Source organism: Aythya ferina (assembly GCF_964211825.1).
Source record: "Aythya ferina genome assembly, chromosome: 19".
Lineage (NCBI taxonomy): Eukaryota > Metazoa > Chordata > Aves > Anseriformes > Anatidae > Aythya > Aythya ferina.
Window position 1 is genome coordinate 9088899 of NC_140309.1, and position 119433 is coordinate 9208331.

At 43.2% G+C, this 119433-nt stretch overlaps 10 protein-coding genes and 1 long non-coding RNA gene across 34 annotated transcripts; 7 read left to right on the forward strand and 4 right to left on the reverse strand.

Moving 5' to 3' along the window:
- The first annotated feature begins 729 nt into the window (after positions 1 to 729).
- Positions 730 to 3271, forward strand: UBC (ubiquitin C). Its single transcript, XM_084493338.1, has 2 exons — positions 730 to 1097; positions 1739 to 3271. Exon 2 carries the CDS (start codon positions 1745 to 1747, stop codon positions 3116 to 3118), a length of 1374 nt encoding a protein of 457 aa, XP_084349464.1. The 5' UTR covers positions 730 to 1097; positions 1739 to 1744; the 3' UTR covers positions 3119 to 3271.
- A 6156-nt stretch (positions 3272 to 9427) lies between these two features.
- On the forward strand, positions 9428 to 21305 carry LOC311421442 (transient receptor potential cation channel subfamily V member 2-like). Of its 9 annotated transcripts, none has more exons than XM_084493330.1 (18): positions 9533 to 9788; positions 9970 to 10176; positions 10446 to 10558; positions 11481 to 11777; positions 12444 to 12577; positions 12908 to 13060; positions 13779 to 13919; positions 14370 to 14668; positions 15112 to 15288; positions 15758 to 15916; positions 16045 to 16140; positions 16662 to 16732; positions 17440 to 17605; positions 18357 to 18423; positions 18518 to 18825; positions 19228 to 19346; positions 20091 to 20185; positions 20723 to 21305. In XM_084493330.1, the coding sequence occupies exons 4-18, from the start codon at positions 11536 to 11538 to the stop codon at positions 20731 to 20733; spliced, it is 2238 nt and encodes a 745-aa protein (XP_084349456.1). In that variant the 5' UTR covers positions 9533 to 9788; positions 9970 to 10176; positions 10446 to 10558; positions 11481 to 11535; the 3' UTR covers positions 20734 to 21305. The 9 variants fall into 9 exon arrangements, with proteins under 9 accessions (XP_084349457.1, XP_084349453.1, XP_084349460.1 ...); XM_084493326.1 differs by having other exon boundaries at positions 20768 to 21305; XM_084493331.1 differs by lacking the exon at positions 9970 to 10176 and having other exon boundaries at positions 9428 to 9788.
- Positions 21306 to 25233: 3928 nt separating this feature from the next.
- On the forward strand, positions 25234 to 55882 carry ITGAE (integrin subunit alpha E). Its single transcript, XM_084493320.1, has 36 exons — positions 25234 to 25675; positions 28294 to 28408; positions 29758 to 29855; positions 30249 to 30319; positions 30861 to 30978; positions 31562 to 31702; positions 32040 to 32161; positions 32801 to 32952; positions 33611 to 33761; positions 34218 to 34353; positions 34983 to 35096; positions 35366 to 35487; positions 36233 to 36384; positions 36730 to 36883; positions 37517 to 37667; positions 37751 to 37822; positions 38595 to 38726; positions 39556 to 39686; positions 40478 to 40618; positions 41568 to 41789; positions 42197 to 42327; positions 43075 to 43208; positions 43566 to 43714; positions 44276 to 44404; positions 45707 to 45774; positions 46187 to 46322; positions 46610 to 46711; positions 47005 to 47081; positions 47992 to 48069; positions 48526 to 48592; positions 48677 to 48784; positions 52937 to 53011; positions 53123 to 53224; positions 53699 to 53794; positions 54436 to 54546; positions 54986 to 55882. Exons 1-36 carry the CDS (start codon positions 25642 to 25644, stop codon positions 55064 to 55066), a joined length of 4173 nt encoding a protein of 1390 aa, XP_084349446.1. The 5' UTR covers positions 25234 to 25641; the 3' UTR covers positions 55067 to 55882.
- Positions 49234 to 52917, reverse strand: HASPIN (histone H3 associated protein kinase). Its single transcript, XM_084493321.1, has one exon. The coding sequence runs from the start codon at positions 52189 to 52191 to the stop codon at positions 49405 to 49407; it is 2787 nt and encodes a 928-aa protein (XP_084349447.1). The 5' UTR covers positions 52192 to 52917; the 3' UTR covers positions 49234 to 49404.
- Positions 55883 to 57397: 1515 nt separating the features above from the next.
- Positions 57398 to 79261, forward strand: P2RX5 (purinergic receptor P2X 5). 10 transcript variants are annotated; one of them, XM_084493339.1, is made up of 12 exons: positions 63949 to 64395; positions 66707 to 66857; positions 68286 to 68405; positions 69679 to 69754; positions 70110 to 70206; positions 70677 to 70757; positions 71497 to 71635; positions 72334 to 72470; positions 73175 to 73268; positions 73807 to 73872; positions 74610 to 74692; positions 75130 to 79261. In XM_084493339.1, the coding sequence occupies exons 1-12, from the start codon at positions 64259 to 64261 to the stop codon at positions 75203 to 75205; spliced, it is 1257 nt and encodes a 418-aa protein (XP_084349465.1). In that variant the 5' UTR covers positions 63949 to 64258; the 3' UTR covers positions 75206 to 79261. The 10 variants fall into 10 exon arrangements, with proteins under 10 accessions (XP_084349472.1, XP_084349466.1, XP_084349469.1 ...); XM_084493341.1 differs by having other exon boundaries at positions 63959 to 64395; positions 68286 to 68357; XM_084493346.1 differs by lacking the exons at positions 63949 to 64395; positions 66707 to 66857 and adding an exon at positions 57398 to 58785.
- LOC311421458 lies at positions 65191 to 71417 on the reverse strand. Its single transcript, XR_014684875.1, has 2 exons — positions 70664 to 71417; positions 65191 to 65674 (listed from the first exon to the last, which is right to left on the reverse strand). It is a non-coding gene; the product is annotated as an uncharacterized lncRNA (long non-coding RNA).
- EMC6 (ER membrane protein complex subunit 6) lies at positions 78368 to 79232 on the reverse strand (the record flags this gene model as incomplete). Its single annotated transcript, XM_084493361.1, has 1 exon — positions 78368 to 79232. One exon carries the CDS (start codon positions 79230 to 79232, stop codon positions 78894 to 78896), a length of 339 nt encoding a protein of 112 aa, XP_084349487.1. The 3' UTR covers positions 78368 to 78893.
- A 294-nt stretch (positions 79262 to 79555) lies between the features above and the next one.
- TAX1BP3 (Tax1 binding protein 3) lies at positions 79556 to 83140 on the forward strand. The gene is made up of 4 exons (XM_084493362.1): positions 79556 to 79705; positions 80841 to 80960; positions 81267 to 81344; positions 81593 to 83140. Exons 1-4 carry the CDS (start codon positions 79667 to 79669, stop codon positions 81728 to 81730), a joined length of 375 nt encoding a protein of 124 aa, XP_084349488.1. The 5' UTR covers positions 79556 to 79666; the 3' UTR covers positions 81731 to 83140.
- Positions 83141 to 83361: 221 nt separating this feature from the next.
- On the reverse strand, positions 83362 to 92187 carry CTNS (cystinosin, lysosomal cystine transporter). 2 transcript variants are annotated; one of them, XM_084493352.1, is made up of 11 exons: positions 92027 to 92187; positions 91451 to 91569; positions 90099 to 90177; positions 88792 to 88876; positions 88598 to 88701; positions 87499 to 87630; positions 86637 to 86736; positions 86423 to 86542; positions 85166 to 85336; positions 84637 to 84754; positions 83362 to 84290 (listed from the first exon to the last, which is right to left on the reverse strand). In XM_084493352.1, exons 2-11 carry the CDS (start codon positions 91557 to 91559, stop codon positions 84160 to 84162), a joined length of 1149 nt encoding a protein of 382 aa, XP_084349478.1. In that variant the 5' UTR covers positions 91560 to 91569; positions 92027 to 92187; the 3' UTR covers positions 83362 to 84159. The 2 variants fall into 2 exon arrangements, with proteins under 2 accessions (XP_084349478.1, XP_084349477.1); XM_084493351.1 differs by lacking the exon at positions 92027 to 92187 and adding an exon at positions 91885 to 92012.
- On the forward strand, positions 85941 to 101618 carry SHPK (sedoheptulokinase). 3 transcript variants are annotated; one of them, XM_084493336.1, is made up of 9 exons: positions 85941 to 86058; positions 89579 to 89683; positions 90898 to 90986; positions 94364 to 94505; positions 97062 to 97245; positions 98470 to 98622; positions 99686 to 99861; positions 99957 to 100157; positions 101201 to 101618. In XM_084493336.1, exons 4-9 carry the CDS (start codon positions 94367 to 94369, stop codon positions 101593 to 101595), a joined length of 1248 nt encoding a protein of 415 aa, XP_084349462.1. In that variant the 5' UTR covers positions 85941 to 86058; positions 89579 to 89683; positions 90898 to 90986; positions 94364 to 94366; the 3' UTR covers positions 101596 to 101618. The 3 variants fall into 3 exon arrangements, with proteins under 3 accessions (XP_084349462.1, XP_084349463.1, XP_084349461.1); XM_084493337.1 differs by lacking the exon at positions 89579 to 89683; XM_084493335.1 differs by lacking the exons at positions 85941 to 86058; positions 89579 to 89683; positions 90898 to 90986 and adding an exon at positions 92312 to 92768.
- A 16-nt stretch (positions 101619 to 101634) lies between these two features.
- TRPV1 (transient receptor potential cation channel subfamily V member 1) lies at positions 101635 to 119132 on the forward strand. Of its 4 annotated transcripts, XM_084493322.1 has the most exons (20): positions 101635 to 103037; positions 104044 to 104239; positions 105988 to 106303; positions 106849 to 107015; positions 107399 to 107551; positions 107943 to 108083; positions 108580 to 108878; positions 109534 to 109710; positions 109936 to 110100; positions 110384 to 110479; positions 111091 to 111161; positions 111888 to 112053; positions 112790 to 112856; positions 113265 to 113581; positions 114179 to 114306; positions 114516 to 114631; positions 115166 to 115322; positions 115982 to 116123; positions 116509 to 116766; positions 119049 to 119132. In XM_084493322.1, exons 3-18 carry the CDS (start codon positions 106002 to 106004, stop codon positions 116031 to 116033), a joined length of 2574 nt encoding a protein of 857 aa, XP_084349448.1. In that variant the 5' UTR covers positions 101635 to 103037; positions 104044 to 104239; positions 105988 to 106001; the 3' UTR covers positions 116034 to 116123; positions 116509 to 116766; positions 119049 to 119132. The 4 variants fall into 4 exon arrangements, with proteins under 4 accessions (XP_084349448.1, XP_084349450.1, XP_084349451.1 ...); XM_084493323.1 differs by lacking the exons at positions 115982 to 116123; positions 116509 to 116766; positions 119049 to 119132 and having other exon boundaries at positions 101637 to 103037; positions 115166 to 115509; XM_084493324.1 differs by lacking the exons at positions 115166 to 115322; positions 115982 to 116123; positions 116509 to 116766; positions 119049 to 119132 and having other exon boundaries at positions 114112 to 114306.
- Positions 119133 to 119433: the final 301 nt, after the last annotated feature.

Below are 119433 nucleotides of genomic sequence, written 5' to 3' on the forward strand. Positions count from 1 at the left end.
AACGAGCTTTAATTACGGTGAAGCACATCGCCACATCAGCTTGCAGCAGGAAGTTATTCCATAACCTGTTCAAGGCTTCCTGTTCTGAAGGCAAGCAAACAGCCGCCTCAGTTTGAAACGTCAGCATTTCACGAGGGCTTCACAGCCTCGCACTAAAAAGCAGTCAGCCGCCCCAAACTGGCCCAAAGGGCAGCTCAGGAAACGGCCTCGTGACAGGGCGCGCACACAGCCCATAACGCATGACGCACCGGGAGGCACAAACACTTGCCAAATTTCTAAGCGCCAGCGTTTTCCAGCCTTTCTAACACATTTCTGCCCTCCTAGGCGCTCCCCCACGGCCCCACACAACGGGACCGCGCTGGGCCCTGACAGAAACTTTTCAGGTCCCTCGGGGAAAGGGCCAGCGAGGTGCTGCAGGGCCTCTGGAGGCCAACAGAAGGCTGACGCCAGAGGTAACCCGTCCCTTCCCGGGGTGCCCGTGCCCCTCTCCCCGCCAGGCACCGGGCACCGCTGGGGGACGCGAGGCGACCCCACAAAAACAACCCCAAAAGGGACCCCGGCCCCACAGCCCCTACGCGCATGCGCGCTCCCCCCGCCCCTACCGAAATCTGCCCCCGCCGCAGGAGCCGCCCTAGCAACAGGGCTGACCTCACCGCGCACCAATCAGAGCCCGGCAGCGCTCGAATCTTCCAGAGTTTTCCTCGCGGTCAGCCAATCAGCACCCGCCTTCCTTACTGCTGCACCAATCAGTGCCGAGCTTCCAGTCGGTTGCAGTGTTCGTTTCACCGCACCTCCAGATCCATCCGCGCCCCCAAAAATTTGGGGGTTTTTGAGGGGCTGAGGCCTGACGCGAAGAACCCGGGACCCCCCTCGCTCCTGGAAGGGGGACGGCCGAGGAACGAAGGCGGGTGCTTCGCTCAACGGGGGTCTTTGGCTTGGGACTATTTTGAGAGGCGGAAGGACACGTCAACGTTCGGGGGCGGGGCCTCCCTGACAGGAACTGCATAAATACGGGCGGGGCTGCGTCACCGCGCAGAGACACAGCTACAGACAAAAAGGAACGGAGTTCGGAGGGAGCTGAGTCCAGGGCCGAAGACGTGAGTCGGGCGGGGGGGCGGAAATCGGGGTGAAAAGCCTTAGGTTTGTGGGTAGGGAAGTAGAAAATGCAGCCGGGGGTTTGTCGGGCGGTGTTTCTGTATTCCTGGTCGGTGGCGGCGAGGTGCGGAGCGGCTCTAAATCCCTGAGCGATGTTACAGACGGGGTGGGGGGGGTGGCCGCGTAACCGCCTGGTGAAGACGAGGGAGCGGTTGAGGGGAAATGGCGGAGCCTGCCGTTGGCGCCGGAAGCAGGCGCTGAGTCACGGCCGGGGCGGGCGCTGGCTCCGCGGTGCAGTCGCGGGTTGTTCGCCTGAAGCCCTGCGGCAGCTGCGGCCCCTACTGGGTGCCCCTGCCGCATTGCTGCAGCTGGAAGGGGAAGGGGCTGGCAGCTGGGGGCCATCCGCCCAGAGACAACGTCAGGGGTCTGTCCTGAGGAGACAGGCCGTTAGAAAAGATGGTTCCTTTAACAGCAACGGTTAGAGAAAGGTTGTAGAACTCGTTTGGTCAATAATAACATAGGAAAACTCTAAATACTGTTCACATAATGCAAAATAGCAGAAGCAGTTGTATTTCAAAATCATAGAGTTTTGAGACTGTATTTTACTGCCTACTTAAGGCTGAAATTTCTGTATGTTTTGCAGTTCAACATGCAGATCTTTGTGAAGACCCTGACTGGCAAGACCATCACTCTTGAGGTTGAGCCCAGCGATACCATTGAGAACGTGAAGGCCAAGATCCAGGACAAGGAAGGCATTCCTCCCGACCAGCAGAGGCTGATCTTTGCAGGCAAGCAGCTTGAAGACGGGCGCACCCTGTCTGACTACAACATCCAGAAGGAATCCACCCTCCACCTTGTCCTGCGCCTGAGAGGTGGCATGCAGATCTTTGTGAAAACCCTGACTGGCAAGACCATCACCCTTGAGGTCGAGCCCAGTGACACCATTGAGAATGTGAAGGCCAAGATCCAGGACAAGGAAGGCATTCCCCCTGACCAGCAGAGGTTGATCTTCGCTGGCAAGCAGCTGGAGGATGGCCGCACCCTGTCTGACTACAACATCCAGAAAGAGTCCACCCTGCATCTTGTGCTGCGCCTAAGAGGTGGCATGCAGATCTTTGTGAAGACCCTGACTGGCAAGACCATCACCCTTGAGGTTGAGCCCAGTGATACCATTGAGAACGTGAAGGCCAAGATCCAGGACAAAGAGGGCATTCCTCCTGACCAGCAGAGGTTGATCTTCGCTGGTAAGCAGCTGGAAGATGGTCGCACCCTGTCCGATTACAACATCCAGAAAGAGTCTACTCTTCACCTTGTGCTGCGCCTGAGGGGTGGCATGCAGATCTTCGTGAAGACCCTGACTGGCAAGACCATCACCCTTGAGGTTGAGCCCAGTGACACCATTGAGAATGTGAAGGCCAAGATCCAGGACAAGGAAGGCATTCCTCCCGACCAGCAGAGGCTGATCTTTGCAGGCAAGCAGCTTGAAGATGGTCGCACCTTGTCCGATTACAACATCCAGAAGGAATCCACCCTCCACCTGGTGCTGCGCCTGAGGGGTGGCATGCAAATTTTCGTGAAGACCTTGACTGGCAAGACCATCACCCTTGAGGTCGAGCCCAGTGACACCATTGAGAATGTGAAGGCCAAGATCCAGGACAAGGAAGGCATTCCCCCTGACCAGCAGAGGTTGATCTTCGCTGGCAAGCAGCTGGAGGATGGCCGCACCCTGTCTGACTACAACATCCAGAAAGAGTCCACCCTGCATCTTGTGCTGCGCCTAAGAGGTGGCATGCAGATCTTTGTGAAGACCCTGACTGGCAAGACCATCACCCTTGAGGTTGAGCCCAGCGACACCATTGAGAACGTGAAGGCCAAGATCCAGGACAAGGAAGGCATTCCCCCTGACCAGCAGAGGCTGATCTTTGCAGGCAAGCAGCTTGAAGATGGGCGCACCCTGTCTGACTACAACATCCAGAAGGAATCCACCCTCCACCTTGTGCTGCGCCTGAGGGGTGGCCGTTAGTTACTGTGCATCTTGCTTGATGAGATTGCTGGTAGCACTTGTGTTTGCACTGTAGTCCTTCTAATGTCTTAAATTAAATGCAAGGTTAATGCAAGCTTAAGTTACTGCTGAACTGTGTGTTGAAATGCTAATAAAGTTTTCTGTTGCACATTACTATTTGTTGTCTTGTCTCAGTTCAAGCTAGTAAAACAAGTATATTTAAGTGACATGCTCACACTGGCTCTTTTCCAAGCCTCTTTTCATGGGTAATGACATTGTAGATGAAATATACATGGATTAAAGTCTTAAATTAAGCAGTAATACCATATTAATTCTGCCTAGAATTTAACACAATTTATTTCCAGGAAGGATAGTGCATTCTGTTAAAGGCTCCAGAAATCCAATACCAAACCAAGTGAAGGTTGTATGACTCAATTCAGTGGGGTGGATTTACTGTAGTTTGTAAACTGCAGTATGTTTAAATGGGTTAATGGACCTGAGAAGTGAGTAAATGATTACGTTGCCTGACACTGACCTGAGGTGAATTCCCACTTTAACTGTTGTGTAAGCTATGTAAGTAAACTTGCTAGTTAGGCATTTTTTAATGGAGAGAAACTGCAGTTTCACTATTCCAGAAGTGACCAAAGTGAAGTGTATAAAGGGAGGTGGGGTGTGCTGCTACTGACTCAGCTGGAACAGCTGGAAGGATGAATGGCAGCAAGTGCTACTGATGTGTTGCAGACAGTTTGGAGGCCTGTACAGCTAGTCGGCTCTGGAAGTGGCTGCCCTGAATGGTGAAGCATTGGGTAAAAGGGTGTCCTTGGGTTGAGTACTAGCATTTTACAGAAGCATTTCTAATGCTAAAAGCTGGAGAGCACGGAAGGGCTTTTTAATGGGGGTGTGTCAAAGGATCTTACATCCAAATGGCTGTGGGGAGATTTAAGGTGATGTTGAGACTGGTTTAGTTCAATGTATAATGGTGGGTCTTAAAAAGGGGGTCTTAAAAAGGGAGTGTAGCCATTCTGGTGCCCTTCTACGTAGCTTTGCCCAGGTTGTAAGGATTGTGGCTTTCAAGATACTTATCTACTGAATTTTGATAGCTGCTTAGCTGCTCAAAGTGAGTTTTGGTACCTGTGTACACGGTGCTGTGCTGGTGCACTTTGTTCCGTACTGGTACCACGTGTTATGCACCATCTGACTTTCTTGTCCACTTTAGTGCCCTAGCTTGTTCCACTTAAATTTCAATTTAATGTTACTGAGCATCTGTTGGAGATGCCTGGTATAGTAATGTACCCATATTAGCAGTGTGTTCTTAATAAGGATGCAATCATAAAGACAAAAAAAAAGTTAAGCTGCCCATTGTAACCAAGTGAAGTATTGCTGGTTACAGGGCTGATAGTTTTTTAGCAACATTTAATTCCCTGACTGCTATATGTAGCTGTGCTAGCAGAAACCTGAGTTCAAAGAACAATTGCTATTTCTATCAAAGATGCTTTCCTTCAATCACCTGATTTCCTGCAATACCTTTTTCTTTAATTTATTGGTTTTGTGCTTTTTATACTTCAAGACACTTCAGAGTGTCTTTAATAGCCCAGCTGTCCTTAGTGGACAAATTCCATGAGCAATTTACAGTCCAGAGGGGACATGGCCCTAAATAAATTTACATTACTTATCTCTGTCTGCTCCTGATTTGCTCTATGGTAAAACCAGCTGCTTTATCTTTCATGGCTCATAATTAATAGATGCCGTTTCTCAATTCTTTTAATAATTAAACTGTGCTGCATGGTAACAGATGCAGTTGCTAACTAATCAGATAATGAAGGCTGCAGGTTCAAGGGTGTTTTGGTTCTGGTTAGACAGAATTCAGTAAGTAGCAGGTGTCCTTTTTCTTTTTTTTTTTTTCTTTTTTTTTTTTTTTTCCCAGAGTTGCTTACTGAATGAGAACTGTTGCTGAAGCGTTCAAATGCAGTGTAGAATGCAGACACCCTCTGCAAGAGCAGAGACCCTGGGAACGTGGTGTGTAGACATCAGAGCAGGTCTGCACTAGATGCCCCAGCGTATGCTCACTCCACCTTTTCTCTGCCCAAACCAAGCCTCTGTTGAGCCGTTGCCACTGCTGTTAGTGGATGGCTCACCGGCAGAGCCACACGTACAGATCCTGCTTCAGGCTGTTGTTGCACCGGAGGCACTGGGCCATGGGACAAGGGAGGAAGGTTGAGATGCTGTGACTGGGGAGCAGCTCGGGCCTGCTCCAGGCAGCCTGAACTGGTTGTGTGCAGAATGAATGTGGCAATAGGCTGTTTTCCCCAGCCTGCTAGGAAGATTGCTTAAGTGAGGGGCATACTGAAAGTTAACCAGCTCTGCGTTTGGCTTACTAGAAATGGCCCAGAACAGCAAAATGACTCAAGTGACATCCAGAGATGCCGTCACGTTGCAGTGCTACCCTAGATGAGGGAGGGGCAGTCTGAGCTGGACTGAAAGGGCTCACTGCGAGAACGCAGGGATGCTGGTGTTGGAGTTCCCATTTCTCTTGTAGGAGCTGTGGTTTCTGGTCTCCCAGCTAGCTAATGGAGAGGTGGATCTCACGAGGTGGAATAGGAGACTGCAAGGGATTTCTTCATTAATTTAAAAAAAAAATAATCAAAAAAACACTTTATCCCAAATTATGTGAATTAGGGAAATGTATATAAAGTTAAGAGTTTAATAGGCTTTAGTCAGAATGTAAGTACCATTAAAATAGAATAATCCTAATGCCCCCATATAGATAACAGATTCCAGTAACATCCTTTATCCTGCTGTAACTTGAGCTTTGTGACTGGCCTTTGCATTGTTTCTTACGCTTCAGTTAATTTCTAGTTCTGTGTTGCACTCTCTCTAATTCCAGGACTTCGTGGGTTTTGTCCTTTGTACCTAAAAAAATAAAAAATAAAAACAACAACCAACAAACAAAAACCCTTCAACCTTTTTTAAGAAGACAAATGAGATAATGCTGTTATACTGGGGTTTGGATATGTTCAGTGGTGTCCTGTGCTGGCAACTGCCCCAAAGGGGAAGTCCTATAGGAAAAACGAGGGTTAAGGCAAGGAAACACTGGGAATACCTCGGTATTTTTGCATTGTCTTCTGTTCCAAAATCACTGTGTAGTATCTGCATTCAAAGATTATTGGCTTTTTGTATTTATGGAAAATTCTTCAGGCATCATCAAAACCAGCCTTATTTGGAATTTGAGTTTCTAAATACTGATAACTATTGCTGATAACTATTTTAATACAAAGGCTAAGTGAATGACTATTTCTCAGAAATGTATGCCTACAACTACCGCTTTTTTTTCGAGCATGTCTTGTAGAGGCTGTTTTCTTAAGCATCAAGAATTGAGGTTCACGTGGCAACCACTGGATGTCACTATTGCTCCACAGAAGAGTCATTTGAAACGTTGGATTTCATGTTTTGCAGGTTTTTGATAGTTATTTCTTTAGGCTGTAAGCCTACAGAAACGGATGCATCGAGTACAAAGATAATACAATTTAAAGAATATGAGAAATGGATAGTTCCTTCAAAGGCTTGAGAAGTATGTAGATGGGAGCATTTAAATATAATGATATAAGACTAGTGGTTGACAAAATACCGTCTTGTAAATAAACTGAGTCACTGGGGCCATCAGACAAGTTTTGACAAGGTATTATATTTAGGAATATTTAGATTTTAAATTGAGCAGGGACTGATCCCTCTGATGATACAAGATTCCATCTGTGTAACTATCATAAATCAAGGTGCTAAAATTCATTCAATTCAGTGTGGGTTTTCCATAACAGTTGTATGAAAAAATGTCTGGCAATGCAAAACCAATTGATATTTCTCCAGGCCTGAAAGTACAGCTTTAAATGAAACAGTCTTCTCTTTTAGCCCTGTGATCTGCGTGAGTTTTGAATGAAGTGCTTGCCCACCTGTTCTGGAGAAAACATTAATGGTCTGCATGCTGCTATTACAGGCTTCCTTCTCCTGTGAAGATGATGGTGCTACCTCTTAGAGTGACTGCAGATCAATGCTGTCATTAAACTGCAAACATCTGTAAGTGGCTTTGATTTTCCATTTACAGCCTACAGAAAATTTGATATTGACCATAAGAGCATTACATTTGTCAGTATTTGGTGGGCACATAGGTGAACAGAGAATACATATTTTAGGAGGTGTGCGTGTTCACATCTTTGCAGAAAGTGGTCTTCCTTACTCTTTCTGTTTTTTTCTCTTTAAGCAGGTTCTGGTCATTGTTTTTTCCTACCATGGGTTACTGTGCTTCTTCATAGAGCGTATGTTGTCTGTACTTTTACTGTAATTATCATCATGAATGCTTCCTTTGATTTGACTTAAAATTTCACTTGTTTAGAATTTGGAAATTCTAAATTTAGAATTCAGAAGTTTGGAAATTTAGAATTTGACTTTTCTCTTCCTGGATTCAGGGTTTCCACAGAATGTGTCTCCTGTTAGGAGAAACTTATGTGATATCAGAATTGGTTTCATCACTAGAATAAGTACAGATCAATTGCAAGATTCCTCCTTGTTCCCCCAAATAAAAGCCTCAAAAGGCAAGAGGGTCATGTATTGCTTTTGAAAATTCATGCTAGCACATAGGTGAAAATCAATTGCTTCTTTTTTTTTTTCTCCTCATATGTAGCTTTGGATAGCTTTCTCCTGAGTCCTAACAGCTATCAGGACTTTAAATACTGGTGGCAAGTACTTGTGAAGCATTATAACTAGCTCACCTAGCTAGTGCACAGCAGTGACATAATCACGTTACTGGCCTCAGAATGCTCAGTTGCTGACAAGTATGCATCGGGGCAGACCTTGCGGTTTTTGTGCCTCGCTTCTCCCTCCTCTGAAATGGAAATGGGAGTGTTTACCATGGTGTCCTCCCTGTGAAAGCGTGTGCGCATGTGTGCACGCATACCAAGGTTTCTGTGTTCTCCCAGCAGCTCCATGTTTCTGTTTTGCTGCATTGACCTCTCAGCTGGCAGTGACTCCTTTCCCAGCAAGCTGCACATTCCCCTTCCTCTGTGTAAGCTATTAAAACCAGATGCGCAGAAAGAAGTCTGTTATGATGCACTTTTGTGGGCTGAGTTCGTTCCTTAGTTAGAATGGTGAGCTGACTCTCATGAAAGCTGGGGGAAAAGCCCAAGAGGATTGAAATCCATTAAGTCTGAGCCAAACTCCCAGGCCTGGTTCTATGTCTGGTACCTAAGTAAATTAAGTGCAACAGGGCCACATTCCAGGAGACCCCACACCCTCCTGCAGTCCTGTCAAAAGAGAATTGCTTTGGGTTCTGTTTGGGCTTGTGGCAGCTTTGGAAGGAGAAATCCATAGCCAGAGTTCAGCATGTCATGATGTGGCACATACGTTCTCAATGGTTTTGGATCAAGTGTTGACTAAGCTTTGAAACTTGCTGTGGGATGTGCCCCTGTTATCAAGCTATCGATTAAAAGAGCTCGGTACCATTCTGTTAATGAGATTTTCTAGATGAGCTCTAAATCACATACATGGCTTTGTAAACCACCAGTCCTCTACAGAGTATGGGTGAGAATCACTCCTCAGCCGTTTCGTTCTGGGGAAGGCCACAGAAGGTGCTGAATGTCATCCTGCACTGATGCTGCTGGAAATAATGATCATATTGTTTTTTCGTCTCACTTCTGTTAAAAGTAGGACAAAAAGAGCCAAGACACTTCATGTGGCCTCAGGTTTTCTGTGCCCAGAGGTCCTGTATAGGGAGTGATAAGTGAAAGGGTGCTATTGTGCATGCGTGGTCTCAACTACGACCAGTTGTACATCCGTTTTCCCAGAAGCAGCCTCTCCAAAACTCCCCTTCCTTTGGAGAACCAGCACATTAAGAAGTGGGCACCAGTGGCAAATTAAGTAACCAGTAGCCGAAGTGTTTAGGAGGTGGGGCTGCTTCTTGAATTCTCTTGTCCTTGTGATGAGCAGCTGATGCTTAGGCTAACATCCTGGCTAGTTTCTCTGCCATGGTTTTTCTTTGCCTCGTAACTGTGGTGTGTGAAGCTGTGTGAGAACTGACTTCCCACGGAAACAGTTGACTTCACATGTTTCTTTGCATTCTTGCCCTGGGGCTGAGGGTCTTGTGACAAACCTCACAGCTAAACCACAGCCTCTAGAGCTGTCAGGGTCCAGTCAGCCTCCTGCCTTGAGATCTAAATGGGCTGTTGTTGAAAGCCACAAGATGTCGCCTCTCTGTGTGTGCAGGCAGGGGTTAAGCATTATGAATTTGCAATAGCCAGCCAGCTTTCCCATATAAGAGCACCGCACTCATTGGCTCTCTCTTTTACTGAGAAATCTATCTAGTCATTTCCTGTGCAAGCCCTTCTTCACTTTGCAAAAAGCTATACAGTTGAGTAAATAATAACAGTCAGCAGTTATTTCTTCTCACAGGCAGCCTGGATTCTCTCATGGACCACCACCAACCAGAAGTTCAATGCTGCACCATCAAAAGAATGCTAATATGAGCGTGGTCTTCTCTGCAGAAGAAGAGGGCTCTCACCCATGGATGTAAATAATTTGGGGTCTGCTTTCATGCTTATTAACACTTACTTGACTTGGTTTCTACGAAGAGATTATTTAACCTCTGAAGGATCGGTTGGGATCCCCCGTCAGATCAGTTCTTGGGTGGAGCTTGCAGCAACTTGGGGTAAGTGCTGTGCTCTTCCGCTTTTGACAGCAGGGCTTTTTTTTGTGCTGCACTACTCAAAATGGCTTGGTAAAGTCGCAGAAGGAAACAACTCAGCTCTTGAGTAGAGAAGTGAAAGTTGAGCTGACAGAGTGAGCTGTCTGTTTCCTAGGAAAACACAAAGTGGATGTATATATTTCAGGGTCTTTTTTTTTCAAGAACCATCTTGCTCTTGCTTTTAAACCAGACATTCTGTCTGTAAAAGACTGACAATAAATAACTCTCTTGAGCGCTGTGGAGAAATGGAAACTGCAGCTGAGAAATGATTTGGGGGAAAGGAAGACAGAAAACCACAAGCAAACTATTATGGAAGTACAAATAGCCCTCTGAAGGATTGACGAATGTACCAGTAAGTGTTTTGGGGGAGAAAATAAGACTGAAACGGGATTGTAGGGTGTATGCTTGTGTGTACAGAGGAATATTTGTCATTAGAGTACAGACTAAACTGAATGGCTGACTTATAACGGTTCGTCATGGAATCAGCCCTTGGATTTCTTGCTGTGAGCTGCATAAAGATGTTTTGTTGCTGTTTTCTGCCTAAAGCTAACTATGCTTCCCTGCATCCTAATCTAAGCCAGAATGCTTATGCTGTGTCCGTTTACCTCTTTGCTGGTATAGGCTATGGAGTCTGGCTGTAGTCCCAGCAAGGGAGATTTCTCTTCAGAGAAAATCTGTTAACCATTTGGAGGGAGTACATGCGAATAAGACGGAGTTATTAAGCTCTGGTTCAGGTTGGTAATTGTGGATGTTTCCTTGCTGCCTCACGAACTGTGTGAACATTCTGTCATATCCTGACTGCAGATAGCTTGAGTTGGGTGTGGATCTGAGATGTATCCAGATAAATATGAGGAGATGTTTCAAAAGGGTAAAAATGGAGTTCAGGCCATATTAGACGAGACAAGTGGGCTGGCTGGGTGCTCTGATGAATACTGAGGTGCTCTGTACAGCAGATCTGGGTCCAGTTTTGCTCTAGTGGGTGCTGAGCTGTGTTAAGGCTCCAAATGTCCATGCAGCACCTGTGGTGTGTATACTCCTGTGCTGTGGAGCTGAAAGTTCAAACCCACACTCACAGGGATAGCCAACACCACGAAGGTCTCTCACATTTTGCTCCAGGTTGCAGTGTAAAAATACATGAGAGGAACATAATTTGTGCATGTTTCCCCTGTCGAAATACTGCAGTTTATTACCAGCAGAAAACATGAACAAACTTAGTACTCTGTTGCAAAGAAAGCCTATGGTTAGTCTTATCTTTTTAGCCATTTGGTGACTGGCCTGCATTGGCTGCACTGAGACAAGAACAACGATCATGGTCTCCTAAAGATCCACTCTCCTTGCCTTTTATGTAAGGAACCTGTGCTGTTGCCAACAGGTGAGGTAATCTCACAAAGGGGGTTCAGATGTTCTGCAGATGAATAGCCTGTATTTCGTGTACTGCTTTTGGACTGCTACTTCAGGGGTACCCCGTTTAAGACCTTGATCCTTTACTCAAATACTCCCAATTGTGCAGAGTTTTACTGAATATCTCTCTCAAGAGACACGTAGTCAATTGTAGGAACACTGGATGTGGAAACATGGTTTTCTGTATGTCTGTGCCACACAGTACACATTCTAGGTTTGTGAACAAATTGTGTAAATTCTCCCACTCCCTTACAGGTTTAGTCTCCCTGTGGGGAACGTCTGGTGATCTGCAAGACCATCTCTGCTAGAAATGGATAACTTCACAAACGGGCAGCCAGGCCCGGGTCAGCGGAACAGGCTGATGGGATTGCTAGAAACAGATGACAGTATCCCTGAAGATAAACCTACATCGAGTAAAAAGGAAGAAAGATCAGGGCTACATGGAAAGAAAGGAGAGCCACAGCCCCTGGAGACACCTTATCAGAAGGAAAGCAGTGACTTCCCTCCTAAAGTCATGATTAATCTGAACTATCGGCCTGGACTTGTCAGCAAGTGAGTGACTGTTGGTTATTTCACAAGGGTGGGATCCCTGTTGATCTGTACTGACCTGTGCTGATATAATACATCCTGTCCCTTTCCAATAAGCTTTACCAAAGTTGAAAGTAGAAATGCCAATTCAGGAATATTATGGGCATCTTGTGGGAGGTAGTAAAAGGTAGAAGGGAACATATTAGCCTTTTCCCTCTGCACCTGGAAGGTAAGTGTATGGTGTGTGTTGTGTATTTGGGGTTTATCTGAACCAAATAGCACCAAGTAAGCCAAGTTGGGTGTAAGAGCAACTTAGCATGGAGCCCTATACAACTGAATTGTTCTTGCTGAGGAGGGATATAAACTAGCTAGCTTATAGAGAGCTTCACACCCTGTGATGGGACTGATTCTGATCCTGTAGCTATCTTGAGGTTCTTTTTCTGTGCTCTGGATATGTTCCAGGGTTGCACATCAGACTGGATCTGGGACGAGCTCCAGCTGATGGAAACAGCAGTCACTTAAAAGCATTGTGGGAAATAACTGTCTCTATTTTTCCTTTAACTCAAAAATAAAATAGTTGTTTTTCTGTCAAACCCTTTTGCCTCCCTCCTTTCTTATACCAGCCCTCTAAAACTTGTTGCTTGTATTATGCTCTCCAGAATTTATTAACACTTTGCATTTCTCCTGCAGCCAGAAGGACCCCAATCGCTTTGACAGAGACAGGCTGTTCAGCGCAGTCTCCAGGGGCAGCCCCGAGGCACTGAACGGCTTACTTGAGTATTTGAGGAGGACCTCAAAATTTCTCACCAATTCTGAATACACAGGTAGATTCCTACTCAGTACTTCATAAACTGGGTGAGCAGAGGTAGCACTTGTTAATGTACGAGTGGGAAGCAGGGCAATTTGCTCTTGTCTTTTTACTTTCTCCAGCTTTCTGTAAATTCTTTTATTCCCTTGATGTCCATCTGAGGTTGGAGAATGCCATTAATTAAATATTTCCTACATCTGTACTGCAGACTGAAAATACTGAGGCCCTTAAAGTAACTATTGTGTTTGCTCCTACAGTGACAGTTAAGTCCAGGGCACACTGAATCAGGTAATATAAGTGTGTGTGAAGCACGTCCATAAACTGTTTGCTTTTTTTTTCCTGCTAGATGCAAAGACTGGGAAGACCTGCTTAATGAAAGCCCTGCTGAATTTAAAAAATGGAAAAAATGACACAATCCCACTGTTGCTGGAAATAGACCAAAAGACACAGAATCCCAGGCCACTCGTCAATGTGGCATGCTCTGACTGTTACTACAGAGGTAAGGTTTTGCTGATGCTGTGTCAGATGAGTCACCCCATCAGGCAGGTGAGGTGTGCAGGTACAACAAAAAGCAAGGGAACTGGTGTTTATGTGCACTGCCATTCCAGAGTTCTGGTGCAATTACGGTAACAGCCTGCTCACCCTTTTTTAGATCTGATTTCTGGTTCTGGTACTGTCCTTTTCAGCCTTGAATTATACACTTCATTTCTACAAGTTTGTTTTTAGTCTATAAAACAAAAATGATACTTGTTTAATGAACCCACAAATATGAGAGAATTTGCTTAAGAAATAGGAAAGCTTAGAATGCATTTCTAAAAGTGAAAAAGGAATACTGTATAGCTGTTAAAGAATGAGTTCTGCTTGCTAGGTTATCCTTTTAATAGCAGATATGCAACGTAGTCATGTACATGTATGGTTGTCTTTATCCTCCTCTCCTAGCTCTTTGGAATTTTAGTACCAGACAGGGGGAATTGTCTGGTTTTGCACTGAATTCCTGATAGTCTTGGGGCTTGTTTTCTAGCTCATTGTTCGCAGTGTGCTTTTCCAATAAAGTTGTTGAAAGTTATCAGTTGTCACCCACCCCCTGCCCAGCACTAAGACTGTAGGATTGCTGTGCAGAACATAAAGCAGCTGTGGAAACAGTGTTTTACTGAAGAGTCCTTTGCCTGTTCCCTCGGGTATTGGCAATGAGTTACAGGTTTTGCTTGTTTCCGTAGGCCAGACAGCACTCCATATTGCAATAGAGAAAAGGAGCCTGGACTTAGTGAAACTTCTGGTAGAGAATGGAGCTGACGTCCATGCCAGAGCCCATGGCGAATTCTTCAGGAAGAAGAAAGAGGGAGTTTGCTTTTATTTTGGTGAGTCAGTGTGGAACACATTCCTTTGTTTTTTTAATGCCTTATTCAATGACACTAGTTCTAGCTGGGTTTGAATTACCATCTTCACTGTCCTGTAATCAAGGAACTCTTCTCTTATTTGAATGGCTGGACTTCACAGACCAAGGTGTCCAATGAGCACTTGACATCATTTTTGGTTTTATGTATTTAACCCCATCCAAGGGGCTTCACACAGAGACAAATGGAAGGTTAGTGCAGTCAAATTAAGTGTCTAGAAAAATGCTCCCAAAAATAAGGAGTAACTGTTTACTGTAGAATCCTTACTGAATCTAGAGACACTGGAAAATAATTTGTTCTGTGGTCCAGTGGTAAAACTGCAGGCTATATTTTCCCAGAATTGCTTTTTTATTGCTTAAAATTTGTTTTTTGTCATTCCTGCTTCCCCTCTAACTACTGTCCTAATCTCTTCAGGTGAACTTCCCCTCTCCTTGGCTGCTTGTACCAACCAGCTTGAGGTGGTGGAATATCTTCTAAACAACCCTCACCAAAAAGCCAGGATCCAGGAGCAAGACACACAGGGCAATACAGTCCTGCATGCCCTGGTGATGATTGCAGATGACACTGAGGAGAACACCAAGTTTGTGAGCACAGTATACGTTGAGATCTTGAAGGCAGGTGTGAAGCTTGACCCAACATGGAAACTGGAAGAGATAGTGAATTATGACGGATTAAATCCTCTACAGCTTGCTGCCAAGACAGGCAAAGTGGAGGTAAAGATGAGTAAAGGGAATTCCTGGGATTGCTGAGAAACAAGGGTGACTGCAGCATACATCCTCAGCCTAGCAGTGGGGTTGATGTAGAAGTATCTTGTACCCAACCTGTAGTAAAGCTGCTGATAGTGGCAGTGCCACAGGAGACACAAAAGAGGCCTCCTCCTGGCTGCCCCAGTTAGTGTCCTGCTGAGCCCCAGCTGGCTGCTGCTGCTGTGTCCCAGCCAAGGTAGCCGGTCTGGTCTGAAATTGGTTCTGCTCCTGGAAGAGCTGATACAACATGTAGTTATGTTGCCTGCTTTTAGCCAGTCTGGTGTTTGAATACAACAAAGTATACAATGCAGAAGGCAAGACATTGTTTGAAGGTGATTTGTGTATGCTTGGGTCAGTCTGTATCTTCCTCAAATACACGTTTTTCTGGTATGAGTCTGGTTTCTCTTCAGATCTTCAAACACATCATCCAAAGAGAGATCAAAGACCCAGTGTACAGGCATCTGTCACGCAAGTTCACCGAATGGACGTATGGGCCCATCCACGTCTCCCTCTATGACTTGTCCTCTCTAGACAGCTTTGAGGAAAACTCTGTGCTGGAGATTCTGGCATACAGCAGTGACACACCAGTGAGTGCTTTTTACTAAAAGTTGAAGACAGCAATGTTTTTTCCTACCTTTTTATGTTGTTGTTTTTTAATCATGCAAATTTCAAGTTAATGCGATCTTTTATACGATCGTTTCTCTGGAAAATAAATGCATGGTGAAGTATTTGCATACATTACTGTTTGTAATTTGCTTAGAATGCCTTGGATAATCTATAAAATGAGAGGTGTTCTTGATCCTTTGGTTGTCCTACGCTGAGGTTTGTTCAAATACCATGGTGAAGCCAAGCAGAATTAAATTCCTATGGGATGGTTAATTTTTTTCATACTGAAAGGCCTGATTGAATAAACTCTTAGAGATTCCATAATTGCAGCCACTGAACTCTAACTCTGAAAAAGACAATCCTCTGGTGGATTTGCATTCCTGTTGACACATAGATACATTTATTGTTGGTGGTGGTGTTTTTCTGGTTTGATTTTTTTTTTCTTAATAGAATCGATACAAGATGGTGGTTTTGGAGCCACTGAACAAATTGCTTCAGCAAAAGTGGGAAACATTTGCTTCCAAGAGATTCTACTTCAGTTTTATCTCATACTTGTCATTCATGATCATATTTACAGCCATTGCCTACTATCAGCCCTTACGGGTAAAGGTAAGCCCGGTGTTCTTTTATCTAGCAAGGCCTGAATGGATGAAGATGTGTTTTAAAAGGCTTGGGGTGGTTATCACCACTACTGCTGTCCGTCTTCAGTATTATTTTTTTATTTTCTTTTCTTGCAGCCTTCATTTCCAGTGGAGTTCACAGCCGGAGGCTTCCTGTGGGTCTCTGGACTGATCATTATCTTGCTAGGAGGCATTTATCTAATTTTTGCTCAGGTATTGGCATCTCTCATCTAGTTGCACTGCATGAAAGGAAACACGAAACAAAACATTACTGACATAAAGGCAACAGATTTGGTTCTCCTGACATTAGGATGTGCGAGTGGGTGGCAGGAGAGAATCCTGCTCTGAGACACAGTATCAGTGTGATCTGGCAATGACAGGGTGGCATAAGCCAGGTTCCTGCAGAAGAGGAAGAATAGGCTCACAACAGTAAATAATTAGGAGGGGGTTTTGTGATTTATGATACTAAAATGCATGCTTAGCATTTAGTGCTATTAATGCTTTTGATAAAGCTATAGAGCTGAGTTGTTTGTTCTTGATCTTTGATAAATTATGGCCTTGTTTTCATCTTGGAAGAGTGACTAGCTGAAATTTGGGATCTTGAAAATGAAAGCTTGAGGAGAAGCTTATGGAGCAAACCTCTCTCCTGTGCAATAGGCTATGCCAGGCAGCAATCAGCCTCGAACGTGCTCTGTTGTTCTAATGAATGGCTACCATTGATTTTTCTCTCTTAGAGTCTGTACCTGCGGAGGAGACGCCAGTCCCTGAAGACTATGTGTTCTGACAGCTGTATTGAGATCTTGATGTATGTCTCTTGAGGTTTTTAGTGCAATGAAAGCACGGGTGAAATTGGTTCTCTGCTGTGTGCAGCTAAGTTGCCCTAACATTACTAGAGAGATGGTGAGCAGGAAAGATTGATTCTCTGCCACTGTCTCCTCTTTCCATCCCTACCCTGCTTGTTTTTCCTACCTGCTGCATCTTGTTGTAACCCTTTGTTGTAATGGACTTTGCTGGATAGGGTTTGTCTTTGGATTTGGTCAGAACATAGTAAAGGCCAGGTCTTCAATTATTTGACAGTTAAAAAAAATTACTTGCTGAAAAAGAACTCAAGTTTTTAATCACACAGCCTCTGTGGCTCAGATTTTGTCAAACGGGGATAATTTCTCATTTTCCTGAAGAGAAATGTTCAGACGCATGTGTTTGCATGTATATGTGCATGTATTCATACGTGAAAATGCTTTTGCATTTCATATTAGTTGCATTTGTTATAGCAAACAGTTAAGAGTTTCCACACAGTGAGATTAACCAGTTCATAACAAAACTGCAACAGCGTATGGGTTTGGTTATAACAGGATTTGCTTATATAAACTATGAGTCTGATTAGCTGTGACTTTATATGCTCCACGTAGCCTGGAAAAATGTGTTTGCTTTTCCCTGCATAACAGAACAGATCTGCAAGTGGGCCTTTTTGTTGAAGTAAGTCAGTTTGTCACTCATCATATTTCTCTCCAGCTTCATCCAGGCTTTCTCCTTGCTGTTGTCAGCAGTCCTGTACGGTGCAAGCTCAGAAAACTACGTGGCAGTGATGGTGTTCTCCCTGCTTTTGGGATGGGTGAACATGCTGTATTACACTCGAGGCTTTCAGCGCACCGGGATTTACAGTGTCATGATACAGAAGGTCAGTACTTGGAAGAAACTTAGTGTGAAAAACTTTTAGGTGTGGGGAACTAATAGAAGTCCTTCAATTATGTTTATTCTCTTAGGACCATGAAAACCATAATAGAATTGATGTATTGAGCCTGGAAATAAAGAAGTTGCAGAAGGAGATTAGATCGATTTCTTCAAGGAAGCGTAATGGTGGAAACCATTAGTTTGATTATCTTTAATTATAGCAAGTTAGAGCAGCTGACACCTGTTGGTCAGAAAGCAACTCAAAACTAACAGTCAAAGTCAGCATGAGTTCCCTGGAACTGTTATGCTTGGGCTGAGAAGTGTTTTCAGATCCATATGGGAGTCTGGGATTAGAAAGGCAAGGTAGAAATGAGGTGCCAGAGAAGGATTCTAATCACCACTTTTGTGAAACCCAATGGAAATAGAAAAGAAAGAGCCATGTGCGTTGAAGTGATTTGGAAACGGCCATACTGGGGAAATGACAGAATTATTTATTAGTTTCAAAGAGCCTATTCATACAAATATAGAAACAAATATGTTCTTGTAGTGCTCTCAGGTTAAGTTCTCAAAACTGTAACTTACATGAGGAAGTACCTTAACATGCACTAGTAGTTTCTTAAACTGGATAAAGGCATTTTCTGCTTGCTTTTTGTGTTGGCATTGTTACAGGGGTTTGTTTTATGACTTGTGAGAACAGGAGATACTCTTGGTGATTTCATGTGAGATAAAGAATGGCGTTTCCTTCTGATTTATTTCAGACTATCCTGAGAGATCTGCTGCGTTTCCTCTTGGTTTATATGATCTTCCTCTTTGGCTTTGCTGCAGGTAGCAACTTAAATCAACATCATGTTATAGACTGGGCTGCAAGAAGTAATGTTTTTCTAAGGAGGATTCTTTCTTTTTTCTATTTTTCTCATAGCTCTGGTTACCCTGATGGGGGATGCTCCTGCACTGTCTCAGAACAAGTCTGTTGCTCAGATGGAGAATGCTGGAAGTCATGCTATGTATGGGGGGCTGCTCAGCGTCTCCCTGGAGCTCTTCAAGATCACCATTGGGATGGGTGACCTGGATTTCCAGGAACATGCCAGATTCAGATACTTCGTCATGCTTCTGCTGCTGCTTTTCGTGATCCTCACTTATGTTCTTTTGCTCAACATGCTGATTGCACTCATGAGTGAGACTGTCACTGACATTTCTGGTGATAGCAAAAGTGTCTGGAAGCTGCAGGTGAGAGACAGTGCTGCTCAGCAGTTATGTCATGGTCCCAACTCCTACTTGAGTCTCACAAAATCAGATATGACTGCACCTTGTCCTGAACCTCAGTTGTAAAATTCTCTTTTTTATATAAATTTACACTCAGAGGATAAACCCTAACATCATTTTTAGGTGTATTTAAAGCTCGTGCTGTTTGCTTGACTACTAGCCTGTTCAGATCCACATTCATAATTAACTTGAGAGAATTGTATATTTTTTTTGGTCTGATAATGTTAAGCTAAGGAACACTTTGGGATTGAGCTCCAAAGTGATTTTCCAAGTCAAAGTACTTGCTGATTCAGGAAGGTTTAATCAAAATGAGGCTCTGGGCTCTGTATGCCCTGTTTTCTCCCTGACATGGGTTTCTTCTTTCAGAGGGCTATTGCTATTCTGGAAATAGAGAAGGCCTGGTTGTGGCGCCAAGGTGGGAAGAGGAGATCTGGCTGCTTTATGTCAGTGGGCCTCAATAAGAAAGATGAGAGGTGGTGCTTCAGGTAAGCCAGATGTACCAGAACACCTTGAACTCCATCCTAGTACTGGATTCCCCTGAACCACCCCAGTGAATGTCAGGGCTGACTTGGCAGAGGGACCCAATCACATGTTCCTGGGTGCATGGAAATTGGCTGGTGATTGCAGTGCTGGAAGTTCAAAGGCAAGTCACCAAGACGTGTGCTGCCTAACCTTCATCTGTGCAGGTGGTTCTGGTGGCAGGCTGTCTGCAACGAAGCTTTCTTCTCTGCAGCTAGTAAAGCTGTGGTGGGAGGTCTGGAGGCTGGTAGCCCCTTAGCTTAGGAGTATGCAACATGAGAGCAACACGAGGGGGCAGCACTCCTCCCCTCGCACGGGGGCTGGAAGTGCAGATGAACTTTTTTTCCACCCAGCAAAACAAGTGCTAGCACCACTTCTGTAACTTGAGGGCATTGTGTGCTGTGAAACGAGTATAGAAAGTGGAATTTAAGATGCTCCTTTGTATTAAGTATATTCCCTGGGAGGAACTGGAGTACCTTAAAACAAGCAAATTACATAGACCAGCATACCACGTGCAGGGAGATAGATACTGACCTCCCAGAGCTTAGACTACAGAAGATCTTTACTCAAGGAAAAGCTCCGTGGGTGCCATTGCTACACTAGGATTGTGTTGGCAGGAAGGAGCTGGGTTGGGATGCTGCAGGACAATGAGATCTGGGATGAAATGCTGTGTTCCATGCATCAGTGTCTGTTGCATTTTGTTTCTCCAGAGTAGAGGAAATTAAATGGACAAATTGGGCAAAGGAGGTGGGAGTTCTTAAGGAGGACCCTGGAAACACCAGTGACTCAGAAATAAATCCAGAAGGTAAATCAAATCATTAAGAAAGTTCTTCAGTATCCTTTTGGCTTCTTGCTCAGTGGCTATTCTTTGCATGTTATGTCTTCAGTAATACATTTTAGGCAGGCCAGCAAGAGCTTTTCTTCCCTTTGACTCAGATCAGCAGCCAAAATGCATGTTGCTTTTTGTAAGAAAGGTAAAATGTAGGTCCGCTCATACCACAAGTGTTAAAAATCAAAGCTTTTACAACATAAGTCAGGGAACTAACACTGGCAACTTTGACAAATTCTGCCTTAGATCATTGTGTTTGCTTCCCTCCTTATACCTGGGAAGCAGCTCTCTGTGGACAGTTGTTAATTTCACTAGAAATATTTTACTAGGTGGTGGAACTTGGTCAGAATCTCTACTGGAGTTAAACACAGCCTCCTGCTCTTTCAGCAAAAGTTCTTCCTTGATGCTGGTATTCTAGGAATGGGGAGGTTACAGCGCTTAAAGTAATTTATCTGGTATATGTTGGATTTTCCCTAAACCCGCGCTCTTCTAAAAACTGGATCCCTTTGCCAGCTTCCTGCTGACAAAGGGCTGCTGTTTTTATGTCTCCTGCTATAGAGACAAGATCAAGGAAACAGGTGACACAGAAACAACTGAGATCAGCTGTTTCAGAGGAGCAGTCACTACTGCAGCCCCAGCTATCAGCAACTGAGATGATGCCTCTAGAGGGACAAACCAGAAATCTTTAGCGTCTTCAAAGGAGTAGTCTTCCTATAGCAGCTTGAAGAATTGAAGGCATTGCCAGTATTAAAGTGCATTTCACCGAAGACTGTGGTTCAGCCTGTGGCTTTAAGTGTTTTCAAGCACTTTAATTATGAATTTCCTCTGAAGAAGCCATTTTATCTCAACCTTCTCTGCCTGACACTTTCTTATTACTATGTTTAAAGGTGCAACAGCAAGATCATAGTGGCAGTGGGAAGTGGCCTTTGGGAGGGCAGTGCTTTGTCAGCTGCATAGAAATAATGCTGTTTGCCATAAACAAGTGAAGGATGGAGTTGACCTGCCTAAGAACAGGTTGATTTTTTCTTTTGTCACAAGAGACTGCACTGAAGTGCTTTGGAATAAAAAGTATTTTAGAGGCATAAAGAGTTACCAACGATGTAGCTGGTTTCTGTGCAAAACACTACTGGTGTGAGATGTGAGTGGACAAATACTCTAGCTTCAGTCATCAAGAGCCATACTAAATCTTTGTCTTAATACCTACTAAAAGTCTTTGTCTTAGTGTCTGCAGAGCTGGGTGTTTAGACCACATCTGAGTTCCTGTTTTATGGTATGGTAATGAAAGCATTTGCACGATGTGCACATCACTTAAAAACACAGAAGTGATGTGAATCTTCTGGAACTGTAACCTCATAAGGTGAATTTCTGAAACATGTGCCCTTAAGAGATTGCTTTGTCTTTGCAGAAAACAGCAGTAGAATTCTGCACATCACTTCTGAGAGAGAGGGGGGCCAAAATGTTTCATGTGGTTAACATTTCCTGTCAGTCTTAGTGGGTTTCTTACCTTGCTGTAAATGGCTACCAGAACTTAATTGTTTCCTACCACTTCATGGTGGGAAACATCTTAAACTCTGAAGAGGAGTAAAAAAAATGAAACTGTCTCACTTCCAACCTATATTTAAAAATAATGTAGTATTTCTGTAAACTATCAGTATTGCAAGTTTACTTAATTGAAAGTGTTCATCCTTGAATGTATTCTCAGAGCCTCAGCCTCTTCCAAAAAGAAATAGAAGATGTGATCAGTGTGGACTGTTAGGCATTACCAAATTCCTTGTTATATTTCACCCAGTATTGTGATGACCTCGCTGCCATGCAAATTAACTCTTGTTTTCCCTGCCTCATGCCACATCTGAAACTGTAACAGACTATGTTGCATTGGATGCATGCTTCGTAGAAGGAATGGGTAGTGACAAACCTGAAAACGCTGCAGACTACAAATGCTGGCAGCACCTTTCCTTCAGTAAGATAAACTAAGCAAGTCGAGATCTCCTGTCTCTCATTTCTTCTCTGAGCAAGCGAACCTGGGAGGTTTCTCTCTTGGAGACAACCATTTTAATCCTGTTGCTTACTTACACCTACATGACTGGCAGCAAAAGCATTGCTTTTACAATTTATTCCCTGTCACTTCAAACAGATTCTTCCCCTGTGCTGGGCAATTCCCTCTGCAGCTTCCCTCTGTTGGGTATCTGAATTGTAACGAACATTTCTCACTCCAGCTTCTGCTGTCTTCTTGCTTTGTAAAACCTTCAGCTGCTTTTTCCATCTATGGCTTTGTCCTAAGTGTTCCCAAGATTTGGCAAGGTGCTCATATTGCACAAAAGGATCATCTGACATGGTAATCTATTGCTGTGCATGGTGCTTTGCTGTAGTAGGGACGCTTTGAGATTCTCAAGAAATGCAGAATCAGATATGCCATCTGTGCTTGGAGTCTTAATACAAAAAAAGAGAAATTGGGTTTGTCAGCAGTGGCTTTGGTAGCTGTGGGCTGTGACAGCTTGCTTTCAAGATCACCTGCTTCTTCAAATTTTCCTTGGACCTGCTTCTTTTTAAATCACTTTCTTAAGCTTACTAATATTTTGATCTGCATCAAAAAAAATAATAAAAAAATCCTATAATTTGAGTGCTTACTGTGAAACAGGCCCTTGCTATTCCTTGTGTTTCACAGTCACGCACAGAACACCAGTCCCAGCCCTCTGAAGCTCACACATGAAGGAAGATGAACAGTAGACAGGGACAGGCAGATGCAACAAACAACTACATCAAATTGATCAGAAGGTTTAGCAATGCCCAGACTGTTGTACAGTTATTTGTGTTCATGGAAAAAAAGATTTTTGAGGAGTTCCCTTTCTGCAGTGGGGTCCTCCTATAAAGCTGAGGTGAGTCAGTACTATTGAGATCAACATCAGTAACCTCCTAGGTTTTTTGTATCCTCAGTCAATGCACAAGGCTTTTCTTTGGTTTCACCATCTAAGCCACTTCCCATTTTGGTCACGTAACAAACAGGTAGGCTGTCTGGGGTTTACTCTGCGGGACGTCTTCTGTTCCTTGGAAGAGGAAGGAATGACAAGCAACTTCGTGGATCTGATGGCCCAACAAGATTCTGGGATCCACTCCTAAGAGATCATAATGTTTTGTCAAGAAACTCTTCAGTCCATTACACAAGAAATTATCAAATGGTGAAGTGTCCTTTCCCTTCTGCTTCTGGTATTTACCTACTCACCTACATGGAACCTGTCTTCAATCCATCCCTATGCTAAGTGGGAGGCTTTGCAACATTCTCATTAAAAAAAAAAAAAATTATTATCAAACCTATGTGAATGAATACCTGCAGTTTCTCTCCTCTCTCCTCTATGTATGAGCCATAAAGGCACGGAAAACCAAGCTATGCCACGGAGAAAGGACACCAGCAGCTCTCATTACCTTCCCTGCAGGGTTATGGATGCTCAAATCCTCCCGTGTGATTTGGTCTAAGTTGCCTGGTACGGTTGGGAGATGAATGCAAGACTGTATTGCTTCCAAACTACTTCTCAGTCACACTTTGCTAGGTCATTGCTTCCTGTGGCCTCTCTACCAAGCTTCAAACATCTCCCACTGCACAGTGATCCATCTCACTGCTTATCTGTGTAATTTTCTTAAAACAAGCTCCATGCCCAGTTTGTATGGTTCCTAACTCCCCATAAGGCTGTTTTCCTCAGGGGTAAGGTTTCAAGCAGTTTTTTCTTGTCACTCAAATGCTGTGCATGTTTTATCGTTGTTCCTTTCCCTGTTTTTTCAAAGCATGCTCTGAGGCTGCAGCCAGTATGAGGAGGTGTATGTATCTGTCTGGCTGATTCCTTCTCTCTTCATCTCTTCATGACCTGACGTGCAACTGAGCATACTTTCCATTGCCTCTGTAGCTGGCTAAAGGAGCCTTTACAATGTGACAAGCAAAAGGGCTAAGACAAAGAACAGATGCTTTATATATTGTCTACATCAGCCACAAAGAGCTATTTCCAAAGCAAGGTGGCTGGCAGATTTCTCAGCTGGGCTGTTCTTGTTATTAGTAATCAGTTTTGTTCTTTGCTCTACTTAAAAAAATATCATTTGTTGCTCTGGGGCTAAAAAAAAATAAATAAATAAATTAGAAAAAACAAAACAAAACAAAACAAAACAAAAAAACATTTTAAAGAAAACTATTCACTTTTGCCACCTCCTGGCTGCTTCAGCAGCAAAGCATCAGAAAGGTGTGACTGTGGCTGCCTCATGGCTGGCACCTAACTGTTATTAAAATCGAAGTGCAAGGAGTGTTTTCTTTGCTTGTTTTGGTGTAATCTTTTTCAGTTTAGGTATGTGGAATATGGAATACTACTGGCCCTTCTGGACTGCGAGGCTCTGGTGGTTGTTGCATGTGTGTTAAACACAGTGAATCCTTAAAGGAAGGGAGTTGGAGGTAGCTAGAAAAAGTACATATTGCACTATTTTCTAAGAATATTTGGAGAATTTACACTTTCTGAGCAAAGAGCACCATGTCTCTGGAATGGCTTTCTTCTCTTTCCTGGTCCAACCTTTGCAAAGGATTTTCTCTGCAGTAAACTCTTCTGATTGCTTAACTTTTACTATTTCTGTTTCACTAATGTGTATTTACTATTTATTACTTCACCAGTGAATAGCATTCACCATTGCACTTGCAATAACAACCCCCTGCATACAAATACTGCTTGCTGTGCAGTACCCTGATAGCATGAACTATCTGGGATTAATTTTGTGCTAGTCTGCTCCAAACTAGGGGCAACAATACAGAGAGATGAGGGATTAATAGAAGCCAAAGAATTGTTGGTACAGGGAGTAGAAATGTGCAGGATCCCTTAACATACCCTGGGCATCCTGCCACAAGGTGTCAATATTTCTGTTAATAATAATATATTAAATAAAAAGGGAACACCAGTGCTATGTGTGTGTGTGTGTGATGGGGGGAACTCAAACCTCTGCATTAAAAAATTACTATGATGAGGGGCATCTGAGAGCTGATATCTTTCTTAAATTGCTGCTGTGAGCTCACTCAAGTGGATCCGTCTGCAAATTTCTATTTTATGTGGCATGTCCACGTGGCAAGCACCAAAGGAGAAGGTGGACAGTACAAAAGCCCTAGAGGCTTTTCCAGATGTATCCTATCATGCTAGGTATACTAAGGTTGCTGATAGAGACAAATAGAAATGCTAAAAATTACCATGCAGTAACATAAGTTTGCCTTTCTGTAGCTATTTGCATCTGCAGTTTTATTAAAATGTCACTAGTGTACGCCTTGAAACCTCGGTTAGGCAATCTACAGTAGAGTCACTTTGTCTCAGCGAGCACGATGAGACGTGTAGACCTGGAGAATCATCAGAGGAAGAGAGCTGCTTTTGCCTGGTACCTCCACTCCTCCTCCTCACTTCATCTTAAAGCTGGGAACGATGAGGTTGTTCTTGTACCTGCTCTTCCTAATGAGTGAGTCTTATCTCTGCATTTATAGTTTTATAGTGCTCATCCTTAGTGGGAGAAAAGTGGCTGCAGGGTGAAATTCCACCCAAATTCAAAACAAGAAGTAATCTTTAGCCTTCTATAATTTTTTTTTATTTCTTTGGCTGTTTGCTCATCATGAAGTAGGTGGGTGCACTGTGGGTTAAGCAGTGTGTGCTATCAGAGAGACTTCCCATGAGTTTTTGGCTTACTGATCTCCTTAATAAGTGCTCTAGAATAGGACTTTTTTTACAAGAAAATTCAGAACCTTTGTGTGAGAATAAGAATGCATAAAGTAAGGTATAGGTATGAATTAGGAATATTTCCCGAGCCAGAGTCGGTATCCACAGTGTTCTGTCCTGTAGCTCTGGGGGGACAATTCTGTCATGAAGTCGTCTCTAGCTTCTTGTCCCAGAATGGGTGACACCCTTCTGGTGCTACTCCAGCAATTGACAACTGCACTTGGCATGTTACTGGCCTCACTTCCAGCTACAGCACCAATAAATGCTAGATTGATTCTGTATGACAGAATTCTTGTTTGTCTGGTTTCTTTTGCAAAAGATCCAATACTGTATAGATCTACTCCATCTGTACAGAAAGAATATTGTTTAAGTATTCATTTCACACCCTCATCAGCATCACAGACTTTCTGGCAAGCTTTGTAATTCCAATGTGTTTGGGAAAAAAATGCTATTAATTTTATTTGTTTAATGAGATGTCAGTCAAAGTTCTCTGTAACTTGTTTTACTGTGAGTATAGAGTTAATATCAGGGTTGATGCTCTACTATTTTCCTTATTTGCATTTGACTTCTACATGTTAGATGATGGTGTTATATTTCTGCTACTACTTCTGTTCTTGTGCTTATTGTAAGGAGCTTAGGTAGCTCCCAGCTTCGTTAAACTTGTAAGTTATTAAGAGAGGTGCCCAGAGAACTTACTAATATTTTTTTTTTTTCAAATTTTGATCTGTCTTTATTTGGGTTATGCAAAAGTAAGGGGGAGTAACTGGTGGAGGCTTCTCTCTTTGTGTGCTCCAGTTGTTCTTTTCTATCACTCTCCTTTAGCAAGCTTTTTAGCATTTGTGGGTTTTGCTGTTCAAAGTGGCAGTGCAGCAAAGTGCAGTTGTCTGTCTTGGTGGTCTCGGTTAGGTTCCTGGAACTTATCTAAAAGATCTGTGCCGAGGGTATAAGCATGTAAACTACAAATAATTTGCTGGTATAGTTGGTTAATTTATTACACGCAATTTTTCCCCTCAGGTTAAGTACAGTACACTTCGCTTAATTCAAACACCTGAATGGCTAAAAGCTGAGTCATTTGTGTTGGAAATCCCTGCGAACAGGGAGTCAGGAGCACAAAGTTTAAATAATGTGGCTTTGCAGCATGACAGCAGCACAACTAGGTGCAGACTTGAAGAGTCCTGTTCCCAGGCCAAATACCATGTGAGCACAGGAATATTCACGAGTGAGATCATCTGTGGCAATCATTTTTTTTTTTTTTTTTTTTGTTGTCTGCTTGAGAGTTGCCCCTTACTTCAAAGACTGCTGAACTCATTCCAGCATATCTGGAGCTCTGTTTCTGTTTTGCTTTGAAGGAGTTTTACTGGAAGCCTTTGTAAATGTATGGAATTTTTAGACTACTACAGTGAAAGCATATACAGATGCCTAGAAGCATCTCTGAGTTAATTTAGGCCTTTTAGTTGGTGAAAGGAGATAAGCAAAGTAAGGAGGTAGTTCAGGATGGTTTGCCTACACTCTGAAAGGGATGCATGTCATGTCCCTAAGTATGGGACGTTTCGGGAAGCAGAAGCAGACTGAAAATTCACCGCAGTCAGGGCACGTTGCATGTCTTTGCCCTGACTGTGGTGTTTTACTTCTTCCACCGGTGCATTCGTAGCCAGCCTGGGAAATGATATGGAATTAATTGAATAACCTCATATTCAGCTCTGAGTGAAGTTAGAATCAGCAGAGATTCTAGATGGATACAATTCACCTTTTGTTATTTACTAGTTTCAGTCAGGCATGGAGTTTGTGGCCACACTCATCTGAGGTTAGTATGAGGTTTTCAAAGCTGTCGCATCGTTGACAGGGATTTGGTCATACAGCACAGCTCAGTGCTGGAACTCACAGCGTTTGTCATAGCACCATGCTCCCAGCCTGTGCAAGAAATCAAGAGCTGAGATGTGAACAGCAACAAAGGTTGTCTTGCCACAGAATCTGACAGTTAAAACACCAATATCAACCCTGTTTTTGTGGGTTGCCTTGCACAAAGAAAGTAAGTTCATTAAAAAAAAATAAAAATAAAAATAAAATATTACCTTTAGCCTTTAGGGTGCCAGGTCAGTTACAAGGAATGTTTTGTTCTGTTATAAAGGTCGACCATGGATGCCAAAACAGGACTTGCATTTCTTTATCTTCCGTTAGGTTGCGCAAGAAAATTATTTGTTAATCTAAATGAATGAAATCTCCATAGCTTGGTAACTCTCCTTCCCACCAGCTGTCTCTGTGCCATCATGGTGGGTAGGGTTCAGGGACGGCTGGCTCAAGAGCCTGTGCTGGTAATGAGGACTCTGCAGGTCACCATCTGTGCTCATTTATTTTTGTTTTCAGTGATCAAGTCCTTGAGGAGCTTTAATGTTGACACTGGCAAGAAGTGGATCACACCACACACAGACTCTCCGTTGTGGCCCAAGGTTCTTCAGCACTCAGATGGGAACAAAACCATGTAAGCAACAGAAGAAAGAAAAACATATCCAGGCTTCCCAGGTCTTTGTGAATGATCGTGGTCTGAGCTCATGTAGCTTCTCATTTTCTACAACTGTTAATACAGGTTCCTCTGCCTGGGACCCAGAATTGTTCTTTGGTTCTTAGGGGCTGATATTAATGTTTAATCATTACATGTCCATTGTCAGCTTGTTAGCCTTCATGATGCTTCTCCCCTCACCCTCTGCTAAGTCATAGCACTGTGCAAAAAAGGCCGTCTGCTCTTTTAACTAGATGGCAGAAGCAAGCAACTGGTTTTCTGCAGAGCTCCCTGGTATATCATGTGGTTTTTAGGGCTGCAGCAGTCGTGTCTACCCACCAGCTGCCAAAAGTTATGTTGTGAGCTTGGTCTGAAGACCATAAAGAGCTAGAAACTGCTATATTTTGACTGTTGGGTTTGTAGGGGAACAGAAAAGGATAGCTAGGCTGGTGAATAGAAGCCAACCACAAGTGGTTGCTATAGAGATAACCTATATTACGCTTAGCAAAGTAGTAAGGCTGTGCAGCAGATAGCTCTGGAGTAAAGAAACCTTTCCTATCCTGTCAGCACAAAGCGGCTGACTCACAGAGCAGTCTCCATTTCATATGACAGTGCTGCCATTTCCTAGGATGGGGTTTGGACTTCCTTACTGCATTCTAGCCTCCTTTTATCTCCAGTATTTTATGGGCAAGTCACTTCCAGACTTCTTCCTTGGTCTGGGATAGCTTTCCTGAATTCGTTGTTCAGATCAAGTCCTACTTGCAGTGACAGAGAAGTGGGGGATGAGAGTAAAACCCCTTCTTTAACCCAGTTCAGTCAGTGGCAAAACTCCTGTCTGCTGTGACCAGAGACTGCTGCAGAAGAGCTGCTGGCTGCGTGGTGGAAACTTTCCCTGCCAACAGCCCAGACAGAACCCCTTTGGGACAGCAGTGTGGTGAGGGAGAACCTCATTCTTCCCTTCCTCAAGGATCTGAAAGAGAAACTGAACAAACTTGGTGGTGTGGATATTGTATGTTCCGATTTCCAAAGATGCAATTTGCTACTGGTGTCTTCTAGTGATGGCTGGGTGTGCAACCAGCTTGGAGCACTACCAGTTCAGAGGCTTTAGGGGAATAAATGTGAAGTTTGAAGATTTATAGGAGAAAATAAATGTTTTCTTAGTAGCTTGTTCAGCTCAAAACCACACCGGTGTCCAATGAATTGAGAGACATGTTGTCAGGATACGGTGTGGCACCCTAACCCACAGATTTTTTTTAGCACTCTTCAGTATCAAAGGACTCTTCCTGATTGTGCCACCTTCCCTCTTTTCCACTTTTTCTCTTGTTCCACAGGATTTTGGTTACTTCCTCAGTAGACAATGGGTTGGGCAGGCTGAGAAAGTGCACTGTTCTGCAGGACAGGATCCAGTGCCAGGAGATACCTTTGCAAGGTACAGTCCTACTTCCCAACACTTGATTTGACATGGGCATGAGGATGTGTGGAAGGAAGGTGCTTCAGAGAGTACTGAGCACATTGCTAGGTCCCTTAGCTCAGCACTTCATGGAGAGAAATGCAAACCCATTGTCCCAGAGGTTGGGAGTGATGTCTTTGGAGGCTGCAAGACCTCTTCTGCCACAGCTATGTCTTCACCTAATCTTTGTTGAAGTAGAGGCAAAGTTTTTTGTTTCCAACATATTAATTATTGCTGTAGCTGCTGATAACACTGACTCTTATTCTATCTGCCCAAGGCTGATAAGTACCATATCCATTTCAATATTTTTTCACCCACACTGTTCTCCCCTCCTTCCCTCCCTTGTTCATTCAATCGTTCATTCAATTTCAGGAAAAATTAAAGGCTCCAAAAACGTCCAGGATGGTGGCATAGCTATTGACAGGAATTCCGACTGGATCCTGGTAAGGGACTGAAAACGTCCATGGCTGGGAATGACTGGATTTTTCCAAAACACTGTGTATGTTTGCAGGGAAATACAAATGAGCAGACATAAAAGAAGGACAAAGACCGAAAGCTCTTGGCTGGACACTGATTGGTTGGAAAGCCAGCCGGTGCCTTGCCAGCCAAGAGAGAAAACTCAGAAGGGTCCTTTTCATTTTCATCATCTGGGGATCGCAGTGGACCTCGTACTTCCCTGCAGCCAGCCCCACTCAGAGGAGAAGGGAGGACTGGCAGAGAAGGCTTGAGAGCCACTGACTTGGAGGCTGCCACCTTCAGCCTGGGGGTACCCCAGCCTCACACTTTGTGGGAGCTCAGGTCCTGGCTAAGCTGATGCAGCAGGGATCACAGCAGGGAAGGGAGTCACTGCTTGCTTTTTTACTCTTGCTAGGGTGCCTTTAGTGCTGTGCAGGGGATACTGAACCTTCACCAGATGGCATATTCAGTCGTCCTCTGTCTATGGCTCTGCTCGTTATTCATTAGCCTTCCCTGCCACCCCCACAGACTTGCCTGCAGAAGAAGCATCGCCGGGCCTTCACCACTACAGAGGACATGAACGGAGTCTGTACTCTGCTCACCGCCGACTTGCGCAGCACAGCTTTCCTCAACCTCACCAGGATGGGTACGGGAGCAGAGCCAGCACAGTGCCTTTGCAGAGGGCCAGAAATAGCAGCATGAGGCTGTGACCTAACAGCGGGGCCCTTCTGAGTTCCTAAGCAGGAAGGTCTATGGTCCGCTGGGAGAGACTTAAGAGTTGAATTTTATGATGTATTATACTGACTTCAGCAGGGTTACAGGGTTCAGCCCTGAAGACTAGCACAAAGCACCAGGGATTTTCTGTTGTGGTCTCCCGTGCATACAAAAGATCCAGCTCTTAAGCCTGGATTTAGAAAAGCATTTATATTCTTAGCAAATGGATATGACAGACATCCACTGGGATTTTTAAAAATGCTTGATCAGTCAAGGTTGTTCTTTCCAACTTGCCTGAGCTATTGTGGCATTTAATCAAGGGAGCAGAGTGCTGGTTGTATGGCCTTGCTCTGCTACTTGCAGTCATTGCAAAGAATCTGAGATTACATTAGACACCTATAAGGTCTCATTTCATCTTCACTAGGAAACAGATGCTGATTTTAAGTTATGTTAATTAGAAGAGTATTTTTTAAATGTAGACTGTCTTTTTTATTCTTGCTTTCTTTATTTTTAAGTTGAGACCAAATTAAACGGCATTCAAAGCAGAAACAGCAAAGACAAGTTTACTGCCACCAGCAGCTCTGTGAGCACAAACAATGTCAGCATTACTTGTGGTGAGCACTTTGGCAGTGCATGGAGCAACCACATGTGCAAAAGTAAGTACTGGACATGAACAAACATTACTTCCTTGAAAGCAGCTTGTATTTGTGTGACAGGAGAGAGCTGGGGAGGGAAAAGGTTGAGGTTTTGAAGGTTATGGTAAACTTCAATCACTATTACCATCATCATTAACTGAGATTTTTTAAAAATAAAACTTGTTACTACCGTGTAGATCACATCATCAGCTAGACCTGCTTTCAGAATGGCTGGAAGTGGTCAAATATTTGTTTGTTTCTGATTTGTTGTTTATGTCAATGTTCTTGAACTCTTGCTAAATGTTAGGATGTTTTGGTGCCTTTTCAAATGTTCTTTTATATTTAACTGCATTGACAGAACTGGGAACAGAGATTGCTGTCATTCTGGGTGGATCAGAGAACGTCAAGTCAGATGATTTTCAAAACACCAAGAACTCAGTCATCAATATGATGAAGTCAACATGGCAGAAATGCTCAAAGGTGTGTGAAACTGCTCAGTCTTGTTTTCTGGTAGGCAGGATGACCAGAGCTCTAATGAAGAATGGAAAGAGTCCCCCAGTTCTCATACTGCTGTTTGAACTACTCGTAGGGATGCTGGTAATAAATCTACATATTGTAATGCAAGAGTTAAATGTTAGTGATCCAAGGATGAGGAGTAGCTGAAGATGGGAGTGGAAGATCTAGGAGTGAGTTTTCACGCCAGTAGCATGTTTTACCAGGCACATCTCTCAGGGCACCTTGAAGCAGTAGACGTAAAAATGTGTGAGGCTTATAAACCATTACTTTGAATGATTTAAATAAAGCCTGATATTTGGGGACAAAGTGAGGCTGAGCCATGTGGTCGCGAAAGATCTGGCCAGACAGATAAAATAAATACAGCAAGTTCAGACAGAAAAATCATTTTAAGCCAAAGAAAATTAAGTCAGTTCCTGGAGCTGATCCAAAAGGGAACACCAGAATACAAATGTGTGACAGAGAGATAAAGATAGTTGATCTGCCTACTATTTGCAATGTAGGCCTTCCGTGTTTGTGCAGTAAAGTTTGGGACTGAACTTGACACTCTGAGATACTTAGAGATCCTTGTCTGACCAAGATGGCTTTGCCATCTTCTTTCTCCAGGTCAGGTTTGCTGTGGTGCAGTATGGAGCACAGACCCGAACTGAACTGAGCCTGCAAGAAAGCTGCAACAGATTAACTGCTCTCTTCAAGGTCCGAAATATGAAGCAGCAGAGTTCACAGACTGACATTGCAGCCTCACTGCAGCATGTATTGTAAGTTCACGTGTCTTGGGACGCCCCTGGGACACTCAAGTGATTTGTTGCATTTCATGTACATCAATACAGCCTCCTGCACCTCCTCTCTATTCTTCTCACACCCTCACAGCTATCACTTTTCCAATGCTTCTCTTAGTGACAGACTCTGCCAACAGAGGCCTGTGAATCTATCTGTCTGGGGGTCTCTCAGGTCAAATTCTGGCTTTCACAAGGAGAAATTGCCAAGAGGCAAAGTGTAAAGTCCTTCCTGGCTGACATAGGAGCGTCAGCATGAAAATGCAGTCACCTGGGTCTTGCTTTCAGCATGTGCTTGTAGATCTGAGGCCTTTCCCATATTTTTCACTCATCTGCTGGGTCTCCCTGGGAGTCTTGCTTTCCTCCTTGACTCCATTTTCATCCCAATAGCATGACTCTGACAACACTGAACTTCATTGTAAAAATGCCCCGTGTGTTGCTTGTGAAGGCAGAGCTATCAGTTGTGGATAGCCAGCATCCCTGGAAGCATAATGTGAGCATGTGCTTTGCATGTCTGTACTGTCCAGACTTGTGTGTGCTGAGAGTTCAGTGAACATCAGCACCCTGCCAGCAGCACAGATTCCTGGCTCTGAAGACATAGCTTGTCCCATAAAATACCTCTAGGCTTGTTTTTCTACAGGGATGAAGTCTTTAATGAAAGCCATGACTCCAGACAGACTGACAAAATAATCATTGTCATGGTATCTGGACAAGTGTTTATAGAAGACCATCAGCTGAGAAATGTGATGAACTCCCTCAAAATGGCTAAGGTCAAACTCTATGCTCCTAAGGTGAGTAGGAAGAAACGTCAAAGCCACATTTTTTTGCTTGTAAGCTCATGTGTTGGATAGAGATGTTTCCATCCACCCCATGTGTCTACTTCTATGCTTTAGCAGTGGATGGAAGAAAAAGTGTTGCATTAGAACTGCAGGATGTCCAATCTGAGATGCTCTCATGGCTCCCTTGACTCTCCCAGTCTTCTTGATTCCAGAGAGCTTGTTTTGGAGGGTGTCAAGGAATAAGTTGTAGAAATAGAAGTGTCTGACTTGTATAATTCTTATGGCTCTAAAGCTTTTCTTAGCCTTTTCTTTGCAAATAAGGTTTTTCTGTGCAATCTAGGATCAGGGCTGCTTTACCAAGCTTTCAGAAAACTCCCTCCCTTTCAGGATGTCAAGTTTTTTATTAAGGCAATTTTGTGTGTGTGTATGAAACGTGCAGTCTCCATGGCTGTTGGCTTTTCTCCCTAGATTGGAGAGTTCGTTAGCAACCAGTGGGTCCCAGAAGATCTGCAGAAGGCTAGAAGTGACTGGCTCATGTTGTCTGCATATGAAGATTTTGACGGTTTCCTTTCAGAGTTGCAGAGAGACGCTCTGATTGAGTCAGGTAGAAGAAATTCCACTCCTCACACATCTCTCTTCGCTGTAACTTATAGAGTGGATCTGTGATGGTGGGTGGCTTCATTGCTTAGGGAACGTAAATACATCCATCCAGGTCTTAGCCTGTTCTTGCAGTCACCTGCCCAGCAACAGTAAAACAAATAAAAATTATTTCTGTTACATTCATAACAGTCCTCCTTAGCCAGCCAACCAGGAGGACAAGAGATTACATTCTGTATCTGTGACCTGCAGCCAAAACATTAGTATGGAAAGACAGATAGATTGCAATAGGTGCTTTAAAATGTACACATTCATCTTCCTTTCAGTGTTTCTGTTATGATACTTACACTTCTGGGTGTACTGGGAGCAATTTATTTCTGTTAAACTGTAGCTGTTTTTTTAAGATGAAGACCTGATGTCCACAGCCTTCAAAACTCACAGCTTTTTCCATAGCACCCATACTCTTGAACCTGAAAGCAATATGATCCTCTATATCCTGCAGGGATGAGGAAGAGTTCAGCTGCCAGGCAGCAAGGTGCAGGAACACTGCATGGGCAATAATGCAAGGTTTCAGTTCACTCTTTGTTTTCTCTCCCTGTTCCCTGTCACCTATATTCAGTTTTTTTCCTGTTTCAGATGAAAGTATGCCAACTGAGACACCAGGACGCAGAAACATTAATGACAATGGTGGCAGCATGCTTCCTTCCTGGATGGAGAGCGACAAAGAGGAGGAGGAGGAAAATAGCTTGCGTACGTGGTGAAGTATCTTTCAACAGAATCATGCTGTGGACTGTCATGAACTGATGAAATCTGGGGGGTTGCTGTGCTGTAAGCTTCCAGAGCTGAGCTGTGGCTCACGCTGAAATGACAGTGGGCAGTCTTGGTGCCATTCAGTTGCTGTTGGAGTGAGATTATTTGTGTGTTGGTTGATAACACTGGATAAAGAACTTGGTCCTGACCAACATTACTGAGCTCCAGGGAGCCTTCTCCTTACTCCTTTATTTTCCATATCCTGGCAGGCTCTGGGACAGAGATTGCTTTTATTTTGGATGGATCAGGGAGCATTGAGCCAGAGGATTTTGAAAGAGCAAAAGCATTCATCCACAAGATGATGAAAACACTGTATGAGAAGTGCTTTGAGGTACTCCCTACTCTCTTCAGCAGGCTAAAAGTACAAAGTGTGCTGTGCTTCGTTTAACCTGCCTCTTCGCCAGAATTTGGGACCGTGCAGGTTTATTTCCATTAGGATGGGAAGGCACTTCTGTAGCTTGCATGTGTTCTTGATGTCATTTTGCTTACATAGCAGTAGGTCCTCAGTCTTGATCCTAACAACACTGTAGAGAGAAAAGTCTGTGGTTTGTTTGTATAGAAATCCCTAGCCCTGCTATGCAGTCATGCTTGGAGCCCAGTGAGCACCATCTCTCCTTTCGTACAAGGTGACGGTCGTGACTTTCTTGTTTCCTGTCTCTGTTCCCATATCATAAAATCTATACCCACAAGCACAAAAGCAACAATAATCAGATCATCCTGGAAAATGAAGGAACAATGCACTAATATTACAGATAATCCTCTCTGAAACCTGCACATGTGCCAAAAACATAACAGGAAAATGCAAGTACTTAAAAACAAATTTGTGTTTCCCAAAACAATTTTTTTCTGTCTGTACAGACAGTGTTTTAATTTTCCTCACCTATAAAATATTTACAACAATCCTTGTTTCCGCATTACACATATTTAAGAGCCACTTGCTCATTAAGAATATGTTATTTCTACACAGTCTGGATAATATATTCTTTCGGGATTTCTGAGCTAGTTGTTGTAGAGAGCTCTCATTCTCTGAATCAACAGTTGTCACAAGCAGATGCTTACCTGCTGCTTTCTTCCAGTGTGATTTTGCAGTGGTGCAGTATGGCTTTGAAATCAGAACTGAGTTTGACCTGCGAGAAAACTGGAATCCAAATGCCACCCTCCAGAAAGTACTTGATATTGTGCAGGTGTGCAATGTGACAAAAACAGCATCTGCCATGCAACATGCCCTGTAAGTAACAGAAAAAAAGGAGCTCAAGAAATGATGAAGGTGATTTCTGGGGCATTTCACGAGTAAGGGAGAGGGACTTCCATGAATATTCAGGTCCTGAAAGCAGTCCTGTTTATTTGGAAGAGGTTGAATGGCAGGCAGCAGTTTCTGTACCATGTTTTAGAAGGTTGTAAAAGTCATCTGTCAGTGTGAAATTGCTGGTATGAGGGGACTCAGGAAGTTATAGAAAGAGACAGCTCTTTGCCATTTTAAGATAAATGAATGTGAAAGAAAATTTCTTGTCTCCTTGCTATGACTGTTAGCTGCAAATATTTTTTTTTTTTTTTTTTTTTTATGTTTTACCAGGGATTCTATCTTCATTGAAAGTCACGGATCCCGGAAGGATGCAGCCAAGATCATGATCGTGCTTACAGATGGGGAAATACTTCTGGATGAAATGAACTTGACAACAGTGATAAATTCACCCAAAATGGCAGGAATTGAGCGCTATGCTATTGGGGTGAGTTGGGAACCTACTTGGATCATATCTTCCTTCCATTTCTGGGTGGCACCAGGCAGGGGGATAAAAGGAGAACTGAACCATGTGCACCTCCAGTAAATAAGGGAACAAGCATGCATAAAATAAACAATTGAAAGATAAAGCTATTATATGAACTGATAAATGATAAAGAAAAACAAATGTGATCAAAAAGTATGTCAGGCGTGAGGGTTTCTCAGTTCAAGTCTCTGGTAGGTTTCTTCTCACACTATTACCCTTGCCTTCTAGTAATGTCATTCAGCTACCTCTTCTCATCCTTTCTCTTACAGAGGAAGATGTTTGATTTTATGATTACATGTGACTTACTGATTTCCAAACTTCGTTGTTGGGTACAACAAAGTTATATACACCAAATACTGCACCAGCCAGTTACATGAAGATGTTCTGTAAATGTTTTGTAAAGGTCTGGTTCCAGGAGACATTCAAATTGTCTAATTCACTGGCTTCCAAATCAATTACTATTTCTGGGTTTACGTAGGGTGGTTGAAGCTGAAATTTTTACCACCAACTCAAGTGATTCCATCCTTAAGTACATGGGAGAATAAGAGCACTCTAAAGGTTGCTGCTTCTGATTAATTTGCATCTCTTCTGCAGGTGGGGGATGCCTTCAAAAAACCAAAGGCCCTGAATGAGTTGCGGCTGATTGCATCTGGTCCAGATGACACTAATGTATTTCAGGTGACCAATTATTCAGCATTAGATGGGCTGCTTTCGACCCTGCAGCAGAGTATTATTGGGATAGAAGGTAAACAGAAGTTTTTCTATTTCATTGGTAACTTCTGAGGTATAAGGAAAAAGTGGCTCACCCTGTTTCTTTTGCATTGTCAGGTACTCAGGGTGATGCTCTGGAATATGAACTTGCACAATCTGGTTTCAGTGTGCAGATTTTGGATAAGGCAAGTGTTCTACATTTAACCTTGCTAAATAGTTGCATGTTGTGCTGCAGTTTTGATACTTGGAAGGATTCAGAAGGTCTTATGCAAGAAATGATGCTGATAAAGAAGTTTGAGAACTATGTAGTCAAATCTCATTTGCAAGCCATTGCTTGCTTTGAATGTGTCAATTAAGTAAAAAATATCACTTTTTAAATGTCAGTTGTGAATTTTATTTTAGGATGGGATCTGTCTCACATGACCCCTGTTATAACTACTGGATCCTTTTTATTCCAATGCACGAAAGAGCTAACTTCAGTTGACAGCTTTGATTTAGTTGGCATTTGTGTCTCCAGAGTACAAGATCAGGGACTCCATCATGTTGCAAATAAAATAATTCTGCTCTTTCAGAATCCTCTGGCTTAAAACACTGGTCCATCCAAGAAAAGAATGATCTCTGTCCTTGTCAGGAGGGGAAGACAGTGGAAGCTGAGGAGGCTAGTGAGCATTTAGTAGCATTGGCTGTAAGGATAACAGTGATCGGATTTTGCAAACAATGACGTGTAGAGAACTGGGAGATGTGCAGCTGCTTCTCTGGTATTGGGCAGTCACCTTGCACCTTCAATACTAGGAGCCAGTAAAACTGCCCGTGCTACATGGTCCAGGAAACAGTGCAGAGCTGTAATCCAGAAAACATTGCAACCTACTAAGGAGCTTTGCAGACTGATAGAGGTCACCAGCACTGGCAATTGCCCTCTCTTCCTCCATTTTAATTTGCACTATGTTATTTCTGCAGCAAGTCTTAATGTTTGGTGCTGTGGGTGCCTTTGACTGGTCTGGTGGAATTCTGCTCTATGATCTGGCAGCCAAGAAAGCTGTTTTCTTGAATGAATCAAAAGAAGAAGCCAAAAAAGCAAAGTATAGTTACCTAGGTAAGCAACTTACCCCTCTCCTGAGATCAGTGACAACCTGACTGCAGTTCTGTTTGTTTGTATGTAGTGCAGCATGTGCTGGCACTGACAGCATTTACGTGGAGACCATCTACAGCTCTAGCTGAATTTTTAATATTTTCCATAACAGGAACAGAGATTCTAATGCAAACACTGTCTCCTTGTACAGCCTATTTGCTCTTATGATGCATTGTGGTGCTATTCTGTTAACGCATCCATTTGGTTTCACAGCATAAGAACACAGTGAAGGGCATTTTTGTGAGCTGATAAGTATAAATGTTTGACTTGCTGTGAGTGTCTGGAGAAGAAACAGTTTGTGAATCAATAATGTTCTTGGTGTAGTGACAAATAAGGCCTTGCTTATTCACCCCAGTGCTTTGTAGCCTTATGATCCCTGTATCTCCTGACTGTAGCCTTGGTCTTGCAGTTCTTCCAGGTCATATGAGGTGCTGTGGACTGGTTGTGTCAGGATAATCCTTCTCTCATTACCTTCCTGTTACAAAAGCCCCATAACAGATCTATTTTTGCATTTTATATGGAATATAATGTTTCCCTCACTTCTATGAAGGATTCTAAGCCTGCTAGCTTGCAGAGATAATAATAAAAAAAAAAAAAAAAAAAGGTTTGTGTATTGGATAAGCATTCAGGAACTGCGACAAATGCTAAGAAAAGTCCTCAAGAGTTCAAGCAGGTTTTTCAGAGCAGCAGTTTAGTCGATTACCTCAGTCCAAGCTCTGTGGGCTTCTTCCTTCAGGTATAGAGTATGGTACTGACATGTATGATCTTTTTGCTCCTTGTGTGAATGCACCAGGATACAGCGTGGCAGTGGTGCGCACAGCATACGGACCCTTGTATGTGGCTGGAGCTCCACGGCACAGCATGACAGGGAAGGTATTGGTGTTTCAGGATGGCCACTTGAAACAAACCCTGCAAGGAGAACAGGTACAGTGCTTCACTCACGCAGGGGCAAGCAGGTCAGTAGGGGTCAGGGGTGCTGCATACATCTAGATTGCTCAAGCAACAGCCTCATTTTCTCCAGACAAATTTACACCCTTTGAAGCAAGAGTAAAGCCATTATAAATGTTTGAATAAATCCATTAGCCTTATTATTACTGTTAAACCCACTATGGTCAAGCAGCCTCATTTTTTTAAATGAGATTTGTTGAAGTCTAAGTTTCTGGGACAAGTTGCTCAGCTGGGGGAAATTATCAAAGTTGAACTGCTCACAGCAGGCTGCTGGAGGGTACTGGCACACTTACCTCACCATATTTTCATTGGTTAGAGGTCTTACAAGTAGGAATCAGAGAACTGCCAAGCATCTGATTTAGCTAGATGTGGATTATACAGTCTTAGTTCACTCCATAATACTTTGGGAACACCAGAAGAAATCATGAAACTTGGAAAAAGAGTGGGAAGACATTTAGCTAAGTGGGGTGTACTATATTTATGTTCTGTTCTCATGGCTCATGGGGAAAGACGTCATCAACTGTGTTATTTTACTTTTTATTCTGTCACATTGTTGAATAATGATTTTGGTACTGTTATGCTGGTTACAGGATCTGTCCCCGAGGATGGCAGTAATGTAATAAATAATAGTGAAGTGATCCACATATAAGTAGATATGTGATGTTTTGTTCTAAAAATTGCCTTACTGTTGCAAAGGACGCTAATTCTACAAAGCTATATATAGAGAATTCCAGTGAAAGAGCTGCTTGTCTTTTTCTGGAGCCCAGGTCGGATCTTATTTTGGCTCTGAGCTCTGCCCGCTTGATGTGAACCGTGATGGGGAGACAGATCTTCTCCTTGTTGGAGCTCCATTTTATCACATCCAAGGGGAAGAAGGAAGGGTTTACGTCTATCGCCTGGAGACAGAGGTAAAAACACTGGTAGCGTAAACACTCCATGTTGGGGATTTTCCAACCATGCCTAAGTAGTGACAAATAAAACATTCCTCCTTTGTGCTCTCACTGAGAGTGCTCTCCCTGTATGGTAGAGGACTGCAGGATGAAGCCAGCAGTCCTGTCTTAGTCATTAGAATATGAAAGAGAAAAAAAATAGAAATAAAACCATTCTGTACCTAAGGTACACAGATATCATGGTGTGATAAAATTGTGTCTTTTGCTTGTACCTAGGCATTTTTTGGTGTATACTTTGCTCTGCCAAACAATGTTTGTTTTTTTTTTGTTTTTTTTTTCAATGTTTGCACTAAATGTATACATTGGTGGCTGCTAAAACTTTACTTCCCAGGACTGAAGAAAACAAAACGTTTTGTGGGCCCAGCTATTTGATCCAGTATACCAGATGCATATATCCAGGATATACGTTAATTGCATCATTTTGAGTGAGAACTGAACATGAAGACCAGGATAAGCTCTCGGTGGTGCACTGCTAAAATTTGCTCAGGGCACATACCAAATTGTTGGAAGCAGAAAACGGTCTGGGCATCCATTCGAATTCAAACAACTTGCACCCTCTTGTGGCTTATTTCTGTAACGTAGTGCTTGAAACGAGCAGGGGATCAACTCAATCTGCTCATGATTTAAAAAAAGATAGTGCCTTAAGTGGGTCTGCTTGCATAGGGCTGTCCAGGGACACTGCTTCTGTGGTGAGAATTTGCATGGAGTTGGATCAAGCTTTTGGTCTGAAAATTAGTTGTTATCTTGAATCTCTTATTGTTTAGGGCTTTATTGTTCACATTTTAAGTACTACCAATGTGTAGTGAGGCCTTTTTTTTTTTTTTTTTTTTTTTTTTTTTCCCCCGTTATGTAAGAGTTACTAAAGTTACAGTTGTCTAAAGGGATTTCTTTCTCGGGTGTATTTCAGACTGGTTCATTCACCTTGGAAGGACATTTAAATGTGCAGGTGACCACTCAGTTTGCAAGGTTTGGGTTTACCATGGCCAGCATTGGAGACATCAACGGGGATGGATATGAGGATATTGCAGTTGGTGCCCCCCTTGAAGGTCATCTTTCAAACAGTTCCTCTTTTGGCAGCATTTACATCTTTAATGGTGAAAAGGACAAGATCAGGAGCTCTTATTCTCAAGTATGTGTCTTGTTGGGACTTGCCTCCAGTCCACTATGGGAGGGAAAAGCTTGTGTTTTTGTAGCAAGAGGCTGGGAGGAAGGACTTTCACATTACATTTCTGTTGATGAGTGAGAAATTTGCAGGTGTTGGATGGTTTATATGAGTCCACAGGCTTCTGCAGCAGACCTGCTCCTTAATTGCAGTTATTCGCTTGTCTGCTTAGGCAAGGGAGCTGGATTCATGTGCTGCCTATAGAAAAATGTATTATTTTTTAAGCCTGCCCATCTATTACAATAGCCAATATTTTGTGTGTCAGGAATGTTACAAAATCAACCTCACAACAGCCTCATGAAAAGAAGTGTATTTTTCAAAGGACAGGAGGGAGATCCTGACTTATATTTGCTGTTGTGTCTCTCTCCTATTAGAGAGTAAAAGCCTCTGAAATATCAGCAGGACTCCAGTATTTTGGACAATCCATTGACGGTGGTTTTGATTTCACTAATGATGGTCTCCATGATATTACAGTAGGATCACTGGAGAATGTGGTTGTGCTCCGGTAGGTAATGAGTGCTACATTTTAGTGTGTTGGGGAAATGTTTCAAAGACAAATTTAGAATCTGTGTTCCAAGCACTGTGTAATGATTCTATTTTTAATTTGGCATTGGACAGACATTAAAAAATCTTTCCCAGTGCTAGAAGAAATCATATAAAATGTAAAGTTGTTAGCTCAAGTTGCAAAAGCTTTTGCCTTTGAATGCCTAAGGCTTCGAGCAAGTATGAGATAATGAACATTAAGATGTATGTTAATTGGTTAACGTCTATAATTCAGCACTGATGGTTTTAGTCATTTAGACAAAAAATTTTCTTGACAAACCTTGCCTTATTTTCAGTCAGATGTCTGGTAGCTGAATGACTTGAGGAGTTTGCAAGGGCTAAAACATGATGAGCAGATTTGATTTTGTTCTTGCATTTTGTATTTGGAAACAAATTGTAGATAAAGAGAGAATTTTTACCACTAGATAATGAGTTCATCTAATGGAAACATAAACAGTGAGTTTAATTCTGAAACTCTAGCTATATTGGTGTATTTTGGCTGTCTGTTCCTTCAGGCTCATGGGATTTTGTACATTCTCAGTGTTCCCAGCAGAAACTGGAACTTCTGTAAATAGGCTAGCTTGGTCCAGGTGAAATATCATGGAAAAGCTGAGCACTTGTTAAGCTTGCTGCCAGGATTTCTTAAAATATTTTTTCCTGAATGTTTCAAAAATTTAATTCTGTTTCTTATTTGCTCTCCACTGACTAGCTCGAGACCAGTTGTTCACTTTCTCACCAGCATGAGATTCAGCCCTGAGAGAATAGTAATCTTCCAGAACAGCAGCATTGTTACAGCAAAACTGTGTTTCAATATAACCTCAGCTTTACCAGTGTCTCAACAAGGTAATAAATGGGAATTGTGATCGGACTAAAATCTATGGTCCTACACCATATTAGAAACTTGGCATTGTGGACAATTTCTGGTATATCTGAAAAAGAATTTTGAAAATCTTGCATATTCTATCTCAGCCTAAACTTTCAGATCCTTTGTAGGGTGCATGAGCAGGCAATGTAGGGGTCATTGGAAAAGCTTTTCCATTTTGCTTGGCTTGTGGGAAGATGTTGGAAATATATCACCATGTTTTTTTCATCCTCTGTGAATGCTGGAGCTACAGATCCGAACTCTGTTCCCCTTCATTCACTGACGCTTTGCAATTGCTTTGTTCTGAGCACACAAGAAATTCCTGTCTGTGTTTCCAGTGTTTTCACAGTTAAATATTCTCTACACGGTGGACTTAGACGTGAAAATGGCAAAGAAGAGATTACAGTTTAAGGATCAGAACACCACAACAAGTGGAAAGCTCTTAGTCAGAGAGCACACATGCTCTGAGCTGCAGCTTTTCACGCTGGTAGGTGATGTTGGTCAGACTCACTACAGAAAGAAGGGTTAAGAGGAGAGGATTTTTAACGGAATCTGCATGATGATTAATCTCCCTTGAAATGCAAAATTACTATAATTGGGTGGTTTTCTGGGTGTTAGACTTGCTAAGCATGTTTTATAGCTGAGGGGGATGTGTACCATCTTGATTTGTATTCCTATAAATCAAACTGTCATCCTGTTGGGTTTGTGTGAACTATTTATAATGCAAGAGTTGTCAGAGAGTCATGAAGCTCTAAAGGATTAAAACAAACATAAAGGAAACCATTATTTACAATGTATAACTGAATCAGTGAATGCATTACCCAGATGATGTCATGAGAGCCAAATGTGTAAAATCCCTCAAAAAACATTTGACAAATTTATGGTCCACTGATGGCTATTAAAATCAGTGGCCCAAAGGCAACATCTGAGTCAGAAGGTCCCTAAACTTGCCACATGACAGAAGCTGAAACAGATGTAATGTGTGAAGACTGTTTTGCATTTTAATATCCAGATATTTTATCAGTTTCATGTTCTTCCTTTCTTGTAGCCATGTGACTTCGACTGTTTTTCCAATGTTTATCTGAGAGTTAAATATGAGCTCTGTGAGAAAAACAATAGTACGGAGTTTGCTGTTCCTGTGCTTGATAAATATCAGCCATCAGAAATGCATTTTCAGGTAATAAAATACTGAAGAGCTCTTCTCTTTCCAGAATGCAGTCTTCACTATTAAAAAAAATAATAATAATCATGTTTTTCTTAGCCTATGTATGTTGCCTTCTCTCCTCTGCTAGCTTTTCTAGTTATCATTATTGTATTCCAGGTAGACTTTAGGCCTGGGTTTCCCCCAAAGAGATACTATTACCCTATTAAGAGAATCTCCTTTCTAGGATCCAACCTTTCACTTTTGACCACATTCCTCCTGGGTCTCTGTTTAAGATGAGATTAGATGCTACCTGTGAAGAAGGCGGATTGGTTTTATGTTTTGTGAAATACTTTTCATCATTTGAACGGTGTATTTAGTAGTAATACCTACAAAATTTTTGAGTGAATGGATTTTAAAAATAATGAAAATTAGCTATACATATATAATTTGTTTAGATTTACTCGTTTCAAAGCAATAGTTGGAAGGTTGCAAACTCCCAATAAACTGAACCTCTAAGTTTGAGATCCTGTTTCCTCACTTGCAGTTCAGTACACGTTAATCTGGCCCTTTTTCACAGTTAGTCTAAAATCCCAATCACAAAGCTCTGTAAAGAGGCATCTTTGGCTGCTTAATAGGTGTCTTAAACCACAGTTCAATATTTAATTAGCAGGCAATAAAGTGTAGGACAGAAAAGTTAGTATCACACTTAGCACTGAGTGATAATGAACACTAATTACCATAGTTGCCATAGACTTAGACATTATGATGATACATTTATATCCTAAGAATAATTCATGAGATTCTTGACTGTTGGTCAGTTTGGCTTATTACTTGTGCACCCCAAAGCTAACTATTAATTTTCACTGAACTTCTGCAGAAACATCAGCCACAGACAGATTTTTATTGTTGAATAAAACTATTGCTAAAGGAAGTAACCTCATCGCTACAAAATAGTGAGCCTATAAAATGGCATACATGTATCATATGAAAATGTTTATTCAAGAAAAACACATTGTCCCTGAAAATTAACATTATTGTCCTGTGGCAATCCAGGTGTAAACAACTGGCAATTGTTTAACAAGACCTTACCCCCGCTGAAGACTTTATGTCCTAATGAAATCAGAACTTTTCCTGGGAGTTAAATTACAAGCTTCACTACTTACTACATCACTAGAGGGTCCTTTTTGTCCAACTTCTCCTTAACTGAGGTCATGGGAATTTTGATTTTCAGAGAAGGACCCCTGTATGTATGTGTATACGTAAAGATATGTTAAACCTGCTACCTTGGAAAAATCAGGACTGTTAAAATTTAACTTGATCTGTGTTTGCTTTCAGTTGCCTTACAAGAAGGACTGCAACAAGACCATCTGTACTGCTCATTTAACTTTGACAAGTCAGATTCAGTGAGTCAAAGTAGTTGTATTACTTGGATTTTTTTATTTAGCATTCATATTTAAAGGCCATCTTTGTGCATAAGGCATTTTGTTTACTTCATTGTAAAAAGTCACCCTAGAGATTCACTGGAAAATTAATCATCTGGAACAATGTTTAAAAGCTGTTGATGTAAAAGAGAAACGAAAAAATGTTACCTAAAGTTTGGAGATAACTGCTTTCAATATTAAGAAGAAAGCATTTTCCTACACACCCTGAACAATAATGAATAATTAATTGAGCTGTTGCATTATCCTGTGTGTGAAAGTACTTCAAGGGAGTTATTACCAGAACCAAAATAGGTCTCTTATTTAAAAACAAACTTTATGAAATTACATGTAACTTCTTTTACATGAAGCCTAATACTTTTCTCTTTGCTTCTAGAAATGAATTAGTGGTGGGCTACACTAAAGAAGTGTCCATGAATTTTTTACTAAATAACAGTGGAGATGACTCATACATGACAACTATGGTCTTGTACTATCCTAAAAATCTCCATTTTAAGAAGGTGACAGCTGAGGTAAGATCACAAAACAATTGTTCAGCTAGTTGCAGAAAGAAAACAGTGCTGAAAGAAAACACAACTCTGCCGCCCATTCATTTACTACCTAAGTAAATCTTGAAGCAAGGTTGGGGGAGGGACAGTATTTTAGTTGTCAGAAATACAGCCTGAATTACTAGATTTATCTAAGACTCCCAAGCTTTTATTGGGCTACTTGCACCTAATTCATTTTATGGGAGCAGACAGAATTGAATTTCCCAGTTTATTTTTATTGCTATTGAAGAGCATCCTTGTTCTGTTGGCAGCCATCCTCTCCTGCTGTTCACTGTGGCCTGCCAATACCATTCACTTCTGTGGAGTTATCCTTGAACTGCAGAATTGGGCATCCAGTATTCAAGAAGACAACAGTAAGTGGAGATGATAATTTTCATTTTTCCCTTCCTCTAAATGGTACTTTGAGTAGCTGTGCTGGCATCCCCCACCTTTACAGTTAGGCCATAGCATCTCTTCTTTCAAATTCAGCTTATCACCCACATGCACAAGTGATAGTTTCCAAATTCCTGCACTTTAACTCTTCCAGAAAGGAATGCTGAGCAGAAAATACATTATCCATCACTTTTTAACAGTATCCTGGTGAGTTAAAGACTGTATTTACAGGGTAATCAATATTTTGTTATATCTTTCTCTTTCCTCAAAATAGGCAAAGTTCTCCGTGATTTGGCAATTAGATGAAAGTGTATTCCCAAATAAGTCTGCTATCACTGTTAATATCACCAAGTGAGTATTGCTATTTTCAACACAAAATACACTGTAAAAGAAATTCTGTAATTCCTATTCAGTATCCATACTATTTATCTGTCACTAGTTTCACAAAATTGTACTTGTCCTTTTCAATCTTCTAAAGCATTTGGACCCATATAAAAATCTTTCCTTTATTATTTTAGCTTTGCTCTTACTTCATTATTTCAGTAAAAGATAGAATATCCCTTAAGTTCCTAATTTAAGTACAGTATGTATTTAAAACCTTGTGTTTCCTAAACTGGAAAACTTGGTTCTGACATCCTCCTTCGTTATCAGAGAAAACAGATGAGTAACATAATCCAGCTCTGTTCCAAGTAGAACTATTATTCCAAATAGTCAGGATGAGGATGTATTCAAGTTATTTTTTCTTGATCAGGGCTTTCTAATACAGGGAAGTTACTATTCCTTTCTTGTCACATTCCTCTCATTAACTTGAATGGGACTGATTAGCACACAGCACTTTATTAAAAAGCATTTTTAAAAAGGAAATGAGGACTCATCTCTGGCAACTTCACTGCAAGTACACTTTAAGGCAAAGGTTTATACATGAGTTTAATGTCCAGATTTTTTGAAGGGTGAGAAGCTTTTAAATTTTGATTAATTAAGGCATTATTATGTATTCACAAATGGGAATATGTGGAGAAATATTCCAAGGCAATGGCAGCTTCCAAAATCCATAGTAATGAAGGGCTACTCCAACATTACTGCAGTATGTTAACCCACAGGAGAGCAGGATGGCACCCCTTCTTTCATAAGTTACTGCCATTCCGTGTTTCCATCCCTCTAGTATAGCAAATATCCACAATCTGGCAACCATAGAAATAGAAAACGAAGGCAGGCAGAGAATAAAGCTGTTTCATCAAATTATTTTTTTTTTCTTTTAAAGCATAAATGAAAATACCACCATTCTGACTGAAAAACATGTCCTTGATGTCAGATATGCGTTCACTGCAGTTCTTACCAAGTAAGTTTTAAGAATATTCAATTACATTATATTACTTTAGTCAATTAGAAGAAAAAGGGTTGAGAGGATGCCTGGTAGGATTCCAGCACAATTTCCATCTTAATAGTTTCAAGCGCTGCAGATTGTCAAGTTGCTTTCTGTGGTATAAGACAGCAAAAGTAAAGAGTCTGGAAGATGGAACAACAAAACATCATAGGCAGGGAGATAACTAGGGTCAAATATAAACCCTTAACTATTTAACTGATTTAAAAATACCTTCAAGATTGCTTCAAAGATGCATCTAATTGATAGACTGCATATATGCCCATATACAGACTGTGAAACTAACATTCCTGTTTAACAAATTTGATCATGCTACCTCCTTATTCCTTAATGCATGTGGGTCACTGGATGTACTGATGTTCAATAATAATTAAATTCAATGTTCACTTAGTTTTAATTTATCTTCCTCTGCAGACCAGTGTCTTTAATGTACATGAACGTTCGCCAAGGACTACTTGAAAACAAAGAATTTAAATTTAATGTAAGTATAGCTTCAAATTTAGTTCATCTCATCTGTCTGCAATCAGGACTAAAGAACACTTACCTTGTGCATTTTCTTCCGTAGATAAATGGAGAAAATCGCTTTAATGCTACCATCAAGTTACAGATTTGGGTTCCTGTCATTGTACAAGGTCAGAACATAGCAACTCTGAAAAATGCATCAGGAACACAGGTACTTCTTGTTTGTGTTTTTTTGTTTTTGTTTTTTTTTCTCCCCATAACACAATACCTCTTCACTGGCCCTTACAGAGGAAAAAAGGTTGTATTATTGCAGATTAGGATTTTTTTAAAAACTACACTACAGAAACTTCAGGAAATTTTATAGCATTATTCCAAGTACATGTTGGGGCAAACTGAGCAAAAGTTCATTTTAAAAACTAAGTCAAAAGGTAGGTGTTCTCTCCCTTTCTATCCCTAACTGGGCTAACAATATTTACCTTTGCCTATCTTTTTGTTTGTTTGTTTTAATTTGTAAGAAATAAATATAGTAAGGGAAGAGCTTCTAATAATCTAAGTGGAATTCAGGACATGAACTAATAAGCCTGAAGAGATCTTTTCCCCCCACCTCCAATGTCAAGTCTGTTCCCTTTCACCCTCACCCCTCAAAAAAGTACATATGGAAACATCTTAAAGCAGGTGGCTTTTTTTTGTGCATTTTTACACATTTTTCATACTGGTAACTGATTGTAACATTTCTTCATCATGCCAACATTTAAAAAGACCATAGAGAAAAATGACAAAGGGGAAAGGGGCATCAGTGACTTAGTTCTTGGAAGCATTGTGCTCCTTTACTCACTGGAAGAGGCTGCTGCTATGCAAAACTTCACTGGCAGACCCAAAGGTCAATACTTCTTTACGGAACTTAACGAGCTGCTGCTTTATTTTTCTCAAGGCAGAATTTGATTCTTTTTTCTTGTAAACCACATCTTTCAAAAGTTTATCTGACAAATAGTGCAACCAGAGGACATTGCTGTGTGGATGATAGTCAGTCCAGCTGTTGGAGTTCTCTGCTTTCATTTGCCTGTAGATATCAAACTGGTAGTCTCCTGTGCCTTGGAACAGCTCTTCGTCAGTGGAAAGGTCACAAAAAACAGTTAACCCATCTTTCTCCAGCCGAGACAAGGTATAATCTATGATGTTGACATGGATCCCACTTGTGGGGATTGTGCAGGTCGTCCCATTTAACACATAATTAAGCTCTTTGACATCTGTTTTCTTTACCAGCACATTCCCCCAGTGTAAGTCTCTGTGCTCAAAGTGCAGTTCCTGTTCTGCCACAGCCAGGGAAGCAGTCACCTGGTGCAAAATGCTTTTTGCTGAAGCCACCGAATTCAATCTTTTTCTCATGTTCTCCAAGTCACTACCTCCAAATTCAAACTCCAGAACCATGAAGAGTTGCTCTTTCCCAAAAAGGTCTGGCCGATCATTTTCTGATCCTGTTACTTTATCATATTTGTCCCAAGCTTCTAAGAGATACTTAGGATAGGCCCCTTGAACACAGTGCACAGAGTACAGGCTAACAAACCCTACAGTCCTGTTCACAGACTCTTCAGACAGAAGACTGAGTTCCTTTGAAATTATTATCTCTGGTAAAATCTCTCCAAAGCTTTTTTGAGCTTCACCATTCACTCTTTCAGTCCCCTCAATGGGAATTATTTTTAAGGCCACAGGTCCTCTATTACTGTCAATCTGGAAAACCTCTCCGAACACCCCTTCTCCAATTTTCTTGCAGTCTTTCATCTTATCTAAAGGAATGCATTCCTCAAAAGTGATAGGTCTCTCCTGCTGGCATTCCCCCAAAACCTTCTCTGCATCTGTAAGCATTACCTCCAGGCCTGAACAGGCATTCCTGGGAACCAGCAGTACCATGGAGGAAGCAGATAAAGCACAGTACTGAGCCATACTAGAATTTGGGGTTGCTTGGTGCCCTGTAACCTCGGAATTCACAGAAGGGGTACAAAGGATGCTATTGTAGGAACACTCGTCTGCAGTAACTTTCTTTTTCTTATGGAAGGACAGAGACGCTCGAAGTCTACCCCAGGCATAGGAGTTACTGAGGAATGAACAATCGTTGTCTCTTGTATCTACAGACATTTCCTGACCACCCTTCTTCCTTCCTTTTGGTCTTAGTTGGGGTCTGAAAAAAGAGTTATTAGCCTGCTGCTGTCTCTTGTTTTTGAGTCTTTGGGGACAGAGCCTCATTTGCCTATCCCACCGCCTGGCACTGAAGCCACTGATGCAAGCTCTTCTACAGGCACTTCCCTCTGCAGAACCGACCTTGGTTCGTTTGTTTTTATACTCCACCATTCCTTGAGGGCCCAAAGGCGATGCTGGCTTCTGGCAGGAAGGTTGAGCACCTGCCTTTTTGTCAGCTTTCATGCTCGTCAGCCACAGTGGCACTTCCTGACGGTTCAAGACCACCACCGGCGTCGGCTGGAGCTTGGTTTTCCCTCCCTGAGCGCTCAGGCTTCCTTCTGCTGAACCTCTCTTTACATCATCGCCTGGCTCTTCAGCCCTACCACCACCATAGGGGGTGGAGTGCAGGGGCTCGCCGTGAGCGGGAGGAACGCTTGTGCTTTGCTGCAGGAACAGGGCTCCCCGCACGGACGCCCTCAGAACCCTGCCGGCCCTTTGTGGCGACGCCTCCACCTCCGCCTCTCCCCTCGACGACTCGGGCGTGCCGGGCCCGCTGCCGAGCGAGGCGTCCTGCCCCTCTCGGGGCGACGAGAAGAGCTCCAGGCTGCCCTGCAGCCCCGAGCCCCCCTCCTCCAGCCTGCCGCTCAGCTCGGCCGGCGGCGTGCGGCGGCCCCGGCGGGGCGCCCACTGCGGGGTGCTGCAGAGCAGGGGGCGCCGAGCCCCGCGGGACGGCCCCTGGCGGCGGCGGCGGCGGCGGGCGGCGCAGGGAGGCAGCGGGGAAGGCGACGGGGAGCTGAGGGCGGGCGGCCGGTTCTCCTTCCCATCCTTCTCCTGTGTGGCGGCGCCGCGCCGGCTCCGCAGACACCGAGCCCGGGCGGGGCGCTCACCCAGCGGCTGCCGGCGGCGCTTGTCGGGAGGAGAGAAATCGGGGTCGTCCGAAGCGGCGGAGGGGGCGCTGGAGCAAGCGGAGCTGGAGGCGGTCGAGGTGGAGCTGAAGAGCCGCCTGCGGTCCTGAGGCGGCGAAATCCAGCGGGAGGGCTGAGGCAGCGGGCGGAGGTGGCCGCCGCGCCGCGAGTACGTGCGGAGGAGCCGCGGCTGCAGCGGCATGGCCGGGCCGGGCCTGCCTGAGGGGAGCCGCCGAGCCCGCCCGCCCGCCGCCGTTTCAAACGGGGCCTCGCGAGACTGCGGCGGGCGGGAGCGGGGCGGGGCGGGCACGGGCTCAAAATGGCCGATGGTGGAAGGGAGGCGGGGAGAGGAGGCGGTCCCTGCACCATGTTGTGAGAGGGATCGCCCCGAGCACCTTGCGCAGGGTGGTGTCCAGCGGGGTTTGGATTTCTCCAGAGGAGAATCCGCAGCCTGTCCCAGCGCTCTGTCCCCCTCACAGCAAAGAAGTGCCCCCTCAAATTGAGCTAGAACATCCTGTTTGTGCCGCTTGCATCTCATCCTGTCACTGGGCACGACTGAAATGAGTCTGGCTGCATCCTCTCAACACACTCCCCTCAGATCTTTATGTATATTAATGTGGTCTCCACTCAGTGTTCCCTTTCCCAGGGTAAACAGGCCTGGTACAACAGCCTGTCCTTGTACAACAGGTGCTCCAGTCATCTAATCATCTTAGCGCTCCTCTGAGCTCACTCCAGTAGTTCCATGTCCCTCTTGTACCGGGAAGCCCACAACTGGACACAGCACTCCACGTGTGGCCTCATCAGGGCTGAGTAGAGCAGGAGGATCACCTCCCTTGGCCTGCTGGCAACACTCTTCCAAATGCAGCCCAGTTCTTGTGCTGAAGGACAAGAGAGAATGACCTCTTAGGACTAGAGAGAATGGCCTCAAGTTGCATCAGGAGAGGTTCAAGTTGGAAATGAGAAGACATTTCTTCTCAGAAAGAGCAGTCAGGCATTGGAATAGGTTGCCCAGGGAGGTGTTGGGTCACCAGCCCTGGGGGTGTATATGGAAAGGTTGGACATGGTGCTTGGGGATGTGGTTCAGTGGGTGGTATTGGTGGTAGGGGGATGGTTGGACCAGATGATCTTGAAGGTCTTTTCCAACCTTAATGATTCCGTGATTCCTCTGGGTTGAGGCTTTCCTCTGGGCTGGGGCTGTTCCGGCCTTTGCAGCACTACCACACTGCTCTGTACGTGCATTGGCATCGTGGTCAAGGCACTGAGCTGTAACTGTTCAATTTCAGGGTACAACAGAGTGCAGAATCAGCGATGAACTGGTGCTTCATCTAAGGGACTATTCCAACAGCACAGAACTAGAGGTGAGCCAGGTTGGTCCCTGCTGCTGTTGCAGCAGTTTACCACAAGGTGACAGGGTGGGTACCCGTGGCATCCAGGGAGTTTACCCGTGGTTGACATCCCTCTCGTTGCAGGTCACTCAGGACGTGAAGTATCAGTGTGTGTATTGTTCCATCCAAGCAGATAATGAAAACATCACCGTGGCAGCTGAATTGTCCTTAATTAACGCAGACCAGGTATATGCGAAAGACCACACTTCTCTGGGTTTGTTTGCTAAAATCTGCTAGCTGCCAGAGGTTTCATGCAAGGATTTCTTCTGCATCCCAGCAGAGATTTTGCTCTTCTGCGTATGATGCTATTTTCTGACCCTGTGGAGCAAAAGTGATGTTTTATTCATGGCAGAGCGTCCCAGGAGGCACTTGGCTCTTAGAAGAGCTGCTGCATTCTCCGTACTTCCTTCAGAAATTGCCGCCCGTGAAATGATTGTTCCAATACCACAAGGTTTGGTCTAGACAATTTCTCATTACTGATAGTCGCGTGGAAGGAGATGTACGCAGTGTTCAGCTTGGTGGCAGCACTACACAGGGTAGTTCTTGTAGTCTGAAGAAGGATTTGCTGTTGCAACATGTGACACTTTTTTTTTTCTTTTCCCTCCAGAAAAGACTAAAAAGTCTTTTCATGTTTTGTTCCTTCTACTTCTTACTCCATAGTTCTTAAAAAGAAGAATTGACCTCCTGATCCCTGCAAAAATCACCTTCGACAGGCAACTATATCAGGGGCTGAAAGAAGAGGAACATTATACTGAGGTATCTGAGCATTGTGCAGGCAGCTTGGTCCTTTTTTAGGGGCAGTAACAAGTGACAAATCCAGATGGTTTTGCTGAACCCAGAGAACCAATGAGGTCCCCAAAATTAAATCCTGGGCCCTTTAAAGCAAATAGCTTTTCCACTATTGAATTTAGTAAAATCAGGTTTTGATCATAGGATGAAAACAAAGGGAGGATATTTGCTAGTGCAGATCAACAATCTGAGAAGTTCTATGTGGAACTCTGTTTATCCTCTAACATGTCTGGCTAATACAGAGACCTCTTGTCTTCTCAAGGATTTCAACATGAATAATAGTCCTCTCTCCCTTGGAAAGTCATGGTTTTTATTCTGAAAATTGTCACTGGTGACTGTTGTAATCACTGTAAACTCATAATGAAGACTTAGTAAATTTAATTCCCTTGACTAGTCTTGGAATAATAAAAACCATAAAACAAAACAAAACAAAAAACCCTTTCATATTGCATTACAAAGTATCTGCAGAGGTAGATTAATGGGGCATCTAGCATAGAGTTTAAAGTTTGAATGCTAGCTCAAACTAAATAGCTTTCTCAGTTAAAAGCTGATGAGAAAAAGATAACCGGGCTTCAGTATGTGATAATTTGGCCTTGATTCTGTTTCAGATAACTCTTATCTTCCTGAAAGAGGAAGTGTTTGATCCTGTACCTATTGTCATACAAAGCTCTATTGGTGGACTTCTCTTGCTGTTGTTCATTATTCTGCTCCTCTGGAAGGTGGGTATCCTTCACGCACACACAACAAAACAGAAATCTTTTTGTAAGATGCATGCATGATTTTAAGATTTCTCCAAGTATGAAAACATTTTTTTCAAATGCTCATTGAAAGACCTCAGTCTTACATTTTGAGCTATTTTGAGCGTTGCAGTGTAGCCTCTAAAGACCTGTTTTGAAGTGCTTTCCCGAATGCTTGGATGTTTTGAGGTGTTTATAGATGTTCTGAAGAGTTTTGAACAATGTCAGCCTTTAGGCTTATAACTCTGTCAGAAGTCATACCAGGGTTGCATCCTGCATTTATTCATTCACTTACTGCGACTCTGACAGGGAAAAACTTGGAATTTTCTTTTCATTTTTAAGAAAATGGAAAAAATAATGCATTCACAAAGACTTAAGTTGTTTTTGTTTGTTTGTTTGTTTGTTTGTTTGTTTCTCTCAGTTTGGCTTTTTCAAAAGAAAATACAAGATCATGATGGAGCAAGAAGATAGCAGCAAGAAGATACTTCCTGCACAAGACTAAGCTGGCCAAAGTAGAACCCTCTGCATTCTGTCACCATCTTTTTGGAAATACCAGAGTCAAAGTCTGGCTAAGATGCAAAATGATTCTTGTTCCCTGAGCTGGGGTAGATCTATAGGACTCCAGACTTTGGGACTCCTCCAAGTTCCTGTTCTGACCATAGGGGCCCTGCGCTTTTGGGCAATCTAGTTGCGTGCTTGTTTAATTTGAGCTCACCACTCATCATAGAAGGGCTGTCTGGCGTTGATAAACTAGACTCCCCATGACATATTTTGCTTTAATTTAGAAATGCTAGGAAAAAATCAGCTTGGAGCCTGTTATATTGGATTATAGTCTTAATTGTGATGCTGAGTGGTTCTTAAAATGATTTTAATACTGAGTAGCTTCTGAATAGATTAAAATAGAAATAGATTAGTGGAAGCTTCCTGTTCTGCTATTGCTAATGAAAATGCATAGACAAGCATTTTGCATATAAGTGTATATACTTATATATATATATATATACATTTGTCTATTTTAATACAGTAGAATATGTTCCTTGATATCTCTGGTTCTTGGAATGAGAAGTGTATATGTGGTGATTTGGGTTTCGTACTTTACAGAGTCATTTCTGGTTTTGCATTTTCAGTTGCTTTCAGATCCTGATATGGTCACAAATAAAAATTTGCATTATGGGCCTTATTGCCAATTTAGACAGTCTCTTCCTGTATGAAAGGTCTCCTCTTGGCTTTTTCTGTCATGTTTGGCTAACCAAAAACCTCACAAATCTGATATGCATTTACACACAGCAGTAGAATAAACACAGATTTTTGTCCAGACCTTCAGAAGGCAAAACTATTTGCTGTCTCCTTTGGCTTAACCAGTATTGCCTGATGGAAAGCTAAAGTTAATGAGCTGTGGTCTGCCTTTGTTTCCTTGTATAATTAGTGTTTAGTACTCGGATAGTACTATTAATATATCTCTTCAAAGCTATTACAGTGATCACCTTCATGATGTGTTAGGCATTCTGCAGGCTGTACAACTCTGCATATGTCCCACCTCTAAATTTGGCTGCCAAACAGGTGGGAGTTAAAGGTGCTAAGTGCACTGGCCTACTTGCTTAGTGCAAAAGAGAAAACAACCAGAGCAAGGTATTAGCTGAGGAGTGTAAGGCGCCCATGTCAGTTTCAGCTGTACAAGAGAGAGAGAGGTGGTGAGAATTTGTGCTGTCATCCAGCTCAGTCAACAGCAGCAGCCATTCTTTCCCGATTTTTTCTCTCTGGCTGATTGTAGAGTTCCTTGGAGCTGCATACAAGCTGTGAGTCACTCCAAATCTGTTTACAACTGTCAGGGATTGAGACTAACTAGGAGAGAGTTCAGAAAAGAAAGTCTCATCTGAATCAAAGAACCACTTATGGCAGGTTTTTTTATGATAACAGCTCTGTACCATTTGGAAAGAATGTGCTTTGTCTGGTCCGAATGGCTTTACTGTCCCCCCTAACTGTTACTCCTCTTTTTTTTTTTTTTTATTTAATATATATTTTTTTAAATAAAATATTTCAAAAGACCCCTGCCTGTGTATAACACTTCATGGTTAAAAGTTTGTGTATTTTGTCATACCATTTCCCAGGTAGCATCTCTGGAGCTACTGTCCATCTTTCAGTCTATGTTTTGGTAGAACAGTTTGTTCCTGAGTGAATGGACTTCAATGAGGCATTAAGTACATGAAAAGCAGAATGTGCTGGTTGGAGAGAGAATGCCTCTGAAGGGCTTCAGGCAAGCAAGCAGCTGAGTGACTGAGGTGGCAGCATTATAAAGAAGCCACCTACTTTTTCATAGCTTCCTTATTTATTCACTTACTAATTTATTTTTAAGTTGTGGGCCATGTTGGCTTTTCTTAGGAGAAGAAAATTTGTTGCCTGTTTTTTTCCACAGCTCTAGACAGGTCTTGTACTGAGCAACACTTGGGACAGATAGCTGTGCTGTTGTGAAAGGACTGTGATATACCAGCAGCTGTGCTTTTGCTGCCAGTCTCCCTAGGAGCCATCTAGCCCATCCTCCCTACCAGACCTTCACCGTTCCATACCAAAGTCCTATCTGTTCTGAAGCACCTAGAGATCTCTACAGTCAGATCACACTTTGTAAGAGTTTGCACAGAAAAAAAAAACTGTTGGTAGTTTTTTGATTACTTTACCTTAGGAAAGATTGCTAATTGTGTAAGTTTGTGCTAAGAATAAGGAGTTGCAAGAAGACTTTTCTCTTCTTGAGGCTAAACAAGCCTAGCTCCTTCAGCCAATCTTGTTATACTCTCTCTTCTTCGTTTTTTTGGTTTTTTTTAATTCTTTTTCTAGGTTTTTCTCTGAATTAACTATCCCTCATTACTCAGATTCCTTTTGTTGTCCCTTAAGGCTCTCAAAGAGGTCAGTTCTTGCAGTGGGTTATGCTATTTTCCTTTTTAGATGTTTTTTCGTAAATGCATTACAGTGTTCTGTGACTTGTAATTTCCGATGAGTGCCATTCGATCATTTAATTCTTCACAATTGCTGTAGTAGATGCCAAACACATTTGCAGTAATTGGATGGCACTTAAGGGATTAGTGAAGACGGCCAAGATTTTTCAGTCATCCAAGCCACAGCTGGGTTTTTGTGCTATTTCCATGGAAGTCTTGCTGTGTCTGCTTCTAAATTTATTTGTGATTTGCGTTTTGAATAAAATCCCCTGTGCAAAAGCCTTGTCAACATTGTGGCCCTGCTGCATAGGCCTGACTTCGGTGCACTCTGACAGTGGCACAGTTATGCCATCTCCATAGATTTGCAAGTGACTCTTTTGGAGTCATTAATTGCCAGCCTCACGCATTAGCAGGATGTTTGGGGTCCAGGTGTGACAGGTGGAGAAGCTGCTGCAGACAACTGGGAGGCCTCTGAGCTGGGAGGGTCATTAATGCACGACCTTTGTACATCACACACATATGGAAGAGTGCTGATCACCCATCCCCATCACACCAGCTGTCTTAGCTTTGGTCCTGGCTCTAAATCATTCCAGGTTTGAACATTATCGTCTAGTAGGTCAGCTCAGCCTGACAGATTTTGGCTATTTTTTGCTGTGATATATAGCCAAGGAGTAGGAGGTGTGACAGTGGGTCTTGGCTGACAAGAATTGCTGCATCTGAGGTAGCTTTTTATTTTTTAACTTGTAGGGGAGGATGGATACATTTCGTAATGCTATTTTAATCAGGAGTGATATCAGCTGCTTATGTCTTTCTCATATGCTAGGAAGATTCACAAACCTTGGGTTATAATTCCTTCCATGTGGTCAGAAGCTGGCAGGTTCTTGTATTGGACTCTGGGAGTGCAGACAGCGTGGTGGTTAGCAGGAGTAAGTAAAATGGAAGTCTGCTGTTCAGGAAAGCTTATCAGAAAAAGGGCATAAGTAGTTCTTCATTAAGCGCTGGGTGCTGACGTAAAAGAGCATCAGATAGGAGCAATGAAGTGTTTTGTTAGGCCTGAGAGCCTGTTGGGGCAGATTTACTTGGAGGTTAATTGGATTACACTCTCAAAAAAGAAATTTCCTGTCTCTTATTATAACAGGATGGATAAGCTGGAATGGAGCTGTGCAGCTGCTAGCGGGTTGCTTCGACACTGCCAGCTTGGCCAGAGCAGCTCCAGTATGTCCGTGCTCCACTGCTCCCTGTGCTGTGGCTCTGTTGTCTGAGCGTGCGTGGGACACATCAGCTGTGCTTACAGGTAAGGGCTTAGAGCACCATCAGCCTCCAGAGCTAAGGCAAGGTCAGGTGCCGGGCTGGTTGGCTGAGGGTGTTGCTGTTGGAACCTTTTCCTATGTGGGTCAAGTCTAAGTACCGTGAATGTTTTGTTTTCCTACAGCTGGAAAGAATTGCCAGTTGGTAATTCCAGAAAGGGAAGGACAGAGGCCTCAGTCTCAGCTTTCTGGGTGTTTACATGATGAAATTCTCCGCTGGCCAAAGGGGATGAAGGTTTCTCCCCAGCACTGGCTGCAAGGCAGGCAGCCTCTGCTAACAGCTCTCCAGCCAGGACCTGTTCATACCCTTCCAGGCCAGGGATGATGCACCTTGGCAAAGAAGCAAAAAGGTGGTCAGTCAGGCATGTTTAGGAGTACTCATTTCATTAAAAACATTTGTCTTTCAGGCCTTCGATTTAACATTCTCCTCTTACTCCCTAATGATGCTTTTATGGGCTGACTTTAGAAGCTGAAAATTACAGTATAGCACTGTGTAACACTACCATTCCAGCTGTCATTGCGTTCAATGTCCCACCAATGGTTTATGTGCATTTTTACTGAATTTCTGTTATCTGAGAGTGCTAGCTGTCTCACAGGACAGGGCATGATGGGTTACTTTCATTAGGTATGGTGTGTTTTTCTTTCTCTCTTTGGTCCTATTCCTCAAGCACTTTCACTTCTCGGGCTGGGAGAGAGGAGTGAATGAAAACGACAGCTGATGATAACAAGAATTCCCATACGCTATGTAGGATTTTCAAGAGCTGGGAGAGCAACCTGGAATGCATTCAGAGGCTGAAAATTCTTCTTCTGGAAGCGATGAGCTGAACGAAAGAGACAATATATTCTAGAACTCCGTCAGGCTTCCATTTTTCAGCTCTACAGACAGGTTTGGATTCTTCTGTAGATAATGACAGAAAGATTCTTCCACACATTACCTTTCTACAAGCCTCTGGCAAATAATATTCTTCCTAAGGTGAGGAGAGGAGAAAAAAAAAAAAAAAAAAAAAATCTGTATGTTTTTCTAGTAACTCCTGAAAGATTTCATTTTCCATTGTGGCTGGGTATGCACAAGTGCCAGTTACAAGGATATATATTGAGGCTGAGGCTGATTTCTGTTAATTTTTCACTGGCAAGTAGTAACCTATTTCTTATTTACACTGCAAAGTCACAGCAAGTATTAAAAAGGAAGTTGAATGGAACATTTTTCACTGCAGGTTGCACGTTTCTTTATTCTCAAACTCATTTTCAGAATGCAGGCTGATGTTGCTGATTTCCTGTGCTTCAGTGTGCATGTGCTGTGGTTTAGAAGCAGTTTCCTCTTTCAACCAGTTGAACTCTTGCCCTTGTTTTCCTTAGATGTTGACCTAAAGGTATGATTACTGTGAGAAAGAAAAACAAAATGTTAACGGAGAGCTGACTTCTCCCTTTTCCACTGTTCATTTCCTTGCCAAAATAGTTTATCTCTTATTTACGTCCTCTGCTCCTTGCCTCCTTTCTATTTCAGTAGCTGCTCTGGCGCCTCTCTGGATGATGCATCTGCATTGCTCAGGCATTTGCTGCAGGAGCATATTCAGTGCTTCAGAAATGTCTGAGTGTTTTGTGACTCAGCTGTCATTCAGTTGGGAGCTGATGCTTTCTGTTGCACTTGATAGCCCAGTAAAGGGTGGACTGGGGATTGCAGACAGCAGTAATGCCTAGAGGATGATCACTTGGAACTGAAAGAGAACAAGACAAGTGCCTAAAATGGGTACCTACAACAGCCACTTGAGGTCTGTACTGGTCAGGGTTGTCTGCTATTGCTTGGAAAATGTGTGGTCCCTTTTGGGCGTCACTTAAAGGTAGCACTAGACCATGTTACTGGGTGGAATGTGAAATGTTTCTAACCTACAATGCCATAAAGAGACAGATGTGACCTTGGTACATTTTGAATGTCGCTATGTCAGGGCAGGGGTCTAAAGTTTAATTTCCACAGTCCCTTTACATGGCCTTTACGGCTTCATGACTGGACTGAAATCAGCTGTGGGTTGGATTAACACCAAAGAGCTACTGGCAGATGGAGAGGAATGTAGATGAGTAGCAGTCTGGGCAGACAAGAGATGTATCTTATACCTACATGTGAATAATGAGAATAATTAGTGACAGCAGTACAAGGAGTTACATGCGGGTGTGTGTCAGGAATAAAAAGAGAGAGAACGGGAGAGTTTCAGCAGTGGAGGATAAATCCTCCCTGTGAGAATCTCCAGACTGAGTAAATAGCCCTCATGGGAAAGGAGAACTGTTTGTTTTTCCATGGGAAATGGAAGTCCAATAGAGTCCAAGATGTTGGACTCAAGAAGGGAGGTATCTTGCAGAAGAGATCCAGCCTGAGTCCCTTGAGAAGGACACAGAGAAACTACTTTTCTTTGTCTGTAACTGATGTTTAGATTTTAAGTTATTTACTCCCTGCTTCATGAAACTGCTTGTTTGAACAGCCCGTGGATACTTTGAGAAACACGCCAGTCATCTTGCTTTCCAAGCAACAAAAAAATAAGGTCGTGAGAAGTACAAGGTGATGAAATCAATAACTGCAAGAGCATGCCAGCAGCACTGTTGTCAGCAGAAATCTTTTCCTGTGTCAAGTAACGTTCAGAATATTCTCAGGTGCATCTGATAAAAATTGAAACTTCTTGTTCAAAAAGAGCAGTTGCAACTCTGCTTCTACTTGATGGCTCTAAAAAAAAAAAAAAAAGAAAAAAAGTCATTTTTTCATGCTCTTTTTCATTAGTGATCAAGTGTGGTTGATATCTTCAGGTTATGTCTGTAACAGGAACACTTCTCTCTCTAAGCAGCATTTTTTCTAACCTGTGTAAATCCATTCTCAGATTAATTAACCTGGAAAGTAATTGCAAAAACTCATAGCAGACCTATGTCTGTGCCACTGAGTTAAACCAGGCCAGGAGGCAACACACTATTTAACTCTTAGCATGATTCCTGGTCTGACTGTAGCCTGTGCAGTCACCCAGACAGATAAGGATGTGCCTCCAGGGAAGATGAGGATGGAGAGAGGGGTCTCTAGACAGCACCAAGGGCTGACTTGTCTTCACTGATCTGATACTTTCTTTGTTCGTGACTTTGAATACTCTTAGTGCAACAGGAGCAGTGCTGGAAGCAGTCGTGAGCCAATGGCACATAGCCCTGAGACACAGGGTGTGCTGCTGGGTGGCTTGTGCTTGTGGACTTGTCTGATTTAGGAGCAGGTGAGCAGAAGGTCAGGTGGTGGCTCCTTCAGCCTGCATTTCTTCCGTACTTGTTTCTGGCCCCAGTGACTGCTGTGGCCTCCTTCCTCCCTGCAAAAGTGTGTGTTCTTGGAGATTTTTATTTCCTTGGGTTATTAGATGTTGGAAGAGTTTTTGTTTGTGCTTCAGGCTTTCACAGAGAGGATCTCTGAAACTGCCAGTAGTGACAGTCTGGTCTGCAGGTAAAGAGGAGTAGATACAGTCATCAACTACCATTTGAGGAAGTGGGAAACCATGAACTCTTGAGTGAGAAAGAGGGCTCCAGGAGGAGCTTGGGAAGCAAAAAACATGTTTTGTGAGATTAGTGGTGCGAGGAAGAAAGATACTGCCCATGTGGAGGGAGCAGATAGGGAAAGGAGGGGTCCTGGTGAGCAGGAGGTGAGCAAGAGCAGCCTCTTGCCTCTGCTGAGGCTGAAGGGTGGCTGCAAAGTTTGGGAGGGGGGTTTGGGCTAACCCCGAGCCAGGGGCAGAGTTCAGAGGGTGCCCGTGGGTGTCCCTCGGCAGCCTGCGTGTCGCCCAGGAGACTCCTCGGGGAAGAGCCGGGTGCTGAAATGATCTCGTGCCATGGGGCTGGCAATAGAGGAGAGCAGCAGCCTCTGGGTTAAAAAGAGCTCACGGGCAGATTTCTGTTCTAGTTTTTCACTTGCTGGAGAAAGGTTTCTTTCACTTTGTGGTAGGAAACTCTAGGGATGGCTGTAGGATGAGGGACAAAATGAGGTATTTTGAGGATATTCATTATTAAACTGTTCGTGATTCTCTTGTGATTTGGAGCAATCTTGGCACACATTCACTAAACGTCTGATCCATCTGTTTAAGTTTGATACAGAATTTAAGGAGAATGAAAGGGAAAATTTCTACAATTCCATAAAGCCTGGGATCTTGAGAAATGCTTCTCCCTAGGAAAAGAGTTGCTCAGGGAGGACGTGTGTGTGCTGAAGCAGCTCAGCTCTCTGCACTGTCTGCAGCCTCGATAACGTGGCAGTTGTGCACATCCAGCGGGTGGCTGTGACCCCCTCTCCTGACCTCTGTCCAGGTGCGTATCACAGGTGCCTGCTGTGAAATCTCAAGAGCCTTTCTGGTCCTGACCGAGCCCCCTGAGCTAATTGAGTGCTCAGGTGTGAGCTAATTAGGTGCTCGTGCATGAATGCAGTAAGCCCTGCAGTTTACACCTGATACACACCTCATCTCTCTGACAAACACTCTGTAATGGATGCAGCCTCCTGGAGCAACCCCTGGGAGACATCTCCCATCAGTGCACGTGTGTGGGATCCCCATGGAGTGGGCACACTCCAGTTCAGGTCCCAGCTTGCTGCTGGAGCTTCTCTTGGTGAGGAAGGTCAGCTCTTTTAGCTCAGATGCTGGAAGATGCTGGCTAACTTCATTTTCCTCCTCAAAGCTCATTCTGTATCCTCCCTCCTTGGTTAAATAATAGTCATTTCATGTCCTTGACTAGGAATCATCTCTTGTACTACTGGCTAGTAAACAACTCTCATCTCAGTGAGGACAAAATCCATTCCTCTCCCTTTGGTATTGCATCAGATGGTATGTTTTGTACCTAAATGCACCTAGCTCAGCACTCGCTGTGCATTTGGACAAGACTTGATGGTGATTGATCCCTTAATTACATGCAGAATTTATTAGTTTCTTAAATTGTTTTGTTTGTTTGTTTGTTTGTTTTGTGGGATGATGCAGTAGCCAGGCAAGTATTTTGAGTGGCTGTTAGGGACCCAAGCTCTCATTGCTCATGCAAATGCTTAAGAAATTAAAAACTTAACCAGGTGTTCTGCCACCATGTGAAGGCTGCAGGCAGGCTTTAATTCTTACCAGGGAGACCCTGTGGCTCTGTCACCTTGAATGCCTTAACGTGGCTTCATGCTATAACGTGTCATTATAAACACTTGCTGACTGGGGGGAGAAAATGAAATGCAGGAGCAACACCGAGGTGGGGGCTTCCCCAGAGAATAACTCATCTGGAAAGCAGCCAGGGGAAGATATCGTGTTAGTGCAGCTGCCAGTTTCGAACCTGAGCGCTGCTGCCAGCGAGCAGCTGACAGGAGGGAGGAGATCAGCCACTCGCTGCTCGGAGGGGTTGGTGTGTCAGGTTGCCATGCAGAGCACGTGTGGGTAACGCAAGCAGCAAACACTGCTCCCTGCCTCAGCCACCGGTGGGGAGCGAGCTGGGAGGATGGGGCAGGTGGCTTGGAAGGGTTTGTTCCTCTCGCTTTTTGATTATAAAACGGAGAAATACGTCATTGCAAAGAACAAGAAGGTGGGGATTCTCTACCGAGTGGTGCAGCTCTCCATCCTGGCTTACCTGGTGGGGTAAGAATCGCTCTGTGTGTGATGTGCTGCTGTGGTTGCCTTTGCTTGCTGTGTAGTGAGGAAGATTGATGTAGGGCGCTCTGCATACAGCGACAGCTCGCTGTGGCAGTGCGGATAGTTAGGTTTATTTATAACACTGCTGCTTTGTAATGTCTAATGAACTCATACCTGATTTTTCACCTGCTAGGGATTGCTAGATTCATCTCTACCTTCCCGATTAGTGCAGTGTTAAAAATAGAGCAAATGGCACTGGGGCTCCGTACTGCATTATTTAAGCCTTTATTTCTGTATTTGGTAGGAAAGCTGCCAAACCTTAATACTTGACTCACTGGAGACAATAGCATTTAGGGCCATGGTTGCTGAGTCTTGGGGCAAACCTGGCTTGTCTGCACAGCTGCATGACGTGCTCAAGTCTAAATGGGAGGGAACCAAGCACAAAGTGGCAAATGTCTTTGTGGGAGTGGGCTGCAGCAGCCAGGATTGTGGAGGATGAGGCAGTGTGAATGTCAGCTGCCTTGCATTTATTTCTGAGCGGGGCATGGAGATGGCTACACCATCGCTCAGAAAAGGCCCAGTTCTGCCAGAGAAGTGACATGTAACAAACACAACCGTACTCCTTGCAGCTTGCAGGCTGTGATGTGGGATTATCCAGCCTTCGTGAAGCCTCTGATGTTGCTTTTTGCATTTCTGGGGCTTTTCAGAATGTGATTCATAAGCCTCACCCTCACTGTCTGTGCTTTTGGGTCCCCTCACCTTTCTTTCACCTCATGTTTTCATCGATTAAATATAGCAGGGTCATTTTGGCATGCTGGGTTTATTTATAGAAAGGTGTACAGTTTCAGAGCTTTACTTAGCAGGACAGAGATGGAGCCTCAGCAGCCTGGTATGTATTAGCTGCTGAAGGAGGAGTGCTGCAGATAAGGTTGCTGAGCACACATCCTCCATTCAGGAGGGACAGAGCAGGAAGCGACTGTGAATGTTCAGAGACTGCCTGGGCCATACAGGCTGTTTTCTTTCACAGGCACATGTTGCCTTCTGCAGACCTTTGGCACTCTCACCGCTGGTGCCTGTGGTGCCTCCTCTGGGGCTGGGGCTTGCAGCTTTGTCCCAGAGGTGGTTTGCGTTAGCCTGCTGCCTGGCTGCTCTGCTGTATACCTGTACCTGTTTGGAGGCTGGCTCAGGAGCTGTGCTTATCCAGTCCCTCTGGACTGATTGCATGTGGCTGCTGTTCCCTCCCAGATTCACTGAGGGACACTCCAGAGTCTCTCGTTAAGCCTTCCTAGGATAGAAGAAGAGTGTTGTTGGAAAAAGGGTGGTGGATGTTATTACTCAGGCTTGTCAGGCACAGCCTGTGTCAGTGCTGCTCAGCCCCGGAGATGGCTGCTTGTGCTTGCTGGGATGGTGCAGCCCAGGGCTGTGCACTGCAAAGGGGAGCTGTGCCAGCAGCTGCAGCCTGCGTCCCTCCCTCAAAACCTGCCCCAGCACCGTTAGCTTCTTCAGGGGTCTTGGTGATTCGTTGTCTTGGTAGGTGATTTCGACAATACTGTGCAGAAGCAGGAGACATTTCATTTAACTCAGAGAGGTGTTCACCCTATAACAGGGAGTTCTTGCTGCTTCCAGTGGGAAGAAGTGAGTGAAGCCCTTCCGCGGGCTGTTCAGAGAGGAAGCAGCTCTTCCAGGTGTGCTTTTGAGAAGCCCAGAACACAGCCCTGGGTGCAGTCACGTTGTTACCATTGCACTGGCTTACAACAGATCCCGTATCCAGCTGCGAACACTCCCTGCAGATCTCAGCAACATTCAGCTCTCCTGCTTGCATCGCATCTCCCCAGTTGTGGGGAGACATATAGTTGTGGGGAGACCAACACCCAGTTGTTGGTGGACTCATAGCATAACAGCAAGGTGTTAAAATGGGATTGAATCATTCACTTGTGAAACCAACCACATTTTTCACTGCAACTTGCAAAAGCTTTTGTTATTTTTCACCTTGAGGAGCACAGAGCCCTGCTGTCCCCTCTTCCCACCAAGGTCACTGAGTATTGCACAGGATGTGGAGGCAGGAGGCTTGGTTTTACACCCACTAACCAGTTTCTACACCTTTCACTGTGTAGGTGGTCTTGGTCCTTGGCATGCTGTAGATAAGAGCAGCTTGTGACTACTTCATTCTGAACCTGCAGTAGTAGTTACAGAGGGTTTGGTGTCATTCAAATATTTTGATCTGCTCTTGAACAGTGTTTGGCCTTAGTGTAAACCTCGAGCTAACCTGTTTTCTGATGTTACTCACTAATGCTGCTGCCTGCTGTGTTCTTTGCAGGTGGGTGTTTGTTGTCAAGAAAGGCTATCAGGACACAGACACGTCCCTCCAGAGCTCTGTCATCACCAAGCTGAAGGGGGTGGCCTTCACCAACACCTCGGAGCTGGGGGAGAGGCTGTGGGATGTTGCGGACTATGTTATCCCTCCACAGGTTGGCATCACCCTGCTTCTACCGATCAGGGAGAAAAGCATGTTCCAGTGTGGGTGCTGGTGGAAGGGCTGAAGTGATGTGCCCAGGTCTTTCCTGTAAATAATCAGATTGGCCAGAAGAGAGTAATTCTGTGCCTACTCTTAGGTCTTCCCTACAAATATGAGAGCAACCTTGTCTATCTTGCAAAGGACAATACTTGGCAAACACAACCTGTCAGCAGAAGTCCCACGGATTTCAGTGGGACTGCTCAGCTGAACCTCCTTTCTTGGGCTGCAGCAGATGTGCGTGGGGCAGCCCAGAAGAGGTGGGAGATAGCGGGGGAAAAAATGTGGTGGAAATTGAGTGATACTTGACATGCATCCGGCTAAAACTGCCTCGCTGCTTCGTTGGCTTGGACAGTGAGTTGTATAGCTGCTGCTTAAGGAGAAGAGACCAGCAGATGGGGCCTGCTATCATGTTGGAAACTGCTGAACCGTGCTTGCTAGGGGCTGCTTGTTTGTGTGCTTCCCCTGCTAGCATCTGCCACGTGTGCATGAAAGGGCATGAGGGAAAATCGTGATTCTGTGCTGACGGGGCAGAAAGCTGTAAATTGAACAATTTACGTGTCTGTACGTAAGAATAAGGCTTCACCTTCTTTCTGCTGCATCCCTTGTTTGCTCAGATCTGTAGATTTGTGCTCTACATCTCCACCAGTTTTAGCATGCAGCCTTCCTGCCAGCTGTTGATTTCCAACCGACATGTGCTGTGCAGCTGGAAGGCCAGGCAGCAGGCTTGCAGTGCCTCTTGTGCAAGCTGTATGGGAGCCGTGGGACCCTTAGCAGGTAGCTGGTTGTGCATACCCAGAAATTAAATGCTGGCGTTGACCGGTATTTTAACTTGCCAGATGTTTCTTCTGTGACACAAGCACTGGTCTTTTTACTGGGAGTCCTTGTAGTGGGGCACACGGAGTAACTATAGCCAGCTCTGCCTCCGGGCTGGTGTGCCCAAATAACGCAGATATCTGGGCTACAGCACCAGGAACTCAAATGTGGCTGGGCAATAAGGCTACAATATGGAATCCAGCACAACCGTGGCGATGGTAGACCCTGGGCTCCCAGTGAAACATGGGAAATTCCATGGGTTGTGAGTGCCAATGCAACACCATAACCTGGGACAGCTGCAGCTTGCTGTGTTTTCAGCCCTCACCTGCTTTTTGTAACTGACTGATCACTGCACCTCTCTGTGCCAGAGCTTCCCCAGCTGTGTGAGTGACTGGCAATATCTAAATTCATCCAAATGACTACTCAGACAGAGCTCTGTTGCATCCCAGCTTGAAAAGCACCAGGAGAGAGGGAAGTGTTACTGTTCTGCAGAGAATTGCATCTTTCTTGTAAGAGGTTCTCTAAAATAGGTTTTCTGACCCGTCTTGCTTTACTTTGTTTGTTCTAGGGTGAAAACGTCTTCTTTGTCATGACGAATCTGATTGTGACCCCAAACCAGAGGCAAGCCACGTGTCCTGAGGTAGGAAGAATTGAGCCCCCGGGCCCCCCGACCCCTACAAAACTGGGGGTAAGAACTGGCAGAGGACACTCGGGGAGCAGCGAATACGGGAAGGATAAAAGGCGAACGCTTTTTCTCTGTAGTATTACATCTCAGTTGGGAAAGTTGGACTGGTTACTGCAAACCTGGGAGGCTCAATCCTCTTAATTTCCAGAGGCACTGGTCATGTAGAGTCTCGCTTGACTTTAGTTGAAGGTGTTGGATGTCTGCCCAGCTGGAGATGAGACCAGAATAGGGATTATTTAGGGTCAGAAAAGGCCATGGGAAAACAACTTAGAGGTGACTCAGTCTGTTTACTGGTAAGGAGACTTTCTAAGAGCCCCATCCTACGAAGGGCTGAACATTCAGGCTTTCACTGCTTTCAGGACACTGTGAAGGTGCTTAGCACCTTCCAGAATGTGTCTTATGGGTCAAAAGCACAAGGTTTTAAACCCTGTCGTATTTAAATGACCTCTTTGGAGACATGGTTCATGGCTGGAGCCTGGGGGATGAGGATGCTGGCCATACAAGGAGTGTTGTCGGCATGCAGCAATGATTAATTTTCCTTATCACAAGCACAGGGGTAACCCAGGCCCAAGAGCACAGCTTGTTTGGTAAAGACACGGCTGTCCTCTAGTGGCTGCATTAACCCAGCATGCAGCCAAGAGAAGGGCAATTTTTGGACGCCCAGAACTTGTTGCTTAAATCAAAGATACCGTTACCTCCTAAGGTGAAGTACTCCGGTCTCCTGCTTATTTTTGGTGACTGGTAGGAAGTGATGCCTGGGTTTTTCCACTGCTTGTCCCTCTCCAGATTGAGCAGAGGCCAAAAGCAGGAAGTCTTAGCTAAAGTGTAGTGTTGCTGGCGCTGTGCTACTGCCAAGATATTTGCACCCAGCCTGCAGTTACTGCTTCAGCTGCGCATTTTTGCTGTTCACCATCTTGTAGATGATTCACCCTACAACAGCGTTACTTAATTACCCCTCTGAGTCAGTCTCAGGAGCATCACTGAACTGAATTAGCCTGGAGAGTGAGACTGGGATTTCCTGGAGTTTGTAGATTTATGCCCTCAGTGCTGGGCAGAATATTCCCATGCTTTGCTCACTGACCAAGCACCTGCTCCCAGCCAGGTTATGCATGAGCAGTGCGAGGTCTGATGCAGCCCTTCTGTGTGGCTGCCTGCCCTCTCCTCTCCTGCCTGCTCAGGTGCCTCCTCAGCTTGTTTGTGCAGTGAAATGTGCGCAGCTCTGCTGCTGCCTCGTGTCCTGTCACAGGTCTCACTTCTGTCCTCTTCCACTTTGCAGAGTGTCAGCATTCCTGATGCCCTGTGTTACAAGGATGGGGACTGCCCGGCTGGGCAAGCAGTGGTGGCTGGCAACGGTAAGGAAGGGGGACCTCCTTCTGAACTGTTTCTGGTAGAGGCAGGTTTCTTCAGAGACATCGGCCTGGTTTACAACCCCACAGATCTCTGATTTCAGAGAGCAGCTATAACTATTTTCTTCGCTATCTTTCATTACGATTTTTGCCTTGTTTACAGCTCTGTGATGGCTAGACCAAAAGAACCCCAGGCTGCTCAGAGAAGCAACAAGAGAGTGGTTGTTCCAGCCGAGGGGCCCTTTCACAGCAGGGAGGAGGGCTTAGGGTGGCGGTGAAAAGCATGATTTTCATTTACCCCATAGGCAAGGCGAGGCAGCGGCTGCTCTGTGTGACCATTTCTGTGCTGTCTGTGCTGCAGGAGTTAAGACTGGCCGTTGTTTGAAAGAAAGGGACAGCATCAGAGGGACTTGCGAGATATTGGCCTGGTGCCCAGTGGAGAAAAGATCCAAGCCCAAGTATGTGGCTGTCCTATGCTGTTTCCAAGCTCAAGTTGCTTGGCTTGTGTGTCATTCAGGGCAGTGTCTGGGTTCTCTCTGCTTGGATGTCTGCTTGAATGTCAGCTGTTCCAGTGCAGGAGGGAGCTCTACTCGGCCCTCAGCGGGACTGGTCCTCTGCTCCCCCTGCTTTGCTCACTGGCTATCCCGGGGCTGTGTCCAGCTCTCAGTGCTCCCTCTCAGCCTGCATGCTCCTCACTAACAGCTTGGTGGCAGTGTGGGGTGAGTGGCGTGTCTGCCAGGGAAAGGGCAGAGCTGGGATCTGGTTGTGGAAGTGCAGAATCTGGCTGCTGAAGCTCTAAGCTCTGAGCAGAGGATGCACCCTGCAGAAGCACCACAGGATGGTACCTAGTTGTTTCTTAAAAGGCAATTCCAGTTAAACATGTGCACAGAGTACAAACGTAAATGTGGAACAAACCTTTCTCTTCCAGGAAACCACTTCTTGCCAGCGCAGAAAACTTCACTGTTTACATCAAGAACTCGATCCGGTTCCCCAAGTTTAAGTTCTCCAAGTAAGTGCAGGTGCTCGGAGGTCCCTGTATCCTCTCCATCACAGAGCCAGTAATCCTGATTTGCTCCATTGTCCTTCTCCTGCCTGAGGGATAGGATGAGAAAGTTAATGCCTCTTCTGAGGCACAGACTGTGTGAGAGTAAGTTGATAAGGTTATCCATCACCAAACGTGGTCTGTGGTGGCTCCTACAGCATGGGATGCAGCTGGGGAATGCTCCTAAGGCAATGGAGCTGTCCCTCAGACAGTGCATAGTCAGGTTTCTGAGCTGCTTCTGCTCCCAGATATTCCTCCTCTTCCATAAAAATGAATCTGTTTGCGTTTGCTGCTGCAGCTCTTGCTACAATAAGACAGAAAGAAGGTGTAGAAGGAAGTGTGGTTTTGCTGTTCTGCTGGGCTCAGCTAGACATTTCTAGTACCCTTATTTGTTAACTTGAGAAGAGCAAATGGTCCTGGAGCCCTCTATCAGCCTGCTCCACGCAAGGCCTTCTTTGAACCCAGATTCAGCTGACCTAGTCCCCAGCTAGCCTTTTTGTATGAGCTGACTGCTTTCCCTAGGCCAGCAGTAGAGAAGCTCGCAGGGTGACAAAAAAAAAAAAAAAGAATAGCTGGTGGTAAGGTGCCATTTCTGTTCTGCTTGTGGGATGCTGAAGAAGCCTTTTGTCTCTGCAGCCTTGGGGGTGTAGGCTGTGTAGGCAAGCAAAGAGGGACACAAGATGGCTTCCCCTCTTCCCACATGCAGGATGAATGTGCTGGCAACCGACAACGAGTCCTACCTGAAAAGCTGCCGCTACAGCACGGAGCATCCCTACTGCCCCATCTTCCTCCTGGGGAACATCGTCAGATGGGCCGGGAGCGACTTCCATGAAATGGCTTTGGAGGTAGGAGTGTGTTTTTTCCAGCTCACTGTACTGCTCGCTGGGTGGCTGTGAGGCCCAGGGATCTGCCTCCCAACCAGGCTTGCAAGAAATAATGCTGGAAGAGATGTTTGGGTCAGGTTTCTGTTATTTAGGGCTGCTTAGAAAATGCTGCTTAAGATTACTAAACCACTGGCTTAGACCCAGAACTCTGGGATGTCAGTGGTGCTCGCCCTGCTCTGGAAACACCCCATAAGGTTGCCTTTGTGGGGAGAGCCAGGTGAACAGGCCCATTTCTGCAGGGATGCCTGGGGTTGCAGCGCCAAGCGGGCGGCAACCTGGTTGTAGCACAGGACAGGGAGATGGAGTCAGTCTGAGGCATCCTGGGGAGCACGGGGTGAGGAGTGCAGGCTTTGTGCTGGCTTTTGCACTTGTGAACTTTATCCCCGCATTAAAGAGCGTCTTCTCCACTGAAGTATGTTATAGGCACTTAATGAAATCAGGATGGGAAGCCACCTCCTGGGATCCCAGCACAAGCAAAACTAGGGTTGTGTGAAGAGTAATGTGATTATTATCGTAAGCTTAGTCTGTCCACAGTTGTGTGTCCAGAAATGCATCTGTTCTTGTCCCCAGGGAAAACTTGCCCTAGGATCTGACAAAGTTGAAGACAGACTGGTTGAACTAAGCTTAAAAAACTCACACTGTCTCTCTTTTTCGTTAAGGGTGGTGTGATAGGAATTCAGATTGAATGGAACTGTGATCTTGATAAAGCCCCTTCTGAATGTAATCCTCACTATTCTTTTAGCCGGCTGGATAACAAGTTTGCAGAAAAGTCCATCTCTTCTGGGTACAACTTCAGGTGAGTAAAGAGGAGAATGTGATGCAGTACCCGCAGTCAGGCTGAGCTGGTCTGACTCACTGGTGCTGCAGGTTGGCAGCGAGGTAGTACCAGACTGGACTGTGCCAGGCACTGCCCCAGCCAGGCACACTGCTTCAGGGGAGGGAAGGAAGGAGGGAGGGAGTCATGCCCATGGCAAGCTCCTCACTTTCCAGGCACTTGCCCAAGCAATTATCCTCCGTGTGCTGCCTGCACCAGATTCCTGATGCATGCGCTGTAATTTCCAGCTTGAAAACCAAGATCATTTATGACCTCTGCCAGTCCCTTCATAACCGGTACTACCCACTGCTCCTCTGCCTGATTCCCAGTCAATTAACTGCCGGCAAGACCCATAGGTTCAGGCCATGATATCCCTGTTGCAGTATGTTTCTTTTCCATATTCCACATGGCAATGGGAAAGGAACGTCCAGAGAAGCTGCAACTCTGCTATAACCACGTGTAGATGCTTCCCAATCTGAGTGGCTTTCTGATACCATCAGCTAAGAAACACCCTGAGAAGTGCCTGACTTGATTGCCACTGGGAGACTTGGTGTGGGAACCAGGCTTGAAAGATAAAGCTGGTTTTGATAGAGGAATAGATCCGTTTGAACAGATGGGTGAACTCGGATGGGTTCTTGTGTGTGGGGACAGATGATGGAGTTAAAATCGGCATTGTTCCGTTCCAGGTTTGCCAAATATTACCGGGATGCTGACGGGGTTGACTACCGGACACTCTTTAAAGCATATGGAATCCGTTTTGATGTGATGGTGAATGGCAAGGTGAGGTTCCAGGCCAGAGTATTTCTTAGCCTGGAGTGGGAGAAGGGGGGAGACGCTTCTCAGTGAAAGGGCAGCTTTGGGATGAGAACAGCTTCTCTGGCTTGTTGTAGGAAAGAGCTCTTGCCATTTATCTATGTGGAGCTAACTCTGCATAAGACAGGAGATGACCTGGAGTGTGGACAAGGTAAAGGTCAGCTGTCTGCATCTCTTACACCTAAAAACAGTCTCATGTAAAGTCCAGCAGATGCAAATTTTCCCCGGAGACTTGATTTCCACATGCATGTGCTGGAGAAAGAGACGCCTAATCCAGAGATGACGCAAGTACAGAAATGCAGCCATGAGCAGTTGGCACTGAGACACAGACAGACCTTTAGCCTTGAAAATTGTTCACTGCGAATTTTTCTGTGGTTGTGCTCGCTGCTTGCTAACAAAACACACCCACAGGCACTAGTAGCTTCCCCTGTGTAATACCACACCCTTAAGTTTGTTTCTTGGATTGTGCTTTCACTGAATATTTCATGACCCGTTTTTCTTTTAGGCAGGGAAATTTAACATCATTCCCACCGTTATCAATATCGGTTCAGGGCTTGCTCTCATGGGGGCGGTAAGTTGGTGTATTTTCTTACAGTAACATATTGGGACCCAGATCTGTCATTTAGCTGTTAGAGGGATAAAATGGGACCATTTGTTTGTATTTTCTCCAGCAGAGGCTTTGCTACTTTGGCTGCTCAGTCAGATGTACGTCTGTGTCCTGTCCTAAAGGCATTTGTATCTTGTAGTCTCCTACAAATTATTCTTCTTTAAGGTTAATTGTAATTTAGATCTGAACATACCCTTCTCTACTTTGAGATAAAACATGGTAGTGTAAAAAACCTGAACTGTGCTGGCTGACTTCAGCTCTGTTACCATGGAAAGGGCAAACACTGTGACAACTGTGATGTACTCAATTACTACACTCTGCTGGCCATAAAATACCCCAGACAGAGTTTTTCTCCATGCCTGCCCTCCAATTCTAATTATGCATTAGCTCTTGAGCTGAGATATTCTAGTGTCTAGTAGCTCACCTGTCAGCTCTGCCTGCATGATGCCTTTTCTGAAAGATCTACGCACCTAGAGACAAAACAAAGGCATCAAAGGGAATTTGGAGCAAGGATGAGTAACTGCAGGCCCAGCACATTACCCAGGAAGAGAGCTTGTTGAATGTTATGCAGCCTGGGGGAGTTTGGGGTGGGGGACAGCAGTGTCCCTGTGGGGAGATGGGTTTGCTCCATGACAAATGTCATTGTTACAGGCCATGATGAATTCTTTCTGTTTTTTGTTTGTTTGTTTCTTTTTTTGCAGGGAGCTTTCTTTTGCGACCTGGTGCTGCTGTATCTGATTAAAAAGAGTAACTTTTATCGAGGCAAGAAGTATGAGGAAGTAAAGTAAGGAGGCTTGGCTTTTCTGTTTAAATGTAATGGCTTTATTGTCATGACTAATAGAAATAGGAGGAGATACGGGAATGCAGTAAACTTTAATGGCAAACAAAGGCGAGTTCCAGGAAATTATATTCCTCCAAATGAGTTTAGCCAAGTTACTCCCTCCCTCATTCATCGCTGCAGTTAGCTGGGAAACGAGGGAAGCTGCTGTATCATGGTTGGTCTATAAATGGCCTTGCACTGTTAGTCCATAATGACTGCAGATGGAATTGGGACAGCTCCAAGGGCTCCAGAGCCTCATAAAACTGAGAACTGGAGCTTTAGGTGTGACAGCCTTTGTGGTAAGGTGTGGTAAGGCCTGTCTGGGAACCTCTTCTCTGTGTTGCCTCCTGAAACGGAAATAGCCTGCTTGCCTTTTCTGTCTTCCTTGCTTGTCTCCTCAGGTCCAGTTCCAGGAAATCATTATCTAGCCCTACTCTGAATGGGAATCAGAGCCCTGACCAACTCGGTGGGCTCTAGGCACAGTGATGGGGCCGTCAGCTGGAATCACGTTCCAGGAAAACCACACAGGTGTGAGATGACGCTGGGACTGGGAAGTGGAGATACCCAGATGAGATCTACCATCTATTATTGGGATTCCCAGAGGAAAAGAAATCCTTTACAGAACACCCTTCTTTCCCTGAGACATTCTCTGGTATCCTGAGCTTGCAACACCTGTGTCATCACTATGGATTTATAAGACTATTTTATAAGAGGAAAAAGAAGGCACCAAATGAATGTTTTTATATTTATGAATAGATATATCTGTACCTATGTTAATAGCCAGCATTATCCTGTGGCTGTGCTTTGCTTTTAAGTGCTAAAGAGCGGTGATGTGAAACACCAGTGACATTTTGAGGAGGGTTGAGGCCAAGAATCAACCCGTCTCCTGCTCCACTGGTTTGCAGCCACAGCTTCCAACTCCCGCTTTTGTTATTTGCAAGATTAGATATAAAGCAGCAGGACTGCTCATGTCAGGAAGTGCAAGGAAATGCAACATTTCAGCAACCCTCAGAGCCCAGAAGAAAGTGGTTTAGTATCCTATGCCACCCAGGCCGAGTGGGCCTGTTTTGGAGCAAGGGGCAGGTGCTTTCACTGCTGTGTGTTGTAACCGCTAGGGCTGGAAGCAGAGCTCCTCCAGAAAAAGCCTTTACAACAGCTGCCACAAGGTGCTCTGCTCCTCTCTCCTGGGAGCGTCAGGAGACTGAGCCTGCCACAGCTCTGGGTGGGGAATCGATTTCAGCCATGGCTGGGTCCCAGCTACCTCATCTGCTACCCAGATTCTCCGTTTGTAGTTAACCAGATAACCAACCAGTATTTTAGAGCACAGGGAAGGCAACATGTGTGGAGGGGTATTTTGAAGCAAGATAGGGACAGGTGTTTTTGTGGTTGATGGGAAGGGTTTTAGCATACTTAAAAAAATGGTGCTGGGAATATGTGCATGGAGATGGTTCTCCCTTCTTTGCTTAGTGCCTGGTTTCATTTGCTAGTGATTGTGCTTTCTGTATTGCTTACTAATTGCTCATGGTGGAGAGAGATCTGGAAGGGGCACTTCATGCTTCTGCCCTGTTTTGTAGTACCCTGAAAGTACTGCCAGTACTGTGGAGATTGAAAAGGGGAGCTGTCAGGTAAAACACTTTGCCAGCTTCTTCCAAATACACCAACAGGAAGTAAAAATAGAAGACAGATGTCCACTATTTCAACACTTTGGTATCTTTCAAGAGCCACTGGTGGTTTGTTATTTCGCAAGATAAAGTTAAGTAACGGCAGCCCATTTTGTGAATTTATGCTCAAGTGGGGCTGCAACTACTCTAAGATGAAAATTAATAATAATAGCATTGCTTTCCTTTAAAGTTGGCATTTGTTTGAGCTAGCAGGAACTGACTCACCAGCTCCTGAAGATGGTAGGTGAATGTTCCTGTCCTTGATGTATTGGTCCTTTCACTTCAAGCCTCTGCACCATGGCTTGGGACAAACTGATCAGTGTTCTGTAAATGCCACTGGTCACCATTAGCCAGTTGTTCTGATAAGGGTGTTTCCATCCACTCTTTGACTATCAAGATTTAAAGGGCTCCTGCTGCAGCACCCTTATGTATTGTCAGGACAGGTGTAGAGAGGATTACAGCAGCATTACAGAAGGCTGCTGTGATCTGTTACACACAGGGAAACAGTGAGCCCCACCTACCTCTGCTTTAACTTCTCTGAAGTGATTACTCCGAGACTGACTCTAAATGAGAACTCACCTGTGTTAGCAGTGGCAAAGTCTGAACTCAGTCATTGGTAGCAAACCCCACCCAGTCTCGTTCACTCCCTCTACTCCTGCTAAGTAAATATTAACTAGTCTAACATGTAGCTATAAATGGAGTTAAACACTGGAGATAAAGTAATTTAGGATGAGCTATGTACCTCTGATGCTACAGTTACAGCCAAAATATCTCTAGGCAAACATGAGTCACCCTGTGTACAACGGACAGGCCCCCCTAGGCAGCCTTTTGAAACTACCACACTAGTGAAACAGCTCAGAATTTTGGCTGTCAGGGCTTCATTCTGTTTAAATAATTGCTAGATGGTGAAACACATGGCGAAGGCCAAGGCATCACTGAGACTGAATAGCTCATCCTAACAGTAAAGCTGACTGTTCTACTGAAGTCAGTGCTTCAACTTGACAAAACAGACCAAAGCTATTTCCTGAATTTAAGTCTTTGGGGGGCTTTAGCACCCCAAAATTCACTAGAATGTTTTTCCCTTCTTTATACTGTTCATTTAATGCAATTTGCACAATTGTGATTAATAAAACAACCAGACTTCTCCTTAGGAGCTTGTTTCTTGAGCTTGATTTTTCTTTTTTAATTTGATGTACAGCAATAAACTGTGTCAATTTAGGGCAATGCTCTCTAAGATGCTCTGTAAAACATGGTCTCTAGGTTGCACATACCCATTTCCCTTTGTCATACGTACTTATGTTACATACGTACTTATGTTAAGCAATTCAAGTAAGAGTCTAGAAAGTATTTCAATGGTGCAGGTGTTTAAAAGATATTCATTAATGCATGAAACGTGGTGGCTGTTTTCTCATGGTATGAATCTGCCAAAGCATACAACTGAGGGGATTGAAAATGTGACCTCCCCCCAAAAAGATACCCGACTGAAGCAGTGTTTATAGTTTCAGATCCACCTTTTTGTATAACTGCATTTCACCAGAACTTGACTTTTCTGTAAAGTATCTTTGAATACAGAATCTAATGTTTTAAACCCTTTGTGTAACAAACCATTAATCTTTTATAATGGTCTGGTAAGGCAGTGATGGCCTCAGTTAACCAGATGAAGCAGCGTGGGGTTGTGGAAGAAAATACACAACAAAACCCAGCGGTTGTGCAAGTGTGATTGCTAGCTGTAGGTGAGAGGCTCCAAGCACTGTTTGCACAAGCAGCTCTAGAGCAAAGACACAGCACCTCTGTAGTGGGTGATCAAATTGTCCTTTCTGTCCCTACCAAACATGGCACCACATCACACTGCTCAGTCGCAGGAATCCTAATACTTGAACAAGCCTAAACTTGCAGGTAATGACACGGTGTGCATTGTGGTGCCTGTATTTCATTGGACACAACGGCATTAACAGCATCACTTAGCGACTTCTGTCCATGCCAGTGAAGAGTCTCCACGACAATGTCATTTATTTATAAGGTGTAAATACAGCAACTGTGGAAGGTAACATTTGCACTAGCAACTCAAATACATTTCTGTATCAAACCTTTACATACAGTTAATTACATGCTGCTGTGAAACATTTCCCTGTGTCAGTGGATTATTTTTAGAGTGCTGTTATAGCTGGGCAGGCAGCAACTAGAGAAGGGGGGTAATTGGTATTTTTATCCAAAACGCTGAGGATACAAGGAACTAAAGTAATCAGAATCTGCAGATGTGACCGCAATTAAGGACAGAAATTGTTCTTCAGCCACCGAATATCCATGGGAGGCATCCGAGCGCTCTCGCACCCCGTTTAATTAGCACAGTACAACCGATTCATTCGTACTTGGACGTAATTTACTGACGGTGTTGACGACACGAGCGATGAACAACGGTTTAGGTGAGCTGGCCGAGGCGCTGGGGGTGACTTTTGGCGACCGTCCTCCCGCTCCGTTGCAGCCCCCCGCGGCTCCCGGCCGCTTCAGTAGACGTGCACCATGCCGTAGAGGAAAGTCCAGAAGAGGACGTAGGTGAAGAGCCCTCCGATGAGCCCCCCGGTGAACAGCGGCCGTCGCGACTTGAAGTACTTGTTCCACCGGCGGCCAGCCTTGAGCACCAGGAGCACGGAGAGCAGGACGGAGGCCAGGAAGTAGAAGACGAAGCCGTGCAGCCCGCTCAGCCCCAGGATCCCGGCGGTGGCGCCCGACAGGGCCGACACCGACGTGCGGCAGTAGTCCAGCACGGCCGCGTTGCCCCTCACGGCCGCCTCGCTGATGAACTGCGGCCCCTCGCGCCTGGCGGCCGCCGCCGGAGCGGCCATGGCTCCGCGCCCGGCTCCGGGACGAGGCTGCGGGGGACGCACGGACACGGCCGCGGGGCTGGGCGCGCCTCAAGGCCGCGCTCCCTCAGGAGCCGCCCTCAGGAGCCCGGCTCCGTCCCCCGGCGCCCTCCCGCTCCGCCCCGTACCTCACGCCCGGCTCCGCGCCGCTCCGCGGGGCCCCGCGCCGGGCCGTGGCCGAGCCCCTGGCGGCTCCGCTCCCTCCCTGCCGGGGGTCAGCGCTCGGAGCACGGCGCCGCGGGGCCCGGAGCCGCCCGCCCGCCCCGCCGGAAGCTGCCGGCGGCCATCTTAGCGCGGGGGCCGCCGGGGCGAAGCGGGGCCGGGCCCCGCGGCGGGGCGGGGCGGGGCGGGGCGGGGCCGGGCGAGGCTTTTGTTCGGGCGGCGGCGGCGCCGGGAGCGGGGTCGGGGCTGAGGCGATGTCGTACGTGCCGGGACAGCCGGTCACCGCCGTCGTGGTGAGGCGCGGGGCGGGACGGGGGCTGCGGTGATAAGGGGGGGACCCTGAGGGGAGCCGGCACCAGGCAGGCACCGAGCGGAGAGGAGCGGGGCCGGGCCCGGCGCGATCGCTTTTCGGCCCCTCAGGGTGGGGCTGGGGCCGTGCCGGGAGCTCCCCGGGCCCGGAGCCTTGGGCTGGTGGCCGAGGGGGGGGGGTGGTAGTGGAGAGCGGCTGCGGCTCGTTAATTGTCTTTTACAGCGCGCTAATTGCCGTAATGGGAGCAGCGCGAGCGAGGCCTTTCGGTGGTTCTTCCCCCGGTTCGGATACAGCCGAGTGTCGCTGCCCCGGGCGGCTCCACCGCTCACACAGCCCGGGGGGCGCAGGCTCGGGGTGGCCTCGCCCCGCACTCTGCGCCCTGCTGGAGGTGCTCAGGGAGAGCCCCCGAGTGGTTGCTGCCTGAGTTGGGGCCGCGGCTTTTTGTGTCAGCGCAAGAACCGCAGAAGCTGGCAGCTGTACAGGCAGGGGGGAGCGCCTGTCAGATGCCTGCGGTCACCAGACAGCAAGGAACCGACCTCTGGATTGCAGCAGCGTTGATAACTTATCCATCCCACTAACAGGCTGCTATTCTCACCGATAGGGCGAGGCAGGAACGGGAGGCACTCTGATAAAAGCTAAGATGAGTCTAGATACAAGTGACTATTCGTCAGCAAGACCTGACTCATGTTTAAGGAGATCTGCTCCATTTTCAATGTTTTTCCCCCTTGTTCCTCAGGGCAGGGGTAACACAGCAACTAGGCACTGGGCTGTACAATGGCACAACAGCCCTTGTACTTGCAGATCCCCTCCTGTTCTGCTGTTTGGGGTAGGGCTGAGAACAGCTCAGAGCCAACTGTTGTCACTGCAAGGCTGTGTGCAGATGACAGATGACAAGTGCTATGTGATAGTTCTGTGCTGCCAGCAGGTTTTAGAGCTGTTTGCTTACCCTGTGCAGGTTTGACAGATAGCTATTACTCTCACAAGGCTGTCATACAGCCTTCTCTCCTAGAGCTACTCGAGGCTTATGGTATCTCCGATAGCTCAGTGTAACTAGGTCTTAAGGTTACTTGTGATTCATCTCAGTGCTCACAGTACTCTATTTTATCTTCTCTTTTTAGCAAAGAATTGAAATACATAAGCTTCGCCAAGGTGACAACTTGATTCTGGGATTCAGCATCGGAGGTGGAATCGATCAGGATCCTACTCAAAATCCTTTCTCTGAAGACAAGACTGACAAGGTCAGAGGCTGATTGCTATAAAAAACAATTAGGCTGAGCAAGCACTATTGCAGTGCATCTGTATTCTGCCCTCTAACGCAGTTGACTAAAGTTAAGTGTTGTTATCCTTTGCAGGCTAAGCTTGTGTTTAACTTACCCAGCTCTCCACCTTTTATTCTCTCCAGCACTGCACAAACCTGTTCTTAGCTAGAATCCTGTAATCTTAACTAGAATCCTGCAACGTGCTACAAAGCATTTCTGCATTGCCAGTGGAACAGCCCTTCAATAAAGGTTATTCATAGTAACACTCAATTCTTGTTTTTCCAGGGCATTTATGTAACAAGGGTGACAGAAGGAGGCCCAGCAGAAGTTGCAGGACTTCAGATTGGCGATAAGATCATGCAGGTAAACAGCAAGTTAAGACAAGTACCGATCCAGTACCAGGTACACGCTTCCAGCAAGCTTCTGCTGGGAAAACTTCTGTCTTCGGGGTACTTTTGGGGGCAGTTTGTACAGCTTACAAATAAAGAGTTGTGGCATAAGGGTGATGTACTAGATATACTTACAGGACACCTGTAAGTCCCTATAGTCTTGCCCTAGCTTACTTTAAGACTTGCTCTTTGCCTGCTGAAGCCTTTCATGTGCTTTCCTAGGTGAATGGCTGGGATATGACAATGGTGACCCATGACCAAGCTAGGAAGAGGCTGACAAAAAGAAATGAAGAAGTGGTGCGGCTGCTGGTGACCAGGCAATCTCTGCAGAAAGCTGTGCAGCAATCCATGCTGTCCTAATCAATCATGAAGTTGGGGAGGGGTTGGGGAGGGAGATGCATAGACTGGATATCAAGCAAGGGAGCAAAGGCTAGAGCTGAACAGGTTGTCTGGAAGGAATATATGTTCCTAACTGTGGTATACACTACTCATACTTTCTCTGGTGTAATTGACAATAGTTAAACTTTAGAGAAGCACTCTGAGGGGACTAGTCTTCCCTGCAGGTACATGGGAAGGCTTTGTAATAGTCATGGCTTTCAGGAGGACAGGGCAAACCATATTATTTAAGGAAAAAACTGGAGAAGCCTCAATTTTGACGGTATTTTTCTGGAGCACAAAGGTTTCCTGTTCCAACAGGAATTTGGTTTCTGCCAATTAAGATAAGAGGCTTTTGCTGTGCTTATGCTTTTAAAAGTGAGCTGCTGCGTCCTCCCATGCTATCAAGTTAAAATGCCAGGATTAAGAGTTGCACACTGCTGTGGGGAAGAGCACTGTACTGATGTCACACTGTGTGTTAGGTAGACAGAGCTTGCTGAAGGGTTTGGGGCATTATGGCTTACTGTCAAGACTTCTGGTACAGAGCAGCCTCTTCAGACAAAAAAGCTAAGTAACAGTTATTAATACCTGAGTTAGTTTTAGTGCATTTCACAGGTATTAAAGAGTTCTAGACACTACAGTTCAGCTTCACTGTCAGAGAGAACTTGATTCTCTTTGTTCACAAGTAATTTGTAACATCAAATCAAGTTTAAGTAAAAAACACTATGGAAAAGAAAATGCTGTTGCTGAACTTACCAAGAGAGCTGCTTGTATCCAGAGTCTTCAGTTCTTCATTCCACTTGTATCAGACTATCAGGGGGTAGATTTTGGTCTCTCTTCCAGAAGACTGTTCAAATCACTGATTTATTGATTGAAAAGATGAATATGCCAGTAACTTGTCAAAGTGCCTCTTGACCAAATTTAAATTTCTGGTAAGCTACTGCGTTGTTTAAATCAACATGCCACAGGATTTAAGATTTTTGCTGCACCACTGAGTTAATTACCTGGCTTCCTAGTGGTTTAATTAGCTAAAACCTGGCATTTTTAATCCACCTCAGTTTATACATATCTGTACTTTCCTTAAGCAGTCTTCAGGTAAGCTTGTAAATAGAACATGAGGAGGGGGCAGTCTAACTTATTCAGTTCGTTACTGCTGTGCTATTTACATATGTTGTATCAGTCTCAGACTTCTGTACACACCAGCAGATGCCTACTTACCATTTTTATATCTATTTGAATTACTTTAGTACTGCTTTTGAATTTTGTAACTTAAGAATTCAGCGGTAAGTTTTAAGGCTTTCAAGTTGAAGTTATTTTTGTTACTGTAAAGATACACTCCTATTTGTACTGCTATTTCACGTGATTTTACACACAATAAAACAGAGTTGGATTACCTGTGCTGTTCCCCTTTACATTGAAGGACTGCCGTATCACTTGAATGCCTCCACCTGAGACCTCTTTTCTGGCTCAAAGTGGATTGTGGTCCTACATCAATACAAAGCATTCAAGTATTTGTTAGATTCCCCTCAAGTGACTTTAAAAGGTTCTAATGCTTACCTTGATCTCTACCTGCAACACACCACATGCAGTTACAAAGTAGCACAAGAACAAAAATATGTGCTTAAGACCTTTAATTAATGGGCTGTTAATGAAAATGATCCCCTTCAAAACAACCCCTTTGACAATCTGATCTTTACTATCCACAGTTTAGGGTTCAAGGCATGTCAGTGGAACCAAGAAAGATTAAGACAGTACACCACAAGTATTCAGGCACATTTATCTGAGCACTTGTCTTAGCACCTCTGAAAGAGCTTCAAGTGAGCTAGGAATACATTTTCAGGTTATTCTCAGTATTTTTATTTTCCCTCTTAGAGTTAACATTTGTATTTGTCTTTTTTTTTTTTTGCTAGGAACTTAATTTTTCCTTCAGGTACTGCTACTGCTGTTGCCAGCCAGTGTAAGTGGTGTTATAGCATGGTTTGGTCTGTAAGGAGCCAGCAGCACTGAAGTCCACAGACCTTTTGTTATTAAGTGGTTGCATCGACATGATCTCAGATTCTTGGAAGCCAGAACTTTGGCTCTTTGGAAGTGATGCACAATCAAAAAGACAATTCTGGTCTCCTTCCTGTTGCTAGACAAAGAGAGCCACGTTCTGCTGGGACAGCTCAAGCTAAGCTGGCTTTGCACCTTCAACAGGCACAAACCTTCCATCTGCAAGTAGAGGCTAGGTAGCTTGATGTCCTTTAAGGCACCCGGCAATCAGCATTTGGCAAGGCAGCTTATATTCCAAACCAGGGTAGATCAAAGAATAAACAGAGATCAGTCAGTATTTCTGATAGCTGCTAGTAGACATCTTGAAATCCCTTGGCCAGGATAGTGGCAAGTTCAATTTAAAGTTTTTGTCTTCAGAGATGTTACTCACAAGGTTCATACCCCCATCTCCTATAAAGGCAGTAGTGCTGAACCATAAAAACAATATCAAAGATGATGGAGAAGACACCCAGGCCAAACTTGGTTGGATCTCCAAAGATTAATTTCCACTCATCTGTCAAACACAAGATTAGAGTGTTATGACTAAGAGGTTAGTCTTATCTCGAGACCACAAGATGATAGACATATTAAAGGAGTTTGTGTTTGTTACCCAGAGTACTTAAACACTCCTTGAGACTGACCTGTACAGCTTGTGCAAAGCTACTAACTGTTACTGTGGTTTCATCAGAACAGCTAAGTGTTTTTCAATCTTTAAGCAAAATAGACTTTCTTTAGTCTTCATGTAAAGACAGCTACCCACACTAGCATAAATAATCTCTCAAGATAACCTACAGGGTTTTGCTTTGTAATGAAATTCTCCCACCCCTGTTAAGCCCCCACCAGTTCAGTTCCAGCCTTACCATTGTTGTATGACTGCAAAAACATCTGCAGCAGGCTGAAGGTTCCACCAGTGAAGTCTAGTAATACATTCCCAATGCTCCATCCCTCAGTACTCTTCCGACGGAAATTCATGTATGCCTGAGGGCATAATGAGAAGTTTAATGTGTTGTGTACCTGTTGGTTCAGCACCTAGCCAGGGCTAAGACCACCTGGGACTCTGCTTTCTACTGTGGGATCATGTTAGTCAGTGGAAGTCTTTTGTTCCAGTCTTCAAATGAGGTAAAGATACTCCTGTTTGGCAAGAAAGCTCACAGTTGAGTTTGGGCTTTTTTCCTTAGTTGGGTTACCTCTTAGTACCCTGAGCAATCCCAGTAAGCAAGCATTGAGATATACAGAAGACTTCAGTGTTAAACAATGTTAGCTTTATACTGTTTTGTCTGTGAAAAACTAATAAATAACCATTGCTGGTCTAGTCAGATCTTCAAGAACATACACTTCAGACTTAAGAGTGACAGTAACATGCATAAAACTAGAAAAGTTCAGGCTTACCTGTGGAAAATATTTTATCAACGTGACTGCTAACTTGATGTAAGAGAAGCAAAATAAGAACTGTAGCCATGTCATCTCCTCAGCTGCAGCAAGAAACAGTGTTGTAAATGTGAAGATCCATGCAAGTGCCAGTAGTCCAACAACAACTTTGGATACTTTCTGGTCTGCTCTCTGAAACAGAAATACAGGTATACTTAGACCAGTTTAGGTCCTACATCCCCAGAAACATTGTAAGGTATCGAATATGCTCAGTACTATGCAAGGTTACAGTCCTCACCCATTGTTGTACCAGTTAGGCACATATCACAAGGGAAGCTCGAGCAATCAGCAGCAGGTTTGCAAAAGCTTATGTGCAATATTGAAAAGCATTTGTTCAGAATACTATTGCCCATAAGCAAGTGGAAAAAATATTGCTGCAGTATTTTTTTTTTTTTTGACTATTTATGATGCCTATGATTCAGTGCCACATCTGTAACAATCTCCTGAGTTTAGTCTGAAGTTATCAACAGTTCCTATAAATGCAAAAGGCTGCTGTGGCCATTATGGTAAAAGTCATAGTTATCTCCCAGTTCTTTACTAGAAAAGGCTATTGCACTAGTTGATAAATTTGCTATTAGAGTTTTCAGTTTAGCATTATCAGAGGAAGGAACCTAAACAAGAAATAATTACTATCGAGAACAAACCATCTGTTCAGATCAGAGGTTTTACAATGAGCACCTGACTGAGAAGGGAGTGGGAATTACAAATAGGCCTCTGCAGCTGTTTCAGGTAAAAAGAAGTGGGGAGGTGGAGACAAAGTGTTACCCACTACATATACCTGCACCCAAAAGCTTACAACTCAAATACTCAGGAGTCGCTAAGAGACCTCTCCTGGCTCAAGGCATCTTCAAAAGGTGAAGAAAGAGAAAGTATGTATGAGCATTTGTACTGTGTAGAGCTGTAATCTATGTGCTGGCTAGAAATCTGTTTGAAAATTTTATGAACTTGGCTGTTTACCCTAGCTATTTTGAGTCAAAGGAGCCTACTTATAAGCTCAGAACATCCATGAGGCTGAAGTAAAGCTTACTGGAGCAGCTATTAGCTCAAGAAAGATAAAGCAGCTGGACTGTGAAGCCTGACTTCTAGAAAAGCCAAGGAACAGGCTGTACAGATGACTTCAGAGCCCAAAAGGAGTGGATCTGAGTACAGTGAGGGGTGAGGCGTCCAGCAGAGGGAGCTCTGCCAGAGCTACCAGGTCAGGCCAGCACTGAGACATACCTCATAGATGCAACACTGAATTATGATGAGGAGTGTCAGAGCTACTGCATGGAGGCTGAAGAAAACATCGTTGATATCCACAGGGTTCACTCCACTAGGATAACTGAGTAAGAATTCCTCCTAAGTGTAAGATAAACCAAAACAGGGTAAGTGTTATAACTCCCTTATGTAAATACCCATGCCCCCTAAAAATATTAAATAAAGTTGTGCTTGCCTTAATTAAGGGAATCCAGAAGAGTCCAACATTAAACACACTGTATGCTATGAAGCCAGTAAGGTTTAATGCAATGTAGTCAAAGCTTAGTCCAACAACGCTAGAGAAGGAAAGAAATAATTTAAAAAAAAAAGCTGGAGAAATGAGAGCATTATAGGCAGCTCCAGGGATGGCTTATCCCTGCAACATGCTGACTGATAGGCAATTTTTGATCCAAGCCAAAGCTGTACACATTCTGACAACATGATATGGAGTTTATTGGGAAGGAAGGTGAAATATCCTTCATATGCCGTTCACAATGGTTCTCACTGCCAAGTTTGTTGCTGCTGTTTAACTTCACCCTTCCATGAGCTCAGCCAGCCTGATAAAGCTATGCCAGCCTAAATCCGTAGCAGTAGTGCATCTTTGCCAAAGTGAATGCTTTAGTTTTCATGTATGATAACCTTTCTACTTGCAGTTGTTTACTAAAACAGGAGCTAGTCTAATGATAGCACTACAAGGAGCTGCCTGATAAGCAGCTCACAAGGTAAGTCAACTGTGAAGGTGTCAGCACAATTGGCTTGGTCAGGTGATATACAACTTAACACCAAAGGGAACGCAAAAAGCATCCTCTATCAGTTATTACTGGATGCCAAACCTTAGAATTAGGTGTCTGTAGAATGCAAGTAAATTCCTCTGACCTGCACACACAGAAGTGCGCTGGGACTGCATTTATTCATGCAGTATCTTTGCCCTGCTTCTCCTCCTGCCCCAGTCTTTCCATACATAATTCACAAGAACCAAGATGGATGAAAAAGAAACCAGGAACATTGTTTTCAGATGTGCTTAAGGGAACTTGCAAACGCATCTTAAGTCTCCTTACCTTTTTCGCCGCCAGTTCTCAAACAGCTGAGGATAGAAGGAGATAGACCACGCAAGGAAATAGATCCAGCCAATCACTTCATCAGCGTATTTCACTATGATGCTATGAATCACTTGAAATTGAATCCTAGGTCTGAAGGTTAATGCAGAGTTAGTTAATTTCTCTGCTCACACTCTTTTCGGGACCATTTGCCTTGCTCTGCTTTAAGAAAAAACAGAGTCCAGGCACTGAGACAAGATAAAGATTCAGCATTGGTTTCATTTTTGAGTTTTTCCCCCTTTCTTTAGTGTCCCTGTTAAGTTTTAAATATCTGCTATTCAACCTAGCCTTTCCTTCCCTTTCCACTCTTCATTTCTATTATTATTCAAAAAGGTCATCTTGTGCCTATGGCTTCCACTGTCACAGCACGGGGTCAGTTATGCAAGAGCAGTTTCACTTTTCATGCTCTGCCAACAAAGCCTCATGATCATGCCTGTCCTGTTGATCACTTCACAAATCTGGTTACCTCTGCAATTCCTGCGAGTCTTAAAAAGAGAAATGAAATGAGGAAGTAATACAGGAGTGGCCTGTTGGTGAGTAGCATCTGGACTAGGAAATACAATCCAGTTTTCTCCATCTTGCTAGACTGTTTTCCTGTTAGAGAGGACTGGCATTGGTGAATAGATGGCTCCCCTAACTAGGGAGGAAAACACCTGCATCTCCTGACAATAATGTGGGTACTCAGCTGCACAAGGCTATTAGTACTCCAGAACAAGCTCTGCACAGTAATATAAGAAAAGCATCCAAGTAGACATTGACAACCAAATGCTTCCTGGATGAGGACATGTAGTTTTGAGACTTTGGAGAAGGGTTATTAAAACGAGACTAAGGAGTCATAAGAGGTCACAGTCATCTAGGTATAAGTTTAAAATACCAGTATTACCATTCTGCTTCCATACTTTATATTTATCTGAATACCTCAGGGATTACTGGAGGGTCACTACATCTTAATTATATACTTCTCCATGTCCCAGCAACTACTTATCTATATGGAGGAAATAATTACACCAGAGTTTATGAAGCAGTAGGTACTAAGTAGAATTAAAAACCAGTTTCTCACCCAGTTAAGTTGGAATTACTGGTATAAAGATAAACTGTTACTTGTCCAACATCATCTGCTTTCACCTGGAAGTCTGCCTCTGTGTGACCTGCAGGCAAATGTACCTGCAAGGCAAAGTGGAGGGAAGAAAGGAGAGTTGCACCATACCAGCTCTAGGCTTTTGCATAAGGTCAGAAGTCTATTCTGTCACTTACTTCATCAGGTAGTTCAACAATAGTGTTGTGTTTTGATGAGTGGGTAATATTAAGAGTTATCACCAGTGTCTCATTTAGTGGAGCCCTGCAAAGACAGAAGAGCCAAGTTAGACTGGTGCCTGAGTTCACAAAGATTGCTTCAGGGCTGTGGGAAAGTGTCTACTAATTCCACACAGCTGCAGCAAGTGTAGTGGGGAGTCCATACACAACAGTACAGTACCTACTTAGTACTCAGAGGAACACTAACACCAGGTTATGTTAGCACAATGCTATTTCTTTTAACTGAAAAATTGGCTGGCATTAAAGTTACAGAGCCACATTTTGCCTCCCTCTACCCCACACAAATGGCAGAGAAGAGCATTACCAGCAGGACCAGCAAAATCCTACAATGGTAGGATTCTGGGGACTAAGAGGGGCAGCAATGATGGACATGTACTGGGGTGATGACAGGCAGAAATTATGGCCATGATGCAAGAGGAAAAACAAACTCAAGTAAAATAGCCCTGCAAAGCTTTCCCCCAGAGCTCCACTAAGCATTTGCCCAGGAGGTTTAATTGCACAGCAGTATGTAGGGTATCATAAGGTTCAAATGCCTGTACTTGTCCATTAAGGAGATCACAGTATCGCATAATACTTTGCAGAAATAAGAGTTCTGGACTGTTGTAGCTCTGTCTTGCTATTTTCCCCTTTGTCACAATTCTTACATTGTCATCTGACTATTCCCTTCACACACACCCCTACCTTTGGGATCTCAAAGTCCAAGTACTTAATGCTTCTTTCCTGGCAGGCAGCTGACAACAAAAACACAGCTAAGTAGTGTGTTGTATTAAGCAACATGACTGAGATGCATCAGCTCCTACGCTGGAGTAGCTGCCTTTCTTCCCTAGAAAGGGTAAGTTCTGTTTGCGTGGTAATTTTTTGTGATCTTTTTAAGAAGTGCAAGTTCCTCTCAAGCATCAGTTTTTAGAAATAGCAAAGCTGCTCTTCATGTATAGAAGACAGTTCAATAAGCTAGTACAAGGTAGACAGTATAAAGCGTCCTTTCCTGCTTGACTTCCCATACAAATGGCATGGGATATTACCAGAGACCAACTACCCAAGGCCATTTCAGAGCCTGCTGCACTGTCTTGGTCCAAACTGGCACTAAGTGATGTACTGGTCTAGAAGTAGCAAGTCACATACAGGTAAAAGTCCCTCTGTATAAACAGTTAACCAAGTCTGCAGGGAAATTTGAGTATATAGCTATGTTTTACCCCCTTGTCCTTCCCTATTTCATAGGGAAAACAAAGTTGTAACCATGATTTTACCTCAGAGATATCGTGACATTTGTTGAACTTCCATTTTCTAACAAAACCACTTCTGGGACAGACAATACAATGACTCCATCTGGGAAGAAATAAACAAAAAAAAGTCCATTACTACCTGAAGTGTCAGATTAAAAACAAAAAACAACACAACACCAGTATACTGTCGCTAACAACAAAGGGAGCACTGCTTATTTCAAGGGAACTAAACCTAAAAGGAGAACTAAGTAACTGCCACTTGAACATGTTACAAGGAAGCAATTTAGATATTTGATTTGCAGCAGAAGTTCATGCCAAGACAAAGCTATAGGATACTTAAAACTCACTAATTGTTTCTTCATATGATCCTTGTAACTTGGAAGTCATGATGCTCAAAATTTAGTTTAAAAGTTACTTCTTGAGTTACAAATTCTTCATGTACCCAGATGTTTGAAATAATGTATATTTACAATTATAGTACTTCAAGAATCACAAGTGCCTTGCTATAGCAGTCAGAAACACTGCTGTTATAGGGTACACTTTGCAACAGTGCAGCTATGGTATAGTGTGTCATGTTTTGAGAGGGGGGGTCACATTCCAATGCCAATACAATTGACATCAAAACCATAAACCAGTCATCCGTCGTCAATTTTGGAATCCAGGTCTTTTACTATATGTACATTTAAAGTTCAAAAGTGACAGACAAGAGCAACAAATCTACTTAAGACCAGAAAAAAAAGAGAAATAAAGAGGTTGCCATGATGTAATTATTTTTAATATTGCGTTTAGTAATGGACACCCTATTTTGTCTCCTGAACTATAGGGTTCAAGAAAGCTAGAACTGAAATAACAAGCTGGAGATACACAGGCTGGATACAGTGAAGTAGCAAACACCAGCAGTTAGCCTCAGAGGTAAGAATAACTGCAAGTCCCTACATTGTCAGGATCCTCACATAACAGTTTTGAGTACTGTGTCTGTGTTCTGAGAGAAGGAATATTTGGAAATAAGTGGAAAACATCTTATAGATACAAATCAAATATGAAAGCTATTTCTTGCAGGAAGCTACATAGGAATTATCGGCAGTGATGAGCATCTTTCTCATTACCTTACATTACACAGCATTCTTAAGAAGTTATTTAAATGGAGGAGAGCTCCCCAGCTCATCCCTGACTGCACCACAGTCAGTATTTAACCTCCTTCAACTGAGGGGAGTGTCTGCACCTTCCTAGTGCTCCATCTGTCACTAGAGTGCCTCAGTGTGAGCTCACGAAGTCAAAGGCAGCATGTGAAAGAAGAGCTGTGAGAAACATGGTGCAGATTTACCCAGAGGGGGATGACTGGGGATACTGAGGAGCTACCCTTGTCCATCTCTTACCACTCTGGAGCTGGCCTGCAGGCCCAAGCAGGGATGACCAAACACCACCACTCCCCAGCAGCACAGGCATGAGGTACAGTAGAGGAGGGAACACATATCTCATCCTCATGGTGGCAGAGCTGCAGAAAAAAAACGAGGAGAAAGCTTTGCTCAGGCTCTACAAACTTTGAGGGGGTACCAGCCTGTTCCCCACTGCAAAATGGCTCCCTCCTCAGCACCACAGCCCCTGGACCTGCCTGGCTGAAGGACCCTCAGCACTCCCCAGAGGACACTGGGCTTTCAGTCTCTGTCTGCCCACGCTTCCCTGACAAAATCTTCTCCCTTCGCAGCTTATCCTCCTCCTGCCACTTAGCTACCGTCCCCTGAGGTATCCCCCCCCCCCCTTCACAGGACTACAAATCTCAGCAGCCACTGCGCCCCCCCACCCTCCCCACCTGCAGCAGCGGGGCGCGGTGCACGCTGGGACTTGTAGTCCCCAGCGCTCTCCCCTCAGAAAGTACGATGAGGCAGACACCATCCCACACTTTAGGGCACGCTAATACCAAGAAAGCGGCACTGAGAGGGAAAACCGCCTACCTCCTTCCAACACTGCGACTCCGTCCCACGCACCCCGAGCTCTTCCCTTTTCAGCTCCTCACGTGAGGCGGCCGCCTATCACCTCCCCGCCTAACGCCCCCTTCGCGCGTTGCGCCGCTGCGGCCGCCCGCGGGCGCCATCTTGGGTGCGGCAGAGCGGGGCGGGCGCCGGGCTGGGGCTGGGGCTGGCGGCTCTGTGAGGAGGGGTCGCTGAGGGCCGGGGGAGGCACTCGGTGCTTCAGCTGCTCGCTGGAGTTTCGTTCCGAGTGGCAAAGCTCGCTGGGGAGGGCTGGGGAAGGGATGGTTTTGCCACTCTCAAGATGGAGGGGTATTGCTCAAGTGCTGGAGGGAGACGTTTTCTGTCAGAGGGCAGAGTCCAGGCTCTCTCTCGGCCCAGTTTGCCCACTCACCCCAGTCCCCGCACGCTGCTGGAGCAGTAGCTTGTGTTTGTGCCCTCTCGGGGCAGGTGCTCCTTCAAAGGCAGCGAGGAACAACATAAGGGCTCAACACAGTGGACGTTGGTCAGAGTACTGCCTAGAGAGACTCGTGTGGGCTGTGGGAGGTGAAGGCAAATCGCCAGGGCCATGGCGGGCAGCGAGGCAACCTGCGTGCTGGGCATAGACCTGGGCACGACGTCTGTTAAGGCTGCCCTGCTGGTAGGGACAGGGCGAGGGCATGTGGTGGCAGCAAGCTGCTCCAGGGAGACACAGGCACACGCCAGCAGCCTGGAAGCTGGACCACAGGTAAGGGGTGGCAGAAAGCACTGCTGGCGGTTTCAGGATGGCGGTGTTGCCTCATAGCAGTTGGGCTGCCTCGCTGTGTTGTGTGGACTTTGATGGATTTCTGGTTTGGTTGTTTTTTTGGGGCTTGTTTTGTGTGTGTGTGCGTAGTGACAGAGATGGTCGCTATGTGTGTCTGGATGTCTGAAATGGGAATTAAAATGCTCTCTGTTTACTGTTCAAGAAAGCCAAGTAAAGCTGACTGGTTTAAGAAAGATAGCTTTTGAAAAGCTGCTGGTTAAGTACTCAAATGGTCATGTCAAATTAGGATAGTACTGGAGTCAATGGGTTTGCTAGATGAATAGGAACTCGTTCCCTCTTTTCTTACCTCATTTCAAATGAAGGCAGCTGCTGGGAACATTCCGTAAGTGGCACCACAGAGTCAAACTAATTGCCACTGCTGGAGCCGCCCACACTTCTGAGATGGCAGCCCAAGCTTGATTTTTCTCTTCTGAGAGTGTACAGACCTGCAGAAAGCCTGCTTCTGCTTCCACTGTGGCCTCAGAGGTGTCACAAAACAATCTAAAACTATTCTTCCATGAACAATGCCTTTGTGTTCGATGCTGTCAGTCAGGAAACAGCAACCACTCGCCAACTTAAAGGGTATGTTGCACTTTAATGTGAGATGGAATCATAACTGGAAATTCCCTGTGGAAATAACCAGGAATGTATATTCCTGTTAGAGGGCTTTAGGTCCATTATGTTATTCAATCAAATAAAGAATGGATCAAAATCATAAACAATATGTATCAACATTCCTGTGGCCTAGTATTGTAGTGTTTCTAGGGTGAAGATACCAACCAAACAGGCCAATTCTTCTCCCTTCAGTCATGTTTATGCAGCTAGAAGTAGATACATGCATGACAGTTCACATCTATAAATGGGGTAAATGTAAATACTTTTGCTTATAATCTTTGTTTGGCTCTGTCAAAGTAATCTGAATGTTCAAAAGTGTGAAAGCTGTAATGCAACTTACCTTGTGTCAGGGCTTGGTCACTTTATTGAGTAGATCTCTGCAGTTTGCTTGGCAGTTCTGGGAATAGAGTATCCAGACATGAAGTATTGGCATCATCCAAGTCAACAGTGTGTAGAGAGGTTTTAGGAGGGTGTGAGACATGCATGTGCATGCAAGTGAGAACATGTGGATAATCCTCTGTGTGGAGAAAAAAAAAAAAAAAAAAAAAAAAAAAAAGAAGAGCAATGTAGAAGTTGAATTAATGTAAGTATGTGGTGAGCGTTAATGGACTTCTTAAAAGGTGTGTTTGAGTATGGTGTCTTAGGAACTTAAGTCAAGGATTATACGGCCTTCAGTGTAAGATGCTGTTATTTATTGTCAACTTGCTAGTACTGTTTTGGGGGTTTTGTGTGTGTTGTGTTTTCTGTGTTTTTTTTTTTTTTTCTTTTTTCAAACTTTCTTTCAATTTAGTAGTGAATGTTACTTTAATGCATGTTATTAACCTAAATGAATTCTGTTCTTTACTTCTGACTAGAGTAGCCTTGTTTAATAAATACCGTGAGTCCTAATGGCTTCATCTTAGTATAATGCTTCTTGATTACAGGGAATGGAGCAGAATGTCCGAAGAATAATAACAGCACTGAACGAATGCCTTGCTGCTCTACCTCAGCAGCAGCTTCAAAGAGTCAGTCACATTGGCATTTCAGGGCAAATGCACGGGATTGTATTTTGGAAAAGAGATCAAGGTAATACTGTATTTTTGGCTTTCTTGTTTAGAGTAAAATAAATCTTTAGCACTGAAGTGATCTGTAGGCAATCGCTGCATGTTCACCTTGATCTTCTGTAAAACAGAATTAACAAGATCATTTTCTATGTCAATTTTGCTTTAATTACTGGAATTCCAGCTACTGACTGTAGTTAACTGTATTGTTTACACATATCAGTTGAAGGATTTAGTCTTGTGAGATCCCTGCAGAGTAAACATAGTTAACAGTATGAAGGAGGAATCTGTGGCTTGTCTATTGTTTGTCCATCATATGCTATCTGCTGCCAGTTGAAAGAACTTCCGGACCATGTGAATTCCTTTTTTCTTAAATGTTACTCACCTCATAAAGCGCTTAACTACTTGGTGTCCAGTATCTCAATACCTTCCAGTGATTCTGCAGTAGTAGTATTAGCAGTTCTATGTCTGCCTTGAAAAATAAGCTGTACTTGATCTTTATGTTAAAATGTGTACAGCAGTAGCTATCCAGTAATGAACATTGCTATGTTCATTTGACACAGTTTGAAAGTACAGTAAAAGGAAAAAATGACGTTCAGTAAAATATTATTTCGGTCTTTTGTTGTTATCTTTTATGAAAAATCTCAAAGCATTTTTTTTCTAGTAAATTGTAGACTGGCATGTTGCATTCATCTTGCCTGCTTGTGCTTCTGTTAGGAGCTGAAAAGGATTGTGGTCTTGATTCTGAGTATGCAGCTGCTTGTAGACTGAAGGGCCAAGACCTCAGAAACAAAATCAGCCACAGTAAGGTAGTCACATGGAGCTTGATTGTGACAGTGAAGATGTTTGAAAAATTCAAGCCTTGGATTTCTAGCTCTGTGAGATAGGTATGGATTCTCTTCATAACCTTCTAAAGTCCAAGGTTCAGGTTTCAAAATGTGGTTCGACGTTTTTTTTCTCTTCACCTTATGGTGTGCACATCTGAGCAATTATACAGATCTGAAAATAATAATAAAAGTTACAGATTAAGTAAAGATTTATTGTAAACTGCAGAATAGATTTTCCAAAAGTGCTGGTCACTGCCTTTCAAAAGTTGTTGGGGTCTTAATTGTTTAAAGAGACACAATGCTATTCATTACTGGCTGTAATTTTACCTTAAATACAAAAATGATTGCAAAGAAAGAAATCCGAAGGCTGATGGGAAGGAGCTGTTGCTTGCTTTCCAGCTGTCCCAAGGGCTGCATAACAAAGCCTCATGGGTTCATGACAGACAGATTCTTACGTGATATTGGTTAATATTTTATTTCCCAAAGCCACACACCACTTTTGTTTCATTTCTGTCCAGTGAAAGAGGGTGTTTGCTCTCATTTGTTTTGAGTAGACTAAATGAATCCATGCGCTTTGGGACACAAATTAGATTTTTAATAGCATCCTTTAGGGTTGGATTTATGGTTAATAATATTTCTTTGAAACCATTTGAAACTAGAAAAACAAGCCAATTTGAAAATCATTTCAAACAGACTTGATAGAACAGGGAATTAAGAGAACAACAAAAGGTATGTTTGCGTTACATGTTTCACATAGTATTTCCTGCTTTCATGGCTGCTTTTCATTGTGCGTGTGTGACTTCAAATCCCTATATTCATATTTGTGCTAGTTAGTTGAGCAGCCATATCTCTATTCTGACCTGTAGGGTAAGTGGCACCAGCACAGCTTGAAACTCTCCTGCCACCCCTCACTAAAAAAAGAAATAGAGCCAGCTGGAGACAGTGTGTGGCCCGTCCTATCCCCACCTTGTGGCCCTGCATCACCTGGGAGAGCAGTAGTTGTCAGAGGCTGACGCTGAGACATGGAGTGTGCCAGCAAATATCACAGAGCAGTGCTTGAGCTCAGCATCTGCTCAGTTTGCTGCTCTGGCAGGTCTGTAATCTGCCTTAGCATGACTGCTTGTGGGGAGCATGTCAGGGCAGGGAGCAGCACACTGGGCTGGAGCAGTAGCAGACATTGATGAGAAGGCTCCGTGCAGCACCAAGAAGTTGCCCTAATTTAGCTGAGGCCTTGGCGTAGAAGCATGTGATGGCTTCACCAAAGGTGTGGCATCCTCTGTTCAGAACAAATGTGCTAGACTGATAACACTGAATTAAATCCTTCTCTACTTCTGGTGAAGCTTTATTGCAAGGTACAGGGGAGAGATGTTGGTTAGTTTGCAGTCTGTTGCTTAATACGTACAGATCCAGGTTTCCTGTTGCTTTGACTCAGAAGGTGGAAGAAACTGTGCCCTATCCATCGTAGGCAGTTCATTACTAATTCTGTGTGCTCTTGGTCATGATGTGGCTGTTCAAGTTTTGTCATGTCAGCTCCTTACCTCTCGTAACAGAATTGCAAACTTTTTTCCAGAATGACTAGAATTATGACGTTATCTAGGACTGAAACTATGACTAGTTAATTTAATTACAACCGCCACTGGCTCCGTTTCTGTTCTTTTCCCAATACATTTGACAAATTATCAGAGTGTCTAGTAAGGAAAAATGACAGGCACAGCAGGAAATCACGGGATTTCTCAGATGCTTTTGTGTTTCAGGTTGCAGGTGGACAGAGTGTGGTACCAGCCCTGCCTTTGAGCCAGAGGAGGTCAGTCATCTGGTTACATGGCAAGACGGCCGCTGCAGTCCTGCCTTCCTCGCTTCTCTTCCTCCGCCCCAGTCACACATCAGCCTGGCTACAGGATTTGGGTGTGCCACAGTCTACTGGTATTTAAAGAACAGGTACATTGTTTCTCAAATGGGCAGTTGTATCACGCTGTTTCACTGTTGGTTTCTCCTCCTGAATTTGTGTTAGTATTCCCGTGGCATGGTAAAACAACTACAAGCTCAGGGTGTGCATTTTCTCTCTAATCATAATACTAATTAGTCAAAGAATGTTTATAATGGCAGTATTCAATATAAGCGATATGTAACAGCACACAAGTCTCTCTGACCTCATAAAAATACTACAGATCTTTTTAATAAAAATAAAATCTTTTGACCATATAGAAGCAGAAGCCTTAAAGTATCATAAAATAATTCTAGTCCAACCTACTGCTCAGAGGAGGTCTGCTAATGTAGCTTGAACGCTATAATTTTGGCTTGTGCAGATTGTGGAAAGTACAAACATGTCTAAAACAGTAACAGAGTTGCTTTGGCTGGTTGCTGCCAGATGCTGAAAGAAACAATCCCTAAATTAATTTCAGTTTCTTCCTTCTTTAGACACTGGGATTCTTATGAGGTGTTACTGATGCTCTGCTTTGTTGTGGCGTATTTGCAGAGGATGTAATTTTTCACTTATGACTTGGCATCAGCATGATTTGGTCTTCAGTTTCATCTGTAGCATGCTATGTCTCTCAAAGAGACATTATCTTCCTCAGCAGTGAGTTCAAGTTAAATTAGTAGGGAAAAACTTATTACATCTTGGTTTTCCCTCAACATATGTTCAGCAGATAGCTAGAATGTGACGTGATCTTGCTTTAGAGCTGTACAGCTCATGAGTCCAAGCTGTTTTGGTTTGTTTCTGTTCTGTTTCACCACTTGGTACATTTCCATTCATATAATCTGTGAATCCTAAAGCGATTGCAGGAATTGACTAATTTTTTTGTCAAATGCTCCGGAATCAACAAAGTGACATTTTTGTAAAACAATTACTACTTTCCTGGCATGTTTTGCGGTGGTATGATTTCAAACCCAGATAACTCATTCCTTAAAGCCACTGTCTCTCTGTCTTCCACAAGCAGATAAGAATTGCTACTGTGGTAAGAGCTTGGAAAATAAATCCCATTAAAAAAGTAATAACCCACAAAATCCAAGTTGATCACTGAGATACTGAGTTTGCAGTTCTCTTTTTAGGAGATAAGGCCACACACATCTAAAGTTCCCTATAGCACTGGACGTAAACTTGCTCTGACTGTCTTAAAGCACCGCTCATTGTTTTTGATTTTAAAATGTTTTGTTTAAAAGTCCAGATTTTCTGAAGTGTTATGATGCAGCTGGCACTATCCATGACTATGTGGTTGCCATGTTGTGTGACCTGAAGAAGCCACTCATGTCCATCCAGAATGCCGCCAGCTGGGGATATTTCAATGCCAAAACCAAAAGTTGGAATACTGATGTGTAAGTGCTGAGCTCATTCCATGGATTTTATGCTTTGCTTGTGTCAGGCAACTTGAACATCTCTTAGGACCCTAAGTATGAGTGTGTTACGGATAGGAAGTGATTGAAAGTTGTTCCTAATCAATTGTGCCGTGGTCTGTACTGAAGGACTTTTGGGCTGTAAGGTAAATATATTTAAGTTACATACAATTTGGCACTGTGTTTTTAGAAATACCTAAGACAGCAGAGCTGAGAGACTCATCAATGAGGCCTTGTATACCGAACATTTCCTCTCCCTTTCTGTGGTGTGATGGTGGGATGAGATGGAGAAGTGGATGCTGTAGCCAAGGCTGTAATGGCAAAAGACAGTTACTACTACTTCTTTTGGCTGAGCTCCTTTGTAACTGCTAAGATTTACTTGTGATTTATTAAAATTTGTTAGGCTACAGGGAGTCTTACAGAAAACTGTTTTTGTTTATTTATTTTTAATGATTTGCTCTTTCAGGGCAGAATCCTAAGGCTGTATGTATTTCAGAGTTTAGGTTAGGCCAGAATTCCAAGATCTGCTCATAAAGGTAATTTACTATCTAATGCATTAAGAGTGACAAAAACTTGCATTTTCACTAATCTGGTGTTTTTGCTGTAGCAACATAGTGTATCTTTTGGTTTGTGTAAGGAGTTTGTTGGACTTACCTCTGATTTGGTTTTGAGCTACTAACTGCATGACAGTTGTAAGTTCTTTGACACTTAAAAGTCGAATTTTTGTGATTGTCCCTTAACCCTGGAACTGCTTGTCTATATGACATCAGTAGGTTAAGCTTGGTGAATGTGTACTCCTGTAGAATCCCAGGTAATCAGATTGCATATCATGAAAAGCAGTTTGTTTTTCCAGCATATTCTAGTTCACCCAGCCCGTTGAATTGGAATGCTGCCCAAGACAAAGCTTTCTAGAGAAGTGAATGCATCCATAAATCCAGCAGCTGTAAATGTATGGCCAGCTTCGTCTGCGACTTCAGAGAGGTCCTTGTAGCCATGTTGCATGTTCCCCTGCTGCTTTCCTGCAACAATATTGTTCTGATTGTAGATTGAAAAAGTCCGGCTTTCCTCTTCACTTGCTTCCAGAGGTGGGAGACTCTGGCAGTATTGCAGGGAGGACAATCTGTGCATGGCATGGAATACCCAAAGGAACAGAAGTAGGAATTGCTCTGGGAGATTTCCAGTGCTCTGTTTATTCCTGTCTGACTGAAAGGACTGATGCAGGTATGATCATTTTGGTATCTTACTTTGTTTTCTCATTGTCTACCTTCAGGATAGCCTAGTAAAATGCTGATTTTTTTTCTTCTTTTGTTTTCTAGTTCTCAATATCAGTACCTCTGCTCAGCTGACCATCTCAATGCCCCCTGGTTTCCAGCCTCCAGAGACACCAGATCCTTCATCAGCTGTTACTTACTTTCCCTACTTCAACGGTGACTACTTGGCAGTGGCAGCATCACTTAATGGAGGCAATGTGCTAGCAACATTTGTGGACATGGTGTCACGGTGGATGGAAGAACTGGGTAAGCTCGTTAAGGATTGTTAAGGCTTAAAATTGAGGTTGATCAACAAGGTGAAGGGAAGCTCAGACAAAGGAACAAGTATAGAGCTGTTTCTTCATGCAATAGAAAGAATGAGGATATAACTCCTGGGTCATATTTCCCAGACATCTAGAATTTCCTTCTGAAGCTAATCAACATGCTGGGACAGTCATCCTTGGACTCCACATTCACTTTACTTCTAGGTTTTGAGTTTTCTTTTGTTTTAAGAACAAGAGAATATTTTTGCAAGTTGTTTTTAAAAGGAAAGGTCAGCAAATATGAGGACAGCCACTGATTTCCTATGACTGCATTCAGAAAGAGTCCCTTGATTGTATCAGTTGCCTTTTACAGCGTATTTTGCAGCAGTCTAATGGATTTTAAGGCTCAAACTCACGTAGTGTCTTCTAAGTGTTTTAAACATGGACTTTGCACTCATGGTGGTTTGTTTGTTTGTTTTTGTTATTATATAACTTCCTCACTTTTTCTGGAGTTGTATTTGATATGTCATCTTACTCATTACAAGGGAAAAAACAGCTTGTATTTAATGTCTGTTTCTGCTCCTGGGTATACACAGGGTCCTCCATTTCCGTGCTCTGTCATGCCCATTTGTGAAATGAGAAGTAATTATCACATTAAATCTGAGTGTTTTACACACACACACACATATATATAGAAAATCTCCTGGGTTTTGCAGTGCAGAAATAAGTTCTGAAATCATTCTTTCTGTGAGTTCTTGAAGTGAACTCTGCATTCAGCTTCGGTAGCTGGATTGCATGTGATGTCTGCCATTAGTGCCTTTAGAGACATTGGTTCTGATCAGAAAAAGATTTCTAGTGTTACAGATACTAGATACAATTGGATAGAGAACTGGGGCTTGTAATCCTGGAAAAACAATTACCTTTGATACAGGGAAAAAAAGTATACAGTATTTTGGTGAACAAGTGGATCAGTGCCCATTTTAAGGCTCCATGTGTAAGATACATTAGATGTCTTCAGCTGAGTAATGTGGTATTTCCCATCTGCAGGGCTTCAGGTTCAGGATTCTGCCATCTACGCAAAGATAATCAAAGCAGCTTTGGCCCAAGATGACAGCAAACTCTCGATCCAACCAACCATATTTGGAGAGAGACACGTTCCTGAGCAGTTGGCTTCAGTGACCAGTATTGCTGTCTCTGAGCTCTCCTTGGGGCACGTAACCAGAGCTCTGTGCCGTGGCATCATTGAAAACCTCTGTTCCATGTTGCCGGTGCAACGCCTGATGGAGACAGGAGTGAGCAGAATTCTGGGGAGTGGGAGTGCCCTCGCCAGGAATGAGGTGTTGAGGCAGGAAGTGGAAAGGATTTTTCCATTCCCTGTGGTTTATGGGAAGGATGTTGATGCTGCTGTGGGGGCTGCCATGGTGATGTTCCACAGAAAATAAAGCTACTGTTTAGAATGGCCTGAGATGCATCGTCCTTTTTTTTTTTTTTTTTTTTTTTTTTCCTTGGCTGTACAGTGTTTCCTTTCACTTCCTCACTTTTTCTGGAGTTGTATTCAGTGTGTCATCTTACTCATTACAATGGAAAACACAGCTTGTATTTAATGTCTGTTTCTGCTCCTGGGCATGCACAGGGTCTTCCATTTATTTCCTTGCTCTGTCATTCCCATTTGTGAAATGAGACATAATTATCACATTAAATTTGACTGAGTGACAAGGAAAAATCCATTAACTTCTGCATAAAATGATACTTCATGTAAGGCTCATTTTCCAGGTAGAAAGTGTGTTTAGGAGGGCTAGGAGAAATGGGCAGCTTTTGTAACTTAGTGTGATGCTTTAATTAGAGAGTTCTTGTCCTTACAGTTTCTCACTGTATACATACATACAGGCAACAGACCAAGATACCAGTTTTATTTGAGGGTCTTGGTGGCTCTTCACAAAATGAATGCCAGTTCTCATGCATTTTACGTTGTCTCTGTAAAAGATGGAATACAGCCTTGGCTTGCACGTCGACTAAACATTTAAAATAAACTAGAGAATGTTATTTCTGTGACTACTCAGGTCTGTTGGAGTGGGCTAAGGCCAAAGGAATGGGTAGGCCTGTACCATGACTGGCGATACCTGGAATGCAAGGCTTATGGAAAATGCATTCACTGGGTATTTCCCAGAAACTGGTACAATTGTGGCGTGGTTTTAGGTTCTATTAGCAAAGGCAAGAATATATCTGACCTGCAGAGTAGTCTTGGAGACATCTTTAAGGTCTCTAGCATGCTTCCACGCTGATGCTTTTCCATTTGCAGCAATGGAGAGGGTTTTTATTTGTTAAGCACTCTTGAGCACAGAAGTTGCATGAAATCTGTGTACCATGGAAAGGTATGGGATGCTGGCCCAAGAAAAGGAATAAATTTCCTTCTTGTTTGCTACGGGTGTGTTTTGATAAGCATTCACACATTCTTATGAGCTCACGCTTATAAATGAGGTCCCTGCTGAGGCAGAATATGATATCTCCAAGAACTGTGGCAAAAAGTAATGGAATTGCTGCTGGTAAGAAGGAAGTAACACCTTCACAAGAAACAGAAATCAAGGAGGCTGATGAAAGAGACATCAAAGCTCAGAAAATGACAGAAAGCTCCCAAACTGTTTACTCGAGAGCATGGGAAGACTGAGAAGAGCTGATGCCAGGAACGGGAAAAGAGAAAGAAGGAGCATTCAGCAAAAGCAGCAAGGAAGAAGCTAGAAACTGAGTACGGGAGACCTTCCACTGAGCTTTATGGTTTTCTTACTAAGCTGTTCCCTGGAAGTGGTGAAGGAGTTAATCGTAATGTTGAAGCAAATTCTCTGCGCAGCAAAGTTCCAGGAGGGCCAGCCAGGAACCTGGCTTATTGGTAATCCATACTTATGCATTAATAAACAGGCATTTTATTTCTTTTGAGTACAATGCCATAAGGTGTTTTAAGTGGTATAATTAGTTTGCTATTAAATAGGCAAATATATTATTCTTATATATATAGATAAATGGCAAGACTAGAAAGATCTCTTATGATCCTATAGTTACCTTTTGCAAAACATAAACCAGATTATTTCATTCAATAATTTCATATCTAACTCCAGACCACAGGAGCTAGAGGTCTGGTGGTTTCTTCTAGCCTAACAGCTATAGCCTATTGGCTTAACTTTGTGGAAATCTCTCTCTCAAGCCTGGTCTTTGGCAGAAAGATAGTATATATATGATACATTTAACACAGGTTAAATGTATCATATATATACTATCTTTCTTCATTATATACTATATATACTATATACTATATATATATACTATCTTTTCTTCATTTTAATGGTGTTAGATCAAGTCTGGATTAGATACAACTTCTTTTTCCAATGACATTAATATTTAAAAGCTTTCTGTTACATATATATTATTTAAATAAAGCATAGTAGGAATGTGGAATGATAAAATGGCCTTAAGACTATTGTCGTTGAGTTCTTCTACTCTGTTCAGAATCAGCTTGTCTTTGAAATACTTCACGGGGCTTTACAGCAGCCACACAAGGGTGCCCAGAAAGATGAATGATCTCAGAGAAGGGCTGTGGCATATTTTACGAAGTTTTGTCAAGTGAAATGAAACTGTGACCCACAGAAACAATTGCTGTTTTTTGGTTTTTGTTTTTTGTTTTTCTTTTTTTTAAGCTTAAGTGTATTTACAAAGAGGAAATCTGTAGAGGAGGATCCATTACTAAATGCAATTAGTGTGATGGTGGTGGTAGGGACAACAACAACTTGCTGTGATTCTTGTAAAGAGCTTTGCTAAGCTCCTGGGAATAGAAGCTACTGATGCTTCTCGTTCCAGAATTGTTCTTAATGATTTTATTACTCTATTTTCTGTTCTTCTAGTGAACTTCCCTTGATTCTAAAGAATCAGCAGCACGTAGAACAATTTTCCAGACAAATGAAGTGGAGAAGCAAGCTCTGAGGTCTTTGCAGCGCAGACACCTAGGAGGAAGAATCTGGCACCAAATTCCTGTAGAACAGAGGTTGTTTACTGAAACTGGACTATTTTGTGGAAGACAAGATTTTTTTTACGATATTTGTAAGTTCTCTATGTATATTTGAATAGCATGCTTGCTATTTACTCGTAAACTCTTAAGCATTTATTATAAGTTGTGATTCAGTTAGACATTCTTAAAAAAATATTTCCTCTTTTATTGAATCAAGCTTTGATGTACATAAGATTCCAAGAGTTAGGTAGGTTTATGTGTTTTTCCAGGATAGGTAATATTTTCTTAAATTTTATTACTGTTTTTTTAATTTATTTTCAGAATCTTTTCATAGAATTTAATGATTATTTCCTGTGCAAATTCGTACTTACAAGGAAATGCAGTTTTGTTCTAATTATCAAAGATGCTACCAATGGACATTAGAAATAAATGGAATAATAATAATTGTAACTGAAACAGGTTTGAGTAGGTTGTCAGGAAGACAGGATTAAGTCCATTCTGATGCTTCTAATATTGTACTTTTTCTGTAGAAAATACATTATTCCATTCTGCATACCCATCTCCCTGACAGTTTTGGCTCAATCTACATTGATTTAAATGAGACCAAAAATGAAAATCAATCACAGCTGTATTCCCAGTGTATTTTTTCCATTTCTTTATAAAAGTTGTTTTTATAACTTTTTCCCTATAGTAATTGTTCTTCCATACTTTTAGTATCATGTTCCAAATGAGAGTATTTTTCTTCAGATTTTTTTTTTTTTTTTTAAGTTAATAGGGTATTATGTTATTTTTTCAGAGTGATTGTACACAAAAAACTTGAAAGGTGAGCACAGAGGACACAGCAAGTTAAACTGCAGCCTTTAGTATTTCACCTATACTATGCTATTTTGCTTTCAGTTACCCTAAATATGCACGTTTGCAGATTGATTTTTTCTTTACATGTGTGCAATACAAAATTGCAGAAAGTGCAAATGCGTAAGAAAAGTCTTTTTCTCATCCTAATTGCACATGAAAATGCAAGTGATCATAAATGTAAATATTAACTAGTCCCAGAGAACTGAAAATCTAGTGTTAATGTACAATGTAGGTTTGCTGATAATCCCTCAGAAAAATTTTGTGAAGAGAAAAAACCTCAACACTTATTTATGACATTGATTTCAAACTGATTGTACAGAGATGATTAAGGACCACTGTAAGTGGTTTATAATTGAAGGCTTTTTGAAGATTTTGTAACGCTCCTGTGTTCAGAACCATAAGATTCTGAAGCAATCTAGAATTTCGGAATGTGTTTCTAAAGCCGTTCAGCTCCTCCTAAAAGTCAGCTATGTAGCAGTTCCAGTATGAAGCATTCCGGCCTCCATTGCTGGAGTTCTGCATTCAGTGATATGAATACAAACATTTAGCTGTTCAAAATAGTTTGATAAGAAAGCAGAAAAAAATCCCTGCTCATACCTACAATATGGCCTGTTTATTAACTTGCATCAAATTCTTTGTGGTTGTAAATCACACAAGATCAGACCTATGGTCTTACAGTAATCTCTTATCTGTGGTAACCTTTTCTTCTCTGTTTTCTAGTCTCATGTCTGAGGTGACAATAATCTCACAAAAATCACATGCCCCAACTTTCATCTAGCACTGTTGTAACTCTGGTAAAGCCATTAATAATTTTCCTATATGCAGTAAGCCTTCTGCTTATGATTGTTAAAATGAGGTTATGGCACCATGGTATCAAGCTTTTCTTAAAGGCCTGATATAATCCTGAGAATATATGGTGGCACAAACCAGAAAATAGATGGTGCTCTAAAGTGCTTACTTGAGGTGTTTTTGTGGTCCCTCACAGACTGCCTGTTCATCATGTCTTCCATTCTTGGGAAGATGAAGAAATTTGGCAGTTCTGACCTGGAGGAATCTGAAGTGACAGATGAACATACAGATGGGGAGGACTCTGCACTGGAAACACCTGACAGCCTCCAGGGTTCACTCAGCACCAAGGTGCAGCCACCTAAAAGCAACATCTTTGCAAGACGTGGGCGGTTTGTGATGGGGGATAGTGACAAGGACATGGCTCCCATGGATTCCTTCTACCAGATGGATCACCTGATGGCACCTTCTGTCATCAAATTTCACGCAAATTTGGAGAGAGGGAAACTTCACAAGTAAGTTTGTGTTGTAAGGTGTGGTGTGTACTGGACATATTATGATAGTTGTAGTCTGTGCTTCTTGGAGCAGTATGTATTCACTCTGCGTTTTCATGCCTGTTTTCTCAGTTTCACTATTTTTAGTGCCCAAAGGAAAGAGTGTTTTATTTGAAACTGATAATAGCTGTTGTCTCTTGGCATCTCTGAAACTTTAGTCCATAGATGTCTTGCCCAAATTTAGTGATGAGCTTTAGACAATATGCTCAAAACTGTTCAGTAAATGGACATAACTCAGAATAACATAGGATTGCCTGGCACCCAGGCCTGCAGTTAGACTGTAATACTTCAGTGCATCTTTTAAATCGTGTTTTCAGCTTTACAGCAGCAAACATGCAATTTTGTCAGGACAATTGCGTGCAGACATTATTTTGTACATTTTGCAGATCCATCTATACTAATCAGAAGTGCTTGCTATTTCATACAAGCAAAAGGAAAATAGTTTTCTGGTAGTTTATAAAAAGTCTGCTAAATATCTGACTTTAACTGAAATTTACCCTTGTTAGGCTCCTATCTACAGATTCCATCACAGGCTGCTCTGAAAAAGCTTTCAAGTTTTATGACCGCAGAAGGATCTTTGATGCTGTAGCCCAAGGCAACACGAGGGACCTGGATGATCTGCTACTCTATCTTAATAGGACCTTGAAGCATCTCACAGATGATGAATTCAAAGGTAACACTTAGTGTCACATACCTTAAGTTGCCCTTGCCTTCTTCCAGTAGTACTCCAGAGATGGGCAGGGGGAGAGGAGGAAGAGGGCAGATGGACAAAAACAACAACAACAACAACAACAACAACAACACAAAAAACCACAAAACAACATTGCTGTTAAGTGTGAAGTAGCTTCACAAGGTCTTCTAATAGCCTGTACATGCCTACCAACTGAGCAGCCCACTGATTGTAAAGTTATAAGAGAAATCAGAAAAGTTGAAGTTTGTAAAATTCTGAATTGGTTTTCTTGTGTTTTCATAACAATCTCATTAATTCCTGTATGTCTGGAAGTAGACGGTGGGTTTCTAGTCACTTCTATGTAGCTATGATCTTGTCTGTTACAGAACCAGAAACTGGGAAAACCTGCTTACTGAAAGCCATGCTGAATCTACATGATGGGAAAAATGATACCATTCCCTTGCTGCTGGATATTGCAAAGAAAACTGGAACTCTGAAAGAGTTTGTTAATGCAGAGTATACTGACAACTACTACAAGGGTAAGAGAGCAGTGAATACTGTGAATACTCTTGCTGATAAGACTGAAGATATGGTAACACAAGGCTCTCAAACAGTCTTTTGCATGAGGTCTTATGCTTGAGGATGCAGCATCAAAAGTTCCAGTGTGTGATTAACAATCAGTGAATTCATGCTAGGGCAGTCTTTTGTTAGACAGGTGCAGTATTCTACTCTTTGTGACGGTGATTTAACAGCAAATCAGGGGATGTGCATTTGCTGTCTGTGCCACATTTTTTGTTTAATTCTAATTTTTTTTTAATTCCAATGAGCTCTCAATTCTACCATCTTACATGGAGCTGAATGAATTGTGGTGCCTGAAAGCTCTCACTCTGTATTAAATGCTTAAGACTTCTCTGATGAGTGTCTCTGTAGGCCAGACTGCACTCCACATTGCCATTGAGCGAAGGAACATGTACCTGGTGAAGCTCTTGGTCCAGAATGGAGCAGATGTTCATGCAAGAGCCTGTGGGGAGTTCTTCAGGAAAATCAAAGGGAAACCTGGTTTTTATTTTGGTAAGAGCAAGCACAGCATGGCCTTTATTGATTGAGTTATCCTAGCATTGTCCCAAGTGCAAACTGTTAAATAATCCTGTTCATGTGAGACTGGAGGCTCAGAAGCCATAAGTGGTTTAATCCACCACTTAGTCAAGACACTTACTCCAAAGGCTTAGATTATAATGAAACACAGTTGGTAGTTAATGGTTTTCCATGTCAGCTTGGTGTCTGCATCCCTTGGTTTTCTGGTCAGTATATCCTTTGAAAGGTTGTAACCTTCCACTGGTCTTTGTTTTGGTGCTTTTCTAAGCAGCCATGTTTCTGTAGTGCAGTTAAACCAAAGAAAATGTGATTCAAACAGCTATCAGAATTGATGCTGTTTTAGATAAATTCACCTCTTTTTCTCATAGTGAAAGTTGAAAACAACATGGTCTCCTTTCTGGTTTTGGATGTGTAGTAAGGCTTGCACATGTGGTGGGGTTTCTGACCACTCATTCACATTGTTTACCTGTAGGAGAGCTGCCTCTATCCCTGGCTGCCTGTACTAACCAGCTCTGCATTGTGAAATTCCTCCTTGAGAACCCATACCAGGCTGCCAACATTGCCGCCGAGGACTCCATGGGCAATATGGTCCTGCATACCCTGGTGGAGATTGCAGACAATACTAAGGATAATACCAAGTTTGTTACCAAGATGTATAATAACATATTGATCCTCGGTGCCAAAATTAATCCAATCCTGAAGCTAGAAGAACTCACCAACAAGAAAGGGCTGACTCCATTAACTCTGGCAGCTAAAACTGGGAAGATAGGGGTAGGTGAGCAAACGTGTCCAGCTATCCCATCACTGCATCAAGTTATACAGAGTACATGCAAAACATTTATTCGGGACAGATTTTATCACTGCTTATTGCTGGGGCTTTTCAGTTAAGAGGAATTAATGCTGCAGTTTAACATGCAAAACTGCACAGTACTTAAAGGCTGTGAGGGGGGTGTGTGTGCACATGCACACCTACCCAACTGGCATTACGTATTTGCTAGCAGTATACAAGACAGCCCAGGTGGAAACAGAAAGTGGGTTTCTGCTGTTACCTGAACTAGAGGTCTTGTACTTTTGACTGACTGAAAGTCCCCGTTCAGTGTGACTGTACGCTCAGAGATGTGTAATGTACATCTCTGTATTTTTCTTGTGCATTGAAACAGATAATGGCAAGTTATAAGTGGTGGAAAGCAAAGAAATGGGCTTCCTTCCACATTTATATTTTTCATCCACTAGCATACAGTGAGTAAATTAATATTGTTTACTTCAGACTTTGATCTCTGCAGTGCTCCAGCAGATTGACTTCAGCATAGTTAAATTGTGTTAATCTAAATTAAAGCAATCCACTCTTACAGAGATACTGAGGAACTAAAAGCCCATTAGCACTGAAATGTTGTTTGAAATGTTTGTATTGTTCTTTTGCAATTAGATTTTCGCTTACATCCTCAGACGAGAGATCAAAGACCCTGAGTGCAGGCACTTGTCTAGAAAGTTCACTGAATGGGCTTATGGGCCTGTCCACTCATCGCTTTATGACCTGTCCTGTATAGACACCTGTGAGAAGAATTCAGTGCTTGAGATTATTGCCTACAGCAGTGAAACGCCAGTGAGTATGCACCTCCTTGGCATTTTATTTGCAGTCTGGGGACTGTTGGGGAAGAGCTCCATGTTCTACACAGTATATCTTTGTGTCGTTGCTGTAAAACAGCAATCTTCTTTCCTATGTTTAAGGGTATTAGAGGGAATGTTTGCTGAAGTTGAGTATCATTTTTTATTTTCAAAGCCCTGTGCATACTGGTCATGTCAAGATTCTCTTCATCCTTTCATTCAGAATCGTCATGAGATGCTGCTGGTGGAACCCCTCAACAGGCTGCTGCAAGACAAGTGGGACCGGTTTGTCAAACACTTATTTTACTTCAACTTCTTTGTCTATACCATGCATATCATCATTCTCACTGCAGCTGCCTACTACAGACCTGTGGATAAGAAAGAAAAGGTATGTTACTCCTGTCACACATCAGGGGGACCACACAGTGCATGTTATCCCAGATCAGCCTCCCATTTCAATGTGTGCTCCTAAGGTCAGTTTTCTGCCTTTCCTGAAGCTAGGAGGGAGATTTTGGCCCTGCTTGCTTTCCAGGCAAGCTTTGCCCCTTGCTGCAGCGCATTCAGAAGCTTAACCTATTCCTTCAGAAATGAAGTTGCTTTAAGCTGCTGGCAAGGACAGGTCTTTCCTATCTCCAGTTTTGCTGAACATCTCTGTCTTTTGTCTTACACAGCCTCCCTTCACATTTGGTCACAGCACTGGGGAATATTTTCGAGTGACTGGAGAGATCTTGAGTGTACTGGGAGGACTCTATTTTTTTTTCAGAGGGGTAAGATATTTGAAACTTTTTCTTTTTGCTCTTTGGTTAAGTGTAGGTGAAAACCAAGCCTGCCTTTTGCATTCATTAAAATAGGTTGCCAAGATAATTCATATTTTATCTGAGAGCTACAAAGCTTTTTCCTTGGCCTGGTTAGGTTACTAACAAGCCCTCAGGCTAAGGTACGGTTTTATCTATTGTATAAAAAAGAAGGTCCTAAGAAGTCAATGAGCATCTGAGTAATTAGCCTAGCCAAAGCTTAAGCATGGGTTTTGCAAGTAGCTAAGCCTACATTAAAGATTCTGTTTTAGCTTAAAGACAGTCTTCTTTCCCTTGGCAGCCAATGGATAGTATCCAGTGAATCACAGGTCCTCAGACCACTGACTTGAATAGGTTGGTGTCATGAAAAGATGCCCTAGATGTAAAGGAAATGTAGTGTTACGAAGAGAGTCCTCCCTGGATTTTTTAACAGTGTTGTATGAGCTATTCTTTTGCGATACTGAATGAGAACCAGCTCCCTGGTATAGATACCAACACTTAGTTGATGCATTCCCATGGGATATTTACTCCCTTCCTTGGATGCAAACCCCCCTGCTCACTATGCCATTTTTTTTCCCTTCCAGATACAGTACTTTGTGCAGAGGCGCCCATCATTGAAGACGCTGATAGTTGACAGCTACAGTGAGGTTCTTTTGTAAGTGCCAGTGTCTGATTGTATTCCAGCATGAAACACATGAGTGTGTGAGATCTGCATGTTTAGCTTAAACCACTCCTAACAGGTATACAGTTATAGAATATCCCAAAGTGGAAAGGATCACAGATTCCAGCTCCTAGCTCCACATGGGACCACCCAAAAATCAGACCATATGTCTGAGAGCGTTGTCCAAGTGCTTCTTGAACTCCAACAGACTCAGTGCTGTGACCACTTCCCTGGAGAGCCTGTTTGTTCCAGTGCCCAAACACCCTCTTAGTGAAGAACCTTTTTACAATATCCAGCCTGAATCTCCCCTGTTGCATTTTCATGCCATTCCCTTAGGTCCTACTGCTGGTCACCAGAGAGCAGAGATCAATGCCTTCCCCTGCACTCTCACTTGTGAGGAAGCTGTAGGCTACCACGAGGTCTCCCCTAGTTCCCTTCTTCTCAAGGCTGAATGAACCAAGTGACTTCAGCTGCTCCTCATGTTTTGCCCTCTACACCTTTAAAGATACTTTGCTATAATTTCATAGGTCCTTACAAAATAGCAGTTGAACAAATGTATCTGCATCAGCAACTACCTTTGGAGGTAAAGCAAATGAAGTGTTTAGAAGTGTGGTGAATGTGTCGTGCAGAAGAGTTAGGAATAGATCTCCAAGGTGGACTTGCAATACAGTGTATGCAGTGGATGTGCAGATATCCTCCTATTCCTTGCTTGTCTTTCAGCTTTGTTCACTCTTTGCTCCTCCTGAGCTCTGTGGTGCTGTACTTCTGTGGCCAGGAACTGTACGTGGCTTCCATGGTCTTCTCCTTGGCACTGGGCTGGGCAAACATGCTGTACTACACCCGTGGCTTCCAGCAGATGGGCATTTACTCTGTCATGATTGCAAAGGTCAGTCCAGTTAGTGGGTGGTGAGGCCAGCAGAGAGGTCAGATCAGAAACTGCTGCCAACAGCCCCATTTCCAGGAGAGAAGTCATCACGTTTCCATGTTTGCCTTCCATGGGAAGGCCTGTATCAGTCTATTATAATCTGCCTTTATTTTCTGAGCGAAGAGATGCACATTTTAAGTCACGTAGAAAAAACACCCGCTCTTCATCCATGCGTTTTATAGCAGTCTTGATACATTCTATTTTTATTATTATACTTCAAAATAACAGTTGGATAGATGTGGATTTAAGTAGACAGAGAATAGTGCATACTCATGTGGTATGAAGTGGCACAGCTTTCTACCAGCTGGAAGTTTCCTTAGGAATAGTTTAAATCTTACCCAACAGAGCAATTAGCTAAGAGGCAGTAGCTGGCTAATAAACCTCTATATATGACGTAGTCAGCTAGCCCAAGAAGAGAAGAAAGAGGCAATTGTTTTAATGTGGTCTGTACTCACAAAGATGAAACTATTTGTCATGCATATGTCTTGCATATGTGTGTAAACTGTTGCTTGAATGACAGAAAAATGTTTTCTTATTAACGTTGATTATCTCAGTGGGATAAATAACCGTTTAATGCATGAGCAGCCAGTTCACAGCAAGTGAACTTCTTGAGCTGAAGGAATATTTTCTACCAATTTTTGTTTCAGATGATACTTGAGTTTTTGCAATATATAAATTTTCTATTTCTGCATTACAGATGATCCTTAGAGATTTATGTCGCTTCATGTTTGTCTATCTAGTATTCCTCTTGGGATTTTCCACAGGTAATATCATACTTGAGGTTATTTTTTATCTTGAATCCCAGAAAATTATGTTTCAAGTGGCTTAGAATATTTGTTTTCAATTAGAAATTAAAATCAACCTTATTACAAAAATATCTTCAGAATAACAATTATGTGTAGTAACTTCATGCTGCTTTTTATCCCTTGGATCTCAAACTGCTTAGGAAAGCTGAATGGAAAAAGCCTGTTCTATGTAGACAAAACTGAGACAATGCATCTGAAATGGTGTCAGTAATGGGGAATATATTATAGAGTGGTTTCATTAGGGACAAGGTGCCATGAAGATACTGTGTCATATCCGATACCTTCGTGCTCATTTTCATTGCTTGCAGGAGAATTAAGATTTCAAATTATATTTTCATCTTGTATAGTATTCTTCTTTTGTAACAGCTGTGGTGACTTTAATTGAAGATGACAATGAGGGGCAGGATGCAAATATCTCTGAATATACCCGATGTTGCCATACGAAACGAGGCCGCACATCCTACAATAGCCTATATTATACCTGCTTGGAGCTTTTCAAGTTCACTATTGGGATGGGAGACCTGGAGTTTACAGAGAACTACAGGTTCAAGTCTGTGTTTGTCATCCTTTTGGTTCTCTATGTCATCCTTACGTATATCCTCCTGCTCAACATGCTTATCGCACTGATGGGAGAAACTGTGAGCAAAATTGCACAGGAGAGCAAGAGCATCTGGAAACTCCAGGTATATTGGTTCTATGAGGTTATCCAAGAAGGAGGGTGTGGGGAACCATAAGAAAATACAGAGGGAATCTGTAGAAGTTGACGTGTACATAATCTACATAATAGGCCGCTGCTTCTTTCTGATTCCCCAAACAGTTCCCCCCTCAAAAAGTATTTTGATTCCTTTTCTGTGTGTATTTGATGTTTTGTCTGAGCAGATGTTCCCAGTGTTGCACACATGTTCGGAATTTAAGAAAAGTACTTCTGTAATTAGACAGAATTATTTGGACTTTTGATGATGGAAAATCCTGATCAGTGTATGAAGACAGAGATTATGCAAGGGACAATAAACCATTTTTTTCCAGAATCTCAGACAAAGGCATATCTGCTTTTGTTTGGGGGTAAGAAAGGGAACTTCATAGTTCCAACCACAGGGCAGTAATTCAGCACTTTAAATCCCATATTAACAGAGATGATATTTCAGAGATGGGTGCAATGCCTTTTTTAAGATGATGAAAATGATAAGTGATTGTTTTTTGTTTTTTTATAAAGGCAGAATTCAGGATTTGCATGACTGAAACAGCAGCTTCTCAGTGGTCTGCTTTCTTTTACCTGTTAGAGAGCCATCACAATCTTGGATATTGAAAACAGCTACTTGAACTGTGTGAGGCGCTCGTTCCGGTCTGGAAAGCAAGTCTTGGTGGGGGTTACGCCTGATGGCCAAGATGATTACAGATGGTGCTTTAGGTAACCTGCTTGTATGTCAAATGAACAATCTTTTATAGACAAACAAGATGTAGGTATCTGATAGTGGGTACTGGGAAGCAGAACTTTCCCTCTGGAGCACTCCTCTGACAAGCAGTGTACTAGCACCGTCTCAATATGTGATACAAACTAATCCTGGAGTTGTCTGTTAATGCTTAGAATAGTTATTGTTTATGTTGTTCTCTCCCCAGGGTTGATGAAGTGAACTGGTCCACGTGGAATACTAATCTGGGCATAATCAACGAAGATCCTGGATACTCTGGGGACCTCAAAAGAAATCCCAGTTACTCTATTAAGCCTGGCAGAGGTGAGAGTTACAGGGATGTAGATTCTAGTGATAGAAACAGTACAGGTTGATTGTTAGAGGGCAGTTAATTTATATGCTTAAGGATAGTAGATAAGTTAATGTAATATTTTTTTCAGTCAATACAAAATGTAAAGGAATAAATAGGTTCATTATTCACATAGTGGTTTATAGTGGAATAAAAGTCTCATGGATTCATCAATCTAATTTTAGATTTTTATAAGGTGGATAATATGTGCAAATTCTGAGGACTTGGGACAGTGCATGATGGTAGACAGACATCCAACAAGCTACTTTGGAGGCCACAAAGAAAGCTTCCTATAGCTTGGGGGAATCCAGCTGAGTGTTTAACCCTAAGACTGTGCTTCCAGCTGTGCTTCCAGCTGAAATATGAAAAACTCTTGCAACAGCGAGGGTGGAGGAACACAACACAAGGCCCTCTCATCCTCCTTTCATCAGTTTTCTATATAAACAGCTTGCATGTATTTCTTTTGTTTCTATGGAGGAGAAAAAAATAACCATTCCTTTCTTTTTTAGTGTCAGGAAAAAACTGGAAAACTTTGGTTCCACTTTTAAGAGATGGGAGCAGGAGAGAAGAGACACAAAAACTACCAGAAGAAATCAAGTTAAAACCCATTTTGGAACCTTATTATGAGCCGGAGGATTCTGAGACATTGAAGGATTCTCTTCCAAAGTCAGTCTAATTTTATTTTGTTTTTCAGAAGGTTAATTCTAGTTGCCTGTGCTGGTCCTTACAAAGCAGGGCAATTAGAGCACTTCCTTCATAAAAACAGAGATTTATTGAAAAAGATCAAAGGACTAAGGAAATGACTGTGTGCAAGGATTCATTAAGTATGCTAAATAAACTACTTGTTGTTTAAGCTCATGTCTTCATGGTTATTTTTAATATGAATCTGCAAGAAAGTGACTATTTACTACCTGGTTTGTATTTACTTGGCTAGATATTTGCATCTAGGCTGTCTCATGAAGTGTTAGAAACAATTCCTGTATTTTTTTTTTACTGGTTTATTTGTTTTAATTAAATGCAGTGAGAATTTCCCACAATTCAGAGCTGTCTGTAAAGTAGTGAGATCTTTTTTGCTGCAGGTTTTTTCTCAGTCTTCATCCATTTCTTTTGCTCTTTGAAAGTGCTCTCCCGCGTTTCTGAGATCTGAGCTGACATATTCATTGTTAGCTAACAGGAGCATTGCTAAGTTTTGTGGGTTGGTGCAAGTGGCCAATAATGGTGAATATTTTGTTGATAATATGAAAATAACAAAAGGGCCTGCAGAAAAATGGTTAGTACTCAACACTCTGGACATAATGGATTTCATACTTTTTGTCTGCTTTTAGATTTTCTTTTAAAAAGTGTTTTTGTGAGCATCTACAGGCCCCAATTTCGTGACTTCCCAGCCTTGAAAACTAACTAACCATACTATAACAAAACCGGAGAAGGACTCATAAAAGACCAATAAAAAATTCCAAGAGATCAGAGGTATGTTGTTGTGAAGAATGTTCCTTGTAAAGGAGATAAATGGGGGGACACAGTGAAAGAATAGAAAATGAATGATCTAAAGATGTTACTCTTTTCTCATAACACTAGAATAAATATACGCTGTGAAATTTTAAAGGCTGGATAGTCAAAATCAATGAAGTGTTTCTCTTACAGTGTCTGAGTAAACTCCAAAATTCACAGTTACTGTTACTGAGGCCAAAGGCTTAACAAGATCCCAAATTTGACATTTATTTAGATAACGGATTAACTTGTCATTAAGTAAGAAATAGTGGTTATAGAGAATATATGTTTCAAAGGTCAGATGTATAATAGTGTATAACAATAATTATCTTGAAATCATAGTTTTTGTTCTTGACTTTAACAGCAACAACAGGAGGAAAGAAATCTGATGCTGCAAATCCATCTGGCTGGACTTACAGAATCAGGAAAAATGTCTGAGAGGCAAAATAGGCAAATTTTCTGAAACTACAGATAGAAACCTGGAATGTGAGGAAAGAATAGGAGAGACTTGGCATCCTCGTGAAAAGTGACTGGACAGAAAGTAAGGATAAGAAAATTTGTATTAGACAACTGGCCCAATAATCCAGTGATGAACCTGTGCTATCCTGTTGGGCAAGAAAAGGTAACTTGTTTTACCTTCTTTACTTGTTATGTATCACTAGAGCACATAGACCTAACAGCTTTTAATGTCCAAGTAGAGTGTGCATGTACAAATATCCTTAAATCAACAAGGTTTTTAAGCACGAGCTCCAGTTTGAGCATGTGCACTGTTTCTCTGGCTGCATTCAACGTACAGTTGTGCTAAAGCACTTCTGTGAAATTCGGCCAGAGTGCACACAGCCTTTTGTCAGGGAGAGCCTGCCATGCTTGTCCTCTGACGCATCCAAACTTTGTGGTCAGATAACATTCATGAGTCATTGTGGTTGAAAAGTGGTATGATAGATGGGTCAGTAGCAAATCATTGGGAAACTTGAAATCAAAGATGTAGAAAAGTGAGTCAGCCTTTGAAAGATAATTTTCAAAACATCTTAATTTTTTTCTTTCTGCATTTACTAAGATACTGAAACATTCACTACTCTGTAAGAGAAGCAATTCAACTCACCTTAGAGTTACAAGAGAAGCAAAGAGAAGAGGGCAGACTGCCCTCCACTGCTCACACTGTTACGTGGATTCTGGGTTGTTTGGAGTTGGTTCTTTTACTAGGGTCAGGATTTCTGACAGTGCTGCTTTTTGAGAGGGTACTAAAGCAATAGAGTTCAACAAATCTTAAAGCATTTAGCTTTGAAATAGTAGCACCATCTAGAGGACTAATAATTTTTGATTCTTTCATTAACTAAGTCATTTAGGACAAATGTCACTTTTTTGATAGAGTTTTGCAGGGCATACCCATAAAAACTTGCCAAAGGATTTGAAATAATTGTTTCACAAAATCAGAATTGAAAGCCAACAAGCTTTGTCTCTTGAGGACAGGGAGACCACAAAAGATGTTCAAAGTTGGGATGTTAGATGGTATACCATTATAAAGGTATATCTCTAAGTACTTGGCGGGACTCTCTATAGGTTCTATGCAAGACTTGATCATGCTCCGCACTGAACATAGCAAGAGGCAATCTGTATATAAAACAAGTACAGCTAAGTAAACAAGACAGGTTGAGGCAGTGAAACTCCAACTGTTAATAATAAATGTAGAAAGGGGCCAACCAGAAAAACATAGGTTCATTGCCTCCAAGCCTTTATGTGCCAGCACAAATTTATGCACAGATGCATGTGGGGAATGTTATCTATCTGGAAAGCATTCCTGAAGTTTCATAATTCCCTGTGAGGGATCCATTTCTTGTAATTATCTGCTTGTATAGAGACCTGATCTTACTGGTTAAATTCTGTCTTCATTTACATGAAGGTCCTATCCAGGAGGATTGATCAGCTGTTGTGTGTAACCTGAACAGAATGTTGATCTCTGCCTTCCTGTCCTTTCCTGTTCCAACAGGATTACCCAGAGCACAAGGGACTTTTATGAAAAAAAATAAATGCTGAAATTTGGAGTGAAAATATATATCAGTATAATGCTGTGGTTGAAAATGTAAATGGCCTATATTTGTGGGATAGGGTGGTGCTGGTGGCTTTTTGGTTGTATTTTTTATAAATCCCTTAGCCTTCTCTGGGAAGAAAAAAAATACCACTTTCCTAAAGTAAGTTATTACCAGCCTCTCAGAACTTCGGTCTATATCATCACTCATTTTTTTTCCATGGATAGAAATTTGTTTCCCAGAGCTGGGCCAGTATAGCTTGGCACTCCAACCTGGTGTCACACGTTTATTTAGACTCAGTTGGCCATGGCTCTGTTTGCCACAGTTTACTTCCTTCATCTTCATTGCACCTAAGTGCATAGAACTGTTTTGTAAATCAAGGTGTGTCTGCTAAGGCAGACTGAGCAGGATGCCTACAGGGGACATGCTGGTTCTGAGCAGAGAACACAAAGACTTACTTCCATGGTGGGGGGTTGCGACTAAACCCCAAGGGAAGAGACGTGGCTTGTCAGGAAGTATTTGTGCTTTAAGAATGGCTTTGCTAGGATCTGCACGCTGATATTTGTACTACTAGACACCTCCACTGTCTGAGGAGGAGTGTGGCTTTGAGATTTTTTTTATTTTTTTTTTTATTTTTTTGGGGGGGGGATGTTTTGTGGATGTTCTGCTTACTTTGGCAGCCGAATTTTGCCATGGTCCTACAGAATCTGTGTATTGAGTACTCGGGGATTTTTTCAGTCTGAAGTTTGAATAATTGTTTCACACTGAACATGGTTAGAAATCGCACATGGCTCCTATTCCCATGCTATTCCTTGAGGTCTGCGGGTGGTAAAAATCTATCCTCTCAGTTATTAGTCACATTAATTTGTGTCCACAGTAAGTGCTTAATAGAAGACAACCAGGTTCAACAACTGTATATATCCACCAGCTCCCAATAACCATGCTGGCTCAAAAGCAAAGGAAATGAAGGGTGTTCATGAGCTCACATCTCCTGTCTGTGGGTGACTAATTAGTAATGAGCATAAATGCGTGATAAGAGATAGCAAGAAGAGGTGAGTTGGACTAAGGTGAGTTGAATTGAACATGGGCTGTTGAATGTGTAAAAGCCAAATTGTGGTCTCAGTATGTTACAGCACTGCTATACCTGAGATGTGACTTGTGCCTAGTCAGTCATGTCAGCTGCTGCATCTTTCAAGCTCCAGTAATTTCTGAATTAGTTGAGAAAAATATCACAGAATCACAGAATATTAGGGATTGGAAGG

Bases quoted from the DNA above. Each gene is read 5' to 3' on its own strand.
- UBC (XM_084493338.1), top strand. From the start codon at position 1,745: ATGCAGATCTTTGTGAAGACCCTGACTGGCAAGACCATCACTCTTGAG.
- LOC311421442 (XM_084493327.1), top strand. From the start codon at position 11,536: ATGGATAACTTCACAAACGGGCAGCCAGGCCCGGGTCAGCGGAACAGG. The intron at 15,917-16,044 runs GTAAGCCCGGTG...CTTTTCTTGCAG, and splicing joins ATCAGCCCTTACGGGTAAAG to CCTTCATTTCCAGTGGAGTT. The intron at 17,606-18,356 runs GTCAGTACTTGG...GATTTATTTCAG, and splicing joins ACAGTGTCATGATACAGAAG to ACTATCCTGAGAGATCTGCT.
- ITGAE (XM_084493320.1), top strand. From the start codon at position 25,642: ATGAGGTTGTTCTTGTACCTGCTCTTCCTAATGA. The intron at 35,488-36,232 runs GTACTCCCTACT...GCTTTCTTCCAG, and splicing joins TGTATGAGAAGTGCTTTGAG to TGTGATTTTGCAGTGGTGCA. The intron at 54,547-54,985 runs GTGGGTATCCTT...TGTTTCTCTCAG, and splicing joins TTATTCTGCTCCTCTGGAAG to TTTGGCTTTTTCAAAAGAAA.
- HASPIN (XM_084493321.1), bottom strand. From the start codon at position 52,191: ATGAGATGCAAGCGGCACAAACAGGATGTTCTAGCTCAATTTGAGGGG.
- P2RX5 (XM_084493339.1), top strand. From the start codon at position 64,259: ATGGGGCAGGTGGCTTGGAAGGGTTTGTTCCTCTCGCTTTTTGATTAT. The intron at 68,406-69,678 runs GTAAGAACTGGC...TCCACTTTGCAG, and splicing joins CGACCCCTACAAAACTGGGG to AGTGTCAGCATTCCTGATGC. The intron at 71,636-72,333 runs GTAGGAGTGTGT...TTTTTCGTTAAG, and splicing joins TCCATGAAATGGCTTTGGAG to GGTGGTGTGATAGGAATTCA.
- TAX1BP3 (XM_084493362.1), top strand. From the start codon at position 79,667: ATGTCGTACGTGCCGGGACAGCCGGTCACCGCCGTCGTG. The intron at 79,706-80,840 runs GTGAGGCGCGGG...TTCTCTTTTTAG, and splicing joins AGCCGGTCACCGCCGTCGTG to CAAAGAATTGAAATACATAA. The intron at 81,345-81,592 runs GTAAACAGCAAG...GTGCTTTCCTAG, and splicing joins TTGGCGATAAGATCATGCAG to GTGAATGGCTGGGATATGAC.
- CTNS (XM_084493351.1), bottom strand. From the start codon at position 91,967: ATGGTGTCTGCCTCATCGTACTTTCTGAGGGGAGAGCGCTGGGGACTA. The intron at 85,337-86,422 runs GTATGTCTCAGT...TTTCTGTTTCAG, and splicing joins TTCAGTGTTGCATCTATGAG to AGAGCAGACCAGAAAGTATC. The intron at 84,755-85,165 runs GTAAGCCTGAAC...TTATGCCCTCAG, and splicing joins TGATAAAATATTTTCCACAG to GCATACATGAATTTCCGTCG.
- SHPK (XM_084493335.1), top strand. From the start codon at position 92,610: ATGGCGGGCAGCGAGGCAACCTGCGTGCTGGGCATAGACCTGGGCACG. The intron at 94,506-97,061 runs GTAATACTGTAT...TTTGTGTTTCAG, and splicing joins ATTTTGGAAAAGAGATCAAG to GTTGCAGGTGGACAGAGTGT. The intron at 97,246-98,469 runs GTACATTGTTTC...TTTGTTTAAAAG, and splicing joins TACTGGTATTTAAAGAACAG to TCCAGATTTTCTGAAGTGTT.
- TRPV1 (XM_084493322.1), top strand. From the start codon at position 106,002: ATGTCTTCCATTCTTGGGAAGATGAAGAAATTTGGCAGTTCTGACCTG. The intron at 107,016-107,398 runs GTAACACTTAGT...TGTCTGTTACAG, and splicing joins CACAGATGATGAATTCAAAG to AACCAGAAACTGGGAAAACC. The intron at 107,552-107,942 runs GTAAGAGAGCAG...GTGTCTCTGTAG, and splicing joins TACTGACAACTACTACAAGG to GCCAGACTGCACTCCACATT.